Source organism: Ambystoma mexicanum, chromosome 9 (genome assembly GCF_040938575.1).
Source record: "Ambystoma mexicanum isolate Mex_15411 chromosome 9, UKY_AmexF1_1, whole genome shotgun sequence".
In the NCBI taxonomy this organism is placed as follows: domain Eukaryota; kingdom Metazoa; phylum Chordata; class Amphibia; order Caudata; family Ambystomatidae; genus Ambystoma; species Ambystoma mexicanum.
In genome coordinates, this window is record NC_090931.1 from 969,665,728 (window position 1) to 969,809,906 (window position 144,179).

The following is a 144,179-nucleotide window of genomic DNA, read 5'->3' on the forward strand; positions in this document are numbered from 1 at the left end:
TTGGAAGCCCCTGTGGGGGCTCACCCGGCCCTTCCGCCACAGCCGTTGTGGCAGATGCAGCACCAGCCCCCTCGCTCCCAGAAGATGGTAATTCCTTGGAGGGTGGCTGGGCCTTGCGTCGCCGCCCAGTGGAGGCATCCCCGCCGTTTGGCGCCACAGCGCCGTCTCCGCCCTCTTCTTCACTTGACGCTGCATAGAGGGAGACATAGAACACAAGCATCAGGGTACAGTACAAAATACCCTAGACAGGAAGCAATAACACACGAGTGGCGCTGTCAAATGTCACTTCCATCCTGTCATTCCACAACACATGGGTGAATGCACACAACACACATGCAGAAACAGTCCTGGCGCCTGCAATCAACATCAACATCCATGTAGAAGGGCCCCTGTAAACCAAGATGTTGCCTTCAAAGTCACATGCATCCATGGCGTTTCAAAGTCACACACACACTTCTCAGGCACACACACATGTGCACCATATATGTACATGACATCAGCACCCATTCCTCAACCCACCTCCATGTCCAGGAACAGAGACAGCCATGCTTTCATGTGTGCATTCCACATAGAGCTCCCCATGTTGCATTAAAACACATGCAACAACCATGTGGTTCACACATAACTGGTCTCACATGCATGACCATGATGTCCCTGCACACACACATCCATACATGGCCTACGTCACACATACAGGCAAGCATCAGACTACCAGCACACTGCAACATGCCCTGTCTCACACAGCAATGCTTGCCCACTTACCGCTCAACTCCAGACGGGTCTGCCTCCGAAGGATCTGGGCGTGGAGCGCTGGGCCTACGCGTTCCAGGATCCTCATCTGGATGGTACTCGGGCGTGCCCGGCCCCCCTCCGCGAGGCGCCGGGCCTTGTGGAGGGTCCTGGACCTGAAGTCCTCCCAGCGCTTCTTGACGTGCTTGATGTCGCGGGTTGCCACCCCCTCCGCGTTGATGGCAACCACTACGTCATCCCAGATCCTCTCCCGTTCTTCCTTGTTGGCGCATGATGTTCCGAAGAGGGCATCATAATGCCCCAGGACATGCTCCACCAGGACACCAACTTCAGTGGCAGTGAAACTGGTGGCCCTCTGCCTCTCTGGCTGGGGGTTGCCAGTGGTGCCAGATGGAGATGTGCCCGACATGGCAACCCCAGAGGCAGGAGTGGGTGGCAACTGGGTCCTGGGGCTGGGCTGTGGAGCGATGGAATCCCAGTCGGGAGTCTTCTGTTCCAGCAGGGGTGGACACAGCATCTGGACCCCTGCAGATGGCTGACGTGCAGGCACCAAATAGCAGGGCACGTGGGCAGCAGGCAGACAGGCAGCAGCAGATGGCTGGTGGGAGTGTGCTCGGGGCTCCGGGGGGCAGGAAAATGACCTTCTGGGCAGGAGCATGGTCTTCTGTGTGTGTACGCGTGGCCAGCTTGATACGGAGTGATTTGGCATGTGAAAATCTTGCACATCAGCGTGAAATTCGAGGAAAGGCCCTTAGCACATAAGCGCGTCAGCACACGTACGCGATATCATTGGACCAAAGGCCCTTAGCGGGTAAGCGCGTCTGTGACGTATTGTGCACGGGCATTGCCCTTTCGCATGTAAAACTTGCCGCGCACCCCTAAAATTCACGTACTCCCTCAACCATGCCCCTTTCGCGTGTGAACCTTCACGCGAACCCCAGGAATACACGTACCCTGCTGAAATCGCGGGTGAAACTTCACGCGAACCCCAGGAATACACGTACCCTGCTGAAATCACGGGTGAAACTTCACATGAACCCCGTAATACACATACCCTGCTGAAATTGCGGGTGAAACTTCACGCAAACCCCAGGAATACACGTACCCCGCTCGCTCGCACAGGGCCAATATTCCTGGGGTTCGCGTGAAGTTTCACACATGATAGGCCATGTGCGAGTGGGGTACGTGTATTACTGGTGTTCGCGGGAAGTTTCACCTGCGATAGGCCCTGTGTGAGTGGAGTACGTGTATTTCAGGGGTTCGCGGGAAGTTTCACAAGCGATTTAGCTGTCAGAGCGGGTACGTGAATTTCGGGGGTGCACGGGGAGTCCTACATGTGAATTGGCAGTGTGGGTCCTCCCAGGTGTTCCCTCTACACCCACCACGGCCCCTGCAGGCAGACCACCCCACAGGGGACTACCCCGCACCCCTGGTCATGTCCCGCAGGCAGCCCATCCACCATGGCAATGCACCCCAGACAAACCACCTGTCCGCTTGCACCACTGATCACCAACTCATGTCCCTCTGCACCCCCACCCCCCAGCAGTCAGGGGCTCCTGCCAGCAGGCCCCCACTCATGTCCCACTCATGTCCCCCTGCACCCCCAACCCCCAGCAGTTCAGTGTACCTGCCAGCAGGCCACCGCTCATGTCCACTTGCAGCCCCACCCCCCAGCAGTGCAGGGCACCTGCCAGCAGGACCCCACTCATGTCCTCCTGCACCACCACCCCCCAGCAGTCAGGGGCACCTGCCAGCAGGCCCCCATTCATGTCCCCTTGCACCCCCACGCCCCAGCAGTGCAGAGCACCTGCCAGCAGGCCACCACTCATGTCCCACTCATGTGCCCCTGCGCCTCCACCCCCCAGCAGTGCATGGCACCTGCCAGCAGGCCACCACTCATGTCCCACTCATGTCCCCCAGCACCCCCACCCCCCAGCAGTGGAGGGCACCTGCCAGCAGGCCCCCACTCATGTCCCACTCATGTCCCCAGCACCCCCACCCCCCAGCAGTGCAGGGCACCTGCCAGCAGGCCCCCACTCATGTCCCCTTGCACCCCCACCCCCCAGCAGTGCAGGGCACCTGCCAGCAGGCCCTGACACATGTCCCCCAGCCAACACGTCATCACAATCTAGATCCCTGGCCCTTATGGCCAGCCTCCACATGCCAAAGACCCACCCAAGTATTGCATCCACCCACATAGAAATGCTAATTACATGATACAACCACAATGGCAAGTATGTAAATGAACACATGTCTGTCACACACACACACACAATGAGTGCAAGTGAATGTCAAAACCCATATCATAACATGCATGAAACCAATGAGATAATACCACACATCGAAGTATGAAGAAAAAAATGTATTAAAAGCAACATGAATGGAATTAAAATCAAACAACAATGGGAATAAAAAAACAAAAGCTGCATGTCTGTAAAATAATGAAAAACAAGAAATCATAATCCAAAGGAAAGGTGTCCAAAGTCACAGTCCAACAAAGCAAATCCAAGGGAAAAACAAAAGTGAAAACCATTGCTCCATGGGGAAATCCAAAAAAAAAAGTTGAATCCAATAGTGAACTATATACAGATGAACAATCCAGGGTCCATGATCCCAACTGAAGAAATGAAACCTATCAAAAATACTACATAATGAAAAACTATATACAGAAACGTGGTGCATTGTCCAAGCGCAACCAAAATAAATAAAAAAACAAAGGAAACCTAACACTATCTAACTATTTACAAGGGCAGTGTAACGCTCACCTGGTTCCCACGGAGGCGCGGCGTCGAAGGCGCAGAACTCTGAAGATGGACAGGAAGGGCCCCTCTATTCTGGCTTCCCTGGCTCGTTGGATACCCTCCTGTGCGTGAAAAGGGAGTATTACCAACTGTGGAACAATGCTCAAGCCTCCCACTCCCTTCCAACCCTCCACGATACCTCCTCCACGATTTCCCGTGAAGCCTCACCTTAGGGTTTGGAAGGATGAGCTCTCCATCCTGCTTCTGATGCAGGGGCGCGTTGAAACCCAGTTACTTCACTGGATTGAGGATTGATGGGAGTTCAGGTAAGCTTGACTGTTCAGGTAAGGCGCTGTAAAAGTTCTGTTCAAAAGTTCAAGCTTAATAATAATGTTCGTTGTCTAATTGCAGCAAGCGCTAATGCTTATGTCTTTTTCCCCTTAGGGGCCGGGGTTCGGAGTGCCGGAGATATGGCGCCGACCCGAAGTGAAACAGTTCTGGATGAGCGCTCAGGTAATGTCTTTGCATTCGCTCATTCAATGTCTTTGTCTTTTTTCCCCATAGGGGCCGGGGTCCGGAGATGCCAGGAAGCGGCAGGACCCGAAATGCAGTGGGAATAATCCAACAGGTAAGACTTAAAAGGAAACTGAGCTTTCCTTATTCCTTTTCTCCCTCTCACCTTTGTTCTTGTCTTTTTTCCTCTAGGCGCCGGGGCGTAGCTGAATCCGGAAGATCGCTGCTGAAGATGGAAGCGCCTTGCAAAGGTGAGTAAAATGCAGCGCTGCAGCGATCGAAACGAAATGCCTTTAAAATGATGTCTTCCTTTTCAGGGCCGTTGGAGAAATGACTCCGGGATGCAGATTTAGCAGGTAAGGGCTTTTCTTCTCCTATTCTCTTCCTTTCTCCCCTTGCAGGTGTTCCAGGGTGCTGGCAGGTGTGGCTGAAGTCAGGATGCAGGAGCTGACACGGTGAGCGTCCAGCTGCTAGGTGCAGAACAACGCGAAGCATGTGTGGCTGTTCGGGTGGGGTTTAAATAGCCTTGGAAGAAGTTCCTGGTATGTATCCTTCCACCAATCAGGTATGTATCCTTCCCCGACCACACCCGGGTGGTGAAGTAGTCCCACAGGTTAAGTAGTCCCATTCAGGCCTCAAGAGGGCCTGGATGAAGCAGCAAGGTCTGCATCAGGTAAGTGTGCACCCAAGCACTTAAACACATATCCTCTTCTATGAGCCTGGCGCCTAAGGCGCCAGGACTGGGGTCCGCTATGAGCCTGGCGCCTAAGGTGCCAGGACTGAGTCCAAAGGGCCCCGACTTGGGCCCGCTGAGACTTCCCTGGGGAAAATGATGTCTGCCTCTGGTGTTGCTGGGCCCGGCCTGGCTCCTTAGAGGTAGGCATCATGACAGGCAGCGGGCAAGTCCAACGGCTCACATGTTGATGTCCCGGGCCAGGGCATCATCGAACTCCTGCTCGATGTCCCGGAGGCGGTCCTCTTCCATGGCCCCGAGGGTTCGCAGGGACAATGACATCTGGAACTCCAGGTCCCTGCGAATGGCCTCGAGGCACTCAGCCCACCTCAGGGCCCTACGCATGGAGTTCTCCGCTCTGACCATCGTGAGCCGTGCCTCTTCCGCCTGCTGCCGCTCCGCATCTATCGCATGGCCCAACTGCTGCCACACGGAAGACACTTCCCATCCAGGGTCCTCCTGCCCTCCGGCCGATGACTGCCCCTCCGATGATGAAGGCCCCGAGCCATCTTGGCTCCCACCTTGTTGCTGCTGCTGCTGTGCCGCTGCCTGTGCCCTGGCTCCTGCTGCCTGCACATCCTCCTCCAGCTGGGGTGCAGTTGTTGAGGTGGCCACCCCTGCTGGATGTCCGACTCCCGACTGTGGCAGGGATGTGTCCTCCACCAGCCTGGCCGCAGAGTCAGAGGCAGCTCCACGGGGCACACAGGTGACACATGGGTGGGAAGATGGCACGGAGGACGACTGGCGCATAGGGGTTCAGTTGAGGAGGGGGTCGGAACAAGGTCCAGAAAACGGAGGAATCCGGCCCTGGTTAGCTGTACCAGTGGGTCAACGCGGTCAACGAGCCATGCGAGAAGACGTGCATTCTCCTCATGAAAAGACTGCAGGTCAGCTTGCATGGCACGTTGACACAACGCCACCCCACCCAGGACAGGCTCAACCCGGTGCCGGATAGCCACATCCGCAGGGAGAGGAAGGCCAGTTGGTGTAAGCCAATCCCCTCCCTGAGAACGGGTCTGGAGTAGGTATCCCTGCTGGTGCAAGATGATGCAGTCACAGGATCGGGGACAGGATTACACAGAGGCACCTCCACGGCGGCCTGTGCTGCCTCCTGTCCCTGCCCCTGGACTGCACCACTAGCACCAGTGGAATCCCCACCTCCAGACCCCGTCTCTGTCCCTTGCATGGCCTCCTCCTCCACCAAACCCCCCACCAACCTGGATGACTCCGTGCCATCTTCCTCCGTCGGGCCCTGTGGGGTCTCAGCTGCCCCTTCGGCTGCCGAGGAGTCCAACTCCAACCACCGCCTCTTGGACCTCCTCTCGGCAGCTGCGACCTGGGATGCGGTACCGGACTCCTCACTCCCCGACGAGATGACAACCTGGGAGGGGAGCCGGGCCTTGCGTCTCCGGCTGGTGGTGCGATCCCTGCCGCTGTGCTCCACAGCACCTTCTCCGCCCTCTTCATCAGTTGACGCTGCAGACAGGGAGAGATAGGAGACAGGCATCAGGGCACTGTACAATGGACTCATACACACATGACAGTTGTACATGAGTGGCATTGTCAAACTTCAGACGTGGCATCACAATCCCCAACACACATGTCATTGCAACTCATACACATGAGCTATTCCACAGCCATATTGCAACAGCCAGCACCATCCATACACATACAACAGCATGAGCAGCCAAAGGTGAGCCAGACATCACATGAAACACAGGGAGTGCACTAGACATGCACACACGCCACCACAATTACATGCACGTGTACACCTCCGCCAACTGTCGCAGTGATGAAATTGGCATCCATGTCACATCTGGCAATCAGTCTTCTACATATCAGTCTCACATGCATCCATGTTGCATCACTATTGCACCCATGTCAAATACACGCACATGTACACGGTGCAGATACATGAAGCTGGAACCAACATCCATGTGTGACACCACAACCATGCCAATTTACATACACAGTAATCCAAACGTGTGCTCACACATCTGCATTTGGCCTGCATGCTTACCCACACATACACCATCCATGTGTCTCACACATGTAAGGACTTGCATGTGTCAGCCTCACAGCCCTGTACATACACATCCATACATGGCCCTTCAAAACCACATGTACAACCTGCACCCTACTGGCACACCACCACACGCACAGCTTCCAATCAGTATGCATGTACACTTACAGCTCGACTCCAGACGGGTCTGCCTCTCAAGGACCTGGACGTGGAGCGCTGGGCGTATGCGTTCCAGGACCCTCATCTGATGTTCCGACAGGTGGCCCCGGCGCCCCTTAGCATCCGCTGCCTTCAAGAGGCGCCGGGCCTTGTTGAGGGTCCTGGACCTGAAGTCCTCCCAGCGCTTCTTGACATGTTGGAAGTCGCGGACTGCCACCCCCTCCGCGTTGATGGCAGTCACGATGTCCGTCCAGATCCGAGTCTGTCCTTCCTTGTCGGCGGCTGAACTTCCGAAGAGGGCATCATACTGCCCCAGGACTTGCTCCACCAGGACACCAACTTCGGTGGTAGTGAAGCTGGTGGCCCTCTGCCTCTCTGGCTGGGGGTTGCCAGTGGTGCCAGATGGTGTAGTGCCCGACATGGCAACCCCAGAGGCAGGTGTGGGTGGGCAACTGGGTCCTGGGGCTGGGCTGTGGAGCGATGGAATAGCAGTTGGGAGTCTTCGGTTCCAGCAGGGGTGGTCACAGCAACAGCACCCCGGGCTGACGTGCAGGCAGCAAATGGCAGGGCACGTGGGCAGCAGGCAATCAGGCAGCAGCAGATGGCAGGTGGGAGCGTGCTCGGGGCTCTGGGGGGCAGTAATTCGGCCTTCTGGGCAGGAGCGTGGTCTTCCGTGTGTGAACGCGTGGCCAGCTTGATACGGAGTGATTTGGCACGTGAAAATCTTGCACGTCAGCGTGTAATTCGAGGAAAGGCCCTTAGCGCGTAAGCGCACGTACGCGATTTCATTTGACCAAAGGCCCTTAGCGCATAAGCGTGTCTGTGACGTGACACGCGGGTGTTTCCCTCATAGCACGTGATGACAGAGCACACGTGGAAAAGCTGCACGTCCGAGTGTCAGCGCGTGTAATTGGAGGAAAGGACGCGTATACGCGTAAGTGACGTGTACGTGTGGGCCGGTTTAAAAGGTACGTGTAGAACGCCATTTTCTTGTACATGCTTTTCATGGAGAGCGAGTGGGTGAATTCTGTACTTCTTGTCGGTTCACACGCGATTACTTCACAGCGTTTCAAGTTCGTACTCCCTGTTACCTCTGACAGCTTTCATTTTTCTACTTTTTTTGGGCCTGTTTCCTCAAACAGTGTTCACTTCTCCTTTTGTCCTGTCTCCTCAGACAGCGTACAATTCTTCTTTTGGCGGGGGTGTTGCCAACACGCACATATTTTTCACGTTCTTATTCCAGGCAGACGGTGAGTTCCGCACGGACTTAGCAACTGTGATTGTCCCGTGTGTCGCGTTCCCCTTCAGAGGTCATTGTAGGCTGCATGTATTACGCGTACGCTTATTTTTATGTTTCTGGGTGCCACAGCGTAGTGCGGGTTCATTTTTCAACGCACGTGGTCTACGAGGGGTTGCGTGCACGTTTATTTTTGTTTTTAGGCTGCCTGTGCGTTGCGTGACCCGTCATCTTCCCCCAGGGGTCACAGACAGCCTTGTTGGAGCACTAGGGTACGAATTCCATCTAGTACCCTACCCCTTTGACCCCCAATCGCCCAGGACAATAGGTTACTGCTCCTCCCATACGCACAACAACATCAGTGCCATGGTTGGGAGGCGACCAAGCGTTAAGGGAGGCAAAGGTGGCCGACCTTCAAAAGGTGGACGTGGTGGGCGCGGTAGGGGACGTGGCCAGGATTTGCAGGGTGCCCCTAGACCCCCATGTGTGGAGGACCAATCAGGGATGCCCATGCTCCCCCCCCCCCATGGTTGAGGGAAATGCGGCTGAGACCATTCCAGCTCAGCCCCTGTCGGACCAGCCTATTGTGGCACCTGACCTGGCACAGGATGACTCCCTGGCTGACTTCCAGGTCAGCAAGTCTAGGCCACGTGTGGCGGTGCAAGTTGTCACCAAGGCACGTGGATCTGGGGCAGCTATGTCATCTGCTGCCCCAAGTATGCAGGGTGGTGAGGCTGCAGGGGCAGCTGCAGCTCCATCCGCCCCAGCTCTGACTCTCCCAGCCAGGACAGTGTCGGTCCTGGTCCATCATACTGATGTTCCCCCTGCCAACATCACACTTAAGACAATGCCTGCACCAAGTCCTATGGTCAATGTGATTTCGCACACTCCAACAACCGAGTCCACCGGTGATTCTGCCCCTACTGACCAGAGCGGCGTTAGCCACTCTGGCTCCACTCCACCTTCTAGAAAGAGGACGAAGGGTGCTCTGGCACGACAGGCTGAGACCCCAGGCACGGCTACACACTCCGGCACATCAAGGAAGCCTTGCTTTAATGACGCAGAGCTTAATGCACTTGTGAGCTATGTGTCGCAACATAGCCATGAAATGGTGGTGACTGCAGGGTCCAAGACCACACCTGGTCAACGTAAGGCACACTGGCAGACCATCGCCGACCACATAAGTGCCCTTGGATTTGTGAAGCGCTCAGCTGATGATTGCTAGAAGCGGTGGAAAGACCTGAAACGCAGAGCAAAGGACAAGCTGGCCTCAAATCATGCCGCTACTCTGGTGACTGGTGGTGGGTCTCCACAAGAGGACAACAAACTCACTGAACATGAGTCTGTTGCTGGGACCTTCGTCACAGAGAAACAGATCTGAAGTGTGGGAGAACTACCTGATTACGAAGCATTGTCCGGTGAGTCCACATGCGTGTGTGTGTAGTGCATGTGTATGTGTTTTGGGTGACGGGTTCTGATTGAGTGCCAGGTGAGGGTGTGTACTCCAGAGTGTTATGGGTCACCCATTTCCTTCCTCACATGGGATCACGTGCCTTGTATTTGGCTATGACTGCATCCCTTCTGCCCACAGTATCCTATTAGGTCCACAATTGTGCAGTTGACCTTGTACTGCCATCTTGCAACTACATTAGTCAGAATTTGTAAGTGTGCCTTCAGGATAATATTTTCCACTCTTCCCCTTTTTTGCTAGACATTTATCAACCATATTATGACATATGTGATATGCTTCGGTCATTTTTTACTGGCCACACTGAGGCAATGCTTTACCTGGTTATGTACACAATGAGACCATTCAGGCTGATGGTGTATTGGCCAGCACAAATGTTTAGATGAGTGCCTGTTTGCATGTTGAAAATGACAGATGTTTCCTGCTATGTCAATGTGAGGAAAAATAGATCAGCCAACTATTACTGTATTCTTGTACCTTGCATGTGTTGCAGTGAGTGGCACATGTGTACTTAGTCCCAGTATGCAGCATTTTTCATGTCATCATGTCCATCTCACATGGATGGGTGACAGTACTCAATCACTGACATATGGCTGTACTTGTCAAATGTACCATGGCTATGCTAAATGCCATCTGTGTGCTGCCATGTGTCATGTATGTGTATTGGACATGCCACTCACAGGCCAATGTGTGATGGCAGTGCTACCCAGCATGCAGCAAATGTGTTGCTCTCCCATATTGGTGTCATCAGTGTCTGCCTTTTGCCTCCCCTTACTACTCAGTGACAGTGCAGGCATGGGCGGGTTATAGTCATGTGGGACGTGTGAATCATGTACTGGTTCTGTAGCTTGACAGGCCTATTTGTGTGCTATGGTGCTAATGCCTGTTTCCATTTTTTCTCTTTCATGTTTTTGCAGGGGATGACGCACTTGATGCAGTTGAGGTTCAGGAGATGGTGCAGACCCAGGAGGAATCCCATGCACGACCGGGCACCAGCGGGGGACGTGGTGTGGTGGTGGGTGAGAACCTAATCCTCCTGCAGACCAGACTCTCTGGGTGCACCTCCCCAGACCTCTATTCAGGTGCTGATTCGGATGATGAGACCTATGTGCTGTCACAGGTAAGTGTTTCTGGCAGGGATTCTGTTCTGGCCAACCCACCTGCACCAGGGGTAGATCCCTCTATGGGGATGTCATTGTTGGTAGAGGCGCCTTTGGCGGTTACGGATGCAGGGTCACACTCCACAGCATCTGATCCTGTTCCTGGGCCAGCAGATCAGAGGGGGAATGCAGTCCTGCAGCCTCAGGCAGTGCCAGCACAGCAAGGTGCACATCGCCTTGCCCCAAACAGGTGTGGTGCCCGTCGACGGGGTGGCCGTACGCCACCAGGCAATAGCGTATGGGAGAACTCCATGTACGCTATGGCAACCCAACAGTCAGCATCAGTTGAAATGATGGTTCAGGCAATAGAGAGGGTGGCCACTTCCATTATCACCCCTGAAAGGCAGATGGAGCAACTACAGCAGGCAACAGACTCCATTTGCCAATCACACAGGGAAGACATGTTGGCGTCCAACAGGGACCGACGGGCGGCACTGGAGACTCTGCGCCAATCCATCTCAAGAGTCCCAGGCCCACAGGGAAGCCCTGAGTGAAGAACTCCATAACCTCAGGCAGACTCTTCTTGAGCTTGAGACTTCCGCTAATTTTAGGGCAGAACAGCAGCTGGAGCACCTCACAAGTACACTCTCAGCTGAGATGCGGGCAACTCGGGAGGAGATCCGGGCATCACGTCAGGTGTTGCATGGGGATCTCTGCACTATAATCCTCCAGAACGAGACCTTCCACACCAGCATGCTTGCTGCCATGGAGGACCATACCAGGGCTTTGCGTGGGCTGCCTCCCATAGCACCACCACCTCCTGATGCAGCAGCAGAGGGTCATGAGGGCGACGGCAGCAATTCTCCCACATTGGCATAGCCGTGCAGGCCATGAGCCCATGGAGGTGTTTTTTTTCCCAACATCCACACAGGTGGCTGTTGGTGCGCACACTGCCCTCGGACCTCCTGGGTGGCCTCCTCCCACCCCCGGCCCCCACATGGCCATTTTTGATTTAAAAAAAAAACAATTTGACAGTGTGTTGCCTTGTGTGGCTCCCGTGGGCATTCACTGTATTCCGGCTGGGCACATGCAGGCTTGTCCTGAGTTTGGGTTAGATGCTTGGGTTCATGAGACACACACCCCTCCTGCTTCCCGTTTCCATGGGCTTGCAAAGGGTGTGACCAAGTGAAAGTGATGTGCACAGTGACGTTGGGCTCCCATGAGCTGTGTGGGCAGTCTGTAGTCAATACTGTGTCGACATTCCTTGTGTATATTGTTGTTGTATTGTACACTGCATGGTGTATTAATGTATGATTTTGCTTCCATGTCTCCCTCTGAATTTGCAGGTTCATTCCTCATGTCTTCACAAGGCCGTCTACTTTGGAGATGGAGTTCATGTTGTATGCAGTACACAGACCAGTTTTGAAGGCTGCAAGACTACAGTTTGAAGGGGGCGATGTGGTGGCATATTCAGGTTGTATGACTACGACTACTTTAAGTTAGTACCGTCATGTGTTAGAAATGTTTGAACTTGTCTAGATGCATTGTTTAGTTGGTAAGTATTTGTTCATGTGTGTTGTTAGTTCAACATTACTAGGAGCATATTGTGTGTGGCCATTTTCCATTAGGGACACTGTACTTTGTGACACTTGTGTCCGGTTTTTGGGATTGCTTTGTTTGCTCTCACATAGCATGACATGCCATGGTGTGTTAGGTGGCGGTGCTGGGGAGGGGTTGGGTGACATGGTACTGTTCTCATGTTGTATTTTGCAAGGGGGTCATGCATTTAGTAGCATATATGTCTTTTGATGACACAGCATTGGTGGTGTTTCTGTAGGGAGGGATGCACACATTGTGACACCTACAGGTGACCAATCTCAGGATGTTATGGTTGTGACAGTTGACTGTCCCTCATGTCATCATCATTGGTTGTTATCTGGTATGTGGCAGGGCTGTGTGCACTCCACAGGGGTGTGATTCTAAGTGAAGTAATTTTTTATGCGCAGAGACGCTACCGCCTGCCTTCATGTGGCGGACATGTGTTGATGTACATAGTTGACTTTTGGTTTGTGTCATTGAATTGCCATTTCACTGCTGGGGGTGGGGGTGCTGGGGGACATGAGTGGGGGCCTGCTGGCAGGTGCCCTGCACTGCTGGGGGGTGGGAGTGCAGGGGGACATGAGTGGGACATGAGTGGGGGCCTGCTGGCAGGTGCCCCTGACTGCTGGGGGGTGGGGGTGCAAGGGGACATGAGTGGGGGCCTGCTGGCAGGTGCCCCTGACTGCTGGGGGGTGGGGGTGCAGGAGGACATGAATGGGACATGCGTGGGTGCCTGCTGGCAGGTGCCCCTGACTGCTGGGGGTGCAGGGGGACATGAGTGGGGGCCTGCTGGCAGGTGCCCCTGACTGCTGGGGGGTGGGGGTGCTGGGGGACATGAGTGGGGGCCTGCTGGCAGGTACCCCTGACTACTGGGGGGTGGGGGTGCAGGCGGACATGAGTGGGGGCCTGCTGGCAGGTACCCCTGACTACTGGGGGGTGGGGGTGCAGGGGGACATGAGTGGGGGCCTGCTGGCAGGTGCCCCTGACTGCTAGGGGGTGGGGGTGCTGGGCGACATGAGTGGGGCCTGCTGGCAGGTGCCCCTACTGCTGGGGGGGTGGAGGTGCAGGGGGACATGAGTGGGGGCCTGCTGGCAGGTGCCCCTGACTGTTGGGGAGTGGGGGTGCTAGGGGACATGAGTGGGGGCCTGCTGGCAGGTGCCCCTGACTGCTGGGGGGTGGGGGTGCTGGGGGACATGAGTGGGGGCCTGCTGGCAGGTGCCCCTGACTGCTAGGGGGTGGGGGTGCCGGGCGACATGAGTGGGGGCCTGCTGGCAGGTACCCCTGACTGCTGGGAGGTGGGGGAGCTGGGGGACATGAGTGGGGCCTGCTGGCAGGTGCCCCTGACTGCTGGGGGTGCAGGGGGACATGAGTGGGGGCCTGCTGGCAGGTGCCCCTGACTGCAGGGGGGTGGGGGTGCAAGGGGACATGAGTGGGGGCCTGCTGGCAGGTGCCCCTGACTGCTGGGGGGTAGGGGTGCAGGGGGACATGAGTGGGACATGAGTGGGGGCCTGCTGGCAGGTGCCCCTGACTGCTGGGGAGTGGGGGTGCAGGGGGACATGAGTGGGACATGAGTGGGGGCCTGCTGGCAGGTACCCCTGACAGCTGGGGTGCAAGGGGACATGAGTGGGGGCCTGCTGGCAGGTGCCCCTGACTGCTGGGGGGTAGGGGTGCAGGGGGACATGAGTGGGGGCCTGCTGGCAGGTGCCCCTGACTGCTGGGGGGTGGGGGTGCAAGGGGACATGAGTGGGGGCCTGCTGGCAGGTGCCCCTGACTGCTGGGGGGTGGGGGTGCAAGGGGACATGAGCGGGGGCCTGCTGGCAGATGCCCCTGACTGCTGGGGGGTGGGGGTGCTGGGGGATAGGAGTGGGGGGCCTGCTGGCAGGTGCCCCTGACTGCTGGGGGTGGGGGTGCAAGGGGACATGAGTGGGGGCCTGCTGGCAGGTGCCCCTGGCTGCTGGGGGTGGGGGTGCAAGGGGACATGAGTGGGGGCCTGCTGGCAGGTGCCCCTGACTGCTGGGGGGTGGGGGTGCAGGGGGACATGAGTGGGACATGAGTGGGGCCTGCTGGCAGGTGCCCCTGACTGCTGGGGGGTGGGGGTGCAAGGGGACATGAGTGGGGGCCTGCTGGCAGGTGCCCCTGACTGCTGGGGGGTCGGGGTGCAGGGGGACATGAGTGGGACTCGCTGGCAGGTGCCCTTGACTGCTGGGGGTGGGGGTGCAAGGGGACATGAGTGGGGGCCTGCTGGCAGGTGCCCCTGACTGCTGAGGGTTGGGGGTGCTGGGGGACATGAGTGGGGGCCTGCTGGCAGGTGCCCCTGACTGCTGGGGGGTGGGGGTGCTGGGGGACATGAGTGGGAGCAGTACTGTCAAAAGTCATGTGTGGAAAACTGAGGGGGACTGACTTGAAATAACCCATAAAGGTCTGTGTAGGGTTAGGTTTGTCATCAATGGAGAAAGGGGATTACCGTGTCTTGCCCATGGGTTCACCACTCCCAATTTTCAAGGACCCTCCACCCAGGTGATCCTCCCTCGCTTCTCCACCCCCAGGATCAGGATCCAACAGCGATGGCCTTTCCCTGGCCACCTGCGCAAAGGATCTAAGGGGAATATGAGTAAGAATACCCTTGGGTTTCTCACACACCACAAACCTGCAAGACCTTTCACAGAAAATTCACAGACCTCTTCACAACAGCATATGTCAACACCACAACTAAACGCTTTCTTGGAGACTTCCACCTGCCCAGTACCCAAGCCGTGAAGAAAACGAGAGAGAATCTACTTGAACTGCTCAAAAACATGAATAACAAGCAACTCATCACAAAACCAACCCAACCAAAGGCAACACTTTCAGCCTGGTATTCATTACCTGTCCAGCCATCATATGTCTTTGCCCTTCACCCACTCAGCCATACCCATCCTGCTTCACCACATGTTTCTCTCCCATTGGGGTCAAACCAAACTGGCTAAAAGAACATCCCTCTTTAAAGAACTGCTCCTTTAACACACTGGAGGAAAATCTCACCCCCCGGACCTCCATGTCTGACCCCTCGGAGAATGTCCATGACCAGCTCAGCTCACTCAACCACTCCTTAACTGAGTCCACCAACACCCATCCACTACTGACATTTAGATTCAACAAACCTAAATCCTCCACAATTTGGTACAACTTAAAGATCAATTGCATCAATGACGTCCATTGATTCAAGCACTGTCCCTCGTCCATGACTGGATGTCAAGATTACCTGAAAATCAACCCTACAAAGACCAAATTCTATCTCCTAGGTACCCCCATAAAGCATGCCCAAGTCCAGAATTGACTGGCTGGCATGAATGGATTTGCACCCAACTTCTCACTCAATGCAAAATCTCTCACTATCGAATGTGACCTATTATTCAAAACATACATTGCCAAGAAGACCCGAGCAGCATGGTATCAACTTGTGGTCCTCCTGAAAGTTAAGCCTTTCATCCCAGCCCAGAACGGTTGTCCATGGTAAAAGCCCTGGTCATCTTCCAGCTAGACGGTAGCAACGCCCTACTCAAAGGAATCGCAGGTGCCCCCTTGGCCCCTTTCAAAGCCTCCAGCATGTTGAGGGTGGCATCCCTCATCACAGGACTAAGCAATTTTGAACACATCACACCCACACTCAGGGAGCTACACTGTTACCCCTTCAAGCATGCGTCATGTTTAAGGCTGCCTGCATTACCTAAAAAGCAGTTACAACCAGAACACAACTCTCCTTGGCCAAGAAAATCACCATTTCCGGAGGTCAGCACACCACCAGAAGCAATGACATAGACAAGCTAGAAAAACAGCAGCTAGATGGGGAAATAAAAACAGGAAACTGTTTTTTTCTGCTATGCACCATTACCAATGCAGATAACACTGTCCCACTCCATCCTGCACTTCAGGAAGGTTCTGAAGAACCTAGCCTTTAAATATTAGCTAGCCAATCACTTCAGGACGTATCTGAAGAATCTAGCCTTCAAATATCATCTAGCCAATCACCTTGTCTCTCTTCCCATCTCCGCTCAATGCAATGAGTTCTTCGTCTGTAGCATCGCTGGCGCAAGTCCCTCTCTGAGTCTGATTCCCTCTCTTTCTCATCCGATCACTCTCTACGATGAAGCTCTTCTTGCAGAAAAACCTACTTACTACTCTGACCTTCTGCATGCCCAGTCTGCTCACCCCAGGTGTCTTTCAATCTCTTTCTCGTCTACTCACACCTCAGACCCCTGATCATTCCCTCCATTCTACTCTCACTGCTTCTGATCTTGCAACTTATTTTTCTACTAAAGTTGCTTCTCTTCGTTCTGCCATGTTCTGTTATTCTTTTCCCCTGCGTTTTCTTCCCCACCTCCTTAATCTTTTCCTTTTCCCCCATCACTAACTTGGAGACCTCTTCTCATCTGACTCTCTCCCATCCCACTGGTTCACCTTCTGATCCCTATTCCCTCTTCTCTAATACTCAAAGTTTATCCTTCTCTTGTTTCCTACCTCACCACTCTCCTTAATAACCCTCTTTTCACATCAATCTTTCTTTCTTGCTTTAAGCATGCTTCTATTCTCCCTATTCTCATGAAACCATCTCTTGACCCCTCTCTTCCTTCTAATTTCTGTCCAAATTCTCTTCTTCTCTACCTTTCTAAACTGCCTGAATGATTAGTTTACACTCCTGTTTCTACCTTTGTAAATGATAATTCTATCCTTCCTTCTCAACAGTTTGGCTTCCGTCCCTATCACTAAACTAAGACTGATCTTCTCTCTGTTTGTGATTCCTTGCTCTCTGACCGTTACACCAAACTTTCTTCTATTCTTATACATTTAGACTTGTCTGCGTCATTTAACACTGTTGATCACACTTTGCTCTTATCTTCTCTGTCTTCTTTTGGGTTTGCTGACTCTGTTCTTGCTTGGTTTTGTGTATATCTTTCTAACCGTACATACTCTGTCTCCTGGGCTGGTTCCTCCTCAGAAACGTTTCTTCTTCTTCATGGCATCCCACAACGCTCTGTTTTTGGCCCCTTTCTCTTCTTTGCTTTATACGTCTCCTCTTTATACAATTATTTCATCCTTTGGAATTTCTCACCACTTTTATGCCAATGACACACAACTTTTTTCTCTCTTCTTGATTTACTCTGGCTATTCACAATAATCTATCTTCCTGTTTGCTTAAGTCTTGGATGTCAGACCACTTCCTTGTCCGGAACTCATCTAAAACTGATGTTCTCTTCTTCCCTGCCACCACTATTTGCCCCCTTCTCCTCCCTCCTCAGTCTTTTTCCCTCCTTCTTTATCTCTTTGCAGCACTGCTTGTAATCTCGGCCTCTACCTTGACAAGGACCGATTTTTTTTTCCCATTCACATTTCTACTATCTCCTGTTCTTGTCGCTTCCATTTGTTTAATATTCGCAAAGCTTGTTCTTTTTGGAACTTTGGTGCTACCAAACTCCTGATCTCATCTCTTATTTTTCCTCGCCTCTTTTACTGTTCTGTTATTCTCTTTGGTCTTCCTCTCTCTCGTTTGGCCGCGCTTCCGTCTTCAATGCTTCTCTTCTCCTTCTCTATCAGCTATCCCCCCATTTTTCCATTTCTCAATCTGTTTTCGCTTGGTTGGCTTTCCTTCACCTCTCGGCTCAAATTAAATTTTCTTTGTATTGTGTTCAAATCCCTATATGGTCTTGCTCCCAGTTATTTGTCCTATTTGGTCTCTCTCTATGCCCCCACTCGCTCCCTTCTCTCTCAATCTCAGTTTCTATTATCTGCCCCTCGCTCTCCGTGTGCCTAATCCCAATTCCGTTTGTTTTCTCTTCTTCCTCCGTACCACTTGAACCCTCTCCCTTTCCCACTCCATTCTACTATATTTTACTCTTCATTCCGTACTTCTCCAAGGAACTATCTCCCCCAGTCTTAATTCTCTCCTTGAAAATGTTTGGAATTAATTCATCTTTATTTTTATTGTACTGTAACCTTTTTGTACAGAGCTTTGGAGTAAAGTTCTCTATAAATGCCAAATAAATACAACAAAAATACAAATACACTTATGGCTCCAGTCAGCCCTATTGCTCTCCTCTGCAGCTGCCCCCTTGCTTGATCCCTCCCAGCTCCCCTGTGTGAAGGCATCATGAAGCAAGACACAAACAACAGGTTCACTTTCTCAACAAAAAGGACTTTATTTTATATGTCAGGGTGGATTAAGGCCTAATTTACCCTATGCTAAGTTAGGATTTCCCTACCTAAAAAAACTAAGGATAGTCAGAGTCAGTAAATTCAACTTAAGTCTGTCTGTGTCCAAAACCTATACTTGCCCTCACAACTAAAGATATACAATTTGTAGGGATGGCAGCACCAAAAGAAAAGGTGCTCAAGATGAAGTTCTGAGCTTCTTCCAACTCTGACTTGGTTCAGCTTCCTCTTCCCCAAGTTCAAATAGCTCCACAAAGAAAAAAAGGACTCTGGATTTTCCTTTCCCAAGCTCAAAACAGTTCCAGGATATCTCAGGGTTCCCTTTCCCAAGTTCAACACAGTTCCAGGATATCTCAGGGTTCCCTTTCCCAAGTTCAACACAGTTCCAGGATATCTCAGGGTTCCCTTTCCCAAGTTCAACACAGTTCCAGGATATCTCAGGGTTCCCTTTGCCGAGGTCAACACCGTTCCACACGGTTCAAGTCTCTTGATTTTCACCAATATAGTTAGCCTCACTTTACTCTCCTTTTGACTCCTATCAAACAGATGCTTCAGCACTTGTATCACACAGCCTTTGTCTTTGGGCTTTCTCTAGTTTGCCCGACTCTCATGACAACAATTAACTGGACATGCCTGATCCTTTATAGGCATCTTCCTCGTCTCAGTACCCCATTGGTGAAGCTGACTAGAAGTGTGCAATACTCCTAGTCACCTCTTCCTCGTCCCAGTCTTACAGGTATACACTTTAGGATCATTGTATGTGTGTGGAAGAGATAGGGACTCACAAAGCCCTATTAAGGAAGGGGAGGTTAAGATGAATTCTCATAGGGAAAAAGGGGATACCATGTTTCACCTGCAGACATGCTCTCCCCACTCCCCAAGGTCCCTCCACCCAGGTGATCCTTGCTCACATATCCACCCCTAGAAGTGATGGCCTTTCCCTGGCCACCTCAGAGGAAGATCCAAGGGGAGTAGATGGGAGGATTCCCTCAGGTTCCTCATATATGCTAGCTATGCATCCAACATGTAACCCCTGGGAGCTTCCACATTGTACAGCACTCTGCTGCTTTACAGCTAGGTTCACTCTAAATAAATCCCATGTGTACATCTGTCCCCCAAGTCCGGGTGGGCAGCTTTCCTGTGAGATCAAACTATGGTATCTGGGGAACTAGCAACATTGCTCTCTGGCTTTATCACATTTTTTAGTTTCAATAAAGTCTCTAGATTTGATAGTCCTCAATCCAAATGGGGTTTCTTCCCCAGCAGGTAACCTTTATTCTCCAAATCACAGCCTTGGGGACTTGAGTGTGCCCACATTTCTTTCTTTTGCGTTCTGTTAATCCAGGTTATCTGCTTCTCATTCTCAATGTATTGCCTGGGTCTTGGGCCTTTGTGCACATGCACACAAGGCCAGTATAATGCCAGATGATAGGGCTCAATTCCACTGGGATATACCACTCTCTCTACATGTGTTGTCCCCCAGAGTTCCATCCTCTCACCCTAACTCTTTAATGTCTTTCTGGCCCCTTCAGCCTTCCTGATATCCACCTTCTCCTCCAACTTTCAGTGTTATGTGGGTGACACTCCACTCTCCTTCAGGCTTCCCTCAGCCGCCTCTCCCTCCTCGCTCATTCCTGTCTATCCGCGAATCAGGATTGATGTCCTACAATGATATCTGCCTTAATGCCAGTAAGACAGAGATCCTTCTCATTGGGACCCCTGCTCCCGCTTTCCCTCTTTCACTCTGGGTGTCCTCCTTGGGCCCTCTACCCTCGCCTAACTGTGAGGCAAAAAACCTTGGTGTCATCTTTGACTCCACTCTCTCCTTCTCTCCTCACATCACAGACCTTGCTTATTGGGGCAAAAAGTACTTCATTTAAAGAACTGGATACCATAAGGGACCCCGGAGGGTGGTATGTTGGTGTTAAAGTGATGCTGTTTGGGCAACTGTACTCCCTGCTCTTGATGCCCCCAACGAGGGACAAGAACAATTCTTTAAAGACCGGGAGGCTTCGGTTCTCCCCTTCCTTGAGGGTCAGGTTCTCATTGGGGATGATTTCAATGGGGTCCCTGATCCCACATTGGAAAAACACATGACCCCACACAAAGAGACTTTAGGAGACTTCACGATTGCATTAAGCATTCTCCATCTTTTCAGGTCTCTGTGGGTGGTAGACATGTAGAGGATTTTACACCAGGGGGAGGTTGTACGACCCAATCTTAAATGACATGGCCCTTAGGAACACAATAGCCATAGCCATACGGAATTATTTCAGAGAAAATCCTATTGAGCTTACCTCATCAGCAACCACCTGGGATGCTATGAAGGCTGTGATCAGAGGAGTTTTAAAAGCCCACGCTTCGGCTTACTATACGCAGAAAAAATAGGCCCAAGCCCAGTTGGAACAAGTAATTTCAGAGGTTGAAGGAACATTTAAACAGGCTGGTCTCCTAAACTTCATCGAGTTTTGCGAATTGCTCAAAACAAATCAGAAACCCTTTATGCCGAGGAGCCAGTTAATTCTCTATTAGTAACTAAGCAGGGGTATTAAGTAATAAGGCCAACCAATTCTTGGCAAGGAAGCTGTCCAAGTCTAAACAACATAATACGATGATAGGCCCGAGAGACCAGCAAAGGGTGATACAGTATCAGGAACAGGCTAAATTGCAGCTAGCTAGATCTCATTTACTTTACACTATGTCAGTACCTCCCCGCTCAATGCCAATAAAAGGGACTCCAGCATGGGATGCAGCAGTAAAGAAAGCAGAAGAACGCAGAAACACTGGTCAAAACTATTTGTTACTTTAGTAGTAAAAAAAGGGGGGAATGTAAGGAAGGAAAGGTGTTAAGAGGTACTAATCAGGTACTCCAAGGTAAGTTTACAATGTTTTCTTGTCCAAGACCTGTACCACTTCACGAACACATCAGGTACGGGGAAACGTAGATGACACGACACATTGGAGGAACACTGGGCTTGCCCCACACCCCGCACAACACTCCAACTGACAAAGCCCCAACGGTCACCCGTAGAACACCACCAGCCACACATTCCACGTTCAGTCATGACATCACCACATGCTAGGCCATGACACCCTACACTCTGACATGAGCCTAACCTCACACTATAACAAAACGTCTTTTCAGACCCCCCCCCTGACATTCCCATGTGAAATGGATCTCGTGTTTACCCAAATGGAGGGAGAAGTCCCCACGTTTGTTTGTCGATTCTAATAATTTGGCCTTAATGTAATTACACAAAAGACGGTAAACAAAGCCATTTGAGGGGACTCACAGACTCCATTTTGTGCTACCCTACAACACCATATTTGTCTAGGACCTGGCATGATTTCTCAAAAGCCATCTCTCCCTCTGACCAGCGCCGCGCACAACGAGCCCCGCCAACCCCCTCCTCCTCCTCCACCTGGCAGCTTTGCTCCGACCCATTTCTCACTGAAGCGCTTGGCCGTGTATTGTTGCAAATACTCACTATCCTTCTTTCTTCCTCTGAGCTCATTGCCCTGTGTGTGACCGGAGCAAGCTCTGGCCTGCGTGTCCATCTGTCCCCACAAACCTGCCTGTGCCACCTCAACCCCCACCTTTAGAAGTTACAGCTTACAGATCCTTTGGCCACATTCTCCTCTCTCTCTCTCTCTTTGAAGTAACTGCTGGATGACCCTTTCCCCCCGGGATCCCCTCATTGCCCACTATATACTTAATACAGCGTGATCGTATATCCTTCTCCAAAACTAACACCCATCCATCCACTCGTTTGAATCGTGAGGCACCAGGGAGAACAAATCAAGGATAAGGTCTTGAAGAGAAGACACCTGGGAGTAGTGCCAAAGGTAACCTTGCCCCCGTAAAAGCATGTGTTAGAATGTACATATATCGGTCTATGTTTTATAGCCTCCTCCATCTAAACGATAGCTTTATGTCTAACATTACTCTTTGCATGCCAATGGTCATTGTGTAGTTTAGATTAGGTAGATGTGTGACATCTTGTGAACAAAGTCTGACTTTCACCCTGTGAAGATGAGCCCATCTGACCCACGTGCTAACTGAACCTCCCCAGCCACAGCAACCAATTGGAGGCCAACATTGCCTTCACTCTATATGGGACCGTGTGGGCTGACCAACTGAAATTTTTGAACTTTAATATATGTTATTACGTCACTCGTGACGATTTTCTCATTGATAATGTGCTGCCCGTGTATCTGTTGGCAGAGCGCCCTCAGGGCAGCAGAGTTCTCTGCGTACACATCTTTGTTGATATAAACTTTGTTCAAATTGCAATCTATCTCCTGGTCTCATTCCCTACTGGAGTGCATCCTTTATTTGGTTTTATTTTTTATTTTGTATCATGTTGGGACCAGGCACCTTCAAAGTGGTGTCCTTCCAACGTGATATTTCTTGACGCCCCCGTACTGCGGCGAGATCCGGGGCTTCCCCAGGAGGGCCAAACGCCACCTATGGCTTGCAGACATCTACAAAAAGCATCCGCTCCTGTGCAGGTTCTGTGGTTCCCCGGCTTTGCGAATACCCAACTGCTCTCTGGAGCTGGGCAGGACCCGCTGCGGGGAGGCTCCCCTTCTGGATAGACCGCGAACGGAGGCTCTTGGAATACCACAGACATGTGGGTATTGATTGCAAGAAGAATTAAAGGTGGGAAGTATGAAGGGTATGGAGCAGATTTAATTAAAGGAACAGTATTATGGGCTGGGTCGCGAATGAGTGAATAGAGTGATTGTGGAATATAAAGAGGTTGTTCTTTCTTCATTGGCATTATTTTTTTTAAAATAGATACGAATAAGGTGATGAAATAAGATGAGATAGGGTAACCTAACTCCGAAAGGGGGTGGAAGATGGCACAGCATAGCACTGACCCGACAAGTGCAAGAATATAAGTGGAGACAAGGATAAAGTAGGAGCATCATATATTTAGAAGGCTTGGTAAAATAGCAGCAGTTCTTTTTAGTTATCTATAATCTCTCAGAAGAAGGCCCAGGAGGGGTGGAAGTGATGTGAATGTTGGATGTGTATAGGGAAACAGATTTTTAATTGACAAAGGGCTGGGGTATAGGAGATAGATTTTAAGGCTGCATGTTTTTTGTTCAACGTTGTTAGTAAAATTAGTCGGTCCGTTGTGTCTAAATGTTAAGTGGTCAAATGCTTTTGTGCTTCTGTTGGTCAATTATTGCAGTGCATAAGTGATTGATTTATTAATGAAATCACAAGTGTAATATTAAAGGTTGAAATCTAGTGCTGCAAGCACGTAGATGCACACACTTTAAGAGGAATAGAAAAATAGCAATACCATGGGCATAGACACGCTACTCTCGCATATTTGCAAGTACCGCCCTCTCTATAGTGAAAAAATAAAGAAATAGCATGGGCAATGGTTAAAGAGAGTGAAAGGGGAGGGGCCACCCCGGGTCTGGCCAGAAGAGGGGTCTTTTGATAAAGTAGTATTAGACCATGTAGAAACGTATTTAATGGCCAAATATAAAGGAAAGAAGCTCCAAAACAGAAGAGGAGGATGTTTGAATAAACACCCACTACAAATAATAAAGCGAAAGAACAAGAGGCCCCAGCAGTGCCAAAGGACGAGGGAGGGGAAAAGGACGAGGGAGGGGGCGGTACCGAAGAAATTGCGCCCACACTAGACCCGCTGAGGGTATTGTGACCCTCTGTATTTACCCCAACCAAGTGCTCCGACCACCCCAGTAGCTGCACCATCTCCCCCATATGTCCCAGACAACCCCACAGGTGCCCCAGATTTAGAGGTATTAATGACGAACACACAGGCCGAGTTAGCGCGATTGTGGACATTATGCAAAACAGCCTTGCCAACCTCAGTGGAAGGGCAGGCACAGCTGCCGCCCCCATAACAAAGCTCCACTGCACTGCCAGAAGAGACAGTACACCAATCAGGAAAGTGCGGGTGGAACGAGAGGGCGAGACAATGAGTGTGGGGTATGACACAGTAGCATCGGATGGAGAAGAGGAATGTTGAAGCGACTTTGATGAGTTAGAGGAAGGAGCAGGGGAAGGAACACAACAGATAAAGTGGGCAACTCCACAGGTGACAGAAGCAGGAGAAGAGGGGTGGGAAGGAAGGCTCTGCAATAGGCTAGGGCGAATGGCAATAGCAAAAAGGAAAGGAGTAAAGGAAAAGTGAGGTAAAAATTGCAAATGCCCCTCATCCACAAAGGTGCAGGGTGTCTCCATTACGTTGTTTGGGCACTGATGGACAAGACTAACTTACTAAAAGCACTCCCTTCACTTTCAGGGGGGGGTGGGAAAAAAGGATATATGCCTTTGAGAAAAACACAGCGGGGGTCCGCCTAGCAAGTGGGGGATATTAAAAGCCTCTTGGTATCGGCAGTGGGTGACCAAGCAGATGGGGTGTGGGTGAAGGCGGGGTTCCCGGCTGTGACAATGGGAAATGATCGGCATGACGGGCATCCTTCAATAAGGTAAGAGCACAAGTGTGGGATGCACTGCGGAGGACCTTCCCCGACACCCCAGATCCACACTCTGTTATGCAATGCACTATGGGGGACCGAGGAAGAGGCCCCACAGTTCATTCTTCGGATGCAGGACATGTGGTGCGCGGAGACAGGTACAGCGTGGGACCAATCCACCTCTCTGTTTTATTTCATTATTTAAAAAGGTCTCCCAAAAGAAGTACAGAAGCGCCGTGATAGAGTTGCTGGGATAGAAGCCAAAGGATGGCCAGAAATTCAGATCATCATAGTACACCACTTTAGGAAGATAAAAGAGAGAGAAAATGAAATGGCACAAAGAAGATTAGCAGCCAAAGCAAAGCTGGTACAGAGCAAGTAAGTGAAGGTTGCAGTGTTAACTGCAGGACCACCCCAAGAACGGCAGGGAGATGAGGGGGAGGGAACGGTAGCATTACAGGCCAGAATGCATCTATGTGAGCAGATAATGGCCAGGAGCTGTGGGCAGGAGAGGAGCTATACACAGAACCCCAGTGGCAGGGAAGGCCTACAAGAGAAAGATGTGAGTATAGAGGGCAGCGTGGTGGAGGGTATGGAGTGCTGGGACCTAGGTGAGGAGGACAGTGTGCATGTTGGTCATGTGGGGTCACTTTGCTAGGGAATATCGTACCCATACTATGGCCAACTATCAAAATAATCAGAGATACTAGTATGGGCACCCGCACAGCCCTTACAGGTTGCCAATGGGGTGGATACGCACAGGACGAACAGAACGATAGCAGATACACAGCATCACCCAATGAACCCAGACAACCACTGCAAAATATGCAGATACGTCTTACACGTCAAAACCAAATGACACATACTCATGCCAACCCCTTTGTTACAACTGCAAATGGTGCACCGGCCCCGTTCCGGGGAGCCTGTGTGCTCGGCAACAATGCTTTCTCATGCCCCGGAACAGAGACTCACCCAGACTAGGACAGCCCACAGAGAGCCCTTGCATGGCCAGTCCTATCAACTACCTTATGCCCAAACGAGGAACCTCTGGTGGGGGTAGAGATAAGAAACAAACAGTTCATCTTTATGGTGGACTCTGGGGCAGAGAACTCATGTCTATGTGAAGGCAAATTCCTGTTATCTAGCAATAATCTCGAGACGCAGGGATTCTCTGGTGCAGTAGTCACGGTTTCTTATACTAAAAATTTGGATGTAAAGATAGGGGGCAAGACAGTGAGAGCACCCCTTCTGTACCATGAAGACTCAACTGTAAATTTATTGGGAAGGGATCTCCTCAGTAAACTCAATATGACCGTTGCATTCACAGAAAGGGGCGTAGTATGTTCCTCACCCGGCATGTGCCCCTTACGGGCGATGTTGACAATACAAACACTAGCAAATGAAACAGCAGTGCGAGGAATACCCACAAATGCAGACATGTTTGTATATGGCATACAGGTATTGGCAAGAATAGTGCCAGAGATAACACTGAAACAATGCAGAGTGCCATCCGATTTTATTTTCCGCCCTCTAGTAACACCAGATATACTCACTGGTACAGTGCTCTCACTAGACTTGCAGTGAGTGCAGATGTCAGCAGAACGTATTGTGGTGATTGGACTGGACATGCACAGGTGTGAATGGCGAACAGTGCTATGCATAGACCCAAATAAGGCCTTGGAGGATTTGACAGATGAGGAGTTGTTCACTGACGATGACCATGAAGGAGAAATAATCATGGAGATATGCATGCCTTGTGACATAATGGTACAAAACAGGCGAGTTACTAACCCGGTCATGGCTGTCGTCAGTGCACCACCGTCATTCGGCAATACAGATCTACAGCAAGTACCATCGAATTTATGGACCACTAATCCTCGTGATGTAGGGTTATTACAAGAAGTGACCCCCGTAAGGATACAAATGAAGCCAGGAGCAGTATTGCCCAGAGTAAAACAATATCCTTTGTCTAGAGAAGCGTAGGAAGGAATACGAGAAACAATACATGCACTACTCCAACAAGGTATTATTGTCCCCTCCAACTCTCTATGAAATAATGCAATCTATCCTATAAAAAAAGTAAAGGGGGGGGTTGTGGAGGATGGTGCCTGACCTTCGCCCTCTTAATGATATCGTCCAAACAGAATTCCCTCTTGTTCCAAACCCGGCGTCTATCTTGTGCAGTATCCCAAAGAAGGCAACCCATTTTACTATAGTGGATTTGAAAAATGCCTTTTTCTCTGTGTCCCTTGACCCAGACTCACAATACCTGACAGCATTTACACTAGGGGGGAAGAAGGTACTAACATTGTAGATTGCCCGAGGGATACTGCGAAAGCCCTAGCATTTTCAATAGAATACTGCATGAAGAAATTGCTAAAATTGCTGTTCAAAGCACAATAATCCAGTATGTGGATGAGCTGCTAATATGTAGTGAGGCAGAAGAAATGTGCAGGAAGGATTCCATTCCACTACTCACCCTGTTAGCCCATAAGGGGTACAAGTTATACAAAAACAAACTCCAATATTGTCTTGCAGAAGTACTGTATCTGGGGCAATTGATCTCAAAAGATGGAAAAAGAATAATTCTTGAGAGGGCCCGCAACAGTAAGAGCAACAGCAAGACTCCACACAGTGAAAGATATGCAAAAAATTCCTCGGCATATGTAATTATTGTCGAGCATGGCTATTAGACTATGCCACTTACACCAAACCATTTCTACAAGGGCTAAAAGAAGCACAGAAAGAGAACAAACCAATAACATGGACACCTGAAATGCACACTGCCTTCACCACACTAAAGGACCTGATGTGCACAGCACCCGTCCTTGCTACCCCCGATTATGACCAGGAATTTTACCTGTTTTCCCCCTCAGATGGAAAATTAATGTCGGCAGTACTGACACAAAAAACATCATTAGGACACAAGCCACTGGCATACTACTGCAGCACTATTGATTCTGTAATGCAAGGGCACTTTGCTTGCAAACAGGCTCTTGCCACAGCTGCCTTTGCCATTGAAAAAAGCTACACCATTGTGATGGGATGTTCTGTCACCCTGTTTGTGGAACACTCGCTGTTCGCAATACTGGAACGATTCAAATTGACCCTAACACATGGAGCAACAGCATACGAAATCCACTTTTCTCATGGAACCAATTACAGGAGAAGACGTGCAGAATCACGATTGTGCCACATATGAAGGGGAAGGAGACGACATTCCCAAAGCAAGTGAAAATGCATTAAATGAAGGAGAAGTGTATTTTGTAGACGGATCAGCTTCTATTTGTCCAGAAACAGGTGAAAAGCATGTGGGAGCAGCAGTGGTGAGATTGTAAGAGGGAGAATATGAAATACTGGTACAAAAATGTTTGCCCATGCACTATTCAGCACAAGCTGCCGAATTGGTGGCACTAATAGAAGCACTCCATGCAGCTAAAGGTTGTGCAGTGACAATTTATTCAGACTCAGCATATATAACCACTACAGTACATGCTGGGTTGTCCAGGTGGAGGCGAAGGGGATTCAGGAGAACAGATGGGTCCCCAGTACAACACACTGAACTTCTAAATGAACTTATAAAGGCACTTGCAGAACCATCAACAGCTGTATTGGTAAAATGCCCAGCACATACGAATAACAGCGACGAAATATCACTAGGAAACGCGGCAGCAGATGGCGCAGCATACTTTTCAAAAGCGCTGCCTGCAGAAAAGTAAAACGGAGGAACTAAGGGAGGACGGGTATAATGCTTTGCCAATAGCACAGGTGATAGAATAACAAAAGAGAGCTCCACCCACAGAACAGAACTTGTGGCTAAAAAGGGGTTGCACGCAATCACCAACGGACCTCAACTGGAGACAGAATGCAACAGAAAAAGTATTGATGCCTGTAAAGATATTGCAAATAGCATTCCAACAATTGCATTTCTCTGCCCATACCATAAAGCAGCACATAGCAGCGGACATTCAAGAGGATTGGTTTGTTACAAACCTCCAAGAATACCTTACTAAAATGTCTATCGAATGTATCACATGTCTGACATACAGCTCAGGGATGACCCTTCGCACATTGCGCAAAACATTGCCCCACCCCATTGGACCTTTCCGTGAGCTGCACATTGATTATGCAGACATGGGAGAAAGGTGCAATGTAGCAAGATACTTGATAGTGGTGGTCTGCCCCTTTTCACGATGGGTGGAAGCAGGACGTTGTGCACAGCCAAACGTGAAATGCGTGGCAAAATTCTTGGTGAGAGAAGTGTTCCCACATTGGGGGTTATGCGATGTCATTTGCTCCGACAACGGAACACATTTCGTTAATGACCTATTCAAGGAAGTAACTACACTATTGGGAATAAAAATCAAAATGTGCTTGATTTATCACCTGCAAGCAAACAGGGTGGTCGAGAAGATCAACAGACTCCTTAAGAGCAGATTATAAAAATTGTGTCACACCCTCAAGAAAAATTGGGTGTATTGCCTACCCTTAGTGCTGTTCCAACTCCGCACACAGCCCAGCAAAGACCACCAGCTGTCATTGCACGGAATAGTGACGGGTAGGTGCATGCAAACACCACTTTCCCCCGTAAGAACTGTGCTGATGCCCATAAAACAACAACCATTCTTGGGGAAGAGTTCAAAGAACACTTAACTCAGCTTACATGAGCAGTAAGAAGCATTGCTAAACAAATAGCGCCACCCTTCACACAGAATAATGAAACAGACACAGTAAGAGCAGCAACGGACAGTCTTGCAATACAACTGATGCCAGGGGAGTCAGTATACGTCCGCAGTTTTGTCCAGAGATGGAATTCTACAAGATTTCACGGCCCTTATTGTACTGCTTCGGCAGTGAAGGTAAAGGGCCTGAAATATTGGATCCATCTGTCTGACGTTAGGAAAGCGCATGACAGTGTAGCACCACAGATGGTAGTGCCAGAGGAACATGAAGTGGCAGTGCCCTAATGAGAGAAACCCGACAGGGAAGTAAGAAAGAGTAGGATGCATAAATGTCAATGAGAAGTACTGCACACTACTTTTACTTTCGCAATTATAGAAGGGGACTAAAGAAATGTAAATAATGAAAATGTATAATGTATAACTGAATACTCTCTCTCTCTTGAATAAAGCTTCTCAATGAACATGACAGTAGCAAAACAACTGAATGTGTACTTAACCCACTTTTATTCCACTCTATAGGAGAAACAATGGAGGAGACAAGCTCTCTGAATACAGAAAGGAGAGAGTTAGATAGCAGTAGAGGCAATGTTAGTGCCACTAGGGGTTACTCTTATGAGTGCGGGCTGTATTTTGTAGCAATAGTGTTTTCCATTATATTGTTGTGTTTGGGTTTTTATTGGAGTGTGTCTTTTATCATTGATAATATAAAAGAAGGGGGTTGGGGGGAAGGTGGGAAATTAATGCAAGAAGTCACTAAGCTAATATGGGATGGAGTAAAATTGATTTGATATGGGACCACAATATTTCTGCAAATCTCACCACGTTACATAAGAACCGTAAAATTACCCCTTTCTAGCATGACTTGTCTCTGATGAATGTTAGTGACGATATAATATATATGTATAATGATGACCACCCAACTGCAGAAGCGTTTGCAAAACCGCACACTCCTTTACGTCCTACCTCAAGTGTCGAATTCATGCTTGCTATGCCCCAACTTACCACACTAGCTAGTGCTCCAAACGTGCAGTATTGGAAATGTAATAGTAATCATGAGGAACTGTTGAACACAGGTATTTTTCCTATTTATTTTCAGAATGCTATGTGATTTTGATTTTGACATTTCTTACGCGCACCAGACAATATAAACCGCATTCGGGCAAAGATGTTAACTATATACCAGGCATTGAGTAGTGTGTACATAATACAGACACGGGGGCGCAGCAATTTTAAGAGAATAAGAAGGTTTTTAATCTTTTCCTAGAAAGAGCCATGGATGAACAGGCTCGAATATCGCAGGGTAGCTGGTTCCAGATGTTTGGGTCGAACACCACAAATCTCTGATATCCCTTGTATGCCTTTTTTATGCAAGCTATATGCATGAGGAATTTATCTTCAGATCGTACATTTCTAGTTGGGTGGTAAGTACTCAATTTGGCCGCGATGTATCCTGGTGCCAGACCATTGATGCACCTGAACATTGATCATGCCATCTTTAATTTAATGCTGTCCTCAACCTTCAACCAATGTAATGACCTGCGTAAAGCAGATAAATGGTTCTGTTTGCCTAGGTATCCAATCAGCCTAACTGCTCCGTTCTGGGCTCTCTGCAGTTGTCTAATCTGGTTCCCTGGCAACCCTGCCAAGAGACTATTACAATATTCTAGATGTGAGTTTGTCAAATCACCCACCACTATTGCCTGGTCTGCCTTGGGTATATATGGAAGCAAGAACAAAGTTATGGCAGAAAAAGTCACAAGTCTACAGCGCTTATCAGTGATTAAGAAAATAAACATCAAGTGCGGGTATCTGGGCGGTGTGGGTGTACTGCCAATACACATCCACAGGAATAGTTGAAGAAAAACAAAGATGTTCCCAGTCTCACTGCGCCAAGAAATTATAATTAGTTGTTTGTGCAAAGAGAAGCCTTTATTGTTTGTGCGAAGAGAAGCCTGACACGTGTTTCAAGCTGTGTACAGCTTTTCATCAGAGGCTTGAATTACATAGTGCATCATTTCCATACAAATTGGGTAAAGTTAAAAATAAAACATACACGTGATTGTTTTGTGCAAAGAATTGTTACATAAAGAACATAGGCACAAGTTGTGAGCAAGCAGTCCAGAGCGTGATGCAACCACAAAAAATGTAACACATGTACATCACATGTAGGAAGAGTAAAAAAAAGTAGAAATTAAGTTACCACAAATTAACCAATTTCATTCGTAGTAGTCCGTTGAGAGACAAACAAAAAAAGAAGAAAAATAAACATAATTTTAGAAACAAAAGTTGGCCATAGCAGCGCAATCAAGTTCCACTTAGTAAGCTAAGTCTTAAATCAAAGACTGTAATGTATACCAAAAATAAGTACCTTAGGTTTCAGCAATAAGAACTCCACATTTAGAGTAGGACAATGCCAGATACAGTTCTGTAGGCAGATAGATTAAGTAATTACTGGAAAGCCAATTGCAGAAAAATATTACATAAGTTACCAAAACAAACCGTAATGCTGTCAATAAAATCAATAAAAACATACCTCAAAATGCCTCGCAGTTGCGGAAAGCTAATTTAGCCAAAGAAACCAGAAAGAGAAAATAAATCTCAAATTAGTATTCAAAAAACCACCAAAGTACCCATTAGATTAACTCCAATTAACTTGTGATTCAAAAGGACTGTGGACAATTCCTGACTGGTTAACCAAAAAAGCCAATTAAAAGTTAAAACTACAACATGGGGAGAGCAAAATAAACAGACCTACCTCCATGACCGTTTGTTTCAGTCTACTCATGTTACCATTGCACAATGCACGAAAGAAAGGAAGGACTAAATATACTGGAATGCAGTATAGCACAATGCATGGCCTTCCAAGTAAGACAAACAGAAAGGGGCAAAAAGGATCGCCATGTTGGGTGAACTAAACACACCTTTAGAAAAGCCTAATTTAGTGAAACCGGTCCATAAGCCCAAATTAGCCAAAAAATAAAAAGGAGAATTTAGCAAACAATTATTACTCATTTTTACAAAGGTAGCGGGCGCCCCTCTCTCGCAAGAACAGACATGATAACCTGTTCAGTGGTTATTAACCACTTGAGAGTTCGCAGCCACTGCTTTTACTCACTGTGCCTGAATTATTACTCATGTTTTGCTGAGGAAATTTATTTTTTGTTTTTTGTTTAAATGTATTTATTTATTTAAATATATATATATATATATTTATTTTTTTTAGAGACAAAATTAATTTAAAAGTAACAAGCCTCAGCTAGTCATTAATAATTGAAGTGGTATTTAAATAAACCAACAATTCCAATGCACTAAAAAAAGTGTGGGGCCTGAGTGCGCTGCTACTGAACAACATTACAAATAAAGGCACATTGCACAGTAATAATACATGTGGAACAAGAATATAATTACAGCAGGGGATCCCCCCAAGAGGATAATTAAAGGCACTTGTCAACCCGAACAGAGGAAATATGAATTATAAAAATATGGCAAACTCATGATCCGAATTAAGTCCTTCAGCAACAGTGCGATATTTACAAATTAATTTGGCCTCCAATTGTCGTAATTTTAGTGTAAGGTTAGCACCCCCTGGGGGCAATGACACTTTGCAGAGCCCCACAAAATGAATGTCATTTTTGCAGTCCATTTGATGAGATTTTTACCAATGATAGGCAAGGGGGTATTTGGCATCTTGGCTCCCAATGGAAGCCAGATGTTCACGAATTCTAATTTTAAGTGGGCGAATAGTGCTCCCTATATATTTCAGGCCACAGGTGCATATAATGCAATACACAACAAACTTAGAATTGCAATTGATGAAAGACTTGATTTCATGATTACCTTGTAGCCCAAAAGAGACTGCGGATGTTTCAAATGTAAAGTTGCACATATTACAAACACCACATTTATGAAAGCCAAGGACTCTGGCGGAATTGAGCCAAGTCTTGGGTATAGATAAGGGGCTCATAAATGATGGACTCAATACATTTTTAAGGGATGTACCTTTGCTGTAAGTCACACTGACATTAGTGTCCAACAAATTTGAGATGTCTTTGTCGAGATGTAACAAGTGCCAATGTTTACTTAAAATAGCATGTATTTTGTGACTATCAGAGTTATATCTTGTGATAAACCTGATATTTTCAGAATTTAACGATTTAGACTGAGTTTTCGGCACCAATAGATCCGCTCTCTTAACCTGACGTACTGTGGCTGATGCTTGTTTGACACACTTCTTATGGTAACCTCTATTCAAAAACCGGGATTTGATAAAAGCACATTCTTGATCATAATCCACTGATTGGGAGCAATTTCTCTTAGCACAAATGAATTCCCCTTTGGGAATATTGGCAATGACATGTTTTTTATGGCATGATTCTGCATGTAACGTGGCATTCACTGAGGTCGATTTGTGAAAGGTTTTGGTAATTAGGCCGTTAGGGGTTAGTTCTATGGAAAGGTCCAAAAAGTCAATGTGAGATTGACTAAAGGTTGAGGTAAATTGTAATCCCCAATCATTATCATTTAAACAGGATACAAATTCAACAAGAAGATCTTTTGTACCAGTCCACACTAAAATAACATCATCGATGTAACGTTTCCACAAATAAATAAAAGGTGAATAGATGGATTTAGAAAACACACGTTTGCTCGAAACAATGCATAAAAGCATTCGCCAGTGCAGGTGCAAAACTTGCACCCATGGCTATACCAATCAATTGCTTAAAGTACATCTGATTGAAAACAAAAACATTGTTTTGCAAAGTAAATAATAATTCCTTGACCATTTCTAGATGCTCAAAATAAGAAGCAGAAAATTCTCGAAACAAAAAATCAACACTTTGCAATGCTTTGTGGTGAGCTATTGACGTGTACAGAGCTTTGACGTCTAAGGTAACCAACCAACAGTCTTGGTTAAATTTGAGGTGATTTAACATTTCCAAAATGTGCATGGTATCTCTAATAAATGTTGGGGTCCGCAATACCTCTGGTAGTAAAAATTCATTAATGTAGATGGATATTGGCTCAAGTACCCCACCGCCTCCACTAACTATCGGTCTCCCCTCAGGTATATCTGAGAAAGCGTTATGGATTTTCGGAAGAAAATATACAGTGGGCATGATGGGCCCGTCAACTGTGAGGAAATTCCTTTCAACATCAGTTAAACAACCTAATTTATGCCATTTCAAAATAAGTGCATTAGCCATTTCATGAATAGAATGTAGAGGATTGTGTGGAATGATTAAGTAACAACCTGCCGAATCTAAGTGATGCATACCCATGGCAATGTAGTCACACCTATTCATTATGACCACATTGCCACCTTTGTCAGCCTCTTTAATAATCAAATCTTCGTTACGAGACAAATGATAGATTGCAACTTTTTCAAATTTATTCAAATTACAATTCACTTTAAATGTGCGTCCAGAAATAGAGTCTTCCAAATGATGAATATCCTTTAACACCGCCTGATAAAATGTATCAATAATATCATCAGGCGGAAGTGTTGGTGAAAATTTAGATTTCCTGGACAGTTCCTTAATACACACATTTTGCTGTACAATATCAAGTTCTTTAAGAAAATCTGTAACGCTAGTAGAGGTATTGGATATTGCATCATCCAAAGTCATGAGTACATGGGTGGTAAATAGAGTTTGAAGAGAAATGGGAGACGGGATAGGTGTCGGTGGCGTAGGTTTATAAGTCTGTACTTGTGTAGCAAAAAATGTCTTCAGTTTAAGTTTCCGAATAAACTTGAACAAATCAATTTGGATGTCTACGAAGTTATTCATAACTGTGGGGACAAAAGAGAGTCCCTTGTTCAACACAGATATTTCAGCTGAAGAGAGCTGATATGTACTTAAATTGGTAATAAGATTTACAGATTCTGGTTGGGAAATTGTTGCTGTGACATGGCCATGGTTAGTCTTCGGGACGGTGGTACGGGTCCGCTGCCTGGCCCTGCCGCCCCTTGTGCCCTGTGTGGTATGCCTAGGGTTGCAATATTTGTGGATAGTGGGGTCCGAAAACAAACTTTTTTTGCTGCGGCTATTCTGAGTTGTTCCAAAAAAGGCGATGGACCTGATGGCACAATTTCTGGCTCTACTGAATCCTCTTCAGAATTATCGAGTGTAACAGGTGAGGTAGGGTCAGTAAGTGAAACATTAGATGTGCGAGGAGGGACTGTTTCAGAATCACTATGAATCTCAGAACTGGCTGGAGTAGACGCCAGACTGCTAGAGCGAGATCTCGAGACCTCATCATATTTGGCTTGATATGTGTAAATTCTATTGTCTCTATAATCTTTATCATCCCTGGAAAATTTCCTAGATTTGCGGAGTTTGACCTCATCTTGATGCTTTCGCAAAATTTCATAGAGTGTCAGTTTTGTTGATAGTTGAGCTGGGGGCCTCAAATGAGTTGATCTGTTCCTTAATTCTGTCAATTTCAATAACGATGCGGGAATGCACCCGAGTGGCATGTTCTACTAAGAGCTCCAACATTTTATTAGAACTAGAGGTTAAATTAGTTTCCCATTCTGATAGAAGATCAGTGTCTAGTGGATCCTCAAAATCTGGTAAAATTAGGATTCTGAGTCCCCTGGGGATTTTTTTGTTCGTGTAAATAATGAGCCAAAGTTGTTTTCTCCCAAAATGTGTTAATCTCCTTGATACTTAGTTTTTCTAGTTTAAGAAATAAGGATCTAAGGTCTAGTTTAGCAGTGTCCATTCTTTTGAAAGGATTCAGAGTTGAGCCCCGAGGGGCAAATAATGCTTTAATGTCATCATCTCAAGTGAGTAAATATTCAGCTGCTTCAGCCATAATACAGCTGCTGGGTATGGTGACTTGAAAATGACAAGAACAAAGTTATGGCAGAAAAAGTCACAAGTCCACAGCGCTTATACAGTGATTAAGAAAATAAACATCAACGCTGCGGGTATCTGGGCGGTGTGGGTGTACTGCCAATACACATCCACAGGAATAGTTGAAGAAAAACAAAGATGTTCAAATCTTTGCACAAAACAATCATGTGTATGTTTTAGTTTTAACTTTACCCAATTTGTATGGAAATGATGTACTATGCAATTTAAGCCTCTGATGAAAAGCAGTACACAGCTTGAAACACGTGTCAGGCTTCTCTTCGCACAAACAATAAAGGCTTCTCTTTGCACAAACAACTAATTATAATTTCTTGGCGCAGTGAGACTGGGAACATCTTTGTTTTTCTTCAACTATATATGGAAGCACATTGCTTAATACCCGTAATGAATGGTAAACTGCCTTCACCTTTGCTCGCACTTGCGCTTCTCCACCTAGATTTTCTTGCCAGAGGCACCCTAGATTCTTAACCTTCTTAGCATAACACAACTATTCCCCTAGGATCCGAGGGGGGGGGGGGGGCAGTTGTCTCTCCTGAGTCATTATTCCCTCTGGGCATACAATATAAATTAGGTTTTTGAGGCGTTCATTTGTAGTTGACTCTCTGCCATCCACCTCTTCATTTCTCTCATACATAGTTCCATTTTTTCGAAAGCGCCTGTGAATTTGTCAATCTCGTTGTAAATTTGGGTGTCATCTGCGTAAGAGTGGAATTGTAAGCTGTGTCTCCTCAAGATATTAAATACTGGGCGAAAGTATAAATTAAAGATCAGAGTCTATGGTGGCCAATGGGCAAAAAGGAGGAGGAAAAGGGGGAATACAACAGCATAAACATGATACCTATCATGGCTTGGGATTAGATGCAATTGAAGACCCCTGTCACCCAGAACAATCTAACAAATGGTACTCAGATATGAGCACCACCGGCAAGCAGGCCACCAATGAAAGTTGTTATATTTGTTTGCTGATTTCCCGTACATCACGAACACCTAAAGTTTTGGTGCCACAAGAAAACCCCATACTGGAAGCCCAGTGTTTCCTTCATCTTGCATTGTGTAGAATTCGAAGTACCTTCCAGGCACACACAGTGCAATTACAGTTACAACCTCTTGACGAAAAGCTATGCAAGAAAACAAAGGAGGCGCAACTTGTTTTATGGAGCCATTTTTTTAAATTAAGGGGACTATGTTTACTGAAAGCAAAGGGCATGATGCAACGGTGATGTGCAAAGCTGAAGCACTATGCGAGCAGACAGATGACAGATTGAAGTGGATGGAAGACACCTGTGCAGGAACATGGTCGAAACACATCACAAAGCTTACTTGGTTCACGAGAAACCAATAAAAATGCAGCATGAAGACAAATTCGAACTTTGCTTTTGTGGAGAAGTAAAGGTGGCCCTGGGATCAAACAAACATTGCAATAGAACACTTCTCATTCCTGATATGCAAAAAGGAACTGCTGCTTTGATGGGCAATTATTGGGTATGTGGCAACCAGGCATATGTGCATCTCCCGCAATCATGTAGCGGCAATTGTGCTCTGGCATCGCTGCATTCTGCACTGATGGTGATCCCGGGAAGCCATGTCCAGGGGCAGAGGGTACCCACCGGGCTGTCGCTGGCACCCCAATCAACGAAGGAAGAACCCCCCATCCATAATCTGCTGATAGAAAACCAGCTGCAAGAACAGGTATCGTGCAAAAAGAGAGCATCCAACTACCTCTCTCGACTCTTCCGACCTCCTGGTGCAGATACCAGACCAATATAAATTGTTCAACTCTGCAGAGAAATTTTTTGCATCGCTGATACCAAGCATCCAAGCTTGAGCAAATGCCAAATGGCTCCAGATAGTCAAGTGGGAGCTGATCCAACTGGCCCATGACACCGAAGAAGGGTTCAACGTCATCAAGGTGGAACTCAGAGCCCTGTGGTTGACGATGATGCAAAAACCGCTATGTCCTAGACCTCCTCAAAGCAATGGAAGGCAATGTTTGCCGAAAAATCGGGAGCGCATGTTGCACACACACCTTCTTCAGATGCTGACAACGGGACACTATCACATGTGATTGCTGCCGTACATGACCTTGGGGTGAGAATGAAGAAGGAAGGAGGGGTTCAGCCTAGTGACTGGTTCGACGCAGTATTCGACTGGGTACCATCATGGTTCAGGACTGCAATGAAAATGCTGGTCCCCATCATCGTTTTCCTGAAGCTGATTTTCTGTGTGTGCCAGGTAGGGGTTTGATGCTGTGCTAAAGCAAATCCTAGTAGTGCTATGATGATGGTGACAGTGGGTAACCAAATAAGGTGCCTCACAATACTAGGGAAACACAAGTACAAACAGTTGAAAACAATGAGCCCAAATACTGTATGACTGCAGTGTATGACACAGGATATATACTGGATAATCTGTGGCATACAACCATTGATGAGCCCCAAGACTTGGAGAACCATCAGGAGGTATGGGTGGACCTGGCTGGGGATGGTGGTTGTATTTTTATGACGTGCAAGCCTGAAAAATATGCTAGATGGGGTGAAAGCTTGAGACATGTATGCTGTGCATGGATGCCAATAAAAGGGACTCCTGCATGGGATGCAGCAGTAAAGAAAGCAGAAGAACACAGAAACACTGGTCAAAAGTATTTGTTACTTTAGTAGTAACGAAAGGGGGAGTGTAAGGAAGGAAAGGTCTTTTCAGACCCCCTGACATTCGCACGTGAAATGGATCTCCTGTTTACCCAAATGGAGGGAGACATCCCCATGTTTGTTTGTCGATTCTAATAATTTGGCCTTAATGTAATTACACAAAAGACGGTAAACAAAGCCATTTGATGGAACGCAAAAGCATGGGTTAGAATGTACATATATCAGTCCACGTTTTATAGCCTCTTCCATCTAAATGATAGCTTTATGTCTAACATTACTCTTTGCATGCCAATGGTCATTGTGTAGTTTAGATTAGTTAGAAGTGTGACATCTTGTGAACAAAGTTTGACCTTCACACTGTGAAGATGAGCCGAGCTGACCCACGTGCCAACTGAACCTCCCCAGCCACAGAACCTATTTGGAGGCCAACATCACCTAAGCTCTATATGGGACCGTGCAGGATGACCAACTGAAATGTTTGAACCGTTCTATATGTTATTACGTCACTCGTGATGATTCTCTCATTCATAATGTGCTGCCTGTGTATCTGTTGGCAGAGCGCTCTCAGGGCAGCAGAGTTCTCTGCGTACACATCTTTATTGGTATAAACTTTGTTCAACTTGCAATCCATCTCCTGGTCTCATTCCCTACTGGGGTGCGTCCTTTATTTGGTTTTATTGTGTATCATGTTTGGACCAGGCACCTTCACTATGAAGGCAGTGATCAGGGGAGTTTTAATAACCCACCCTTTGGCTTACATGGAAATAACAGGGACAGAAACAGTACATTAAGGAAGCCTCATTACCACACCTCAATAGAGAGGATAGTGAAGCTCTAGAATCCCAAAACCAGACGGAAGAAGTGGATGCAGTAAGATCCCTGAAAACCAGAGGCCCAGGCCCAGACTTTTTTCTCAACAAAATGTTATAAGATGTTCCGAGCCTAACTGTCCCCATTGACAGCTCTCTTTAACTCCTTTAAAGTGACAGGGACTACAATTGCCTCTATGGAGTCCTCTGCAACTATTTTGCTGTTAAAACCCGACAAGGATCGCAGGGAGTGCACCTCCTTTAGGCCGATCCCTCTTGAATATTGATGCGAACATCTTCTCCAAAGTATTGCCCAATCGCCTAACCCCAATTCTCCAGACCCTGATAAACTGGCTTCATCTTAGGGCGGAAGAAGAGGGACAACATCCGGCGAGCCCTGAACCTGGTGTTTCAATTTGGTCGTTCCTTTTGTAGAATGATCTCGGCCAGTTACAGATCACCTAATAATCTACTCCGGGTAAACCAGGAACAAACAACCCCTATCCCTCTCACATCCGGGACACGACTGGGTTTCCCACTTTCTCCTCTGTTATTCACCTTGATTATGGAGCTTCTTATTCAACGGTTACGTAACAATTCTGTGATCGAGGGAGTTACGATTCAGGGCTCCAAACATAAATTATCTCTCTATGCTGACGACAACTTACTGACGTTAACCAATATTTGTCCCTCTCTTCCGGTCACTCTTTGGAAACTGAAATCCTTTGGACAGGCAGCAGGTTTTGAAATAAACTATAGGAAATCCATGGCATTAGGGGTGGGGCCTGGATCAGGGTGAAATTCTCTTTTCAATCATTCTGCCCAATCCGGTGGGATGAGAATACAATAGAATACTTGGGGAATCATATTACGACCTCCCCTTAGGATTTGGACAGATTGGTGACTCAGAACGAATTACTGAAGTGAAAATGAATTTGCTCCCTCGCTTCCTTTATTTATGCACGTCCCTCCCGGTAGAAATCCTGCCAAAGGCTCTTGATCACCTTCAACGGAAAATGCTGGGGTTCATCTGGTGGGGTAGGAAGGCCAAGATCCCCAGGAGGGTAATGTTGCTTGGGGTCCGGCTGGGGGTTTGGGGGTCCCGGATCTATGCAGGTACTATGCGGCATCTCCGATCTTGCACCTGCTGGCTTGGATGTCCCGCTTCTATCCGCCGAAGTGGGTGGCCATTGAACAGTCTAGACTGCCACTTCCCCTTCGCTTCCTGCCATTTGTCCCTTACTCAGCACGGAAACATTGGCAAAACTTGCTCATCTCCTCACAGACACCACTAAGAACTTGGGACTGGTCACTACGGCAAATAAGATCCCTAGAGGCACAGGCCCATATTCCCCAGTCTTCCGTAATCCAGCCTTCTCCCCGGGCATGCAGTTGGGGGCCTTTAGAAACTGGAAACGGGGTGGCCTGCAAATGCTTTCTCAGTTGTTCGAAGAACAACATCCACGTACGTTTGAAAGTTGTAAAGTAACATTTCAATTGTCAGACTCAGATAGGTTCTCTTATGCACAAGTACGTCATTGGATATCATACCCATTGACCAGACAAAAAGCCACACGCAGCCCGAGTCCCATAGAGTTTACCATCCAAGTGGGCCCGCAACCTGGAAGCATCCCCAGATTATACAAACTCCAGACATGCTGACCACTCACCTGTACTCCGTGTGTCACTGGGAAGAGGATTTGGGTAGACCACTGGAGGATCAATCCTGGTTGGACATTTCGGTTAGAAATTACTCTTCCTCCAGATGCATAACTTATAATGAATGTGCCATAAAATGTTTGTTCGGCTGGTACTACTCCCCAATACAACTTTACAGGAATCAGTGGAACCACTCTGCTGGCATAATTGTGGGGCACAAGGATCACACTTCCACATGTGGTGAAACTGTCCTCTCATTAATTCCTGCTGGAAAGAGATCATTACTATTATTGAGGCCATTACTCACATTAAACTTCCATTGTGTCCAGAGGCACTTCTCCTAGGCGCTCCGATTGAAGAAGTTTATCCTAAGTCTGGGGGATGGCTAAATTATTAACACAATTCCTGCTGGCTGCTCGGATTACAATAGCTCGCAGCTGGAAGTCCCCGGATGGGCCAGTACTATCGCTTTGGTGGAGTAAGATATGGGACATTCTGGTGGCGGAGAAAGTGATTGCACCACGGGAGGGACAGTTTACAAATATTTGGGCCCCCTTTTTGGAGTATGACCAAGGCTCCCCAGCATTGACATTCAAACCCAAAATGGCGAAATTGTACTTGCAGGCCCTCTGAATTGTATGGTGGCCAGATCACGGCAAAGTGGTTGGGTCAAGGATCTGGGGGGCTTATCTCGCTTATTTGTCTGTTGGAAGTATTTCTGTTATTGTGCAAGTTTCACTGCTGTATACTTTCTCATGTGTTCAACCAAATAAATACAGTTATTAAAAATAAAAAAAAAAGCAGAATGATGTGCTTATTTCTTACATCACTGTGTGGCAATCAGTATTCCAAATTAAGCAAATCTATAAAAGACTCAATAGTGGACAAGTTGCATACCTATGCAGGGCAGTTTCTAGTACATTTGGTGCTCAGGGTGAAATACAAGAATGCACCCCACCCTTGTTCCTCCAGCGCTCGGCATGCGCACCACTCCCAAACTGCATTCCACGGTTAAGTAACTCCTACCCAACGCCAATAAATCACTGCTATACAAATGAACCGGTTTTATCACATCGTGATTCAAGAACTTTTCAGTAATTCCTCAGATAAAGCAGAGTACACAAACAGTAAATGCTAGTCTTGGTTTTTAAAGTTTTGTGTTCATTTTTAATATATGTTAAGGGCATTCTCCTTGACTTTGCTGCTGCGAAACCATGTATTGCTGCTGCATAATCAATTTTTTCAACAACTTCACTCTGAATTTGAAGTATTGCTTTACTTCTGCCAATGTGGAGCGCAAGTATGTATCAATTTCAATTTACTAAAGCTCCTCTCACCACTGTAATTGAAATTGTTAGTAGGAGCCTCATGGCAACCCACACATTTGGAAACAACCAGTGTCTTCGGAAGCGATGGCTGGATATGTATCAGTTCATCAGCCAACTGGGAACAATCTTTATCTGATTCTGGTGCACTATCACCACCCTTTGCTAACAATTACTGCAGGTTTCATCAGCTCTTCTTTTTCAGGAAAGAGCTTTATGTTGTACATGAAACCCCCGATTTTAGTGTGTACAGACAACTGGGAAAAGTGCCTTTCAAGCAAAGTAGTTATTGTGTCAATGAGGAGATAAAATATGGTTACTTAAAGTTCTTTTTCATTTTCAGGAGTCTCGTCCTAGGTATCATACAACAACAGAAGAAAAAAAATGTCCTATGACGTTTAGTTGCCTTAAAAAAATAGGGTTGACATCTAAAAGTAAGGCTATCTCTTTTGCTGCTGTTGCAGCAAACTCAAAACTAATACTTCTATAACTTTTGACAAAGGCAATGCAGTCCTTAAGTAGGTTATTACAGACCGGCAAATCAATTTGTTAGGACTGCATGGATTTGCTTACAATGTTCAACTGCAATAGAAGGTCATACCATACAACTAAAGTACACATAAAACTGAAATCTTCCAAGTGTAAAGCACAGGACTTTGCTTCTGAGGGCAATGTTGGGTCATTGACTTTTTCTTCAATGCTCGTGAGTGGTGTGTGTATCCCAATAAATTGATACCGCACAGCTCTCAGGTTTTCAATTCTACATTCCCTTTGTGTTTCACAGACCCTTTTCAAGGAAAGGTTTTTGACATGCTCACTGAGAATGCTCCAGCATTCGGTGGAAGCTGCAAACGAATTAAAGAGTCTCTGAAGCACACCACAAGGAGAAACAGATTTCACTGAAGATTTGGAAGCATCGCCAACCCCCAAATTTAAACTGTAGCATCCACATGGGTTGAACAAGGGCACAGGGGTATTGCTCAAGAACTCGCTTTTGGACTCCTTTCTTTACCCCAATCATGTTTGCGCCATTATCATACCAATCTCCATGGCAGTTGTCAATCTCTAGACCGCATTTTGACATTTCAGAATAAAGAAGGTTTGCAAGTCCTTCAGCGGATGTCATCAGCGGGGCGATACCTATAAAATGTTCTTTGACAGAAATGTCTTTGCCTGTAATATCCACAATTCTTACAGTGTAATACAGTTGTTTGGTGTGGCTGATATATGGAGTAAAATCCAAAATAGCAGAGAAATATTTTGCAGCCTTCACCCTTTGTAAAATTGCATTCTTTACTTGAGACTCAATTAAACAAAATAGTTAATTCTGACTGACATTTTCATAATAGTGACCATGGATCTCTTGAGAGGTGACTCAATGTAAATGATGCATCAAATGTATCATTTGCTATACCAAAAAATCCAGGACTGGATGGTAAAAAACGGCCTAGCGATTAATGGTGTTAAACCGAGCTCCTTCTAGTAGGTTCAGAAATCAAGCTTCAAAAACTGGGCCCTGGTTATGAGAACTTTACTATTGACAATTGTAAAATAGAAGTTATGAGCAAAGTAAAAACCTTGGGAATTTACTTAAAAATCTCAATATGAAGGCTCAGGTCAATAGTCTGGTCTCTTCGGCCTCCTATTACATCAAACTCTTCCGTTGCCTCAGACCATTTGTGTCAGAAAAGAATTCAGAAACCTTGGCATGGGCGATTATCGGTGCTAAGATCGATTACTGTTGTAGCCTCCTGGTTGGGTTACCTCTTTCAGAGTTTCACAGACTTCAGATGATCCAAAACGGTGCTGTTTGAGTTGTCAAACGCCTTGCTAAACGAGACCACGTGTCAGAGACACATAGAAGCCTTCATTGGCTGCCTGTTCAAGTTAGAGTGTCATTTAGACTGCTTCTCATCGCTCATAAATGTGTGCACGGCTCTATGCCGGCCTTCTTGAAGGAACCACATTATCCCCAAGAAAAACATCAAAAATCTTAGATCTGATGACTCGTATACCCTTTTGATCCCTTGTCTTAAGTCTAAGAAAGCAAGAGATGCTGCATTTGTATCTGCAGCACCTCAATCATGGAACTCTCTTAGCCCCAGGTTTAGAGCCGTAATATCGACGGAAGTCTTCAAGAAAGGACTTAAAACGGCCCTATTTTCTTAAATATTGACTTAGTTTTTGCTCTCCATGCCTGCCGCTAGACATTTTTTGTTATGTTCCTCTCTCTCTCTGCTTCTGGTGTTTGTGTTCGTCTTTTTTGTCTTAGGACCCTTAAGCCCTAGGGTACCTGGTGCGCTCTACAAATGAAATAACATAACATAACTTAACATAACATCATGATCGGATCAAATTTCCCTAGTAGTCAACAAGGCCTAAGAAATTTCAATTATTTGGAGTAATTTGTTTGAAGTGCCACAAAATGCCAAATTATTTGTGGACAAAAAGACAACTGACATTCTTTCAAGCACAGCCTGCCAGCTATTGGCCTCTGGATGTATTTGATCTTGCATGAGAGAATCAATGGCAACATTTCCTGTGAGGCGCCTTTCAGCATCCACCTACTTGCCACTGGATTCGGCCTGTTCTGGAGACCCTTTGTGCATTTTCAAATAGTCCCCTGTTTGCATCCAATAATTAATTCCAACACTACCAAGTTTTGATTTTGGCACAGGTTCAAAAAGCCTACAGCAAAAACGGTCAAAATAGAATATTGCAGCCATGGCCTGGAGACTGTTTTTTTGTTATGCAGTGCCCTTAGCCCATATGATGAAGAAAAGTGCCTATTTTTATCATCCTTTGGGTATGAATAATTAGGAGGTGGCATAGGCTACAATTTGATCACACACATGTCCAGACATTGATTTAGGCCATAAAGAAATGTTTTCAAACGTACACGTGTTAATACCTTGGTGTTTCATCATTTGGCCTCTAGTGCTTGCGTTCTTGAGGCCTCATCACTTAAAACCTGCGGCATGACCACAGGCAGTACCGTTTCATACAGAATGCCTGTTGCCTGGCCTTGGGGAGGGAGCTCATCTACTTCTCTTGGGGTCTTATCTTCCCGCCTAAAGAATGAAGATAGTACTTTGGCACTTTTGAAATTTTGTACCACTTGTTTTTTTTCTTTACCAGTTCTGTGCTCCCGAAGGTCTTATTGGTTTCGACAATGCAAGTACTTTTAAATTCCTAAAGTAAAAGAAATAGACAGAAAGTATGGCCCATTTAAAACATGTTGCTGCTGTTCTTGCTAGGAATAACCAAACTCCCCAAAAAATTATTTTTTTAAAAGTCTTTTCAGTTTGAATCATGCATCGATTGTCAAGCAAAGTAGCGGTACGGAGGCTCAATTCTAAAGGTGGAATAAATAAAGTCCCCAAATAGGGAACTTCCGTCCCTCGCACACTTTCTTAGGCTCAAAGAAAGAGAGCCAAACCTTTCAGTCAGTGATTTTTTATAGAATAGCGAATCTTTTAGAAAAACATCTTTCATATTATCAATTATACTTCAAAACACATTTATCAAGAGAGGTTGTCCTTGGCGTCTAAATATCCGCAAAAGACCATGTTCATTGATTTTTCATAACGTTTTATCCGTCATGCCCAAAGCGTTTCGAGATCACATGTCTCTTCATCAGGGGCTGTATTCTACATCAATTCTAAAGGAAATATAAGCAATGTACATTTTAGTGGAGTATTCCAATAATTACAGTCCACTTATTCCATCAGTAAATATTCTCAATCTTAATATGGCATTCATGCCATATGGTCACCATATATTTATTGTCTAGACATTCCACATCAAGATTCTAGATCATTTATTCTGGTGAATTCATCTGAGCCCTACTTATTTCATATCAATAAAAAAGTCCATACCATGTTTGTATTTACAAATTATTGCTCCGCTGGTGAAAGGAAAACAAGTAAAGTTCCCTTCAGTTAGGTTCTGAAACCACCAATAGCATAACATTCTAATCTATCAGTAGTCCTGTGTGCTTAAAGTAATGCATTCTGCCTCTTAACCAATTGTCCAAGAAACTAAAACCAGTCTCACCTCTCTGCCTGTGTTGTTATCCCAAATTGGAGGCAGTAAAGTGGTTTGTGCAGTTCAACCCAATAATCACAGGGGCTGTGAAGTCTAGAAATTCAAGAGATGTGGGGATCACAGACTTAAACTGCCTGTGCCTTGTCACATGAATATATAGCCATAAAGTGACTGCATTAGTAAATGGTAAGTGATCAGGTCTGCAACCTGTGACTCACCATAGGAAAGAGCATTTTGATCGGGACAGTTCAAGACGTCTTCATGGGAGTTAGCTCCTCTCTTAATGCAGATCAATTCTGTCAAAAAATATCGAAATATAATGAAAATATGCAGGACAGTGTCCTGTCACAATATCTATGTCTAGCTGAGATCACTCTAGGTTAGGAATTAATCACACCCAGTGTGTTTACCTCTGTGTGCACGTTATTTCTCCTCATGAGATCCCTTGCCGGAAACCAGCCGAACACAACGGCTGCCATTAAAGATGAGTGAAGCTGACGTGCTGACGTCATCATTCACGGATTTTGTTTACCTAAGTGATGTAGTAATTTCGTCATAATGTAAATATTTACTTACCCCTGTAGTCTCAAGTTGTATTAGGTGTTGAAACTACACAGTACTTCATTCATAGTCTGCCACTATGAATGTATTGTGCGCATTTACTAAGGGTTTGCTCATTTGTGTTGATAATACAACATTCCACATGCAGTTTAACTTATGGAATGGAACAGTAGTCAGTCTGTCCCCTCATGTCTGCCTCAATGAAATATATTGCAGATCATTCCTGAGCACTGACATATAAGCATGAATGCATAGACATTAGTGTATCAAAACGGGTACCTCAGTAAACAACCACCCCACACCCATTTCATAAACCCCCCGAACATAAAGAGTAACCCTGGAAAATGTATGCTGTGTAAATGTATCAGACTTGTGTTTCTCCTAATAATCTCATCTCTGTAGGTCAAATAACTGTGCCTTCGAGTCAAATTACCCTTCTGTATTTGTAATGTATACATTACTGCCCAATGTGGTTGCCCAGTCGTCATGTCGGAGAGGACCATTCTAGACGTCCTCTGTTGCAACCGCATAACAAATTTGCTACCTCTAGAATAGTAAAACTCTCTTTGTTGGGTAAATACAACATTGACTTCTATCTAATCCATTGGGGTACAAATGAGTCAACTAGCACTGCCTTCAACTGAAGTTCCAGTTCTATGTTTGTAGTTGTCAAGACGTGGGTTGCCGCGTAGATCAAGATGTGGGTTGCCGCGTAGACTATAATACCTCCGTCCCCAAGTACCAGTCAGAGAGACAGAGGTCACTCGGTGACCAGTTATTGGGGCCACAGGTGAGCTGGAACAGCCACACTGGATACCCCAGCAGCTGAAAGGGAACATAGCAAGATTAAGGACAATGCTATCAGGGGCACAATGCAGTTACACAGGGTAAAGTGAACCACCTACCTATGGGGAATCATGGAAAGGTCCCAGGGAGGGGTACAGAGTAACCCTAATTGCAGGTTGGGCTCCCCTCTTTCAGGTGCGGAGTAGGGTGTCGGGACAGTTCCAGCAAAGGACACCGGTTGGGCAGTTTGCAGGTATCCACAAGAGCCACAGTTCAGTATCCCAGGTGATTCCAGGAGCAACAAGAGTCCAGTTCAAGCACAACACGTGGAGGATCCAAAATCAGCCCAAAAGGCAGTCCAAGGTCTAAGCACAGCAGGGTAACGGCAGGAACACATAAAAAGGAGAAATAAAACAGGCAACAGAATCCAAAGGGGTAACCATCGTCGAGCGTTGGAGAATCGCCATGGCAACCCTGCTCAGTCTCCCCGCACCGACCCCACACTGGGGAACAGGGGCGGACAGGAAAGGGCGGCAACCATGACTGTGTGCACTCGGGGAAGGAGAACATGACGGTCCAGAAGTCAGCGGACCGGTGGGTGCCTGGAAGAGAGCCGGCTCTAGGGCTTAGGAGGAGGTAAGTGCCTGACAGTGTCCCCCCCCCCCAAAGGCCCATGAACCTGTGGACGGGAAGGCTGAGCCCGGTGAAACTGAGCAACTAAAACAGGGGCATGCACATTGGCAGCAGGTTCCCAGGAACGTTCTTCAGGCCCAAAACCCTTCCAATCAACGAGGTACTGGAGCTGACCCCTACAAACACGGGAATCCAAGATTGCATTAACTTCATATTCCCCACCGGAACCCTGAAGTAAGGGTGAAGGAGGCAACACAACCCGGGTAGATGAAGGGCAAGGTTTCAGGAGGGAAGTGTGGAACACAGGGTGAATGCGCCATGAAGCGGGTAAAGCAAGACGATAGGAGACAGCATTCATGACTTTGGTAATCCTGTAAGGGCCCACAAAGCGAGGCAGCAATTTACTGCACCCAGAAAAGCAGAGATGCTTCGTTCACAACCAGACCCCGTCATTGAGGTCATATTGCGTGGCTGGAGACTGCCTCTGACCGCTGAGCAGAGAATCAAAGCCTGAGCATCCTGGAGGTTTGAGAGAGTCTGTTCATGCACTGCAGCAAGGTCCCTCAGACAGACATCTGCCGCAGGGTTGGAGGAAGAAGGCAGGTCGGACAAGCGCAGGGTACGGGGTGCTGACCATACAGGGAAAAGAACAGGTAGAATCCAGTAAACGAGTGAGACGTGTTATTATACGCAAACTCTGCTGCATGCAGAACCATGTTTTCTGGTACTTCAGAAACAGACAACGCAGGTACTGCTCAAGCGTCTGATTGACATGCCCGGTCTGGCCATCCGTTTCTGGATGATAGGGGGATGCCCAATGGAGCCGTGAGTGCTCTCCAGAACCTGGAATTAAATTGAGACCCTCGGTTCAAGATCAGAATGGAAGGGAGGCCGAACAAGCAAAAGATGTTGCAAAAGAAGAGATTGGCTAACACAGGAGCTGAAGGAATGCCTGAACAAGGGATGAAGCGGGCCATTTCTGTAAATCAATCGACCACCACCCAGATAGTGTCAAACCCCTGGAACTTAGGCCAGTCCGTGATGAAATCCATGGTGACCGTATGCCAAGGTTTTTGTGGGATTGACATAGGTTGGAGGAGGCCTAGTGGTTTGCCCTTGCATTGGGCACAGATGGAGCACCCCTCAATGTACTCGTTGACATTCTGGCGCATGGAAGACCACCAGCACCAGTGTTGGAGAAGGGACAGGATGCGCTTTTGCCCGGGAAACCCATTTATGGGCCTGGAGTTGTGTGGGTTGGGTTGGCAAGAACAGCCTGTCTTGAACAAAAGGGAGACCCTCAAGGAGTACAGCATTCCAATCTTGCAGCTGTTCAGGGTGATGAGAAACCCAATCGCAGACGTCTGTAATCAGAGAGGAGGGAGGAGTACAAAGACAGACAAAGTGTGACTTGTCAAGAATGGTGTCCGGAAATACAGGAAGTGTATCCCCCCCCCCAGCCAGACGAGACAGGGAAACAGCTTTACCATGAGCGGAACACGTACGGTGTCGGATGTTGAAATCGAATAATTAGAAAAACTAGTGCCAGCGGACTTGCCGACTATTGACGCATTTCATGGTCACCGAGTCCTGGATGTTACCATGGTCCAAATAGACCATGACTGTCCATTTGGCCCCAAGCAGATGATGCCTTCAGGCCTGGAAAGCGTCTTTCACAGCTAGTAATTCTTTTTCAGTGACGGTGTAGTGTAACTCGGTCGGCGTGAATTTCCGAGAGTGATAAGCCACAGGGTGCAATGAACCGGTAATAGGGCAGGTTTGAGAAAGGACACGGCATATGATGAGGCGTCGGCCTCCACTACAAATGGCAGTTCTGCAATGGGGTGTTGGAGTATCAGGGCCATAGTGAAGGCCGTCTTAAGTGAATCAAAGGCCTCTTGGTGCTGTGTGGTCCAGACGAACGGGATCTTGGGACTCATGAGATTGGTCAGGGACGAAACAATGACAGAGAAACCAGAGATAAACCACTGATAGAAATTCAAGAACCCTTAAAAGGACTGAAGTGTTTTGACATTGGTGGGAACAAGCCAGTTAAGTATGGCTTGGATCTTGGCAGTCTTCATGGTGAGGCCCTTGGAAGTGATGTGGAAACCAAGAATTCGATTTCTGTCACATGGAAAAGATACTTTTTTGTCTTGGCATAGAGTGAGTGTGTCTGTAAACGATTTAGCACCGCTAGGACGTGTTGCACATGAGTCTTGTAGGATGGGGAGAAAATCAAAATGTCATTGAGGTTGACAATAACGTAAGTATCAATGATGCCGTGGAATATGTTGTTCATGAACTGCTGAAAGGTAGCAGGGGCATTGCAAAGCCCAAAGCGCATTACGGTGTACTCATAGAGACTGTACCGAGTGGAGAATGACATTTTCCACTCGTCGTCCTCTCTCATACTGATCAAATTGTACGCCCCCCAGAAGTCCAACTTAGTGAAGATCGCTGCCCGGACTAGTTGTTCCAGCAATGCCAAGATCAGTGGAATGGGGTATCTGTTCTTGATAGTAATCAGGTTGATTTGTCTATAATTCACACAAGGATGAAGGTCACCCCTGTTTGGGCACAAAGAAGATTGGGCTGGCAACGGGAGACTGTGAGGGTCTGATATGGCCTAGTCGAAGAGCCTGGGTTATATACTCCTTCAAGGTCTGGTCCTCGGAAGGGGACAGCAAGTAAATACACCCACAGGGGATTTCCGCTTCCGGAAACAGTTCAATCGGGCAGTCATATGGGCGAAGGGGCGGGGGTAGAGTCTCAGCGCTGCCCTTGTCGAAGACCGTAGCAAACTGTAGATATTCGGGTGGGATGACCGGTGTTATAGTACCCACTACATGAGTGACTGCTACTCAGGAGATGTCTTGTGGGTCGGCGTTCACCAGGTGGGCGGCCGCAATCAGGGCTTGGCAGGGCGAAGAATGGGGAGTGTTGGGCGTAATACAGAACTCCTGACAATGTGGAGATATGAAGATGATGGTACCCAAGGACCAGTCAATCAGTGGGTTGTGTTCCCTCGGCCATGGGATAGCTAAAATGATAGCAAATTGAGGGGTGGTTATGAGATGGACCTATACCTTTTCGGTATCGATATCTTGGATGGTAAGCGTGAGAGGGACAGTCTGCTGTTTGACGGGTCCAGAGACCAAAAGGGAACCGTTGACCGCCTGTACTGGTTCTGGCCTACTCTTGTAGGCCTCCCTGAAAAAGACAATGCCAGATGGATACATCCACTAAGATTCTATTCGCAGAGTTATCAAGTGAAAGAAATCATCAATAAAAACTGGGATCTCATTAAACTAGACCCTACCTTTTCCCACATCCACCAATGCTAGCCTATAAAAGAGGCAGAAACCTAAGGGACACCTTAGTTAGAGCTGAAAGACTGAGGAAATCAACACAAGGCTGTACTCCACAAACAAAAATGTGGTACATTTGCATGCTTGAACTGTCAGCATTGTTTGAGTACCATTAAAGGTGAATATATACGCCATACCCATAATGGGAAAAAGATTAAGTTTAGAGACTATGCAACATGTGACAGCAGAAATGTAGTATATGCCCTAAAATGTCCCTGTGGCAGATATTATGTTGGGAAAATGATGCAGAAGACGAAAGAAAGGTGGACTGAACATAAGTCTAACCTAAGAACTGCTAATGTGAAATCCCCAGACTACTGTCACTTCAGGGATAATAGACACACTACGGCACAAATGAGGTGCATTATACTCAAAGTGGCACATCCGCTTTCAAGAGGAGGTGACATGGCAGAATGCCTTGCACAAAGGGCTATACTGGATACATTGTCTGGACTCCATGGCGCCACTTGGCATGAATGAAGAATTCTACCTTGGCCCCTTTTTATAAGGACAGATATACATTGAGATATCCTTTCACAACCATTTGGGCACTACCTTAAGAGTTTTTGAACAATGGGTATTAGATTGTGCACTCTATGCAGAGACAGAATTAACCACCATGAGCATATTTGTGGCTGATATCTAGGATTCTATAGATTGAGACTGTTGTGTAATGACCATAATTATTAGGAGCAACCATATTGGTGTGTCAGGTACATACTAAAAAATAGAATGGGTACTTCAGCCGAAGGCAGCAGTACTCGTTTTCCTTTGGACCATTTTGATTATGAGCAGCCATATAGGTGCGTTATATATATATACTACAAACATAGAATGGGAACTTCAGTTGAAGGCAGAACTACTCGACTCATTTGTATCCCAATGGATTACATAGAAGTCAATGTTGTATTTACCCAACAAAGAGAGTTTTACTATTCTAGAGGTACAGAATTTGTCTTGCTGGTGCAACAGAGGACGTCTAGAATGGTCCTCTCCGACATGACGGCTGGGCAACCATATTGGGCGGTAATGTACACATTACAAATACAGAAGGGTAATTTGACTCGAAGTCACAGTTATTTGATCTGCTTAGATCTACAGAGATGAGATAATTGGAGAAACACGAGTTGCATACCATTTACACAGCATACAACATTACTGTATGAAAGGTAGATCGGTTAAACATATGACAGCTACCCATGTACCAGGATTACTCTTTATGTTCAGTGGGTTTATGAAATGGGTGTCGGGTGGTTGTTTACCGAGGTACCCGTTTTGATACACTAATGTCTATGCATTCATGCTTGGATGTCAGCGCTAAGGAATGATCTGCAATATATTTCATTGAGACAGACATGAGGGGACAGATTGACTACTGTTGCATTCCATAAATTAAACTGCATGTAGAATGTTGTGTTATCAACATGAATCAACGACCGTTAGTAAATGTGCACAACACATTGATAGTGGCAGCCTATAGACGAAGTAGTGTGTAGTTTCAACACCTAATACAACTTGAGACTACAGGGGTAGGTAAATGTTTACATCATGACGAAATTACTACATCACTTAGGTAAACAAAATCCATCAGGCGTGATGAAGTCAGCACGTCAGCTTCACTCATCTTTAATGGCGGCCAATGCGTTTGGACGCTTTTCGGCAAGGACACACGGCAAGGGATCTCGTGAGGAGACAACAGGCACACATACTGGTAAACATACTGGGTGTGATTAATTCCTAGCCTAGAGGGATCTCAGCTAGACATAGACTTTGTGACAGGACACTGTCCTGAACATTAAAAGAGGAGTTAACTCCCATGAAGACATCTTGAGCTGTCCCAGATAAAAATGCTCTTTCCTATGGTGAGTCACAGGTTGCAGACCTGATCACTTTACCATTTACTAATACAGTCACTTCATGGCTATACATTCATGTCAGAAGGCACAGGCAGTTTAAGTTTGTGATTCCCACATCTCTTGAATTTTTAGACTTCACAGCCACTGTGATTATTGTGATGAACTGCACATAACACTCTACTGCCTCCACTTTGGGATAACAGCACCGGCAGAGAGGTGAGACTGGTTTTAGTTCCTTGGACAATTGGTTAAGAGGCAGAATGCATTACTTTAAGCCCACAGGACTACTTATAGATTAGAATGTTATGCTGTTGGTGATTTCAGAACTTAACTGAAGAGAACTTTACTTTTATTCCATTGACCAGCTGAGCAATAGTTTGTAAATACAAGCATGGTATGGACTTTTTTATTGATTAGAAATAAGTAGGGGTCAGGCGAATTCACCAGAATAAATGATCTAGAATCTTGATGTGGAATGTCTAGACATTAAATATATCGTAACCATATGGCATGAATGGTATATTAAGATTGATAATATTTACTGATGGAATAAGTGGACTGTAATTATTGGAATACTCCACTAAAATGTACATTGTTTACATTTCCTTTAGAATTGATGTAGAATACAGCCCCTGATGAAGAGGTATGTGATCTCGAACCGCGTTGGGCATGAGGAATAAAGTTTATGTAAAACCAATGAACATGGTCTTTTGCAGATATTTGTACGCCAACGACAACCTCTCTTGATACACTTAATTATAATTGATCATACGAAAGATGTTTTTCAAAAAAATGTGCTATTCTTTACCCATGTTTTTTTTAAAAGGATCTCAAAATATTAAAAATCACTGACTGAAAGGTTTGGCTCTCTTTTTTTGAGACCAAGAAAGTGTGCGAGGGACGCGAGTTCCCTATTTGGGGACTTTATCTGGTCCTATTTTAGTTTTTCAACCCTTGTGCCAGGGTTAACCTTTCTCCCTCGCACCTAGAGCTCGATTATACACAGTTAACTACAGGCTATAACTTTTTTACTGTATTATATACTAAAAAGGAGTGCATTGAGTATTGTGTGTGATCAATTCTAAAGCTGCACAGTTCAAAGTGGGTCAGATTGGAAGAGGCTACCTCATGGTCATACCTATTTGAACAAAACACGTTTCTAGCATTTGGACAAATACGATGTACGCCAATTTCTCTCTGCTTCTTTCCATGGATGTTTTCCTGTTAAGCAGGCCTAGAAGTGAGAGGAGTCCAGCATCAAGTCCTACCTAAAATCCTGCAATGTTTACACTACTGTAGTGTAAGGTGGTAGGAGCTCTTGGAGCGGAAATAGTCTGGAAAAAGGTGTGTGGGCCTCGCCAGATAAACCAACCTGCAACCCTACACTCCTACCACTGGATGACAGGTCCCAGTTCACCATCTCAGATTGCAAGTGGCAATCCTTCTCTCAAGCAAATACTCTGTAACCCATGTACAACAAAACAAGGCATCACGAGTCTGGCGGTAACCCTTAAATGTGGCGGTAGCGCTATTACCGCCGCATTTAAGGGTCCGCCAGGTCATGGCATTGGCGGATTTCCCCCCAGCTCTGAGCTGGGGGGAAATTTGCGGTAAATTTGACGATTTTCGGCGCTATTACAGCCGGCAGTAATAGCGCGAATTTTCCCCATTGGGCCCAATGGGGAATGAGGAATTCCCGAATGGGCCCAATGGGGAATGGGCACTAACCGTTCCGCCAAACACGTGGTCCGGCGCTAATGGCGCCGGGGGGTTTGGCGGTAGGGCTAATAGCGCCGGCGTTACTGCCCAACTCGTGATGAGGCCCTCTAAATTGGCAGATGGGGTGAAGGGGTAGTCTGGAATCGCCACTCATTACCATGAGCTGCACTTTAAGGTTCGTGAGAGGCAATACGTTTTAGTTCAGAGAAAAGGCTGCTTTAAAGTTGACAACTACCTTATACAATTAGAACCGTATGGCACATTGTTTACGGGGAGTCCTTTAAGTTACATCTCAACAATGAGCTCAAAGATGTCAAATCGGGTCTATGATTGTTGAGCAGTTTTTTAAGTGCTGTGGGTCGTTTAATAAAAGTCACTTTTAAAGTCACGGTGCTTTCAGATGACCTAGTTCTATTTGTGCATCAGAAAAGGGCAGAAGGTCTCTATCCAGCCTCTGGCTCATTTCACCTCCCCATACAGTGGACACATCCTACTCATCTGCAGTACAGATGCCAGGCTCCAGATCAAATAGCCATGCAGGTCAGCATCTGACCAGAAACTCAATCGATCTAATACAATAGTCCTCAGCCAAATGGTCTTTGTTTTAACCATTAAGAAAGCAAAACTGAAATGGAGCAATATGGAGGTGAGGACCCAGAGCGCCACAGGAGCTCTGGCGAGTTTCGTTAAGAGGCCAGAGTGCAGCGATCGGCACTAAGGCAAATATCCATTTGCCGGGTGTACTTTCTTAGATTACGAAAGGGCAATGGAAAGAGCATTGGATATTTCCAGTTAGGATATGTTGACATATATGCATGTCACTTGCTATTTCCATATGTATAAGACCTCCAACTGATTTCTTCCCTGGTTGCCAATGTGTGACCATTTCGGTCCAGAGGCAGCAGCACAGAGGTCCAACTGTCCACTGAGTTACTTATGGATCCCTTTGTTCCACATTGACATGGAAGTCCATCCCTCATGTATTTCATTGCACATATAGTCAAGCTCTGGCAGCACTGGGCAGGCTGTAATGGGTCGATCTAATTCAAGTAACTATGTATTGCTACAGAAAGTAGGCGCTAATGTCTAGCACGTGTGTGTGGGAAAGTGCCAATAATGGCTGTATTATATATTGGACTAAAATTGCACAGATAAAATCTAGTTGGAGAACACAGTTCTAAAAAATCAATAGCCACACTTCAAAAGCACGGAATTAATGTCTCCTTATTGGCACAACACATTGTACCCCAAATCCCATATCAGAAAAATGATCCTTAGAAACTGTGACCTACAGCCCATCATAAGGCACGGCATAAGTGCTCCCCATTAGTCACTGGAGATGTATGTCACATTTGGGCAGCCTCTTCTGGAATACTGGACAGGAGGCTCCTTCCCCAGAAGATTTCTAACCGACCATTTTGAAGCAGTCCAAAGATCAGCGAGATAACATGACATAACATGACATGACATATCTGCAAGCGCTACATGAGCGGCAGAAATGTAACTTTGTGAAAGAAAATCATCAAATACTTTTGGCCTTGTTAGAATATGTATAGCTTTAATTTCATTCAGTATCTCAATATGCAAAATAGAATTCGATTGGGAAAGTGGAGGTGGCAGTGCATAAGCGAGGTACATAGCAAAGGTTTTTCTATAGTGTTGCCTCCAGTTTCGCAGCACTATAATATTGTAGTTTGACCCGCTCAGTCGCAGGAGGACATAAAAGGAAAAGCAATTGAGACTAGACCTCTGTGACCTACCATTATTTTCACACAACTTTTAACAGGTCATGAATTAACCCGCTGAGTTATCTGACAGGGCGTATAAAAGCAGGAAGGTGAACATTAGAATACTTTCTGCACGGCTGCCATTATTATGGCTTCACAGCACTGTAACCTTGTCTGAAGGTGCATTCGCTGCACTACTCGGGTATCCAGTAAAAGGGTGGCAGCATTCAATTTGATAACACAGTACATAAGGCAAGTGTACTCACTTGACTAGATATTAAGCTTCCTTCAAGCTTCACTTGCTGGATCCATTTACTGAATCCGGGGTAGAGGGCCTTTTCCCTGGACAAGAGGAGAGGAAAAAACAAGAAAAGGGGAGGCAAAGTCAGCTGAGCAGTTCAGCAGTGCAGTGAGCTGTGTGAAATCCCTGTGAATCATTGGTGACTGTGCTACGAATGGAACGCCTTCAACACTCAACGTATCCATCCTGGGAGCTCTCGTGCTCGGCAGGATAGGCGCTCTGCTACTTGCTACTGACACTTCACCTGTGCTCATAAGCTCCAAACAGCGCGAAGCATGCGTGAAGTCGTGGGCAAAGTCGCTAAGCAGTTCAGCAGTGCAATGAGCTGTGTGAAATCCCTGTGAATCATTGGTGACTGTGCTACGAATGGAACGCCTTCAACACTCAACGTATCCATCCTGGGAGCTCTCGTGCTCGGCAGGATAGGCGCTCTGCTACTTGCTACTGACACTTCACCTGTGCTCATAAGCTCCAAACAGCGCGAAGCATGCGTGAAGTCGTGGGCAAAGTCGCTAAGCAGTTCAGCAGTGCAATGAGCTGTGTGAAATCCCTGTGAATCATTGGTGACTGTGCTACGAATGGAACGCCTTCAACACTCAACGTATCCATCCTGGGAGCTCTCGTGCTCGGCAGGATAGGCGCTCTGCTACTTGCTACTGACACTTCACCTGTGCTCATAAGCTCCAAACAGCGCGAAGCATGCGTGAAGTCGTGGGCAAAGTCGCTAAGCAGTTCAGCAGTGCAATGAGCTGTGTGAAATCCCTGTGAATCATTGGTGACTGTGCTACGACCGGAGTGCCTTCAACATTCCATTTGTCCAGCCAGGGAGCTCTCGTGCTCAGGAGGATAGGGGCTCCGCTGCTTGCTACTGACACTTCACCTGTACTCATAAGCCTCAAACAGCACAAATCGTGTGCAAAGTCGTGGGCAAAGTCAGCTGAGCAGTTCTGCAGAGCTTGGCGGATTCTTGACTTAGTTGTATTCTACATCAGAATACTCCTTTGGCTTTGTTCAACTATCAGCGGCTTGTAGCGGTGGGAATTTTTATTTATTATTATTATGATTTATTATTAAAAAGTTCTTGCAGGACAAGGCTGTGGTTTTGTGCGAAGCAGAACTGCAGGAGACGTTGCCCGTCCATACATAGCACGTTTCGCTACTTCCACGCATCCAAACCTTTAAGAACCGAGAATCGGACCCTCTGCGGTAAAGGCCATGGTGTTGTGTGGTGCAGGATTGCAGGAGACGCTGCCCATCGATACATAGCACATTGCGCTACCTCCATGCATCCAAACCTTTAAGAAGCAAGAATCGACCCTCTGCGACAAAGCTCTTGCAGGACAAGGCCACTGTGTTGTGTGATGCAGGACCACAGGAGATTCTGCTTGTCGATACATAGCACGTTGCGCTACGTCCATGCATCCAAACCTTCAAGAACTGATGATCGGACCTTCTACGGCAAAGCCCTTGAAGGACAAGGCTGTGGTGTTGTGCGACGCAGATATTTGGTGACTTTTTTAAACGCAGTGTGCGAGCATGCAACACAGCCGTCGACAAGCAGCGACTGCAAGATAAGACCGTGGGGGCGGGGGACACAGCCATTACTGCATCCTACTAAACTGCCCTACCTCGCCCTTACTTCCATTTCCATGCGAATCTCACCCTGCACTGTCTCTACACATCCATTAGATTGTCCCTCTCCCGGGTAGCCGTACTTTGTTTTCTGTGTCTTTGCAACTGTTTCTTTTGCGTCTTCCACATTTTTCCAGTCTAGTAGAATGTTTTGGCCTCCATCACTGTTGCTCTGTTTTCTGCTGCTTGTTCTGCATTTTTCCCATCTAGGTGAATGTATTGGCCTCTATCAATGTTCTTTGCATTTCTCCTGCATTCTTTGCATCTCCCCTCTAGGCGAATGTTCCTGGGTGTGCTTGCACACAGCTTGCTGTGTCCACTGGGCATTTATCCTCCTCTCTAGGTTCCCTCTTGCTGTGATCACTACTGTTGCCCTGCAGGCCCTTTTCCTCTCTAGGTTGAGCAGAGCCTGGTCAGCTCCCACCGCTTTCTCCACTCACTGCCTATTGCTGCCCTTGCTTACTTGTCTCGCTCTGCACTCTGCTGTTGCCCGTTGCTCCCTCTGTTTACCCCCCTTTTTCACAAATCCCCTCCTTGTGCCCCTTGTGGGGCGTAGCTCTGTACAGTATTTTCTTCTCTTCTCCTCCTCTCGCCTGCCCTTTCTCTTTCCTCTTTTACACCCACTATGGTGCTCTCAATTTTCCCCATCTTTTCTAACTGCTCTTCTATCTCCTATCCTACTCTTCTCACTAAGACTGGTAGGAAGAAGCTCAAGAAGCACACCCTGGTCTCCAATCCAGGCCTTCCCATCGCTGACGCCTATGTCAGTGCTTCCTCCAGACAGACTCTCACTGACATCCTCTCTGTTGTTCCTTCGCCCGACCTATGGACCCTTCATATGGTCACACTTCTATCTCCTTCGTCCTCTTCTCCCATTAATGGTGGCACAACCGGTGGGAGGTATTCTTGGCCCACTTCCAGTCCTCCAGAGTCATCATTAATATCTTTCTAATTGGCGCCATCATGGTCCAGGGCCCTCAACCCAATCTCCTACTATTTGATAGGCGCCGCTCTCACCTCATCAATGTCGTTCCTTCTCCTGCTATTCCTTCTACCACTTCTCTGGATCCTCTGCCACCTCCTTCTTCTACTTTTCTGGCTCATTTGCCATCTACTACCGCTTCGGCTACTCTGCCACCTCCGTCCGCCACCTCTCTGGCTCCAATGCCACCCACTACCTCTCTGGCTCCTCTGCTGCCTCCTCCTTCCACCTCTCTGGCTCCTCTGCCACTTCTTATGGGTACCCCTCTCCCATGTCGCCCCCCCCAACCACCGGAAGTCTTTCAAAAGTGGCAACCTGCTCCACATGGCTACTCTCAACTCTCGCTTTGCTGTCAGACACTCCTTTGACATCTGCCATCTCCTTGAAGTCCTGGACCTGGATCTTCTCGTTCTTACAAGACATTGTTCAAGGCCAACTCTGTCATGAGTTTTGACACACTCCTCCGCGATGGCTAAAAGATCCTCTCCGAGCCCAGGCCCAATAGGCCCAAAGGCGGAGTGGGCCTGATCTTTCCTGAGTGGATCCCTGCTTCCATCATACCGACTGTGAGGAAGACATGGTATCGAGCAGTAGACACATACACAATGGATACAAGTTTTGAAAACCTTTATTTACACTTTTGGGATGGTAGAATTCCTAACTGGCCCTAACTTTAAAATGGGAATAATCTCAACCATTAAACAATAATAAATACATCCAAGTCAGTCTGGTCAAAATACCAAGGCCTATACTAAGAAAACCTAACCTTGCCCTCCTTCTCAGAATAACAAATGTGTTGTGGGGAATACAAAATGAAAATAGTGTCTCAAAAAGAAATGTCAGAATGGCTTCAGTACCAACTCCCTTCCCCAGGTTCAACCCCACAGGGTCTAAAGAGTCTCTAAAAAAAAAAAGAAAATCTGGGTGGATGGAACAGTTCTTTCAGTCTTGCACACTTTGGCTTACTGGTACAATTCAAAAGATCAAAAATAGGCTTTCAACTTCTGGTAGTTCAATCACTTCCTTAGGCTTCACCTGCCTTGCCATCACTACTCAGTTCATTTATTCTCAATTTCTCACAGTTCTGCACAGGCTTCCCTCTGCTGGGCTGGAGCCAGCCTCTCCTTTGTGGGGGTTACCTTCCCCACGTTTTACCTCATATATCTTTTAACTGTCGAAGACTTTAGAAACTGCAAGGAATTTACATAGAGCTCTGCATCACCACTTTGACCTCTCCTTCAACAATCCTTCAATTCACCATCTTTTCTTGCAGCACCAATCCCTCTTGCTACTAGTAGTTCTTATTCTCTTTCACTTGCCTTCTTGGCCTTTTTCCAAAATTCTTATATTTTACTTTAGCCCTTTGACAGATTTCACAGTTCACACATGTCACTTTCCTCTTATTCTTTTCTTATCGCGTTTCCTTTGATCCCCGCTTGCAATATCTTTCAAAATTCATCACATTTCACAGAGACTTTCAAACGCATCTTCTGCTCCTCTCCAACTCTGCCTTTCACCCTGGAGGGTCACGGCCATGTGGGTTAGTTGGGTGAGGACAGGAGGTGGTGGAGGATGTCCGAGACCAGAGTAGGCGAGAGCAACCGGAGTGCGGAAGCTATTGGAGAGAGGGGGGTCTGTGGAGTATTTGGGTATGAGAGTAAGGGGTGTGTGGACAAGCGCAAGCGATAGGGTAGGAGGAAGTGGCTGTGGAAGGTAGTGGTAGTTGTGCTAGAGGTAGTGGTAATTGGGAGTGGAGAGAGTGGTGGTAGGATTAGTGGAGTAGCAAGGCAGAGGTTGTAGAGTGGTAGTTGATAGTAGTGGGTGGTAGTGAGTACTCATGAGCGGTAGTAGCAGTGCAGTGGGAGCAGCAGTAGAGAGAAATAGTAGTATTGAGAGGTGTGTAGTACAGTTAGTAGGACTGGTAAGAACAGAGAGGCTATAGTCATAGCTGAGGACTAGTGGAGGCAAAGGGGTAGAGCAGAAAGAAACGAAAGAGGAAAGGATAGCCAAGGCTGTCATAAGAGGTAGCGACAGTAGTAAGTGAAGGAGTTGAAAAGCAAGAGGAGAAGTAAATATGAAAGGGTGGAGGTGAAAAGTCAGAGTGAATGATTGGAGGCGTAGCAACGTGGTGGGAGGAGAACATCTGGGACCCTGTGTAATGAATGGTCAGGTAAGAATGTGCGTTAGAGAAGAGAGAGTGATACCAAGTGGAAGAAGGCATCATCCCTAACTCCCATGAACACTAAGCGGGTTGGGTCAGGGAAGGACCAGAAGATCCCTCAGGAGTTCGTCAGCCATCGTCTTAAGGAAAACAATAGAGAAGTGTGAGGAGTCAGGAATGAAACTCGGACATAAATTAGACATAGTTTTGGCTAAAGACTTTTATTGATAAATAAAAGGGGTTGGGAAAATACCTCAATGTCCCTGTGCTAGAGAGACCTAAACTCAAAACTAAGGATCTGCCAGTATCAGAATGTCAAAAACAAAACCGTCTTGTGTCTAAAGTACTTTTCTGACCCTCACATTCTAAGGAAATACATCTTATGGTGAAAAGGATAGTGTCTTTGGCTTAGTGTTTCAAACATTTTCAAATGGGAAAAGGAAAAAATAACTCCAACAAAACGTCTCTCAAGGAGATTGCTCCTTAATCCAGAGGGTGTCTCCTTCCCCTGGATTCTTCTTCAAGGTTTGTTGAAAAAAAAGGTTCTTGTCTTTCTTCTTGATCAATTCCAAAGGCATGTATAATTATCTTTGGCCTTTGGCTTGTCAGGATACCTGGTATACTCTCCTGCCAGGGTTATTCTGTTCCGCTATATTTACACACTTGTGATTGTCTGGTAGACTCTCCCGCCTGGGCTTCTTGTACTCATACACTTGTAATTGCCTGTTATACTCTCCTGCAAGGCTTCTTGTATTTACACACTTGTCTCTACAACTACACTTTTGAAAATTCACTGCTTTAGCCCTTTGGCTAATTCCCTTTGTCCATAGTATCTGGCCTCGTTAGTGTTTTGTTCTCACTTCCAATCTTGTTAATTCACCACCTTAGCGTTATTAGCAAATTCACATTGTCCGGTAAATACAAACCTTTTTCTTATTCTTTGTACATATTTATTTATTTGTTACATTTGTTACACGCCCAGACCCTGAGGTATCACAGCAAGGTTACAGACAGCTTGGTAAATAATTGGATAAAGAAGAAATATAAAACATATCAACATGCGTAGATAAATACATATATATACATGATGTGGGCATTGATACAGAATGATTGCAAAGACCATTTATACAGGGAATATACATTATTATTTACAAATTATAGGAAGGCGACTTCATTGGTATTGGTTGAATAACCAAGTTTTTAGCATTTTTTAAAAGCCAGGGTAGGATTCCTCTTTTTTGATGTTGAACGGGAGGGAATTCCAGTGTTTAGGAGCTAGACATTGGAAGCTACTGCCCCAGCTCTGGTGTTTCTGTAGCGGAGAGTTGCCATAAGTAGGAGATTGTTAGATCTTAAGGTTCTAGTGGATTCTTTTTTAGCTATGGCATTGTTCAGGTAGGTGGGTGCTTTTTTATGATTGTATCTGAAGGCGAAGCATAGTGTTTTAAAGATAATTCTAGCTTTGATGGGCAGCCAGTGGGAATCTCTTATCTTGGAGATACGATCAAACTTTCTTATTCCTAATGGAGCCCTTAATGCTTTATTCTGTATTAGTTGTAATTTATTGAGGTTGGTGTTGGAGGTTCTGAGTAGCACCATGTTGCAATAGTCAAGCTTTGACAAGACCAAAGCTCTGGCCAGGGTAGTGCAGTTGGGCAGTGTCAGGAATTGGTGGATTAGGGCAATAAGTTTGACAGTGTAGGAGGTGGATGATCATAGTGTGCTTGCATGTTTGGACATTGAAAGGTTAGCATCAAGGTAAACTCCTAAGGTTTTTACTTGCTTGAGTATGTGTATTGCCGTGCCGTCAATGTTAATGGCTGAGTAATCTGGGTGGAGAGCACTTATTTTGGCTTGGGAGCCCACAATGAGACCCTCTGTCTTCTCATCGTTGAGGCATAAGCTGTTCAGGGCCATCCAATTTTGTATTATGGCATAGATTTTGTTGATGGTAAGTGTATCTTGGGCGTAGTTACCTGAGAGAGGTATAAGGATCTGGTTGTTATCTGCAAAATTGATGTAGATGACACCCATGTCATCTAAGGCTGAGAAGAGAAGCTTTGTGTAGGCATTATAAAAGGTAGGGGAGAGGCATGATCCTTGGGGTACTCCAATGGGGACTGGGATGGAATCTGCAGCTTCTTTACCTATCGAAACTCTGGACGTTTATTCGGCTAGAAAGAATTTAACTCACATGGTAGCACCATTGGAGAAATTGAAATCCTTAGCTAAGGTGGAGCAGAATTTATTGTGATCAACAAGGTCGAACACTGCAGATACGTCCAACAGTAGGAGAATGCAGAGTTTACCTGTCTCCCTAATGGTATCCATTTGTATTTTCAAATCCAGGAGGGCCGTTTCTGTACTGTGGTTAGGCCTGAAGCCAGATTGTCTGGTTCCAAGGAGCTGGTTATTTTCCAAATGGGCCTGGACTTGAGTATAGGCTATTTTATCTATGATTTTGAGCAGGAACGGTACTGGCGTTATTGGCCGGTAGTTAGTGGGTACGGTCCGATCTAACGTAGGTTTTTTTAGGATCGGGGTGACCCAAGCTTCTTTAATGCTGGCTGGGACCATGTTAGAAATTGGTTATAATAGGTGTGAGGGTATGGGCACATGATTTGACTACTTGTGCTGGGACAGTGTCTCCTTTACAGTTTGATGCTTTGAGTTTGGTGATAGTGTCAAGCACTAGTTCTTGGGTGACTGGGGTGAAGTAAAATAGTGGGTTGATATACTCATTGGATTTCGTGGGGGTGTTGCCAGTGGCAGGTTTATCTGGTAATAGTTGCCTTTTGGATATTATTTTGTTTTGCAGAAGAGCAATTTTAATGGCTTGGGCATCTTGAATGGTGGTACACCATTCTTTACTGGAGTTGGTGGGGGCTGAGACTGGGGTGGGGTTTTCCAATTCTCTCAGGATCAAGAACAGTTCTTTTGAGTCTGATGCAGCGTTGCTGATTCGAGTGTTGTATACCTTGGCTTTATGGGTGATGATGGCAGTTTTGTAGTTTTTGTTTGCTGCCTGAAAGGCCGTTTCAGACTCAGTGGTGGGGTGTCTTCTATGGGCATGTTCAAGAGCCTGTTTGGTTCTCCTTAGTAATACTAGGTCATCGTTGAACATAGGGGCAAGCTTCAATGATTGCCTTCTTTCTTAAATGTACTTTTACTTTCTCGTTTTCGGTGTTAATAAATGGCTTCCATACTTTATCTGTTTTGGGTTGTTTAACTTTTAACATGTGGCATGCTCGCCAATATGCTCCGGTGTTCCCTTTGTCCCAGCATGGACTCACCGGATCTTTGTGGCATTTCTCTGCCTGCTCGCAGCCTGCCGTTGACAGCCGCCAGCTGCTTTCTTCCTCGCACTTCTCGGCTTTCAGCTTCCCTGCTTCCCGTGGTTCTGGTTGGCCTTTTCTTCTCCTCGTGGCTCTTCTGTAAGTGTCTTGCTGCTTCTTTCCACTGGCAAATGCCCAGGAGCTCTGCCCCTGCTTGTGGCATTCCCACATGCAATCTTCTTCGTACAGCCTTTCTCTGGTCAATCTTTGAGCCGGTTGGCTCCAATATTCTTCTCTTAGCCCCTCAGTAGCACGAAGAGCAGCAGCCCACTCCGACCAGCAGTCTGCCATTCTTCTGGCAATCCTGTTTTAAACGTCACTGGCACAGGTGCACGTTACCAACAACTAGAGCATTGCCTGTGTTCAGGGCTTTTCCTGCTCTGTACTTCTCCATTCATCTTCGTCGTTGCAGTGTGAAGGTGTTTCTGGGAACAGTAGACATTTTAACTAACTTGCACGAAAACATTGGAGGAATGGTTTTACCGTGTTCTGAGGGCAAGTCAGTGTTTGAAAGTTGATCTATAGATTGGGTTGAGAGAAATTCGGTACTGTCCTTTGAGGGAGCAGGGGAAAAATCATAATAGGCCATTAGGGTGTTTTGGATGGGAGATTCATCCTGCAAGGGGAAAGGGGGATACCATTTCTCATCCTTTGATACCACCACTCCCTTCCAGAGGTAGTCTCCACCCGTGTGATCCTCCCTCATATAGCTGCACCCAGGGTCTGGAAACATGACGGACGAACCGCCAGAAAGGGAATAATTATATCATTGGATTCATTACAGAAACCTGCAAAGAGGCAGCTAAGGACTCCTGGGCTAGGGTGGGGTAACCCTGTGGGAAACAGATAAGAGGTAGGGCCCTACTGCCAGCTTCACTAAATAACTTGGTATTTTGGCACTGACAGTCACCTGGTGTTTTTAAAGTTAATAAACACCCTTGGACTGTCTGGTGGCTTGCACGTAATTATTTATGGTGGATGCCCCATCACAGTAGCCATGATATTAGACAGTAGGTGTTACCTGTCATTAACATCCAACCTGGGGATAGAGGGATGTCTGGGTTAGTGATGCCTACAGGAGACAAGAAAGGGATGCCCCTTAGTATGCCATATTTCAGCCTACTGCCATCCACCCCATTGTATTGCTTGCAGCATCTGAAATAAAATCCCTTGAGCCAATATCTGTAGTTTGCGTATTCTTTAGGCCATCTGTGACACCACTAACTACCACCTTGCAACCACATACATGCCAGAATGCCCCATTCCATTAATTAGATGCTTGTCCAGAAAAAGAGCCCTTCTGGTTTGCCTATTATAATACAGGGCTACAAGTCGCAGAAAGCAAATCTTCTCCTGAAAAATAATTGCAGCCTTCTAGGAAAAGCAAATAGATTGAAAAGAGTAAAGAGATTTCTAAATTACCCAAAGAATTAATTGTATTAATTATTGGGGGTAATAAATAATAAGGGACTATTGGTGGGGAAGATCAAACCCACAGCTCTTGTAGCTGCTTGCTTCCGAGGCAAATGTTTTAACCTTTAATCCACAAATTTGGAACCAGGTTGAGGGATCTGTAGCTCAAATCTTCCCTATTGTCGTAACACAGTATGATTCGAGTAAATTCTATTCAAATATTACTTCTGTTTCTGACTTGATCCATAGTATTGGGTTCCTGTTTATTTCATCCTTCAAGATTCCACACATTATGGTTTTGTATGTTGTTGTTTCCCAAATAAAGGAGAAAGGGTACTGTTACACATGGGATTGGTACTCCTAGGTTACATTGCTTAAACAGAACCTCCTAGTCCAATCCGTCTTCAAAAACTCATTTGTACATTCAGTCACAAGAAAAAAACCACACTATCAGTCACAAGTGTCAAAGAAAGATGTGTATATATTGGTTTTAACAACAAACAGTGCTCAAGTGTACAACATAACAATATTGTAATGACAAAATAAAAAGAAAGCAACAAATGAGTCAGTGACAAGTGTCAAAGAAAGTTGTGTATATATTGGTTTAAACAACAGAAAGTGCTAAAGTGTACAACATGAAAATATTGTAATGACAAAGTAAAATGAAAGCAACAAATGAAACCCAGCTACTAAGGGCACAATAAATGATACCAACATCTACATAAACATATGCAAAAAAAATGTTTTTGGTTGAAATCAATACAAAATCTGAACCAAAAAAGGGAAAGGAGAATAATCATTTGAAAAAAAATTTGTTAAGAAAAAATGCATGGATATTCAAACATAAATGGCACAAACAACAGTGAACCATCAGTGACCCAAAATGGCCGTTATGTGGAGCTATAACCTGTGCTACCTACAAGTCAAGTCTATTCGCCTCATGTCTAATACGTAGACTGTCTTGTGCCTAAACACTGTTATTAGTTCAAGAGAATTGGTTTAAGAAAAAAGAAGAAGGGAGCAAGTCCTTCTGAATGTCGCAGAGTGAAAAATTCTTATCCAGGAAAATTCTCTTGAACTAATTACAGTGTTTAGACACAAGACAGTCTACGTATTAGACGTGAGGCAAATAGACTTGACTTGTAGGTAGCACAGGTTATAGCTCTACATAACAGCCATTTTGGGTTGCTAATAGTTCACTGTTGTTTGTGCCATTTATGTTTGAATATCCATGCATTTTTTCTTAACAAATGTTTTTTTTCAAATGATTATTCTCCTTTCCCTTTTTTGGTTCTGATTTTTTATTTATCGTTTTAATGATTTCAACCCAAAAAAAAAAAAATGTGTGCATATGTTTATGTAGATGTTGGTATCATTTATTGTGCCCTTAGTACCTGGGTTTCATTTGTTGCTTTCTTTTTACTTTGTCATTACAATATTATTATGTTGTACACTTTAGCACTGTGTGTTGTTTAAACCAATATATACACTACCTTCTTTGACACTTGTGACTGACTCATTATGTTGCTTTCTGTTTACTTTGTCATTACAATATTGTTATGTTGTACATTTGAGCACTGTTTGTTGTTAAAACCAATATATACACATCTTTCTTTGACACTTGTGACTGATAGGGTGGTTTTTTCTTGTGACTGAATGTACAAATGAGATTTTGAAGATGGATTGGACTAGGAAGTTTTGTTTAAGCAATGTAATTTAGGAGTACCAATCCCATGTGTAACAGTACCTTCTCTCCTTATTATGGTATGTCATGCCCCATACTGTTACGCCTCCCTATGTGCAGACCGACGCCACTATATAGTGGCTTTTTTTGTTGATGTTGTTTCCCAAATATACATCAAATTTTATTTTGTTTTTTGGAATGCAACGGATTAAAAATAGAGGTGATGGTCTAGTGTCTCTCGGCTATGCACAGACTTTTTTATTTTATAAGTCGAGAGGCAAAATTTGTGTCACGTGAATTCGCTTCACGGAATATTTGTTAACACCAAAAGCAGTGTATTTGGAGTGTTGGACCAAAGAAAATTTGAGACAACTCCTATTTCTTTAGGTTCGGAGATGCATATCTTGTTATAAACTCTGTTCCCAAGGTTTTAAATACACAATCCCTCCTAGTATTGGGATTGAAATGCGGCCTGGCTCTGATCCATATCCGTATCTTGTCTAGCCAGATCTCTTTCTAAAATGGCCCTCACACAGGAACAACATACACTTTTAGAAAAGGGCCTCTCCTTCGTACCTACCGCACACCATGATCTTTTTCAAACTCGGATCGAGGCAGCCAATTGATCTGCAAAATAAGGTTAAAACAATACTTTGGCACCCTGACGGTGAAAGAATCTGACAAAAGGGCCGAGAAAGGCGCCACAGACCTGAAAAACCAATCTACCTTTTATCCACCACCGAATGGGATATCTCCAGAATCCATTATATTCGAAAAAGCGCTCTTCAAAAGCATTGAAAAACTTGAAAAAGAACAACATCACACTTTTCATAAATTTTCAAAACAAGAAAAAATAGCTCTAAGAGCCCTGGCAGACAATGACCAGATTGTAATAAAACCAGGGGATAAGGGTGGAGCGACTGTAATACAAGACGTGGAAGATTACAATAAAATGGTCCTAACTCTACTCGAAGATCGAACTAGCTGCAGAAAGTTGGGTAAAGATCCCACTGAAGAAATCCAGAACTTGATCCAACCCAGCTTGGAAGAAGCCATCGCTGAAGGCCACATTAGCCTAAAAGAATATGAATTTCTATCTCCAAAAACACAGAGGAGACCAGCATTTCACGCTTTGCCTAAAGTCCATAAACGGAAAACACCTATCCCGGGAAGACCCATAGTATCAGGCATAGGATCAGTCCTGGAACCCCTTTCCGAATTTGTAGATTTCTTCCTCGGACCAAGAGTTAACAAAATGCGCTCCTATCTCAAGGATACGACTGCGGCACTCCTACTGCTGAGGGAACGAAACTTCAACCAGAAACCCATCTACTCGTAACCTTGGACATTGAATCATTGTATACACAAATCCCCCAAATGGCCACTCTACAAGTGGTTGAGAATATCCTCAGAAACCTGGATCCACCTCTAGATACCCCAGTAAACTTGATCATATAGCTGGCGGAAATAGCACTCACCAAGAACTATTTTCTATACGAACAAACATACTTCGAGCAAATATCAGGCACAGCGATGAGGGCAACATTTGCACCCAGCCTTGCTAATTTGTATGTAGCAGCCTTCGAGGAGAACACCATCTATCCTGACACAAACCCTTGGAAACTTCATATAGAACTTTGGTCACTCTACATAGACGATGTCCTGATGATCTTCAGAGGTACTGAACCAGAACTAACAAGATTCATGATCTGGCTCAACGAACAAAACAGATATCCGACTTTCACTGAAACTCATAGCAAATCCAAGATACACTTTCTAGATCTCCAACTTGAGGTACGCAACAATAGCATAACCACATTGGTATTCAACAAACCTACAGATAGGAACTCCTTGTTGACATTCTCAAGCTTTCATCCAGCCAGCCTGAATAATAACTTACCTTTTGGCCAATTCTTATGGTACAGAAGAAATTGTTCAAACACCTTGGATAAAGACAATCAAAACATCCGGCAAACAAATTAAATAAGAGAGGGTACCCTAGACAGACTATAAAACAGGCCAGAAAAAGAGCACATAACATACCACGCGATATCACTTTGGAACAGCATGAAAAACCAAAGAACTCTTAAGACAAGATAACAGCCATTTTTACTTTTTCTCCCCTCATCAATAAACTTAAACAAGAAGTTCTAAAACTTTGGCCTATTATGAACGTAGGGGAATCAAATCTGGCTCCCCCGAGATTTGCAATGAAAAGAAACAAGAACCTGAGGGATTCCCTTGTCAAGACCTATACAGAAAAAAACCTCCCCCTTGAGACACTCTGCAATCAAGAAAAACCAAGAGGACATACTTCATGCGGGTCATGCAGTGCCTGCCCTGAGACTATGAGAACCAAGACCATAGATATTGGATGGCGCCCATCCATGGATACAAAAAAGATATGACCAATTGTAACAGCAAGAATGTCATTTACTTTATTACATGCCCATGCGCCATAAAATATGTAGGGATGACCACCCGTCCGATCAGAATAAGGCTGGAAGAGCACCGCTCTTGTATACGAACTAAAAAAATCTCAGCAGCCATGGTGGAACATTACTTGGAAAAGAAGCACAGTCCGACAAAAATCCAATGGACAATCCTTGAAAAGGTGAAGATTCCAACAAGAGGAGGCAACATCCAAAACTTGCTCTTCAGACGCAAGCAAATGTGGATATACAGACTCCGAACAGATGTGAAAGTCTTAAATGAATCTATGTGTTGGAAAACGCTTGCAACCCTTTAACTATCTTCTACTTGTTTTCTTCATAAGCAACCCTTTAACTATCTTCTACTTGCTTTCTCCATAATTTGCCTGTTTTAAGAATCATATGTGTATTTTCAAGATGCTCTCTGTAACATAACTGCATCTCAATGTCGCACCAGTTGTTATGATCTATTCGTTTGACACCTTTTAGTATGTTGCTGCTAGTATCATCCAGCTAGCCGAACATTCTACGAGATCTTTCAGTTCTTGTCATAGTGGTATTAATATCCTGCACACTAATTTTGTCTAGCCCTCCTTGCAACACATTTAGTTAATCAGTAATTCTTCCAAAAGCAGTCGGGTTGCAAACGCAGTTCCATTAAGTGTTTCAGAACACACATTAAATACGACTCGGAATTATGCTATAATAACCTTTGTGCCCCCAGACTGTTTGAGTGGCATGCATCTACGGTAGCACTTTAGTCTCCACCTCTTGACATAGTACCTCTTGAACTTTGCAGGTACATCTGCCCTCTGTGGCATCACATTTTAGTACTGTGGCTTTTCATCCCAACACCATACCAATATGGCCCCCATGTCTACGGTCCGTTTTTTGTGTCCCTGACATTTTCTCGGCATCACAGCAAAAAACATAGCTAATCACGTGACTCTGCGCGTAAGGGTACAACCACATCTGAGACGCAGCAATACGAACTGACGTCCTCGCTGGGAACGTATTACCAGGAATTGCTCTAATATATCGGGAGGTAAGCACGGCATACAATGCAACCACGTTAGCAAGTTGCCCTTCATGTTACGGGTTCCCCGTGAATATGTTAAAGGACTATTTATGTGGCCTTTAACAGAGCCTTTGTACACATGCTTTGACCCTTGTTTTGGTTCGCGTATTCCTTGCGCCCACTGAGCGCACCCTGTGAAGTGCACTCCTGCAACAATTTCATCTCCTCTAGACATCATCTACCACCTGTACTAGCCCACAGAAAATGACCTCACAGGGGGCAGTCCCTCTAAAACTCCCCGTATCAAAAAAGAACGAGGATGAGTAAACTACTAAGTGAGAGAATAGCTGTTAGGTTGGGGGATAGTTCCAACTGGTTTGATGTGTCATTTTAGGCCAAACTCTCCACGAATTGATCTTTTTAATGACATAGCTAGTTTTAAATGATCTTTTTGAACTGTGTAAAATTGATGCAAGCTGGCATGCTGCTTTAGTTCCACCACATCCTACTTGAAAATGTACAGACAATACTTTTCTGTAGATTCACAAAGAATGCACTATAACTCCGGATTCAGAACATTCTAAATAACTATGCGTGTGTGAATCCAGGACCCTGACATATGGGAGTTGTCATCTTTGATGGGTAAGATACAGACATTATCATGACTCTCAATTTTCTGAGGGAACCTGCGGGATATGTCCCTAATGGTTTTTCTTTTCTCTATCTTTCCCACCCCCCATCCCGCTCTCTCACTGCACAGGGCGACCTCCTATTGAATACCACAGATTCAAATTATCTTTGGTCCAACACTCCAAATACGCTGCTTTTGGTGTTAACACATATTCTGTCAAGCGAATTCATGTGACACAAATTTTGCCTCTCGACTTATATAATAAAAAAGTCTTTGCATACCCAATTAACCTTTAATCCACCCATGCTCGGCAAAGACCCATGCTGGAGAGCATGAGAACCTGCTTTCAGCTAAGGGGCCCACACACATTGTGGACTGTGCATGCGTGTACTTGCATGAGGATCCTGGCTGTATGAACCCCATTAAATGACAAGGAGACAATACATTTATCAGCCTCATTTGAGGGATATTGTGAAGCCAAAACAGTGGCAATACGTGTGAATGAAGCAGCCTCTTTGGCTTATTAAAAAGAGCAATAGAAACTTATGTTACACTCACGTGCAGCATGCTGAATACAAGAAAGTCACAAGTCACTACAAGACACTCAACAAGGGAATATACTTCATCTAGGTTATATAAGATGTCAGGATGGTAGCAGTGTTTAATGTGTCTATGATACTGTTAAAGAATACTTTGTGTACTTATTCCTGTGTTAGTTCCCAGGTGACCTTGTTGCCGTACCTTCTCCTTGGTTGGTGCGTTCAGCCAATCGTACTCTGCCCTCTCCTTTGTCTTTTTCCCTTTCTCCTGAATCGGCCCCTCTCCCCTTTCTTTCTCTGCCCTTGCCTTGAATGTTTTCTCTTTCTCCTGGATCAAGGCATCCTCTCTTTCTTTCTCTGCCCTCTGCTTGGTTGTTCTCTCTTTCTCCTTGATCAGGGCCTACGCCCTTCCCTTGTTTGGTCCAGGGTTTTCCCTCTTGTACTTTGCTCTCCCCTTGGTCTGGATTTCATTATTCACATTCTCTGCCTTTTCCTGAGCCAGGGACTCCATCCTTTCCTTGACTTCAGGTTCGGGCTCGGTTTATGGTTTTCCTAGCCTTTCTCTCTCTTTGATCAGGATTCTGTCTCCCTTCTTTTACCCCCCCTAGACCTTTGCCTCCTCTCCTCCACTCGGACCCTACTGTATCAGCTCCTCTCCCCCTCATCTCTCAAAGGTTTACACACTCTCTGCCCCTCTACTACCTAGGTCTTACTCTTTGTTTCATTCTCACTCCTCTGGTGGCCAGCTGCTTCTCTCAGCAGTTCTTGCTTCCCTCACCAGGTCTTCCAGAATACCTTTTTTCATTCCTCTGGTGGCCCGCTCCTGTTTCTAAATTCTTCCTTATCAAACAGTGTTCTAGATCTCCAAAACTGCATCTCCTCAAATCTTCATGGCAAAGCTCCCTTTAACTGTTGTCTTGGGAGCCAGCCTTTATATAGAGCTGCTGCTGAATATATCCTTTCTTAGTGGCTGGAGGGGTCATGTGACTTGTCTAGGCATGCTCTGTGGCAGGATTTCTTTTGTAGTTCTGACTCCAAGTATAATTATTTTAATATGTCATCCGCCATCTTAAATCCCATTGCAGCGTGCTTTTTTCTGCTGCCTGAATGAGAGTTGATATTTTATCTCACTGTCACATGCTAGGAGATGCCCCCGACTCTGGATTTCCTTTTGGTTGCCTCTTGTACACAAGAGGTTAATGTGTGTGCTGAAAATTTCTTTTGGGGGTGGGGATACTACAAAACCGGTTTCCTATATTATATTTTAAATGGGTGTTTCTCTCATTGTTTCCAACTGAGACACTGGCTTCTGGGTACTTCGATGAGGTTACCTCAAGGTTATTACCCTGCAGATGCCATCCCCAGGTTCTCAACACCAGAAGTATCCCCAGGCCAAGTTACTCAACCCAGCCTGGAAATCCCAGAATCTAGAAACCAGGACATCAGAAAGCCCACTCCTTACCCCCAGCTACCTGGACTTTGTCAATGGACCATGAAGAGAAGGACTGTTTCCCACAATTCAACTTTTCTAATGAGGGAAAATCTGGACTGTACTAGAAGGACATTTATTCAATTTTGGGGCAGGAAGACTACAAGTAAAACCAGAATTCCCATAGGAGTATTGCCCAAACACCACAGGCGACCTTTGTGCCCCTTTCCTAGTTTAATACTCGGCCCTTCCCTGGCGTTGAACCAATGGGGAAATCCTCCCCACCAAGCCACAGAAAGGATAATTGATTCCTCAGCCACCCCTCAAGGGGAAGACCTAGCACTCACCTGGGGTTAACTAAAGTCAGGCACATCGAATTCCTAAGAGGGTAAAGGTTCCAGCAGCAGTTCTGGAGGGAGATCAGCATCTGCTCCAGTGGAAAGAACATTCTGGAGTGTGATCAAATAAGGTTGCTGGCCTTATTAAAGTCTTCCATGAGAAGGGCTGAACCACCCAGCATCCCTACCACTGAACCTGCTCAGACCCGCTATAGGACCATTCCAGCCAATGAGGGTGAGACCATTCTAGCCAAGCCCTATATAAGAGTAAGCACGGCTGGGGAAGGGACATTTGCACTTCAGAATGGTCATTTGAGGACAGCAGGGGAGCATTGGAGGAGGCTAGTGGTGAGAACAGGAGGAGCTGGAACAGGAGCGAGGCATCTCGAGAGAGGTTGCCAGAGAGCAGAAGAGGTGGCTGGAGATGATAGCCAAAGGGGAGATAGTGGAGAGTGATGAAGGGCTCCTCTGGGGGAACTTCAGCAGGAGTGAAGCAGTTGGCGGAAGAGCAAAAGGAGTAGAGTAAGGGGGAAAGGGCACAGGGGAGATTCTCAGTTCCAGAGTGAAGTGGTGTGCATTAAGAAGGTGGTTTAAGGTGACAACAAGGGAGAGGAGTAGGAATGTGCTCAAGTAGAGGTTGGGAACGACAACAGAGGAGGGGGGTGTTAAGGAGTGTATTATGAAGGAGGTTCAAATGGAAGTTCAGTAAGAGGAGGAGTATTTTCAAAAGGCTGTTGGAGGAGATAGAGAAAACATTGGGGAGCATTGGAGGATTGAAGAGAAATTAAGGAGTAGAAGAAAATTAAGCAGGAGAAGGTGGAAGGGTAAAATCAGAGACCTTAAGAGAGGGAATCGCACCCTTAGCTAAGGGGGTGTGAAAGGATATTGGGTAGAGGCACAAGCACATGGCAGAGTGCTGAAGATGTAGAAAGAGAGGAGTTGGAGAGTCAAAGAGTTAAAGAGCAGGACCCTAGAAGCATGACTAGGGGTCCTTTTAGGACTCATTGTAGAGGTAGAAAGTTTGGGAATTCGGGGACCTGGGCCAGGAGCCTAAGACAGAGAGGTGGCAGAGAGGAGCCAACTCGGCCTTTGGAGCCGCTCTAATAGTGCTCCTTCTGGTGTAATATGCTGTTATGCCACCTCATCCTGCTATTGCTGAGGCCTACCATGCAAGCGCACGTAAGGTCCATGACCCAGGTATGGGGTTTTCCCAAGAGACAAGAGCAGGAACCTAAAGAGCTGACTGAGGAGCCACGAAGGAAGACTGGAAAGTGAATGGCAGAACATTGAGAATATCCAGGGAAGGGTTCCCTGAACTGAGGAGTATAAACCTCACAGACTTTTGTTTGAGGCCCAGAAACGTTTGGGTGAAACCGAGAGACTTTTGTTGGACTTCAAGAATGTTGTTTGAGCCCAGAGACGTTTATTTGAACCTTGGGCACATTTGTTTGCATCTAGGGTATTTGAACCAAGGCAAAACCATCCTGTGCAGTGCTGGAAAGGACATTCAGTACCACTCCCATCATGCTGACATCTTGAATAAACTATTTGAAATCTGCCTGCCATGTCTTTACATGTAGCAATTCTTACAGAGCTCTCTTTCCCCCATGGTTTTATCTGTAAGGCCGACATGGGGTTTCCTTTCTCCAGGTCCTTCTTTATTGAAGTCAAGAAGCAGATTATCTTCTTTGATGTACTGCGGCAGAAAGGAGAGTTGTGCGCCTCTGTCACACCAGGTATCAGATGTAAGCGGGCATGAATTAATTGCATGTCCCCTGGCCCTGATGTGCACAGCCCTTCTGGAGTATGTCTAGATGCTTCCGATGCTTCCTGCTACTGAATCCATAAGGGCTGGCTGGTCTAGTTTTTTCCTCAGTAGAATACTGGGATTATGCGAAATGTATTACTCAGTTTTGTTTGGTAGATAGGTTAGGGTAGTTTAGGCTTGGGATGTGTTCTTCATTGTCCTTCCTGGCTTCATCAACTTGTTCAGGGTTTTTTCATAGTTTGGATCCTCCTGAATCTATAGTGACTCATGCGGATCTGGTCCATGATTTCCCTCTGACAGAGAGGGACATTCTGGTAGTTGCAGTCCATGTTTTTTTGGTCTGATGATTTGACACAGGGAACGTGTTGTTGCTTGCTTCAAGGGCCTAGGGATTTCATTGCCAGGTTCATGTGGTGGTTATTGCAAGTACATTTGGTCACAAGAGGAAGAGCTCTGAAAGCATCTGAGGAAGACACCTTCAAGGATTTCAATGCATACTGGTGATGAGTCAAAACTCCTGAAGCATCTTGGGGGAAATTAATTTGGACAGCAAACAATGCATGATGATTATATGGTCAGAACTCCTAAAACAACTTGAAGAATCACAATAAATGCTCGGAAACTGGAGATCAAATCTTGTCGGTTTGGGAAGAATGGACTTTGACAGATTACATTGGATACTGGGTATGGTTTTTAAAACTAAAGCATTTTGAGGAAAAGACATTGAAGGTTTAGAAGGCATGATGGAGAAGGGATCCTGCACCTTGAGGAGGAGACACTGGAGAAGGACAATTTATCAAGACCACTATTAAATCTTTGTAATAAGGTGAAGACCACTGGCATCTTAACCTTGCCCAACCCAGAGCCAAAATGTTTTGTTTCACTTTTATATCCTTGATGACTTCTTTATTTTGTCATGTCTGTGACATTCCACCATACCTGACTCCAAGGTCCAAACCACTAATTTGCCCAGCTGATCAAACCAACAAGAAGAAGCTGGTCAAACGTTTTGCAATCCCATGAGTGGATACCCTGGACAGGTGGAGAGTACTCTACCACAAAGCCAAGTCGACTCCACAGAGGACGCATTTCTTGGGTAAGTTTGAAAATAGACATATTCTGATCTCTGTATATTGGCAAGCAACTCAGATTGAGCCATAACAGCAAACACAAAAAGAAAGATACAACTTCTTGCTGTAAATAGGGTGTTCTCAGAAAGCTTCTCTGTGTCTCTCCCTGTTGTCTCTCACAGTCTTTAACCCCAAAAATGCTTCAGACAATGTCCCGTTGCTACAAGGGGGCATGCCGATCCCATGGCAGGCTTGTGGTTCTCGGGATATTTCGGAGACCTTACTATATTATTTCCAGAACCTTTGGAAAAAAATCCTGCAGCGCCCCCACACCGCCCCCAGAGGTGAGTTGGGGCAGAAAGGTGGTTGTCACTCACTAGTGTCTTGGGTCTTGACACTGACACTGAACCTAGGTTCTGTCCCTAGTACTGGTTGTTGGCTAACCTTTCTGGTGCTCTGCCACCTGCTAATTTCTCCTCCCACTCTGGACAACTGGTAGTCTCCAGGGAAGCGACTGTGTAGTTGGGTAGTGTGGCCAAGGCCGAGTTCTCTACATCTGTCCTGGGGAGATCTAAGCCTTGAACCAAGAAAGGGAATACAACACCTGATATACAGAAAGGCAGAGAGATAAAAATGTGTGAAGGTTATCAGTTTTTCATTATGGAACACACAGTCCGGTGTTGTCTTTAACTGGAAACTTTCCTTACAAATGTGTGTGGAAAAAGGTGCTCCTTTAGATGTGGGATCTTTATTTCTTTTCTGAATTGGTGGGGATGAGCTGGATATGGACGGGTATGTGGTTCTGCAGTCCAGGGGCATAGCCCAAGAATGCATTTTGCCTAGTTTATTGCATTTCATTTGGCCATACCTTTTGAAGCCCAGAAACTCAGCATTTTAGGAAGGCAAATGTGGGGTCGGGTTTTCCAGATTCCTGGTGGATATCCAGATCTGAACGTCTGGTGCTATTGGTGCTATTGGTGAAAAGCAGGACTTCTGTCTTGGTAGGGTTCAGTCTTAGATAGGACTAGACATCCAGGTCTGTATCAGTGAGAAGCAGGCCTTTAATTGGTGGATATGTTTGATGGATGATACTGGTGTATCTGGTGTATCTTTGCTGTGTCTAGTGGGGAGGATTCCCAGGGGCTCCATGTTGAGGTTGAAGATAATGGGTCAGCGGATAGATTCTTGTGGGACTCCACAGGTGATGAAAAGAGGTGGTGATCTGGAGGTATTCATTTGAACAAATGCCCTCCCGACTTAAACAGATGGCAGACTTATATGTAGGATGTGAAGTAGTAGAGGACGTTCCCTCTGATTCCGATGTTGTAGTGCAGTATGCTGATGAGGACTTCATGGTCTACTGTGTCAAAGGCTATGGGAAAATTGAGGAGTACTTGGATGCAGGGCTGTCCATCAGTGAGGATACAGAGTGCATAGTCGACCACTTGGATGGTGGCAGCATCCTTGCTGCATAGTGGTCTGAAGCATGACTGAAGGTTGTGTAGGAGTCTCTTAGTGTCAATTTATGACTGTAGGAGGGTGACTACAGCTCTTTGGAGCCTGCTCCCCAGGAATTAAAGGTGGGTTACAGAGTGTTGGTTGCTAGGCTCCTCAGGGTCTAACGTTGTTTTCGTTAGAAGAAAAGGGTTTTTTCAGTTTTATGGTTGTATGAGAGAATCTCAGAGCGATGGATATTTTAATGGTTGCCAGGATGGGATGGAGGGCTTCCTTGGGGATTGTCTTGAAGATGGAATCTAGCAAGATGTCATCTGAGTAGTATGTTGCTTTGAGGTATGCTATGGCCTTTGTCAGAATCCGTACATAACATTACAGTGAACAAGGGCAGCAGGGCTGCAGGAGTCAGCACGTGTTGCAGGGTTGTCCCCTGCAATCATCACAATAAAGTTAAAAAAAATTCAATAAAGAAAATCGGACCCTGCGGCGCCGGTTCCCATCTACGCAAGTGAAGGGAAACCAGCGTCGCAAAGGAGTGGAGATGGGTGCACAGGGAGGTGTGCCACCCACAGGTAAGTAGGGTGTGGGGGGCAAGGGAATAGTCTGAAATATCCAGGGAGAGAAAACTGAAAGTTATTTTCAGTAAAATAACTGTTTTTTCTCCTTCGAACATTTCAGCTTCGATGTAATCTCGATAATCTGCCTTTGTCAGGTCTTCCATTGAGAGTGTTTCAAAGATATTGGGCCTCATTACGAGTCCGGCGGTAACTGTGCCTGAAATTCCGGCAGGTTACCGCCGGACTCGTATTACCATTCCGCCTCTTTGATTCCCAGAATTACCGAGGCATTATGACCCCGGTGACCCAGGAATTCCAGAGGCGGAATTCGGTAAATCCCCATTCCCATTGAGTCCCATCGGACTCAATGGGAATGAGCAAGTGGAAACACCGGCACCATCTCGTGATGGTGCCGGTATTTCCATGTCCGCCTGCAGGCGGGTGGTGTTAAACCCACCAGGTCAGACCTGGCAAGAGTGACACCTCCCGCCTGCAGAACTCGAGATCAGCCAGTCCGGAAATAACATTGGTGGCGGATTTACCACCACCGTTCTTTCCAGACCGGCTGACTTGTTATGAGGCCCAAAGTCTGATTTATCGCTAGTGTCCATATTTTGGCAGACCTTACTGGTCTTGTCAACAAAGATGTTGATGTTAGTGGATTTCTCAATTGAGTGTGGTATGGAAGAGTCAGGGGAGCTTTGGTACAATGAAGAGAGTGTTGCTTTAATTGCTGGGTTTGGTTATGGTATTCTGGTAGTGGGAGGCTTGCACTGTGATAATCATTTGCCTGTGGGAATTTTGGAGTACATGACATAGGGCAAGGACAGATAGGCCCTCATTACAAGCTGGGCACAAAGGGATACCAGGCACCGGTAATGACACCGGTGCCGGTAATCCCTTTGCACCCTACTACGAGGTCCCTTTGCGGGCCCCTCCCTTAATGCCTGGTTTTACCAGGCGTTAAGTATGGGACCAGCAAAGGGATACCGGGGTCAATAACGGTACCGCAATTTGCGGTACCATTATTGCCGCCTTCCCCCTTCCCATTGAGCCCTATGGGGGATCAAATGGGAATGGGGAATGGCATTTCAAATGGGGACTTACCGGTCCCGCAAAGGGCGGAATGGACCGGTAAGTCCCCATACCACCACGTCGGTGGCAGTATCAGTATTGGTACTAGTCATGGCGCTAATAGCGCCATGACTAGCACCAACCTCGGAATGAGGGCCATAGTGTTTTGGACTTGCTCTAGATTATTTCTTGCTTCTGGATGATTATTTTACTGATGTTGGGTTCTAGAGTGTACTAGGAAGCTGTTGCTTTGTCTGATAATTTGTTGTTTTTCTATGGCGTGTATGTTAATGATTGACTTCTGGGTATAGTTTGGTGCTATTAGTTAAGTGTTACAGCCCTGGTTGTGGGTGTCCGGCGAGGGTTGTGCTGAAGTTGATTAAGTCTTCTCCGAGTGGTTCTAAAGGGAAGACATTGAAGGAGTAGGGAATTGGCTTTATCGGCGTGGGTTGTGTGTGGTTGCTTAGGGTGACTCTGTGCAGGCGCGTTTCAACAAGCTCTCGGTATAACTATCTTAGCAAGCCCTTCCCTGACTATGGGTTAGCCACATTGGTAGGAAGCTTGTTGCTGGGAAGTAGGGATGCCTTTTTAGTGCAGTGACTGCTGCCCCTCCCTTATTGGTGTGCTGATCATAGGTTATGTTATTCTATGCTGTGCCAGAAGGGTAGTGGACCTGTGCAGACAGTGTTTTACTGGGGTGAGAAATGTGAGGTGAACCACAAATAGGGGATATGGACTAAGAGCTGGACATGGCCTAAACGGGCTGGGCAGGTGGTTTAGGCAAGGGTCGCCTGCCTGACCAAAATATAAGGAGGGAGAGGGCGTTGGCCCTTTTAAACATATTCTTAACCTTCATATAGAATTATTGGACCCATGAGACCTGCCGGGAGAGAGTGACCTGCTGGGTCTCCCAGGCTCTGGGCACCTTGAGGTCTAAGCAAGCAATCTGAGCAGTGAGAGTAAGAAATCATGTACCCAAGGCACCACCGTGTGATCTTTCTTTCCCACCAGGCTGATGAGTCCTTCCGTGTTCACCGTCTTGGTCTGATGGGCTATTCTAGACGCGGTATGCCACCTTCATCGTGCTGCTGCAAGCTGTGCATAACTTTGGCAGGGCATTCGCTATGAAAAAGCGCCTGCTCTGTCACTCGAGCGCTGCCACAGAGGCTTAGAACATATCTTCCATAAGCACCACCATGTTGTTCTCAGCACCCTGGGGAAGATTGCACTACGTCTCTGTCACTTCAACTGTTCAACTCTTGGAGATCTAAGATCACAACTTTGTCACCCTCAAGTCTCCTGGAGGGCTCTAAGGAATGACACAAGCGTGCCGTGCGCGCAAGGGGAGGAGAAACCGGGTCTTGTGCTGGTGCATCATCTCTCTGCAGGTTAGTGGGGGGCCGAGGCTATCCTGGGCAGAGCCTTGGCTTGGGGCCGTTTTTAGAAACTACCTGGGCCCTGCCTCAGGTAGGCAGCATTGGGCTACTTAAAGCCCGGCTTGCAGAGCACCGGGCACATATAAGGCTGGGACAGACCTTGGATCTTTGCTACCAACTCCTTCACTCACCTCAATGATGGCATCATAATCACGTCATTTCCGGCATTGATGTTTAAAAGTGAAAACATGTACCAAGGGTGGAATGTCCCTCTTGTGTTGGTTATTTTCAGGAACCAGACAAGGATGCCCCATATCCCTTTGCTGTTGGCGCGTGTTATTGAACATTTGCTCTAATGATGCACCTTAGCTCGGTCAAGGTTTATGCTCTTTGAGACTACTCTGGTGGGGAGCTGCTGCAGTATAAAAAAAACTAGAAATAATAATAATATGGTTGAAGGTTGGGGACTAGGGCCCTTATGTATCCTCTGGGTCCTGGCCTTCCACATCCAATCGACCCAGCCTCTGCCTACCTCGAAGCACTTGCCACGACATCCACTGGCCTTCGTCCTGTAGGCTTGCGCTCATCTACCAAATGTGGCTCCTGGCTGCATAGCACTTACCATATTAGGCACTTCATCTGCTGCTCACCCATGAGCACGGACATTCCAGCACTTTCCCCCACCCCCACTCCCCCTCTTCTCTGCTGCACTTGCATGTTCTGAATACTCACAAGGCATAGTAGGTTCGTCATCTCCTCCACTGTATTTTGTTGTTTCTATCCCATGTACCCTCCCTGTTGCCCTGTGGGCGCTTTGAAACAGAATTGACTTACTGTATAAGCGCCTAACAAACGCACAATAAATAAATAAATTGGGATCTGAGGCCAGGGACACAAATTCTCACTCTACGTGAATGACATTCTCCTGTATGTATCATCTCCAGAACAATCAATACGATTCTTTTAGACATGATTCATCTGTGTGGATCAGTGACATGTTACGAAATGAACTACACAAAATCAGAATGTATGTCATTGGGTCTGAATAGTAAAGAAATGACACAAATGGTAAGACCATTCCCTAGACAGACCCCGAAGAGTAAATATCTGGGAGTTTGGATTACTAATAACTTACTCTATATCCTAATATTATATCAGTAATTGTGACAATCAAGCGAGTTCTAGAATGCCAGAAATTACTCCCACTATCTAAAAGCATACACGGCCTAAACTACTCCATTTATTGCACATGCTCCTGTTACCTGTGCCATCCGCACTCGCGTGTAGCCTTGAATCTTGCTTCAGAAAGTGCATTTGGCATACTTAAAGGGTAGCAGGTAATATTGTTCCCACCAATAATATCGCCATATATATGGTCGCCGGAAACGGCCATAGACGATATTATTAGTGGGGATCATTTTTGGGGTAAATGGGAGCAGGGGTTGCGAGGGCGTCCCCACTCCCTTTAAAATAAAATGGGGGTTGCGGGTGTGTCCCCTGTAGGTTTAATGGGTTGATATTGCTGCAAGAATATGGCGCCATTCTTGTATGGCGATATTTTTGCGGGGACATTAACACATGGAACCACTCAAAGGTGGTAAATGGGGTGACCCCATAGGAGGCCTGCCATGCTTGGACTGGAACCTCAGTCATTGCTAGGCCCAGATGAGCGATGATAGAGGTAAATCATAATGGGTAAACATTGAGCAAACCTAATTGATAGGATGGATGAGGAGGTAGAAGACAGAGTGGCATACCCGGTACACTTCCATGACTGCACAAAAGACATCAAGGATTGGGTTATGGCACTAGAATGTGCGGTCCACTGCTCTGGTGGAAGATAGAGCTAGTACACGTGTCCAGCTGTCTGTGATGGGGTGTAAGAGAGGCAGGGCCCTTCTGTCCCTAATTTGTGAAAGTGAAGCTGGGGGTAGAACCTTGTTCACAATGGCGCTGGGTTGTAAAAATGAAAAGAGGGTAGAATTCATATATGCTGTCAAAGGATTGACCCTGGGTAGTAGTTGTGTTCATAACAGATATTTTATTGAAAGTTCCAGCCAACACGTGTTTCAACACTCCTGAGTATTTTTCAAGGGATATGTACTTTATTGTATGTGGTCAAGAAGGTAGGCGTGTTTAGTTTAGACACTGATCATTTTCTGTAAGGAACAAATCTGGTTGCAGATTGATCCATTATAGATGCTGCAAATGGCCAAAAAGGTGGTGTCCTAATATAAGATTCCTGGTGGAGATTGTCGTTCTGATAGATAATTCCGAGTGAGAATTCTGAGGAGCCGTGTAGGGTCTGACTCATGGTGTCGCCTTTGGACAGTCATTTTTTCGAAGGATCACACACGTAATGTCTGTGAAACGAACAATACGCAATCATGAAAACGAAAGGCAGGTGAGGAGGATGGGGAGTGGCGAGGTGGGCGGCGAGACAGGGAGGTGGATAGATCATGAAAACGTACACTGCAATCGTGATGTTATCATGTTTAATTAACCTTCACTCTTCACATGATCAAATATTGGCTAAAACATTTTCGAAGGATAGTGATACACTATTCAAGGGTGCTTGACTAAAAATTAATCAAGGACTTCTATGAGGATCACATTTGTATACAGTTTGATAGTCCTTGTGAAAGAATACAATGCAGAATCGACTGATTTGCCTATCAAGGACTGAACAATGGATTATGTAGAGATTTGGATCTTTCTTATCTGTGATGTTGGAGGCCTTTGTGGTGCAAGGCCCCGGTGATGGCCCAAAGCCTGTGCAGGCCTGGAGATTATGGCGCAGAGAGAAATGACACACTGCCACTTGATATAGTGCAGAAACCCGTACTGGCACCAAACTGCCAGTTCCGGTGATTCCTTTATTTCCAGCTCTCGCCCCCTGACACGTGACCCGGTCTCCTGTGACACGTGACATCACATTCCTCCCAAACTTAGAATGCTTTTATCCCCAACCATCAACAGTAACATCAAACATGTGCAGTCCATTCTAGTCTCTTCAGAGCGCAGCCTGGCCGTGCTCGAGCGGTGGTAGACACCTTGTATCATGTACCCTTGGAGGCGGGACGACGGTCGTGGCCTCTCCCGCAGGTGGTACCGGGGGTGAGTCCTCTCCGCCTCCCCTTCTGGAGGGGTCTCCAATCGGGCCTCGCCTATGCATGGTGTCAGTTCTTAAGATTCTAAGGGTGTGTCGTGGCCTTCCGACGGTCTGGGAGTTTCTGGTCGATCGGGTGATTGAGGTTCTCCTCTCAGGTTCTTTGGCCCTTCTTCCCACATCACCACCGGGACTTTTCGGAAGTGGGATATGTTCCTGGTAACTGTTTCATTCCCTCTGGTGGCTGTGATCATGCTGTGGTTTGCAGCGCTGACTGTCCATGGCCTGGACTCGAAGTTTAGTGACATTTTGTTGGGCGGAGCCCAGTTCTTGACCAGCACCGTGTCTCCTGGCTACAACTCTCGGTGACTGGCGAGGCGAGTGGGGCTCTCTCGTTCCTTCCGCTGTACTTGTCTTGCCTCTATGATGGGGATGTCTGGATCAGGTGCCACCCAGTTTGGGTGTACGGGGAGTTCAGCTTGGATCGGCACCCCGAACATGAGAGCGGTGGGGCTGATCTCGGTTGAGGAGTGTGGGGTCTGGTGGTGAGTCCTCAGAAATCGGTACACGGCCTTTAGCCAGGAGTGTTCTTGTTCTTTTGCGATGCGGATTACTTTGTTTAGCGATCCCATAAATTGTTTGGTGTCGCCATTGGCTTGTGGCCATCCTGGGGTGATCCTTTTGTGCCGTACGTTGAGGTCTTGGAAGAATTGCCGAAGTTCTTGGCTGGTGAAGGGGGACCCGTTGTCGCTCTTGATTTTAGACAGGTTGCTGTGTATCGCAAATATCTTCTCCAGTGCTAAGATCATTGTTTCTGCGTTGGTGGACACCAAATGTTTGACCTCTGGGTACCGGCTGAATTCATCCACCAGAACTAGTAGGTAGCCTTCTCCCGCGATGGTGCAGTAGTATATGCTGACAGATTCCCACCTTTTTCTGCTCCTTGGGGCACTGATGATTGGTTCTGGGTTTTCAGCTCTCCTGGTGGCCTGGCAGGCTACACAGGATTCTACGAGGTCCATCACTCGCTGTTGCAGGTGGGGCATCCACATCCTGGATTTCAGGTATGAAGTTGTCTTAACAATTCCTTGGTGCCCACCTTGGGCCAGCTTGAGCGCTCTCACGTCTAGTGTGGTCGGTAGTACAATTAGGTGTCCCTTAAGTATCAGCCCTTCGGGGGCTATGGTGAGTTTGTGGCGGATCCCAAAAATGGCTTGCAGCTTTTCCTGGGACGATTTTGTGCGCTGGGCGGTTGTGGCTGGAATGTTCTTCCAGTTCCCTGATTGGATGGCTTGTGTGGTGTGGTTTAAGATGGTGTCCGCCTTGGTCTCTTCCGCTACTTCTTGCAAAGTGAGGGCCCGTGATCAGGCGCATGCGACCACGTGACATATGTGTTCATCTGTTTCAGTAGTGTGTTGCCTCTCTTGGTCAGTAGCGGGCCGTGGGTGGCAGGACAGATAGTCCGCCGGGTTATCTGCTCCGGCCTGATAATCTACCTCGATATTGTAGGGCTGAAGTTGTAGCATCCACCGGGTTATCTGCTCCGGCCTGATAATCTACCTCGATATTGTAGGGCTGAAGTTGTAGAATCCACTTTTTGATGCGTGCCGGGGGGCTGTGGTGTCGAGCCCTTGAAGATGGAGATGAGGGGTTTGTGGTCAGAGAACACCCTCGCTTGCTTTGCCAATAGGTAAACTTTGAAATGTCTGCATCCCCAGAGGATTGCTAAATCCTCCTTCTCAATATGTGCATAGTTTTGTTCAGTTTTGGTCAATGCACGGCTGGCAAATGAGACAGGGTATACGTTTCCTTCTATGTCGATTTGAGTAAGCACAGCTTCTAGGCCTACCAGGCTTGCATCGGCAAGGAGTTCTGTGTTAATTCAATGTCGAAGAAAGCCATTGTCGTGGATGTCGATAGCGAGTCTTTGATCTGTTGGAAAGCCTGCTGGTGGATGGACGACCATTCCCATTTCTGGTCTTTCTTTGTGAGTTGGCGGAGGGGGCTCGCTAGAGTGGCAAAGTCTGGGATAAATCTTGCGCAGTATGTCGCCATACCCATAAAGCTCCTTACTTCAGTGGTGGATTGCGACCCTGGTGCCTTTGATATCATTCACCTTTGCTGGATCAGGTGATACTCCCTTAGAATTAAAGATGTAGCCAAAGAAACAGAGTTCTTCTTTGCTGAATTTGCACTTCTCTGCGTTCAAAGTTAGCCCAGCATCTTCGAGCCATTGTAATACTGCTGCCAAGCGTTTGTGCTGCTCTTTGTTGTTTGTTCCATACACAATGATATCGTCACTGATGTTTGTCGTCCCTACTAGGCCGGTTAGGACTTTTCGGATTTCATGCTGAAACACTTCAGCGGCTGACGATATCCTGAAATTCAGGCGTTTGTACCTCCTTAGGCCAAGGTGGGAGGAGAAAATGGTGATGTACCTCGACTCCCTTGCTAGTTTGAGTTGGTGATATCCTGACCTGAGGTCCAGTTTACTGAATATTGTCGCACCTGTTAGGTCAACGATAAGTTCATCTATGGTTGGCGTGATGCGTCGCTCCCTGCCAATGGCTGCATTCGGGAGCCTCATGTCAATGCAAATTTGCACTGAATTCAGTTGTTTCTGCGCTACTACCATCGGGGACACCCACTGGGTTGGTACCGAGGTCTTCTTGATTATGCCTGCCTTTTCCAGCTTCTCGAGTTCCTTCTCCATGGCCTCCCTCGTGTGAAACGGTACTTGGCGATGTCGCACTGCCTTTGGTTCAATGGTGGGGTCAATGTGTAACTTAATGGACCTGCCTTTGAGGCAGCCGATGCCTTGGAACACTTGGTGGTGTTTCTGGAGTAGGTTGTTGATTTCGGCATGTTGGATGCTGAATGCAAAATGTATCAGACGCAGTTTTTCTGCTGTTCTGCAGCTTAGGAGAGTTTCTCAGCCAGCGCCAACTACATATATTCTAGAACGGCAGGCAGTGTTGTTGTGCGACAGGTCAGATCTGAAGGATCCTTGCACTGGTAGTGGTTTCTAGCAACAATATGTAAAGAGTCGTACCTTTCTGTCCTGGAGCACCGGCCTTGGGTTGAGCTTGTCAAAGGCGGTTGCAGGCATGACCTTGACGGTTGCTCCTGTGTCGATGACCACTTGTATTGGTTTTCCGTCCGAGATGACTGTGCAGGAGGGTCATTTCCATTGTCTGGACCTTCTATGTTCAACCGCTGATATAAGATGTACTTAGTGTACTCTCTTGCTGGGTTTCTTTGGCTTTTCCTTGTCCCGTCTGTCGGGTAAGGTACTCTCTTCGCTTTCCTCACTTTCGCTAGTGTCTGGGGACCTTTGTGTGTGGTCTATGGCCCTCGTTCTTCCTCTTCTGCTCGGCTGGCGGGTGGTTTCCCATGGGGTGAACATCTTTTGGTGTTCTTGTGGTCATTGTGGCGTCTGTTCACAGTCTCCCCCGCCTGGTGGATGCAAGCAGACCGCTGCATAGTGGTTGAGGCGTTTGATTTTCTGGCAGGTAGAACCCCACGCAGGGCATGCTTCTCCCCGGTGCCATGGGCCACCACACCATTTTCAGGCGTTCTCTTGTCCTTGAGGCATGTGGGATCTGGACGGGTTTGAGCTTCTGCTTCCTCGTTCTCAGCTGTTCTGGCGTCTTTTGATGGCTGCGACTTCCTCGCTTTTCCTCGGGTTGTCCAGCGGTAGGCATTGGATCACGGCCTCAATTACTGCCACCTAGTCATCTGTGCATTCACGAAAGGTGCCCCATCTCCAGTATTCAAGATAGTTTACATTCTTTTCTAATAGGATGGCCCTTCTCATTTTTTCTGATGAGATTCCATTGATTATTTGAAGCCGGATGGCGACTCCTCGTTAGGAAATTCGCAACCTACTGTCATCTCTCGTAGGCGGGCATGGATGTTGTCCACTGTTTCATTCTCGCGCTGTCTAGCCATGCAAAAGTGTAATCGGTCATAGTCGGGCTTGAGGTCCGGCTTAAACTTGTTCGTGAGCGCAGTCTTTGCGGCGTCATAGTTATTTGCGTCACCGTTGTTGGGGATGGTGTTGAAAAGGCATAGTGCCACTGCTCCGATGTTGAGCAGAAGGAATGTGCGTTGTTTCCTGTCTGTAGTGCTCTCTCTAGCATCAAGATGCATTTCAAATTGTTGTAGCCTGATTCCCCAGCGAATGGCCGCCCCTGAGGTAAATGGGTCTAAGGGTGCCATTAGGGTGGTGAGTGCTGGATCTGGGTGGTCTGGGTTGATACTCCTCCTATTTGGCAGGCTTGCGCTTGCCCTTGACGGGCTTGCATTCGTTCTGGACATGTTTCTTGGCCTGCGTGTGGCCGTGCGCGGCACATGCTAGTTCTTGCCTTGTGATGCACGTGTGAGCACGTGCTGGCTGGTCCCCTTTTCTTGTGCGATGATAGGGACATGGGGCTATGGCTAGCAGGCTCCTCTCACCTGATGTTCCACTTCCAGTTGGTTCAGCTGGGTATGGGAATGCCCAGTGCTCTGAGTAGATGCAGACTCTGTATTCACAATGACAGAGATGATTTGTGATGTGTAGAATATTGAATTGTCGAAACCTCAAGTGCGCGCGATGACCATGAGACTGTAATTTGTCCAAATGGAATGTTAGGAGTTGAAGTGAAGGCTTGCGTAGCATCTGCGTGAGAATGGAACGTTCATAAGGGCACGAAATGTGTCCTGGTGAGTCATGCCCCGGAAGGTTGGGGGTCTGAAAGTGAGGCTCGCGTAGGACTATAGCGTTCGTGGGCTCACAACGTGCTGCAGACATAGAATGTTCATGCGAGTGGATGCATTATGCAGAACGTTGGGGGTCTGAGAGTGAGGCTTGTGATCCTTGGCATGGGAGGGGATGATTTATGCAGAACGTTGGGGGTCTGAGATCGAGGCTTGCGAAGCTTGGATTGCTTGCATGCAGCGCAGCACTCTGCCAGCGCAGTGGTAGAGTCTCTGATGTGTCAGCAGTGACGAGCAGCTGTAAATATTTGTCTGTGATGGTGGGCGAGTGTGGAGAATGCGTCATCCTCGTCGCCAGTGTGATGTTGGAGGCCTTTGTCATGCAAGGCCCTGGGTGAAGACCCAAAGCCTGTGGAGGCCTGGAGATTACGGCGCAGAGAGAAATGACACACAACCACTTGATAGGATGCATAAACCCGGACTGATGCCAAACTGCCAGTTCCGGTGATTCCTTTATTTCCGGCTCCCGCCCCCTGACACGTGACCCGGTCTCCCGTGACATCACATTATCCAAGCCGCAAACTGATCTGCTCGAAGGAGGCCACTTCAGATCTAAAAGACGATTTCTGGCATATTATGTCCCTGGAGGAATGATGTGGCACTCGCCCATTGGTCGATTTCCAGGCAATACGAGCCAGTATTGCTCTGAAATTCCATATAGCTTGTAGATTAGCCAATGGGGAAGGCCTCGTCATTCCCCCGGGCTCGCTGCGCTGACAGGATATCACTGAGCATAGTACTCTGATCACAGAAACCACACGCTGACAGCCATCCTCTTCACCTGGCAGATGAAGCCCGGCTACTAATTAAGCCGTGCCACTTCCTCCTCATTGCATTTGGACATGGTTACTGGAAAGTAGCCAGTTCCCAGCAACGACTCCAGGCCGATTTCTTTTTTTTTTCTTTCATTTTTTAGGGACGTAGTAGCTTTATAGACCATGCCCTCGGACCATACCAGGAGTTATGGGCCCTGAAGACCTTGTTAAACACCCTCATGTGAATGGGCCATTAACTTGGTCTTCAGGACCCATAAATCCCGGTATGGCCCTCAGGCTAGGTCCATAAAGCTTAATTAAACCAATCTACATGTTCCTGATTCCTGACAGTAAATGTAGGATGGTTGCATTGGCAGATGCATGGGCAAGGGAGCTGGGCATTACTGTCGACCTATCTGATTTCACTGACTTTTGGAATATGATTCCAGATGTCTATAAATATAACCTGCTCCATGTGTACTATGGCCTCCCAGAAGGTTGTTTTGCATTGGATTTAGAGACGCTCCTGCTTGTCGATGAGGATGCTTATTTGAAGGGATGTTGGGAATATGATTCCAGATGTCTATAAATATAACCTGCTCCATGTGTACTATGGCCTCCCAGAAGGTTGTTTTGCATTGGATTTAGAGATGCTCCTGCTTGTCGATGAGGATGCTTATTTGAAGGGATGTTGGGAATATGATTCCAGATGTCTATAAATATAACCTCCTCCATGTGTACTATGGCCTCCCAGAAGGTTGTTTTGCATTGGATTTAGAGACGCTCCTGCTTGTCGATGAGGATGCTTATTTGAAGGGATGTTGGGAATATGATTCCAGATGTCTATAAATATAACCTCCTCCATGTGTACTATGGCCTCCCAGAAGGTTGTTTTGCATTGGATTTAGAGACACTGCTGCTTGTCGATGAGGATGCTTATTTGAAGGGATGTTGGGAATATGATTCCAGATGTCTATAAATATAACCTCCTCCATGTGTACTATGGCCTCCCAGAAGGTTGTTTTGCATTGGATTTAGAGACGCTCCTGCTTGTCGATGAGGATGCTTATTTGAAGGGATGTTGGGAATATGATTCCAGATGTCTATAAATATAACCTCCTCCATGTGTACTATGGCCTCCCAGAAGGTTGTTTTGCATTGGATTTAGAGACACTGCTGCTTGTTGATGAGGATGCTTATTTGAAGGGATGTTGGGAATATGATTCCAGATGTCTATAAATATAACCTGCTCCATGTGTACTATGGCCTCCCAGAAGGTTGTTTTGCATTGGATTTAGAGACACTGCTGCTTGTTGATGAGGATGCTTATTTGAAGGGATGTTGGGACACCTGATCTGGTTCTGCTGAAAGGTGCACACATTGAGGGCACTGGAGACTCAAGAAGACAGCGGATGCTTTTGGTTGTGACTCACTGACCCCCCTGGCGCTCTGGCTCTTTGGTGAAGGCACCCCACTTCTAAATGTACGTGCTGCAGGAAAAGAGTATTTCATGCAATTACTTTTTCAGCTGGGAAAGTTTTGATCTCGATGTGGAAGGACACTTTGGGTCCCTTCATTATAAAGTGGCTACATCTTTTTTCGCAGATGTGTATGGGGAGAGGGTTCTCACTCGGATGGCAGAACCTCAAAGAGCACTACATGACAGCTTCATTTGAATTCATCAATTTATTGAATTTATCAATGTTACAATAAACATAGCTTTTTACAGCGACACTGTTGTTTGAAATTAGAATACAGTGTGGGGTCAAGTTCAAATCTCAGTACATTTTCAATTATTCACAAAGTTGTCAAACAACAAAGTAAACAATAATATTGTGGGTTTTTTTAAAGTGAAAACATACGGGTGTCAGAGTACATTATCCAGTCTGTTAATAAGTTATACAGTGGTCAACGAACAAAGTTAAGTGAGAACATTAACATCAACAGCCTATCAGCAACCAGGGCGGAGGGACTGGGGGGAAACAGCCAATCAGGTTCTTCGGGTCGCGTGCTGAATCCTCTGATCTCAGCTCGTGTTCCACATAACCCACATGCTGCCTCCCCACCATCTTGTCCCCACCCTCCTTTTCCTTTAAAAAATATATATTTTAATCACCCATCCCCAGTCCGATTTACAAGATTGTTGCTGCAGTGGCGCCCACCGCCACCCCAACAGCTTCCCTTCTTTTCGCTTTTCCGGCCTCCATGGAAATAGAAGAGGGGCCCCACCCTCCACAACCATGGCAGCCTTCATGGAAAAGTATTTTCATTCATTGAATGGGCGCTTGGCGTCCCATTCAATGAATGAAAGACATTTTTTTAGAACATTTTTTTAAGCATTCCAGCTAGTTACCGCTTTGGTAACCCGGGGAACTAATAGTGTTTGCAACGTGTTCCACAGGCTATACAGATGTGTAAACGTCCCAGGAAAAGTACCCGATATAGCTCATGAACTCTAAGGCATATATGAATGATACTTGTATCTTGTCAGGAGATTGCTGGTAAACCTCGAATGGGGAGGAAAGTGACGGTTGGAGACGAGCTGGTGTGCTGTGAATAGCTAACTTAATAAACAAGTTAACCACTTAACATGCCTTGGTGGTTGCTTCAGTTGGCGATGAGGGGGCAAAGGACCGAACGGCCCTGCAGCCCGAGGGTGGTGAGCATGTGTTTTGACCTCACAGACAGCTGCGACCAAGCAGGCAACCCTGCTACTGTCCAGAAGTAAATCATTGAAGGTGAGGAGCACCAGCACAGCAGACATAGAGCCGCTCACATCGCAACTACAGCGCTGAGAGGCACAGAAATTGGACGCTGAAGGCCGCTCCCAGAAAGGTGAGGCACCACAAAACCCGTAAAGCGATCCACGGAATGTTGATAACCCCAAGACCGCTGCAAAGGAAAGCTTAGGTTAGCAATCAAATGAGCACAGTACACAATAGAAACTTACTAAGTATACAGGGGCTTACCTAAACAAGGGTTGTTGTGACCCTCTATCCTATGCTTGGTGTAGTTCCGTGGAAGATGACACGTGAGCAGGCTCTCCCCGATGGTAGAAGGGAAGGAGGAACAGCAGGTTGGGCGTGAACCCCAACCTCCCCGCCTGTAGTGACTGAAAGCGAGCTGGAATCACAAAGGCTGACGGAGCTTGAAGACAGGAAAAAACAGATCCAGATAGGGCAGTTCGAGGCAGTCCAAATAACAATCCGAGGTCGAGTAAACAATTCAGCCAGTTTAGACAGAGAGCGTGATCCAAGAAGTCCGTAAAACAGTCCGTGATCAAAAGCTGTGAAACAAAGTATCCAAAGCGCCGTACAGAGTCCTCCGAAGTGAACAGCTGTGAAGCGCGGTGCCGCGGGAGTTCACTGCATAAATAGTCACTGCCCCCGCGTCACATGATCCGCGAGTGAAGTCGAATAGCGCATCACGTGACCCGGGGTTGTGCCACGCTGGATTCGTCCCAGTGATTGCCGTAGCGACCGCCCTCGCGCATCATCCCCCAGACGCCACGGAAGCTGCCAGCGAACGAATGGGGAATCCCCGTGCCTGTGTGAGCGGAACGCTCGGCCCCTGGGACAAACCCGCTCACGTGCCACTCCCCGAACGTGGGTAAGGGGTAATGAGGTTGGGGGCAAAGTGACTGATGCAGTATGAATGTTGCCTGGCCTAGATGTATGAGAGATGGGACGAGGTGAAAGCGTGACATCAAGTGCCCTTGCGGCAGCCCTTCGGAACACCCGCCCCTCAAGCTGACATCACTAGATGCTTACGCTCCTTATCACAATGCCAATGCATGTCTCATGTCAATGTCCTATGTGCACCATCTATTGACGTTTCTCCATGGAAATGTCAAGACGCCTCTTTCTTCGAGAAGTATAAACAAAGCTTTTCTTATCAGAAAACATTGGAGTTTCTTTTTCCTTTGTGTCATTCTAATTCATTCCAATCCTCCCTGACTTATGTTTGCTCTGTTCAGCTATCTACCAAGTACAACGTACTGAGAACAGGTACTTGAACTACCTAAAATGAATTAACTCAGTAATCGCCTTTTATTTAAACATTTTGTATATTATGTACCAAATTTAACCAAACCATATTAAAATTCTATTTTTACATTGCTTATTTTTTTACATTTGTCAATTCGAAACTTCAAAGCTTGTGCCTATTATTCTTGTTGTTGCATTATGGGTTTTTGTAACAGGGCTGTTTCTTCTATTATTTTTCTTTCACATTGCATTTTAGGGAGAAACCTCATTTCATTACTGTATACAAACAAGACCTTGTTTATTTTTTTCACTGTTGATTTTATACACAGGCCAGAAAGAAATTGAGCCCATCCTACTCTTCATTCTTTATTACAAACACCCAGATTCTAACATCAGAAAAAGTGAAGACCCTAGGAGTGTATCTCCAATCCTCACTAGGCACTGAATCACACACAGCCTATCTAAAGAAAAATTGTCAGTACCACCAAATTCTCCTAAAAAAAATCAGACCATTGTTAGATCAAAAAAATAGCTTGATCATCGCTAGAGCCACTATGCTGTCTAGATTGGACTATGGTAACTCCCTACTCTTAGGAGCCAACAGTAAATGTTTGAAAAGATGCCAAACAATCCAAAACAATGCCGTCAGAATGATCACAGGAAGAACTTGGAGAGAACATATCACCGGAGAAAGGAAGGCTCTCCATTGGTTGGCTATGAAAGAGAGAATCTCCTTCAAGTCTCTCACCATGGTTCATCGCTGTTTATATGGCAAAGCCCCGGTTTACCTCAAGAAACAATTCAAGTGGTACGAGCCACATAGGCGCCTTAGATCCTCCAACACAGGTAAACTGCAAACCACCAAAACGAAAAAGAAGCACGGCCTTGGCAAGGCCTTCCCGACCTTAAGTATCGAAAAATGGAATGAACTTCCCACCTCATTGAAGCTCGAACCCAATTACCTTCTATTCAGAAATAAATTGAAAACATTACTTTTCAAATGAATCCCGGAAGTATATCTAACCAACTATGATTAACACTGGCCACCACACGTCTTGTCCCGTCCTTATTTTCTGTTGTCCTGTCTCTTTGTAAGCGCTCTGATGCTTGCGGGCTTTTAGCGCTATATAAATAAATAAAAAATAAATAAATAAATACTTTTTTTTTTTTTTTTTAACTTCTTTTTATTGGTTTTACAACATAAAAGGGATGGGAGAGAACAAACAAAAAACAGAAACGAAAGTCCCTCTCCCATTGTCTTTCCCCCCTCCCTCCCCCCTCCCTCTCCCTAAAGGCAGCCGCATTATGTTCTTGGTCCTTTGCCGCCTCGGGGCCGGCGCCGGTCGTTGTCAAGTTCGTGGCTGAGGGGCCAGTCTCCCAGTGGCCTCTCTCCTTTCCTCGGAAATTTCCCTTGGCCTTGTCTTTGCGTGTGTTTGCTGGTCTTTCCCAGTTGGAGTTGCACTGTTCAGAGTCCGCACAGGTCACAACCTCTTCTTTTCCTTCCCCTTAGTTCTCTCCATTGTGAGTTATGTAGTGCCTCCCGACGTGGGCGGTTCAATTTCGTCGTTTTCTGTGTCCCCTGGATCGCTACTGTCAGTCGTATCGTCATCGCCTCCACTGCCAAGCAGGTCTTGCACCAGGGAGTTCCATGCTTGTAATCTGGCTCCGCTGTTGCTCTCTCCCTTTTGTGTAGCTCTCGCCCAGACTGCCGTCTCCGCTATTGCCCATTTTTGTAGGTCGGCCCACCATCCTTCCTTCGAAGGGCCTTCTCTCTTGTTCCATGCCATCGCTATGCGGCGTTTCGCTAGTATCGTCATTAAATCTTTCATTTTTGCCACATGCGTCATCTTCCGGTGCCCTCTTGGGAACAGGCCCAATAGGTATGCTGCTGGCGTTCTTGCTGGCATCTGTATGTCTGCTGTCAACGCTTTTTCTCTCACCGTGTTCCAGAAGTCTGCTATTTGCGGGCACGACCAGAACATGTGCACCATGTCGGCCTGTTCGTCTCCGCACCGCGGACAGCTCCGGGATTGTCCTTCTCCTATCTTTGACATTCTCTTGGGGGTTAGATATGCTCTATGTACTATGTATATCTGCAGTTGTCTGAACCTGGCGTTTCTGGACACCTTTTTTGTGTACATGAGGACTTTGTTCCATTCCTCGTCTTCGAAGGGTTGTTGCAGTTCCTCTTCCCATCTCATCCGTGCTGTTAGTGTCTTTTTGTTGGTGTGTCCCAGTATTTGCTCGTAGAGTCTGGACACCGTGTGACCTCCTTCGGATATATCGTACCATGCCTCTAATTCTCCTTCGGTGTCCTCGGGTTCTGGCATAGCGCTCCACCTCTTTTTTATTGTCTGGACTAGGCTATTGTGTAGGATGAATTGGCCCCTGTGTACATCTTGTTCATCCATCAGGGTCTGGAAGTCCACCCACTGTCCGTCACGCCACAGGTCCCCAATTTGGGCCACGCCTTTGTCTTCCCATTGTGCCCTGTACGTGGTCAGGCTGGCCACTCGGGTGTCCACCAGCCCCGCCAGTGGGATGTGTCTTGAGCAGGGGTCTCGTATGCCCTGTGTCTTCCAGGCTCTTTTCCATAGTATTCGGCCTAGTTGGGCTATTTTGGGCAGTTCTTTGGCTTGGGCGGCGTTGACCCATAATAGCTCTCTCAGGTGATACTTCCGGAGTGCTGGCCCCATAATTATTGCGTCTATTGAGGTCTCTTCGCCCAGCCATCGCACCACAAATTGGAGTTGTGCTGCCAAATAGTAATACTCGAAATCTGGGAGTTTGATGCCCCCCCACTCATAGCTTCTTTGTAGTGTGCTTAGTGCCACCCTGTTCCGTCCCCCTCCCCATAGGAAGGTTCTCGCTATGGTGTGTAGGCGCTTGAAAAAGGGCTTTGGTATGTTGTATGGGATGTTCGTGAAGTAATATAGGAGTCGGGGTAGGACTGTCATTTTTAGTAGTGCCGCCCGGCCTATCATGCCTAACGGCAGCGTCTGCCAGAATTTCATAGCCTTTTCAATTTTGTCTAAAGCTTTTTGTGTGTTACCTGCGTGTGTTTCCATGGTGTCATGATAGATCTCCACTCCCAGGTATTTGAAGGTGTTCGGGGCCCACGTGATGCCCAGAGGTGGTAATTGATCTGTCGGCACTGCGCGTAGGTCTGCCAGGGGAAACAGCACTGATTTTTCCCTGTTGACCACTATTCCAGATAACCTCCCGAATGCGCGCAGCGCCTCCAGCAGGTCCTGCAGGTGGGTGCGTGGGTTCTGTATGTAAAGGAGTATGTCGTCTGCGTATATGGATATCTGGTGTGTTTCCCCGTCTATCTCTATGCCTGTGTCTTTATAATCCGTTCTTAGGAATACTGCGAATGGCTCCAGGGCTAGGATATATAACATTGGGGACAGGGGGCATCCCTGCTTTGTGCCTCGCTCTATGCTCCATTCTCTAGAGATTTGTCTACCCGTCTTGACTCTCGCTCTCGGGTCTCTGTAAAGTAGTTCTATCCATCTTGTGAACCCTTGGCCAATCCCATAGTGGGTGAGCGTCCCCAGGAGCCAGTCCCATCCCACCGAATCGAATGCTTTAATTGCATCCAGTGAAGCTACAGCACACTCCCCACCTTCTTGGTTTGTCTTTTCTATAACGTAATGGAGTCTACGCAGGTTCCAGGACGTGTTTCTTTCTGGCACGTACCCTGTCTGGTCCGTGTGGATCAGGGTGGGTAGCACTCTTTTCAGGCGGTTGGCTAGTGCCGCCGTCAGGATCTTGGAGTCCTGGTTTATTAGGGAAATCGGTCTGTAGGAACCGCATTCGAGGGGGGGCTTGCCCGGTTTAAGGATCGGGACTATTATGGATTCTGACATACTGCTCGGGAGTCTTCCCATCTCGTATGCTTCTTCTAATGTTTCTAGTAGTCTTGGGGCTATATCATTTTTGTATTGTTTGTAAAATTCCCCCGGGAGCCCATCTGGCCCCGGAGATTTCCCTGTCGGGAGCTGGGCGATAACCTCCGTTAGTTCCTCCACAGTGAGAGGGGCATCTAATGTTTGGGCCTGCTCCTCCGTCAATTGTGGGAGTTTGATTTCCGCGAGGGCTTCCCTCAGGTCCCCCTCCTCTGCCTCCTGGACCCTGGAGTATAAGTCCTCGTAGAACTGCGAGAACACCTCGTTTATTCCCTCTTGGGACCTTATCACCTCTCCTTCCCTGTTCTGAATTTCGTTAATTGGCTCCCGCTTAGTCTCCTGCTTAGTTAGCCAGGCTAGGAGTCTGCTAGGCTTATCCCCCTCAGCATGTAGTTTTTGTATATATTTCCCGTAGTCTAGGCGTCCCAATCTTTCCCAGGTCTCCACGCACTGTTGTCGCAGGGTGGTGAGGTTCTCTTGTTCCGCCCCCTTTTCCCCCGCTTGTCTCTCCGCTTTCTCAATTTTCCTTTCTATCTCATCTAGTTGTGCTAGGGTTTCTCGTCGGAGACCTCCCATTTTCCCCATCGCCTCTCCTCTGACTACCACTTTGAAGGCTTCCCATACCGTTCCTGTGCTCTCCACACTACCCTCATTATGTTCAAAATAGTCTTCTATCACGCTTTGGATGTGTTCCTGGAAGCCCGTGTCCAGTAAAGCCTCTGCCCTCAATCTCCATGTTGGTATTGGGGCTCTCCTGTGTGTGTGCGCCCATGTGATCGTCTGGGGGGCGTGGTCAGATAGGGTTCGCGCGTGTATGTATGCCTCAGTGAATTCTCCCAGTGTCTCCCTGCCCGTGAACAGGTAGTCAATCCGTGTGAATGTTCTATGTGGGGCACTGTAATGTGTGTATCCCCTCTCTTCCCCATGTACCTTCCTCCAGACGTCCTCGAGTCCGAGCTGGTCTAGTATCTGTTGTAGTGCTCTCGCTGGCGGTGCCGCTCTCTTGTACTTATCGTCCGACCTGTCCAGCCGGGGATCCAGTGTGCAATTATGGTCACCTGCCCAAATCATCGTTGCATTCCTGTACGGGGCCAGCCGGGGCGGGAGCGTTCTGAAGAAGGCTGTAGCGTCGTGATTAGGGGCATAGGTATTTACGAGGCATATCTCCCGGTTTTCTAGCATCCCATGGACTACCAGGATTCTCCCTTCTGTGTCTTTCTCTTGGTTGATGAGCTGGAATGGGACGCCCGGGGCGACCCAGGTTATGACTCCTCTGGCATAGTTGGAATACGTTGCACTATACATCTGGCCTCCCCATTTTTTCTTTATTTTGGCCTGTTTTTCCGCCGTCAGGTGCGTCTCCTGCAGCAGTGCAATGTGAGTCCTTGTTTTGTTTAGCCAGGTAAAGATCCTTAGCCTCTTGACGTATGCGTTCATCCCCCTGACATTCCACGTGACAATTCTTAAGACATCTTGGTCTTTGTGGGGACTGGCGCCTGCGGCCTGCTCTTTCCCATGGGCTCGCTCGGTGTCTCATTCTCACGGTGCGTTCCTGCCGGGGATCTGTGTCCCTTCTTCTGGCAGTTGAGTTTTTTGTCTCGTGCCTCCCGCCATCTTTTTGTTTGCGGGTACTGTCCCCTGAATTTGTTTTCCTTGCTGATTCTTTGTGTGTGACAACTATTATTTCTTGTTCTGCTCTCCTCCTCTCTTTGTGGGCTTTGCCTTAACTTCCCAACTGTTATAACTGTTAACCTAAATAACGTCAACAAACGCCCAGCCTCCTCTCCTCTGCTCGGGCTCCGTCGCTTTCCAGGTGCCGTTTTCTCCTCCTCGGCCTTGCCTGTCGCGGCGTAGTGTCTTGAAACTGACACTATGAACATTGTTTCTGCTGGGGCCTCTCTGTGGGTCTTGGCGGTTCCCCTTCTCCAAGTCTCGTGCTCCCGTTGTGAGTCTCTTTGCTATGGGCTTTTCAACTTGGTGGCTGTCGGTTGCTTTTTTCATAACTTCCCGGTAGGGCATCTCTACCGTCTCGTTCTTGCTCCCGTAGCGTTAGGTATGTTTGTTGTGCTCGATTCTAATCTCTGTTTTGCTGGGGGTGGTTTCTGTTTCGCTCGTTCCTCTCTGCCGGCTGTGGAATCCCACACTGATCCATCCACTCCTGGGCATCGGTCGCTGTCTCGAAGATCTGTGTTTTCCCGTCATGCAGTATTTTTAGTTTGGCTGGATACAGCAGCATGAATTTCACCCCTGCCGCCCGGAGGCGCTCCTTAGTCTGCCAGAACTGGGCCCTCTGCTTTTGCACCAGTACCGTATAGTCTGGATATATTGTTATCCTGGCCCCGTTCCTTGTGATGTTCCCTCCTTCTCTCGAGAAAGTCAGGATTTTCTCCCTATCTTTAAAGTTCATAATTTTTGCTATCATTGGTCTTGGTGGTGCTCCTGGGCGCGGTCTTCTAGTCAGCGCTCGGTGTGCCCTTTCTACTACGAAGCCCTGGGACAGGGTCCCTGCCCCTACTTCTTGGATCAGGAGGTTCTCTATGTAGTCCGTGGGGTCCCTTCCTTCCTCTCCCTCTGGCAGCCCCACTATTCGTACGTTGTTGCGTCGGGCCCTGCCTTCTGCGTCTTCCACTCTGCGTTCTAGTATATTAATTCTTTCCAGTGCTTCCGACATTTGTGTTCGCGAGGCGGACACTTCCACTGAGTTACTCTGTGCTTGTTGTTCTACTGTTGTCATCCTTTCCGCCAGATTTCTCGTGTCTTGTCTGAGAAGTCCCACATCTACCATCACTGCATCTAGCTTTCCTTCTATCGACGTCTTTAACGCCCCTATGGCTTCCAGTATACTGCTTTCCACTTGCCTGATCTCTCCTTGCGTGGCATATGACTCCGGCATGTCTTTCTCCTCAGCCCCCGGCTGCTGGCCGTCGTTCTTCCGGGTGTATGTCTCCATGACTGTTTGTTTCCCTCTGCCGCTTTTAGGCTTGTCTGGCATGTTAATGCCCACTGCTCTTGGCCTGTAGTTGGGTCCTGTTCCGTTTGGCTCCGTTTGCGCTGCAGTGGGTCCCTTTTCAGTTCCCCCACTCGTTTCTGCTCTTCCTGTGTGTGTTACCTTGTTATTAAGCGATATCTCCCTGTGACTTTACCCCTTCTGTCCGTTTGCCGTGTCTCTTTCCGGTGTTCTCTTCCCCCTCTCTTTGGGTATTTAGAGTTGGGTCTCGGCTTCCCTGACCCGCTCTGCGGTATGTTTCTTGTTCCCTGGGCCTGGTTCCTGTGTCTCTTCGCTGCCTCTCCTCTCAGGATCAGCTAGTCACCTCTGCGACAGGGAAGGGCTCTTCTTCGGTCCGATCTGTGGGCTGCTTCCTGACCGTAGGTCTCGACGCCTTCCCCCTTCCTCGTTCGATGTCGCGCCGTTTCCGTGGTGCTGTCTCGGGCTTTCCCTCCCGTTGCTGCCGTCAGTGCCTCGTCTCGCTGTCGGTCGGGTGACGCCTCGATCCTGCTTATGCCGGGCGTTGATCTGCTGTCCCCCTCGGTTCCGCTCCGGACTGGCAGGTAAGGGCTCCTCTTCGGCACTCCAATCTGTCGTTGCTGCTCTCTTACGCGTCGGTCGGGGGAAGCTCTTCTATGGTCTGGCCGTTGTGGGTTCCCTCGTTGCTCCGCTGTCCCGCTGTCGCTGTCGCTCACCTCCGTTTCAACGCGAGGGAATCTGCCTCGGTTCGGTCTGTGGGCCGCTTTCCATCCGTTCTGCCTCGCTTTCCGATTCTCCGATTGTTCAGCTGGGCCTCCGCCGCTTCTGCATCAAGGGGGGGCTCTCTCGGTCCGGTCTTCGGGTCGATTCCCGGTCTTCACCACCTCGTCTCTCGGGGTCCCACGTCGCCCTGTTGACTCTCCGCCGTTATCTCTCACCTTCGCTCTTCTGGGGTTCGATCTGTGGGTCGCCCCTCGCCTCGCCTTCGCTTCTTCTCCGCTCAGGTTCTTCGTAGTACCGCCGGGATCCTGCTGCCGCTGCTGCTGCTGCTCGTCTCCGCTTCGGCTGGGAAAAGCTGTTCTCCAGCTCCGGTCCGCGGGCCTCTCCCCGTTCTCGAGCCGTGCCGTCTTCACCTTCTCCGGGTCGGTATTACGCGGCAATCCCTGCAGTCGGCGTCTCGGGTTTCTGCCACTCCGGTGGTGTTTCGGTCTTGCCTGCGCTGGACTTCGATCAGTTGTCTCGTCCGGTTCTGCTCTTGCTCTTCGGCCCTCTTCGTGCTTCGGGACGAGGTTCTCTTTTCAACTCTGCGCGTCCGCCATTTTGTTGGTGGTGCCGCGCGCTTCTCTCCCTTCTCGTTCTCACCCTTCTGGTCTCCGTTTTTCCTCGGGTCTTCTCCCGTGTGTGCCTTGGATCTTCCGACGCCTTTTCCTCGCGTTTGTTGTCTTTTTATTTACTGAAATACGCCTTTCTCAGGATCTCTGGTCGGATCTGGTGGGAGCTCCTCGGAGTCTGCTCACTCTCGCATGGCCGCCAAGCCACGCCCCCAAATAAATAAATACTTCTTCAAAATTCAGGAACAATTCAGTTCTATTTGTACGAGCCTGAATCTTCAGAAGATGAAATGGATGAAAGAGAAAGAAGTCGGAATGATGGGTAATCACATGAAATCCCTGGAGCCTGATCCCAGTCGCATGGAAGATGTTTCCACCTGGTGTACCTGCCATCATTGTGAGGTTATGCCAAATTTGGTGAAGAACTGCTGTTGCAGAGAAAACACTGGCTGTTTGGCCTACATTGCTAATGAAGAAACAACACCACTATGCATTACCCAGCTGCATGGCTTCAGGGCAGCCTGCCTTATAAGATGTGTGTTGCAAATGATGATGGTCATTATACACCAACTTCGAGCGACAGTTTGCCCTCGTAATCCAAGTAATGAGTTAATTTCCTCTTTATACATTGCATGTTTGACAACTGAGACCACTAAATATGTATGTTGTTCTCCTACATCATTATAACTTCTATGGATCACTGACAAAATATTTTTTCTGGTATTTGAAAAAATGTCTCGTTCTAATCGGAACCTAAAGTATTCAACATTATATTTGACGACCAAACAATGACATTTTTACTTTACTTTACTTTGATCAATTTCTAACGTTGAGCCATGACCCCTGAGGCGTGAGGGCGCATACATGACAAACAGACAAGAAAGAAACACAAATAAGATCAAATCGTCAGGAATGAGGGCGCCAAATCCGAGGTGGGGGTCGATGTGAGAGTAAATGATCAGTAAAAGAGCCAGGTCTTAAGGGCCTTCTTGAACGAGCTAATAGAGGGGAGCTGTCTGAGGGCCTGTGGAAGGGAATTCCAAAGTTTGGGTGCCGCAGTGTAGAAGGCCCCGTTATCGACCTTCTTGAGTTTGCAACGAGGTAGGGCTAGCAGATTCTGATTGCTTGATCTGAGTGCCCTAGGGTTGACTTTATCCTGGATGTCATCTTGCCAAGTCTGCATTTAAAGACTATCGTTAATAGACTGAATTTAGAACGTGCCTCGATAGGCAACCAATGTAGGGTGCGTCAAGCAGCTGAGACGTGATCACGCCGGGCTAGACCCGTAACTACACAAACTGCCACGTTCTGGACTATTTGAAGTCTATTGGAATCGGTTTTACCCAGCCCAACCAGAAGGCTGCTGCAGTAATCGATATTTGCACCAACAATAGCTCTCGCAATGGTCTCAGCGTTTGCCTGTGAGATAAAAGTTCTCAAATGAGTAGGTAGCTTCGGATAATAAGAGGAGGTGGAGATGACACTGCACACATGAGCTCTCATGCTAAGAGAGTGGTCCAAAACCACACCTAGAGTTTTTAGTTTTGATTGGGGAGAAATATCCACTAGGCCTAGCCTAAACTATTTATAAGTGGGATCCAGTTTGGCGAGATAATTGGAAGTGCCCACAATCATAAGCTCAGTTTTGCTTTTGTTCAGAGCAAGGTTGTTAGCCATCATCCAATTTTCGATTAAGGCAAAGATTCTGTTTAGCTCTTGTGAATCCTGGGAATGCACACCTGAGAGTTAGAGTATAACCTGTGTGTCATCAGCGTAATTTGAAAAACAGATACCTTCCTCCTCAAGCATCTTAGAAAAGGGAGCTGTGTAAATGTTGTAGAGGCAGGGGGATGTACTAGCTCCCTGGGGAACCCCAAAAGCACCGGGATTGGGTCCGCTTCAGAGTCCCTGAGGCAGACTTGACTCTGTCTGTTCGCCGGGAAAGAGTTAATCCACGAAGCTGCGAAGGGTGAAAAGTTGGCAACCTCTACCATTCTAGCCACCATGATGGAATGGTCGACCAAGTCGAAGGCTGCGGATAAATCCAACGAGACCAGAAGGGTGGCTAGACCTTTGTCCATGCTTGCAAGGAGACGTGACTTGAGGTCCAGAAGGGATGTCTCAGTGCCATAGCCCTGTCTAAAGCCTGACTGGTAAATATTCAAGATGGGATGCTGATTCAAATGAAGAGCTATTTGAGAGTAAGCTACGCGGTCAAGGATTTTCAGAAGGAATTGAGTGTTAGTAATTGGGCGATAGTTGAGCGGATTTTCAGGGCCGAGGCCGGGTTTCTTAAGAATGGGAGTGATCCATGCAGTTTTGAGATTGTCAGGAATTCAGCCCTCTCATAGGGATGCATAAGTGAAGTTGCAGATACCTTTTAACAATGGAAGAGGGCAAGATTTTATGATAATGGAGGAGCAGGGATCACCCTTACATTTGGTGGGCTTGAGTTGTTCAATGATGGTCTTCAGCTCAGCCTCTGAAATTGGGTGGAAATTAAATTCAGTGACAGTAGGATTTCTGTTAAACGGTTTGCTATGGTCAGGGTCCAGGTTGGGGGCCTGTTTTAGCACAATATCGGTTCTGATGCCCAAAAGTTTGTTATGCATTCCATTGTGGACTTGTTGGCAGCAATTATTGTCTGACGGTGGCAATTGTCCCTGAGGTTGGGGGGTAGATTCTGATTCTTTTAGGATCCTGAAAAGCTCTTTCGTGTCTGATTTAGCGTTGTGAATCTGAAGGTTATGGTATGACTTTTTTGCAGCCGTTAACTCCGTTCTATAGGACTTAAAAGCTGATTTGTATGCATCATGATTGAGTGTGTTGGGGTTAGCTTTCCATTGATGGAATAACTTGGCAGTGAGAGATTTTGAGTTTTGTAGTTCCTTGGTGAACCATAGATTACTTCTGTTGGGACCTAGAGATTTTGTATACTTGGGCAGTGCCAGGGTCGAGGAAATACTGGCAAAGTTGGCAATAAGGATGGAAGACTTGTCCAGTAAGGAGGTGTGCTCAGTGAAGTTAATTGCAGGGTCTATGAGATGTTCAATTTTGTCCTTGGTGATATGTTTGAAATTACGCGTGGTAATAAAGTTGGGTTTGTGTGTCTTGAGTTTTTCTGGGAATGGTACCATGATGGAGAAATGAACAAACAAGTGATCCGACCAGGGGCATGGCTTAGTCTGAGTGTCATAGCATTGAGTGTTAACAGAGGAAACCCAATCCAGGGTGTGGCCTGATTGGTGGGTGGAGGCATGGACTTGTTGCACGAAGCCTAGATCAGAAAGGGTTGCTTCTAATTCAGCAGCCATCAGGTCATCGCTGTGGCCTAGCCAGTAGTTAAAGTCTCCAAGGAGAATACATCGTGTTTTGGGTTTTAAGAATGATAACACGTAGTTCGAGAGGGCAGCAATGAAGGTACCTAAGAGTGAAGGCGGACGATATATAAGAAGGAAGTTGGCCGTAGATTTGGCGTTCATTCCAATTTTTATGTGCAGGGCCTCAACCCCATCGAAGTTCAGGTTTTGGACAACCCAGGTCGAGAGGGAGTCCTTGAGTATAAAAGCAACCCCACCGCCTCTCCCAGTCATACGGTCGTGGTGGGATAGAGTGTAGCCATCTGGCATAGCTAAGTTGAAGGATGGGCCGGCAGAACTGGAGGCCCAGGTTTCTGTTAGCGTGCAGAGATCACGGTCCTTATCGGCTATCTAATGGTTAACTTCTAAGGCATGTTAAAGAGAGACTGGGTGTTTAGTAGTAGACAGCAAAGTGTACTGGTTGGGGGTGGGTAATTGGCAGCAGGACATTCGGTTGGAGAATCTGTAGGTAGCTGGGTCAGGGACAATAGTGAAGAAGGCAGAGGAGAGGGCAGAGTTAGAATTGCCTCAGGAGGGGAGGGACTGGAGCAGCTTACCTTCAAGATGGGGAATTCTGCAAGTGAAGAGGTTTTTTTTAGCTAAGAGGTTACGAGCAGCAGCAATGGCGGCAAGGACTTCCTGGAGGCCCATAGCAGATAAACCTGTGTGGTGAAGGGGGTCACGGTGACATCCGTTACAAACTGCCACAGACTGCCTTTATGCTTTCGGGCTGGCGCGTTCGCGCCGAGTTTAAAAATAAAAACGGCTGCTTGGACTACAAGGGGTGCTGGGAAATGAAGTTCCCACGTGTGCGTGCACAGAGCAGAGCAGCCTCTGATTCTAATGGCACTTGGATGTTGGAGGGAGCTGCAATATACAAGGAAAAGAAGCGTGGCTGACAGACAAATTTAGAGCAATGTCAGTAGGTACAACTAAATTTAATATCCATTTATCATCCATTTTTCTTTTCATGTATTTTTTCTTATGTAATAATGGTTTATCATGCTGAAATTAGGTTGTATTTGTCCATATTTATATATGTATCTTGAAATGGAAGAGTAAAATGATTGGTTTATACATTTTCAAAAGGCTCTTTTTCAGCTGGGTGTTGAAGTCGGCAAATCAAGATTGCCTGTATCAAGACACAATAGGGAAGCAAGGGTAAATAACAAACAGGATTTTGATTTTTTTAAAGAGGTTGTTTAGAAGTTATATAATTGATATTACATTTTGAGGTTGTAATTCATTTATTCTATAAATTTAGCATGTTTTCCTTAATTGATTAGAGGCCTACGAAGAAGAGGAGCGGAAAGACCACACCACAAACTACTGATGTAGCTTGCCAAACCAACCGCGCTAGGGAGCAACTACATTTTGAAGCTCAGAATGCTGGTCTCATGATTCAGAGTCCGGATGCAGATGCCCAGTGGATGGAATTTGAACTGAATGTAACTGAATGTAACCAGTGAACCATGGAAAGTAACCATGAATCATTGTTATACCACACAATGTCCCCCAGAAGAGACTGACAACACAGAAGATGTTTCAGAATTATTTGCAGACCCACTCAAGGAATTTGCACCCTCTAAAAATTGTCAATCAGAGAAAGACACAATGTTACCTGTTTCCCCAATACATGTTAAAAATCTGGAAATATCACAGACTAAAATAACTGAAGCATCTTCATAATTGATCGACGAAAGTGTCCATGATCTGGACTTCACACTATCTAGTGTGGAGTACTTGTCACCCACCATCGAATCACAAACCAATGTACTGCAGGATGATTGGCTATTTGTAATGCTTACCTGATGCCCTGAAGGAGCATCTGGCTCTCCGAACCCCTCGGCTGTCTTGCGCAGTGTAGCTGCTGCTCAGGGTTGGGCTCCTCCCTAGGCAAGAACACGGGTGTCAGATGTTTAACTGGTAATTCCCCAAACTCCCCACCCTGGGCTGACTGAACTAACCTGTGGGTGGTACTGCTGTGCTCTCCTTCCTGCTGACTGAGCAGGGGCGCGTTGGTTTGCCTGTCCCTCTGCATTGGCCCGTTTGCGTCACATGGGCAAGCAAGCCCTGACCTGCTGCGGCTTATGGAGAGGAGAATGTTCATTTTGCTGTTGGGGATAAGTGTCGCTGAGTTTTCCTTGCTTGAAACCAGAGTGATATTCGCTGTGGTTAGTTAGCTTCTTGTTTGTCCAAAGTCCATTAAGGTACTAGTTAACCCTGATTTATTAGCTTGTGCCCAAAGTCCATCAAGGTTCTAGTTTGCCTTGATTTGTTAGCTTGTTTCTTCCTGCTAAACTGCAGCGCCTGTCTGTCACATCTGCGCATGATGCACTGTTGCATATGGGTGGTTTTGTGCAGTGCTCGTGTTTGAATTGACAGCACATGCGTTTACATTGCTGCCAGGTGCTTACTTTCTCTTCTTGCAGGTTCTGGGAGCAGAGGCATGCCACAGAGCGAATCGGAGAGAGCTGCCTTAGAGCGCGATGCTGCCATGAGCTGATGGCCCTGGAGGACAGGTGATGCTGAATTCGCGAAAGCGGTGAGGTGGAGAGACCCAGCCGGTAAGTATTAAAGATTGCACTGGTAATCCTGAGCAGGTCGCATCCCTCCTAACTTGTCCTTTTCTTTTCAGGTCCACAGAGCGCCAGAGTAAGCGTCACGATGCTATTGCAAAGTAACGCGAAGCGAGGAACCTCGCATGGGTGTGGATTACATACCCACCCTTGCACACTAGTGTATACCTCCAGAAGGTGTGTGATAGCTTCACTGTCAGCCATCTTGGTGGAAATAGGATGAATTTCATGGCCGCCATCTTGGAAAGTTTTTAAGTCAGCAGAAATAATGCACAAACATGATCATAGCCCAGATAAGCGCCAGGTGCACCACAAGGTGGTACAGTATTGATTTCCCTTTGTCCCCTTAACCCTGGATATGATGAATGTTCCCTTCTTTGGAATCATGTTGGTGGTGGTGAGAGTGCCCGTGGAACCAGTACATGGGGGAGAATGTTTGGTGATCATGATGGTGATCATGACAGTACCCCCCTTCAAAGCCCCTCCTAAGGGGAGGCCACCGGGGCGGATTTGGTGGGATTATTACGGTGGAATCTAGCCACTAATCGTGAAGCATGTACATTCCTGGCGGGTTCCCATGAGCGGTCCGGAACCCCATAGCCCTTCCTGTCTACCAGATAATATAAGGTGCATCTCCTAATTTTAGAATCGAGGATGTCTTTAACCTCGTACTCCGGTTCACTGTCTACAGACAATGGGGATGGTGGAACTATGACACGTGTATCTGGCTGGACGAGTTTGAGCAGTGAGACGTGGAATACAGGGTTTATATGCATAGTAGAGGGTAATGTCAATTTCATGGTAACATGGCTGATCACTGCTGAGCTTGGGGTGAAACTTCCTGGGTCCTTTTAACTGGATGTATTTAGAAGCTAGCCATACTTAGTTGCCCACCTGGTAGCGAGGGGAGTCCCTTCAGCCATGGTTGGCAAACTTTTTGTGGGCTTCCTTAGGAGCTGACAGGTGTTTTACAGCTTGTTTCAAGGTCCGGTGAATAGTGTCATGTAAAGCCATGACTGCCGGTATTTCTAGAGTCTCATGAGGGTCATAGGGGAAGTGCGAGGATGCCGGCCATGTAGCATGTAGAAAGGGTTATACCCAGTGGAAGCATGTTTGGAATTATTGTATGCATATTCAGCAATCCACAAAAGATTGAGCCATCCCTACTCAGTTTGACAGAGCATACACCAGAAATATTGCTCTAAGGTTTGATTGGTTCTTTCTATTTGCTCATCTGTTTGGGGATGGTGACTCGTTGATAAACGTACATCAATCTGAGCCAGATCACAACACCTTTTCCAAAACTGGGATACAAACTGACTAGCTCGATTGGAAATCACCACAGAGGGGAAACCATGAAGACTGACAATTTGTTTCAGGAAGGTGTTGGCCAAAGTGTTGGCGTTTGGAAGCCCTTTGAGGGCAACAAAGTGTGGCATTTTAGATAACAAGTCCACTACCACTAGTGTAGTATTAAAACAACTACACAAGGGTAGATTGGTGATGAAGTCCAAAGGCACAGTGTGCCAAGGTTCTGGCGGTACCGCTAGAGGTTGCAGGAGGCCTGAACGTTTCTGTTTCTGGGCCTTGTTCTGCACACACACGCACACCTTTGAATATATTGCATGGTATCCTTGCACCAGGTCGGCCACCAGTAATGTTGTTGGACCTTGGCCATGGTCTTTGTGGTTCCCGGGTGTCCCCCTACAAGTGTTTTGTGATAGCTGGATAACACCTGAGCCTGTAGTGCTGAGTCTGGGAGATATAGTCGACTGTGATGGTAGGGTAGACCTTCTCGGAGTTCCCGTTGGGCGTCCTTTCCTGGCCAGACTTCTTGCTCATCTGCTGGCATTGCTTGTATTACTGCTGTTTGTAACTCATCTAATGGCACGGGTGCAGAGTTGGTGGTGCATAGCAATTTGTCCGCGGGAATGAGGGCCACCGTATCTGGGGCAGCATAAGCACTGTCTTTTTTTCCCCCAAATGTGATAAGGCATCAGCCTTGCCATTGCGTACCCGGGACCTGTATGTTACCACAACATTGTACTCTGCAAAGAATAGGGCCCATCTCAGTTGACGCGAGGATTGTGCTTTCGCTGAGCGCAGATACTGTAGATTCCGACTGTCTGTGATTACGGTTATGGGAGGTCTTGCACCCAACATATGGTGTCTCCATTCCTTGAAGGCAGCCTTGATTACCAAGAGTTCCTTGTCTGTGATGGCATAATTCAACTCTGCGGGTGAAAATGTCTTTGACCAGAAGACCACCTGGTGTAGTTGGCCAGTCGTTGGATTCCTCTGAGATAGGATGGTTCCCATGGCCACATTGGAAGCGTCTGTTTCAACAACGTAAGGGAGATCCGGCTTTGGGTGTTGCAAGATGGGTGCTGTGGTGTCGTGGTTCAAGGGGGAGTGGAACGGAACCACAATCCAGAGAAGAACGGGGCACTCTGGAACACAATGATAAAAAGACTTTCCCCTCAAGAGCGCAGCCGCAGGATTGTAACACACCTGCTAATCTAGGGGCTTGAGTGAAAAGGCAGGAGCAGCAACAGAGCTAGAAAAAGACATAATACCAAGTTTCAGTGACTGGCCACAAAAGACTGAACAGGTCCCCACTGCACCACCCTCCGAACCACACTCTTACCTGCTGGGTGTTATGGAGAAGCTGGAAACCTACTTGAATTCGGGGAAGGAGTGCAGCTTTGTCAATAGAGGTAGAAAGGCCAAGTCCCTGGAGACAGTCTGTGAGGGAGGGGAATCTAACCTGAATGGCAGGAGGGCACAGGCTAAGGGGGGAAGAGTCCTGAACACAGCAGCAGAGCTTCCATCCAAAAAGTCCAAAAGCAGATTCTGGTGGTAACCTGTTCCTATAAACAGCAGAGTGTCCCCACAGGTTACTGTAGAAGAAGAGAAAGCAGCAAAGCGTCCATAGAAAACTAGATGAGAATCCGAGGTGACATCCAATGGAGGTGTGCAGCAGAGCGTCTTGTGGGAATAACCGTGAGACAGGAGAAATAGGGTGGTCGCAGAGAAATTAGCTTATAAAAAAGGTCCAGTGTTCAAAGGCAGTGCTGCCGCCAGAGCGAGGATACAGGACAGGAGCGGGAAAGCGCCAAAAACACAGGGCAAAGCAGTTGTGTAGTTGTGGAGGAAGCAGTAAGTCAGAACACCAAAGGGAAGCGGTCTGAGGGAAGCAATCGCCGGGAGCAGGCAAGGATGATCCAGAGACACAGACTCGTAAGCAATCCAAGGTCGGTAGCCAGAAAACAACGTACAGAAAACACAAGGTAAGCACTCAGAGGAAACCACAATGGTTAAGGAGCACTGTGCCGCGGCCGGCTCTGATGTTTATAGATTAAGCTGGAGAACGCGCAGAGCACGTTGCATGTGCATCATGTGACCTTCTACCCCTGAGACTCCTGGGTATTGTAGTCCGCCTGTGATGGCGGCCCGCCTGATGTTGGGACAGGCACCAGGGCAGCCTCCAGGGTCTTCTGGCCGGTGTCTTGACACCTATGCAGAGGAAGGCGGGACATGACACATGGTTAACTTGTGCTTTAATGCTTGAAAAGCCTGCTCCGCTTCTATGGACCAATCAAATCTTTTGTTCTTATGGAGCAATGCAGTGATTGGATGTACCAGATGAGAAAAACCAGGAATGAAGTAGCGGTAAAGGTTTGCGAACTCCAAGAAGCTCTGAACTCCTTTTACTGACGTGGGTGAAAGCCAATTGAGGATCGTGTCAACCTTCCAGTTGTCCATCCGGATGCCTCCTGGAGTCAATATAAAGCCCAGGAATTCAACTTCTGAGATGTGAAAGAGGCACTTCTACAGCTTTGCATCCAATTTATGCTGTTTTTTTAGCACGGTCACGTGGGATACTTGGTCCTGAGGCATGGCAGAGTAGATTAAGATGTCGTCTATATAGACGATGGTACACACGTCCAGAGGTTCGCGCAGAACGTCCTTCATAAAATACTGGAACGCAGCTGGGGCATTGCACAGCCCAAAGGGCATCACCTGGTATTCGTAGAGGCTGAACTTGGTGCAGAAAGCGGTCTTCCATTCGTCCCGACTTTTGACCCGCACCAAGTGGTATGTTGTGATGCTGGAAATGCATTGAAGGGACAGGGCCTCCATGTCCTTGTCCTGTACTCCCTTTATTTTCTGCACAGGATTCCATGTGGGACTCCTGGCAGTGCGGTTCTTGCTCTCTTTGGATTGGTGTCCAGACCATTGGGATACCCTTATGACACCCATTGGTGGGCGTACAACCCTGTACACCTCGTGTATTTTTTGGACACCTGTGTGTGGCCCACAGAGCAGGGTATGGGCTGGTGGCAGCTTCATGATGAATTTGATAGGTGCTCTGAGTATCCTCCATTTTGGGATACCCAGGCCCTGCCATTGGAATCAGTTGATTCCTGATAGGAGCCACGATGGCCCCTGTGGAGTCTTGCTTTCTATTGCCTGTTACCTTGTTTTCCCAAAGTCCTGGGAAGCCCTGACTCTGTCGCTTCCCCTGACTGGCTGTTGGGTGGAAGTTACATAAATGGTATTGTGGGGAAGTCCAGGCCAGACTGTCTGGATCCTTCCCAGTGTCTGTATGTTATGGGTACACCCTAGAGTTGGGACCTGGGTGAATTGAGTGTGTGACCAATATACATTTCATGTTATGGGTGTCTGCTTTCTGGTGTGTGACACAATGACTTAGACAGCCCTGCCCGAAACTGGTATGAATGCAGTGTGGAGTACTGAATGCCAGGGTACTTGTCCCAATCCACATTCCTTGTTGTGAGTGTCTGGATGGAGAAGAATGGCCTGAATGCACTGTGTGCCGGATTGGCTGCCTGCCTGCTAAATGCCCTTCTGAATGATTGGCTGCCTGAGCCTGGCTCAGCAGTGTGAATGAGAGACAGAACAGTATATCTGGGGACCTCTCACTTACTGGAATTGCTCAGAAGCTGACGTCGAAACTTGATGCTTACCTTGAAGCCTAGCTGGAAGAAGAAGGCTTTACTGCTGCTTTCCTTTGACGCAATCCAAAAGCTGTCCTATCTCCAAGAACTGATCCAAGAGAGGACCGGGCTAGGAGACCTCTTCCCGAGCTACGAGAGAACATCATGCACCAGCTAACCTTCACCAAGGCTCCCTGGAAGTAAGTAATCAAAAGCCTGCCGACCGGAGACTTGGACCACTGAGGAATCTGAAGTGAAGTGACAGGTTGTCAATGACCATCACTGTCGACCAAGGTTCGGAGGACTGCTGTAACCTCATCGACTGGAGGCCGCGACGCTCCATTGCCTAAGACACTTTGAAATCAAGGACTCCCTTGCTCATCACCGTCGCCCACTTTGTCCCGCCGGAGAAAGTCAAGGTCGCCAACGAATCAAGGAGAATCTGCCGGTGGGTTTCCCGCCACCCGAAGTCCTCAAAGACTGCCGATGAAGATCTGAAAGCCAGTCGTGGTCGAGTCCCGATCGCTGATGCCAACCACCGATGACTCAACGCCCTTGCTGGGCCTACGTTCTTCATTGATCTACTTTGTGGAACTAACTATCGTCGCCAAGGTGCACCACACGCCTCATCTTTGCAGGATGTCCTCGATCGCCGACGAGCACCGCGAAGGCTGAAGCTGCCCTCTCGACAACATTTTTCCCCTTTTCTTCAAGGAATCTCGACGATTGGTGGTTCCTGCCTTAAAGGGAGTTCACTCAAGAATGATCCGTCGATGACCCGTCGACGAAGTCTGCTAAACCAGGTACATTGGGGTAGTAGAACATTTTTAGAAGGGAACAAGACTCTGCTAAACAATACATGGACTGGGCTTGTCAATATACTTTATTTACAGGTTGCCCAGGTGGGGGGATCCTCATACAGAACTGTGTCTGTGTAGCGGGACAAATTATTCTGCTGCTTAACCACTTGTTTCCCTCCAATGTCTGGTGTTGGTTCACATTGCTATTAGACTTGTATGTCATTGCAACTGTCAACAGTTGGTGTAGTTTAAAGGAGCCAAGAGTGAATTGTGGTACCACATAGATATTATACATATTTATCATTTTAGTATTGCCTGAGCACAAAGTGTGTTATTGTGTGTGTATATAACTTTTATCTTATTTATATAAAGAACTGTGCTATCGCTAACACAGTGTGTGGACATTCCTTTGTGGGGGTTTGGGGACTATACTGTACTTAAGAACCAGCCCACATCACCTCCTGAGAGCTAAGCGTTGATTGCTCATCCATTGTTACCAACAATAGAGAATCTTCCCTGGGGTGCTGTCATGATTGCTAAACTCGGAAATCAGGTAGGGGCAAAGTGGGTAAAGTCCTGGCATTCAAAACACTCACAGCAGTCACTCAGAACCAAACACTCATCACTTAGGAAGTTACATACTATTACCTGGTTTTTACATCACTTCCTGCCACTCCAATATGGACATTGTGGAACATCCTGGCATCCTGGAAACTACAGTGCATTCTAGTGTTTGGGCGTGGCTGCCTTAAAAAGCCACGCCCAGAGATCAGTATGTGCTTCGTGTGCTTCCTATAAGCTCGAGAGCACACGCTTACCGCCGCCTGGTCTTCAGTCTCCAGTTTTCTTTCCCGATCCGGCTTCTTCCGATGGCCGGAGTCCGCGCTCGCTTCATCGGTCCTGCAATGAGAAGAAGAGAGAGAAAGCAGTTAGCGGACAGTGAGTTTCTCGTGCCTGCAAATCTCTGTGCAGCATGCTTTAAGGCAGAACTGTAAAACTTACCGCGTGCATCGCCTGCAGCAGGAACCCGCTGTCCACCATATCTCGCGCACCTTTCACCCAACTCGGGTACCCTGCAAGGAAAGAGAAAAGACATTAGAACTCTTCCGCCATCTCTGCTCACCGCTATTGCTGCAGTCCGGTGCTGTGAACTGGCACTCAAATCAGCAAGCGCCACGGCAGATCGGAAACATCATATTTGAATAACCCCAGTGAGGTACCTGGGAAGTCACGGACTTGGTGACTCTACTTACCTGAACTTACCTGAACTGAAATCCCAGTGCAGTAACTGGTTAACACAAACTCGTGGAACTAAAGCAGCGAACTGCTGCAGGCAGTTCTCAAGGACAGCAACTCCGGAGCAGCTCCCAAGAAATAGCGCCCATGCATGAGCAGGATAGAGTGTGCACTAAATTAAACACACAGGTGAGACATGCACTGTAGTGAATTAGGTATCTAGGGGGGATGGGAGGGAGAAGGAGGGTAGGCTATCCCTTTAATTCAACCCTAATCATTCACTCTTTTGGCAGGTCAGACTTCCCACTAACAGAGGGGTTGTGTAGAAACAGAGAAGGAACTGAAGACTCCATTGCTCCTGCAGAGACTCAGGTAAGCGTGACAGGTGCTCTGTGCTTCTACTCTGCCATATAGAGGGCAGGAGTACAGATGACCCCCCCTCAAGTCTTTACACTGGTGGCAGCAGTGGGATGCTTATGGTTTTAAGAATCAGTGTGTAACCTTGCCTCTTACAAAATATCCACACTGTTAAAATCGAGGTTTAGTTGTGTATTAGATAACTACATTACAAGCAATGGAATCTATTGCAAATGGTAAATTGACTAGGATGAGCTTAGAGGTTCTCCAGAGTGCTTGTGAAGCCAGGGAGTTAGACTTTGAAGATGAGTCTAGGCCAGAGCTGATAGCTGCCCTGGTAGACTATCAGACTGATTGTGAAGCTCTTGATGGAGGGGGGATGCAACCATTGAGGACCCTGCCTCTGGGGTTGTTACTGAATCTATTTCTGCGAGTGCCACCACTCTTGCTGCGTCTATTCCAAAACTCAACAATGTTTCTTCAGGGAATTCCTTGGAACTTGAATTATTGAGAATAAAATTGGCCTTTGGATATAAAACGTTGGAAAATGAAGCTGAACTTAAGACAGAGGAGTTGACACAGCAAGTGATACTCAAAGATGGGGATATTGAATGTCTAAGAATCCAGTTGGAGAAAGCTAGAGTGGAGACATCAGCTAAACCAGCTGAGAGTGTCAGGTCCCCTGCCACCAAGTTTATGAAAGATTTGGTTGGTGTGTATGTGGAGGGTTCTGAGATCCTCCAATGGATTGAAGCATTTGAAATGGCTTGTGGAATCCATGATGTTGATAAAAGAGATTGGGCTAAGTGTTTGTTAAGCAGAGTGCCTCAGACGGGTTATGACTGTATTCTGAAACTGAGTGTGAAGAAAGGGAAGAAATGAGTGCATGAAATCTGCTTTGATTGCCATGTTTTGCGAGACACCTACACAATACCTTAAAAGGTTCAATGAATATAAGAAAAAAGAGAATGTATCTTGGATTGACTGGGTGAGCGCTGCACATATGAACATGATGGGGTGGATTGATGGTTACAACGTGAAAACTTTTGTTGAATTGTCCCACCTTTTGTCTTTTTTTAGCATTTTTCGGAAGCCTGTTCACCAGAGCTGCGTCAGTATGTTGCTGACCACAACATTTTAGATCCCTTTAAGCAGGCCAGGTTGTCTGAAAAGTGGGCCTCCCACCGGGTGTCCCTAAGGAACCCAGTGGGAAGGACAAAGACAAAGAAAAGGCGGCCTCTCAGAAGTCTGAGGAGTCTCTAAAGCAGTCGCAGTCAGGTAAATCTAAACCTTCCTCTCCTGAGACCCAAAAATCTAGTGGGGATAAAGCCTATGTGGGTGGGAGTAGGAGTGGTGGTCCTCCTGCTGTAAAGCAGGCTCCCAGTGGCTTTAGTACCGTACCCTGCATTCCTGGCACTTGTTGGGACTGTTGGGCTCTGGACCACAAGAAGGGTGACCCCAAGTGCAAAGGTAAGGACTTGGAGTCTAGGCTGTCAGCCTGGCCTACCCTTACTTCATGCCTGAGGTGGAGGCCACTGTCCTCCCCTCCTCTACAGGAATCACATTTGGTGCTCCTGCAGAGATTTCCCCAGTTTACCTTGGGGCCTGGGACCAGTACGCAGAAGTACTGGATAAATCCCACAAAACACCTGTAGATTTTTGATAAGTGTCCTCCCGAATGGCTAGTCTTCTATTGGTTTGAGAGACACTGGGGCAAGCATGAGAGTCGTGGACAGGACCCTGATCATAGAAATACACAATTGAGAAAAACTGACTACCCCACTCTATGTCCAACCAGTACTGGCAACATGATCTATAGATTTATTGTGAACATGGCTTTCACCTCAAATTTAGTAAGCCAGATTTATGCAAAACATCTCGTATTTTGTGCAAAAGGAACGGAACCATTCAACTCAATTAATACACACTAAACATGGCAATTTTTCAATATGCCCATATCAATTTATTAAGTGTTAAGACCACTTTAGAAAAGTTAAAAAAGGGAGAGAGATAGAAACAAATCAATGGACACACATTAATCGTGGTACATCAATATATCTTCTTGCTCGCTTCTTAAAAAACAATGTTTCATATGGGGTTTTGTTATCTTAGTAGAAAAACCACTCTGAACAATTCAGTAGTTTACAAATACCAGACTATATTCTTTAGCTAGTCTATTGTCAAGTGTCGACATGTTTTGGCCATTTTAGGAGATAAAACACTATCCCTAGTGTCTCTGCAACCAATACTTTTTAAGGCCTTCTTCAGGACAGACAATTTCTTGTTAGTTGGTGGACATCTCTATTTCAAATCCCCCGTAACAGGATAATCTAAAAACAAACATGAATACATTTATACATTAATCACACGATAAAACATTTTCTTTATTCTTTAATCTATTTAATGCACCGTATTCTCATAATCTCTTAAATTGTTCACAATCAATTTAGATCTATCGATCACACTCGCCTTTACTTACAGTCCTGGTTGGACTTGAGCTTTATACTAGGAGACACCTAGTCATAGCAGGTCTTAGTTCCTGCTTCCCAGATGTCACGGATCAATTCTGGTTTATCTTATTTCTTGGCTGTATGGGAAACCTATTTAACATAAGGAACCCAATATTCTTTTAGTACATGTTCATTTGATTTATATTAGTTCAGAACACAGCACTCTCAACATGCTCCTGGTGTCATACTTGCTCGGAGTAACACCCCTTAGTTTATGTCCCATACTTTCTCTACATTATCTACACAGGTAAATTAATCCTCTATGTTACTAAATTGTTTCATACTTTCATAAACTTATTAAAATGTTTTCTTGGACTTTTTGCTTTTTACTTTTTTTCCTTTTTTCTATTTTTATCTTACATTTGTTTTCCCCATTTCGGGCATATTTTGAAAAACAAGAAGGCTAGATACACAATCATAGTCCCACACTGACTTACTTTACTTCCGCTAAATGTGGCGGACCCGTAACAGAGTTTGTTCCATTCGGTGCGCGGGCAGTACTTCAAAATACTTCAAGATACTACACAGCTTGACAGGTTGGGAACAGCCCTCGAGACACATGCGTGTCAAGTAACTCAATGCTTTTCCCCGATAACCTGTGGAGACATTACAAATGGGGGGCGGTTTAGTCAAATGCCTCTCCATCATCTGGAACCACTATGTCTCCCCCAACAACCCGCCTAAGTATTCGCACGACCGACTGGGAAGAAAGTCCCATACATTTAACAACAACAGGGGTAGCAGTATTGCCATTATAATCGGCCACGTGTAACTTAGTACACGGGGCGGCAGTCTAGCAAACTTGGCAAAGCTTTTTAGAGAGTCGGGCTTACCTTACTATTTTTGTCCAGGTCCGGCGAGGCTTCACAAAAGCGTCTAGGCTGTCGTGTTCGAATCTATGCAAATATCTCCTTATTTTATAATTGGCTGGAATGTTCACGTGACATTGACGTGAACGTAGCCCACTGAGCTTTTAAAGCACCAGCTAATATTAACTTGCTCAAAGGCCGTGAGAGGAAAAACTCAAGCTACTATGTGACAAATGCGCAATAAAACACACACTTGACACCTATGCCTTACTAATTTTCACAAGATGCTTTTCAGAAAAGCTTGAGCTTTTCACAAACATTTTTTGAAAGCACAAACAGGACAAAGACAAGGAGGGGCCCCTATTAAGGGACCCTGGTAGCAGAAAACCCCCCTCGCTATGTATCCACCTATGGCCCTACATTCTAGGAACAAGTGGGGGGGGGAGAGGGAAAAAAGGGCACGGCCCTAAAAGATGAGCCACACCTACACAAAGGCACACTTGAAACAGCGCCACGGAAGGCCCGCAGGTTCTCTCTATCATCTAGGGCATACTCTATCATCAGTTCTGAACTGGACTATCTTAGGGTGATGAGGGAATTCCACTCTACCGCTGAGTTCAAACCTGTTTTTGCTGTATTCAAGGAATAAATCCACCTTTGTTCGCCCAGGCTTAATAACATTTCCCTACTACCTCCTCTTTCGGTTGCCGGGATTGTTTGTAACACAAACCATAAGATGTCAGTATGTTTGTGTTTTTTTGTTTCATAATGTGCAACTAACGGTTTGTTAGGTACTTTGTTCTTCAGACAAGATTTATGTTCGCAAATTCGTTGTCTAATGCATCTTTTAGTTTTACCGATGTAGATCAAATTCCATGGGCATTTAATTCCATAGATGACCCATGATGATCCACAGTTGGTGAAGGAGCGGAATACCCAGTTCTTTCCATTAAGGTCAATTTCTTTCAAATTGGTTGTAGATGCACAAGCAACGCACTTGCTGCATTTATAGTGTCCCACTACTGGTGGTAATTGCCACAAGGTGGTCTGGGTGGATATTTTCTCTTTCTTAGGGTAAGAGTGCACTACTAGATCTCTTACATTCTTTTGTCGCTTGAAAGCGAAACGAGGGGTTACTGGTTTAAAATCAAGCGTTTTTAGGATATGCCAGTTCTTTTTAATGGTCCGTCTAAGCTGATTGCTAATTGGACTAAATGTGGTGACACATGTTATTTTTTCTTTTTGTACTTTGGGTTCCGGGTGGAGGCATCTATCTCTATTTGCATGTTTTGCTCGCTTATATGCAGCATGTACTATTCTCTTAGGGTATCCCCTGGCTTTTAGTCTTACTTTCAAATCGTTGCCTTCCTTTACATAATCACTTATGTTGGAGCAGTTTCTCCTAATACGCAGAAATTCCCCGATGGGGAGATTTTCACGTAAGGCTAACGGGTGGAAGCTTTCGAATTGCAGGAGGGTATTTTTGTCTGTAGGCTTTCTAAACAACGTGGTTGACAACTGGCCACTTTCAGTTTTGAGGATCAATAGGTCAAGGAAAGGAATGGACGATGGGTTCCATGTCATGGTGAATTTTATATACATGCTCTGATTATTGAGTCACACCAGGAAATCTTCTAAACTCGCTACATCACTTTTCCAAATCATAAAGACATCATCTATATACCTATACCAATATCCCATCTGTTCTTTGAATGGATTATTGGCATGGTATAAAGACGTGGTTTCGTGATGGTCCATGTACAAGTTTGCGAAATCTGGGGCAAAAGTGGCCCCCATACTTGTTCCATGGATTTGCCGAAAGAAAACTCCATCACAAAGGAACAAATTCTCTGTGAGTGCTAAACGAATGCACTCCAAAATTAACAAAGTGGGGACCGAATCAAGAGTCGATGTTCTTCTATTCAGGACCTCTTCCATAATTTTCAGACACTCACCCTGAGGTATGCTTGTATATAAAGCCATTACGTCTAGTGTTACAAGTAAAATGTCTTTCTGACATGGTAAGTCATTGATGATATTAACCATGCTTGTGGTGTCTTTAACAAAAGACTTAATAATTCTTACAAACGGTCTCAGAAACCAAACTGAATACATTGACAGGGGTTCCAAAACCGAATTAATGGCAGACACGATAGGTCTGCCCGGAGGTGTCACTGCGTTTTTATGCACTTTTGGCAGAAGGTAGAAAGCTGGAATGGTCGGATTGTCTTTGACCAGAAAAGTGTGTTCATCTTTTTCTATCCATCCTTCTTGCATTGCGTGGTTCATCAAACTTTTGATTTCATCTTTGAGACGCATAGTAGGATCTCGATCGAGCTTGCGATAAAATAGGGGATTTTGAAGATGTATTTCTATTTCTCTATCGTAGAGCAATTTATCCCATAGGACAATCCCTCCCCCCTTATCAGCTGGTTTTATATGGAATGTCTGATTCGTTTGTAGTGATAGTAGGGCTTTTCTTTCTTCTCGACTCAAGTTGTCTTTGTGTCGATTGTTAGAAGATATTAGTTTTTTACTTTCTTCGATGATTTTATTTTCGAAGGCTAATATAGCTGGAGATACCATGCTATTGAGGGGAGTAAAAATCGAGGGTGGTTTAAGACCCGTTATACTTTGTTTTTTATTCGATGTAGGCGAATCTTTGAAAAAGTATTGGAGTCTAATAACTCGAAAGAATTTCTGTAATTCTATTTGAGTTTCGAAATCCTTTGCTTTTGCCGTGGGCACAAAAAATAAGCCCTTTTTAAGGACTTGCATTTCAAACCTGGTTAGTTGATGGTTTGATAGATTGAAAACTGGGATTACCATGTCATCGGGGGACCTCTCCAGTTGCGGGTTTGCATTCTGGGGGGCCCCTGCTGCCAGTTGCGGGGTTTCCTCCCCCGGCCTCTCTGAAAATGGGGCTGGTTGTTGGGATTGTTGGGATTGCCTCCCGAATTTGTGCTATCAGAATCACTACTAGTAGTGTTCGAGGTGTTAGAAAAGGATACAAATTTGTTCCTCTGACGATTGGTATTTTTTCCCTTATTTCTTGCTAGTTTGTTCTGATCTTCATAGTATGATTCAACAAGATAAGGGTAGGTATTGGTCTCCTTATATGTTTCTACATCTTTTTTATATTTCCATATCTTTTTATCCAACGTAAACTTTTTAAATTTAACAACTTCTTCCTCCATTTTCTTTAATTTCTCTTTAATGTCTTTAATAAATTGGTCTCCTTTTAGTTTAATTTCTAGGGTTTCAATCTCGATTTTTTGTTTACTAGATTCTTCTGCGGCAGTATCTATTATCAAAATCAAAAAATCTCTCGAACATTTATTTCCCACGGCACTTAAACTCCCTTTAAACTTAGGATTATCCGTGAAAACACATGGTACATTTTTAATTTGTAACCCTTCCGGTATGGTGCCTTTAAATAGGCCAGCATCATGTGTCCATGTGATTCTGTCCTAATTAATTTCTTCTTTTTTTGGAACAAGAGATCTAAGTCATGTGTCTGTGCAGGTGCAGAGGGGCCTGCGGTTTCTGCTACAACAAACGATGGAAGACCCATGAGTCTCTGATGGTATTCTTCAGAAAACGACAAAGTTTTCACATTTTCCATTTTATCGGTATTCTTACAGATACCAGGCTCAAAATAAGTTTAAACCAATTTTTACCTTCCAGCCAAAGGGCTGTCCTATATCAGTTATCTCTACAGAGGTAATCTCCCTCAAATTTTTTTTTTCTCGGGGGGCCAGTATCTCGGAACGGGAGACACAATATCAGAGAAATACACAATTGAGAAAAACTGACTACCCCACTGTATGTCCAACCAGTACTGGCAACATGATCTATAGATTTATTGTGAACATGGCTTTCACCTTCAAATTTAGTAAGCCAGATTTATGCAAAACATCTCGTATTTTGTGCAAAAGGAACGGAACCATTCAACTCAATTAATACACATTAAACATGGCAATTTTTCAATATGTCCATATCAATTTATTAAGTGTTAAGACCACTTTAGAAAAGTTAAAAAAGGGAGAGGGATAGAAACAAATCAATGGGACACACATTAATCGTGGTACATCAATATATCTTCTTGCTCGCTTCTTAAAAAACAATGTTTCATATGGGGTTTTGTTCTCTTAGTAGAAAAACCACTCTGAACAATTCAGTAGTTTACAGATACCAGACTATATTCTTTAGCTAGTCTATTGTCAAGTGTCGACATGTTTCGGCCATTTTAGGAGATAAAACACTATCCCTAGTGTCTCTGCAACCAATACTTTTTAAGGCCTTCTTCAGGACAGACAATTTCTTGTTAGTTGGTGGACATCTCTATTTCAAATCCCCCGTAACAGGATAATCTAAAAACAAACATGAATACATTTATACATTAATCACATGATAAAACAATGGTTCCCTTCCAAACACACACATTTTCTTTATTCTTCAATCTATTTAATGCACCGTATTCTCATAATCTCTTAAGTTGTTCACAATCAATTTCGATCTATCGATCACACTCGCCTTTACTTACATCCTGGTTGGACTTGAGCTTTATACTAGGAGACACCTAGTCATAGCAGGTCTTAGTTCCTGCTTCCCAGATGTCACGGATCAATTCTGGTTTATCTTATTTCTTGGCTGTATGGGAAACCTATTTAACATAAGCAACCCAACATTCTTTTAGTACATGTTCATTTGATTTATATTAGTTCAGAACACAGCACTCTCAACATGCTCCTGGTGTCATACTTGCTCGGAGTAACACCCCTTAGTTTATGTCCCATACTTTCTCTACATTATCTGCACAGATAAATTAATCCTCTATGTTACTAAATTGTTTCATACTTTCATAAACTTATTAAAATGTTTTCTTGGACTTTTTACCTTTTACTTTTTTTCCTTTTTTCTATTTTTATCTTACATTTGTTTTCCCCATTTCGGGCATATTTTGAAAAACTAGAAGGCTAGATACACAATCATAGTCCCATACTGACTTACTTTACTTCCGCTAAATGTGGCGGACCCGTAACAGAGTTTGTTCCATTCGGTGCGCGGCAGTACTTCAAAATACTTCAAGATACTACACAGCTTGACAGGTTGAGAACAGCCCTCAAGACACATGCGTGTCAAGTAACTCAATGCGTTTCCCCGATAACCTGTGGAGACATTATCTGGAACCACTATGTCTCCCCCAACAACCCGCCTAAGTATTCGCACGACCGACTGGGAGGAAAGTCCCATACATTTAACAACAACGGCGGTAGCAGTATTGCCATTATAATCGGTCGCGTGTAACTTAGTACATGGGGCGGCAGTCTAGCAAACTTGGCAAAGCTTTTTAGAGAGTCGGGCTTACCTTACTATTTTGGTCCAGGTCCGGCCAGGCTTCACAAAAGCATCTAGGCTGTCGTGTTCAAATATATGCAAATATCTCCTTATTTTATAATTGGCTGGAACGTTCACGTGACATTGACGTGAACGTAGCCCACTGAGCTTTTAAAGCAACAGCGTAATATTAACTTGCTCAAAGGCCGTGAGAGGAAAACCCAAGCTACTATGTGACAAATGCGCAATAAAACACACACTTGACACCTATGCCTTACTAATTTTCACAAGATGCTTTTCAGAAAAGCTTGAGCTTTTCACAAACATTTTTTGAAAGCACAACCAGGACAAAGACAAGGAGGGGCCCCTATTAAGGGACCCTGGTAGTAGAAAACCCCCCTCGCTATGTAACCACCTATGGTCCTACATTCTAGGAACAAGTGGGGGGGAGAGAGGGAAAAAAGGGCACGACCCTAAAAGATGACCACACCTACACAAAGGCACACTTGAAACAGCGCCACGGAAGGCCCGCAGGTTCTCTCTATCATCTAGGGCATACTCTATCATCGTTTCTAAACTGGACTATCTTAGGGTGATGAGGGAATTCCACTCTACCGCTGAGTTCAAACCTGTTTTTGCTGTATTCAAGGAATAAATCCACCTTTGTTCGCCCAGGCTTAATAACATTTCCCTACTACCTCCTCTTTCGGTTGCCGGGATTGTTTGTAACACAAACCATAAGATGTTGGTATGTTTGTGTTTTTTTGTTTCATAATGTGCAACTAACGGTTTGTTAGGTACTTTGTTCTTCACACAAGATTTATGTTCGCAAATTCGTTGTCTAATGCATCTTTTAGTTTTACCGATGTAGATCAAATTGCCAAAGATCTAGTGGGGCTAAGTCTCATGGGGGTGGGAGTAAGAGTATTGGTGCTCCTGCTGCAAAGCAGGCTCCCAGTAGATCCAGTTCAGTCCCTCACATCCCTGCCACCTTTTGGGACTGTGGGGCCTTGGACCACAGAAAGGATTAACCCAAGTGTAAAGGTAAGGCATTTGGTGTCCAGGCTGTAGGTCTTACCTACTCTTACTCTATGCCTGAGGTGGAGGCCACTGTCCTCCGCTCCTCTCCAGGAATCACCTTTGGTGCGCCTGTAGAGATTTCCTTAGTGTCCCTTGGGGGCTGGGACCAGTACTCAGAAGTACTGGCTACTATCCCACAGAATACACATAGATTTGTGAGAAGTGTCCTCATTAATGGTCAGCCTTCCACTGGCGTGAGAGACACTGGGGCTAGCATGACAGTGGTGGACAGGACCCTGATCATGCCAGAGGACTATGTAGGTGTTTGTCTGAGAACTGCCAGGTTAGCTGGTGGGCCTCCCAAATTATTTCCTGTTGTCCCAGTCACCATCACGATTGCGGACAAGACAGCAAAGCTTCCTGTCCTGGTTCAGGACAATGTACCTGCTAACATTTTGTTAGGAAATTATCTAGTCGAGTTTGGGTTGATCTCTGATGGTCTCCCCCTGACTGCTGCTGCGGTCACTAGGTCACAGGTAACACCGGGTCTGACTGCGAGTCCAGTATCCAAGCCAAAAGGGAGACCCAAGGCAAGAAGGAAGAGCAAGAGCGCCATCTCTGTGAAGGGGGCTCCTTCTCTTCGTGCTGCTTCAGCAGCACCCACTGGGATTCATGATCCGGACCGCTGGGTCCAGTGGTAACCCGAGACTCAACTCCCGAGGGAGAAGAGCCAGAAGACCCTCCTGCAGGAGAGGTGCTCAAACCGGAGGATCACCCTGACCTTCAGTTCCTGCTGACTGAAGGGGGCCCTCTAGGGTTGACTTCTATAAGGGACAGAGAGAGAGCCACTCTCTCGAGGGTCTGAGGAAACAGGCCCAGGTAAAAGGTGAAGTGCCTAGGTCTTTCCGGATTTATGGGCAGGTTGACCTCCTTTGTAGTGAACCCATTAAGCTTGAACCTGGTGCCCTCAAGAGGTTGGTGGTACCCCAGGTTTACATGCCCTTCCTACTGCAGTTGGTGCATGAGGTGCCCTTAGCTGGTCATCTTGGGACCAAGAAGACTAAGCAGAGGCTCTCTGCACATTTCTACTGGCCCCGGATGGGAGTAGAAGTGGAGTCCCACTGCAGGACCTGCCCCACTTGTCAGTTGTTGTAACGCTCACCTGATTTCCGTAGAGGCGCCGGTCTTGACTGGGCGTATACCGTATCTTCAAAGGTGATGTGTAACACACGGCTGGCTCTTTGGGCTGGACCTCTGTGCACTGTATGTCTGACTCGAAGGGTAAGATGTCTGCAGATAGAAAATATGGGATTAATGAACTGGGTTATTGAATGTCTCTCTCTTCTTCCCTTTCTCTTCTCCTGTAGAACCCCAAAGGTTAACGCTCTCACCTTAGGTAAGTGAACGCCGTGCTATCCATCTGCCTCGGGGCAGGGTGCTGTAACCAGTTTCTTCACTGGATAAGGGGAGCAGGCCTCTTGACTTCAGAGGACTGCTGTCCGTCGTTTACTGCACGAACGGTAAGTTTCGAGTAATTCTAATGTCTTTAACAGTCTTTAGTAATGATGTCTCTTGTTTTGCAGGGTTCCGGCGATGGCGGATGATGGGCTGAAGTGAGTTGAAGATGGAGCCCGTGTGATGAATAGAAGCGCCTGGAAGCACGTAAGTAAGCGCTTGTTGCCTGCTTCACGATGCGCTCTAACTGTCTTTTTATTTTGCAGGTACAAGTTCGGAGCGGCTGCAGGGTGCCGGAATACCCACTGGGTTAGATGTGGAAAGGAGTAATGGCACGTGAGTATTAAAGTTCCCCAATGTCTTTAAACGCACCTTGTTTTGTCTTTCAGATGCGGGATGCAGCGCCGAAGGCCTCCGGAGCGTGCGAAGAGTTGGTAAGCTTTTGTCTTTCAGATGCCGTAATGCAGTGCGAAGACCTCCGGAGCGCACGAAGAGTAGGTAAGCCTTTGTCTTTCAGATGCCGGAATGCAGCGCGAGGCGTTGGTGACAGCCGATGGACCAGGTAAGTGAAGCGCTGTCACTGAAGACCGTAATGCTAACCTGTTCTTTCTTGTCTTTATAGGTGTTGCTGAAGACTGGATTCAGGATGGTAAGCCTTTTTCCTTAGGCCCAGGATCAGATGCAGAAGACACGATGAGCGTTCTGCTGCAGAGGATGCAGAATAACGCAAAGCAAGATTCATCCATCGGGTGTGGTTTAAATAGCCTCCTGTAGTGCTTAGGTGTCTCCTTCCACAGCCACGCCTAGGTAAGAAAAGAGTTCCTGCTTTCCAGAAGAGTTCCAGTGTTCTGAACCTAGGGAGTGGCTCCTGCCCCACCCAACAGGAAAAGTAGTTCCAAACAGAAGAGGATCAGAGGCTCAACTGGCAGGCAAGTAAGCAGCATGGTCTGTTGCAGGTAAGTCCACCCAAGCATTATGAGCCCGGCGCTTCCAGCGCTGGGACTGGGCATATTTATGAGCCTGGTGCCACTGGCGCCAGGACTGGGTCCAGAAGGTCCCAATTGGGACTGGTTGGCACTCGGAACCTGGGTTATGGATCTGCTTCCAAGGGAGTTGGGGAAAACCCTTACCTTTTGGAAGCAGAGATCATGACAGTTGTCTGACAAGACTGGAGGCAGTGTCATTGCCCCTCTGCAGCCATTGTCAGTGGTTGGCAAACCACTTGAGAGGGTTGGCATCGACATTGTCGGTCCCCTTGACCCTTCCAATTCAGGTGGACATCAGTTCATACTGGTCTTGGTTGATCATGCCACCAGGCACCCTGAGTCTATATCTCTTTGGACCATTAGAGCCAAGGTGGTTTCCAGGGCTCTCCTGGGCATTTTTTACCAGAGTTGGATTCCCTAAAGAGGTGGTCTCTGACAGAGGATCCAACTTCATGTCGAGTTACATGAAAGCTATGTGGAAAGAGTGTGGAGTAACCTACAGGTTCTCCACATCCTACCAGCCCCAGACCAATGGTCTGGTTGAGAGATTTAATAAAACTCTCAAGGGCATGTTGGGTGCTTTGGAAGAGCCCCTAAGGAGGAAATGGGATCTCCTTCTGCCAGGCCTGCTGTTCGCTTACAGAGAAGTACCTCAAGAGGGTGTTGGTTTCAACCCCTTTGAGTTGCTCTTTGGACAGCCCGTGAGGGGGCCCCTCAGCCTTGATCAGAGAAGGTTTGGAAGCCACCCCTCCAGGTGCTGCCAAGCAAGTGGGGGACTATGTGTTAGCACTCAGACGGAGGATGACACAGATAATGGGCCAGGCAACAGCGAATCTCAAGGCAAGCCAGGAATTGACCAAATACTGGCATGACCTTAAAGCATCACAAGTGGATTGGACTCCAGGACAAGAGATCCTTGTGATGGAGCCTACCAAGCCTAGAACTTTGGCAGGTAAGTGGACTGGGCCCTTCGGATAATCTCCACGATGGGCAAAGTCAATTATCTGGTTGACATGGGAGTCCCTGGGGTAACCCCTCAGGTATTCCACGTCAACAGGCTCAAGCCTTTCCATAGGCGGGCAGAAGTCTCATGTCTCTTGCTGGCTTCAGAGCAAGAATAGTATGAGAGTGAGCCCCTTCCTGATTTTCTGCATAGCAACCCTCAGGATGGCTCAGTGTAGGGAGTACATCTCTCTCCAGATCTGACACGAGAGCAGCAGCAGCAGGCCTGCAGGGCTTTGCTCCAGCAATATGCCCCTCTGTTCATACTGATGCCAGGCCTCACCCCGTGGTGCAGGCACAGAATTGACACTGGTGACAGTGTGCCTGTCAAAAGCAGGTGCTACTGAATGTCAGACACATTTAAGAACCACATCCAGGCTGAGGTCGCCTAGATGTTGGATCTGGGTGTAATTGAACCCTCAACCAGTGCCTGGTTCAGTCTAGTGGCCCTTGTCCCCAAGGCAAGTTCCCAGGCAGGTAACAGGGATTGGTGGTTCTGCGTCGATGGGGTCTTCCACAGCTTCTAGCTGTGTTGAGTCTTGGGGAGCCATCGCCTTCAGATATTCAGGCAAGGTATCTTGCTCTGTGGGGTCGCCGCTCATTACAGATTTATGGTGCTTAACCAATTCCTCCATTTTCTCTGCCTCAGAGTAGTGTATTTTCCCATCTTCCGATCGTAGTTTGAGAATGTTGTTTCGGCTGTGAATCTTTTTTAGCTTCTGTGCTAAAACTTTGTTCACTTTGTTTCCTTTACTGTAGTAGAAATGTCTAGTGAATGCTAATGATTTGGCAGTTCGGTCGGCACAGTGCATTTCTAAAGCTGTTTTTGCTTTCCTCAGGGATCTTTCAGTCTTCCTGGAGTATTGTGCCTTTAGTTCATTTTCTAATTGATTTACTTCCGATTCCAACTTGGTTGTTGCAATGGCCGATATTCTCTTTTGTTCCGCCCCTGCCCTTATCAGGGCTCCTTTGACTACGGTTTTCATTGCGTCCCAGATGATGTTGATAGGGGAATTTTCCGTGGTATTTTCTTTAAAGTAGTTGGATATTGTGATTTCCACTTCGTACCTGGTAGCTTCATCTAGAAGTAGGGAGTCATTTAGCTTCCAATGCCTCTGTGTAGGTTTTTTTTGGCCTGATATGGCCAGATTAATTGAAACTGGGGCGTGGTCCGAGATCATGCAGGTGTGGATATTGGCAGTGTTTAGGCATGGGTACAGTATTCCGGATATCAAGATTAGATCTATTCGTGAGTATCCCTTATGCACCCTTGAATAATGGGTATAGTCTCTGGAAGTGCCGCTAAATAGCCTCCACGCGTCGACGGTTTCTGTATCTCTAAGCAGTTTCGCTAGGGATAAGGCTTGTGTATAGTCTGCGTTCATGGGGGGAAGAGTTTTGTCCAATTGTGGATTTGGCATGGAGTTGAAATCACCGCCGATAATGAGATGCCCCACTTGAAAAGCTAAGATTGTCAGAATTAGGTCTGTGATGTAACTGGCTTGGGATGTGTTAGGCCCGTAGATTGTGACAATTGTGAGAGGTAGTTCTTCAAACAGGCCTTTGAGTAGCAGAAAGCGGCCCTCTGGATCTCTTTTTATTGTGATTTTTGACAAAGGGACTCTATCGCTTAGCAATATTGCAACTTCTCTTTTCTTCTTCCCTGCTGTAGCGAAAAAGGCTTGTTTGTATCTGTTGAATTCGATTCGTTGTTCATCCTCTTGCAGTAGGTGAGTCTCTTGGAGTAGTACAATGTCCCCAGACAGTTGCCCTAGTCTGTGTTCCACGGATCGGCACTTTCTAGGTGAGTTGATCTATTGGACATTCCAAGAGAGGATGTGTATTTCGCTTGTGTGAGCTTGATAGATGTGTATGGTACTAGTGTTGATATTGAACATGTCTCGTTGTTGCTGTTGTATGCTGTCGAGCTTTCTCAACCCCTCCCCCAATCCCCCTCCCCCTCCCCGCCCCATAATTAGCTGGTAGGAAAAACCACATCCTACTGCCACTGGGAGAACTGGTGGCGCCAATGCGCTTGATGATGGCCAACTGGGCCGCCGAAGTGAGTTATAATGCTGCTTTAAACAGCACTTGCTTTTTGGTAAACTACATTTGAATAAGAAGACCTGAGGACGTGCCGCAATATAGTTCAGTGGGAGCAATTGCCTGCATCTTAAGGGACTGTAGTCACTTGTGGTGTCCCCGACCTCCTCATCCTGTGCCGATATGTTTGTTAGGTGGACCTCAGAGTCTACGTCGTCTGGTGGCTTTAGACCATTCGCCTCCTGGGTGTTTGTTTGGGGAGGGGTGGGCCGGATCCTCGGGTTCGGAGTCCTCCTCTGTGTTCTTCCGCCCCATAGATTTGGTGGCCTCTTTCATTGATTGAATTTGTTTTTGAGACCCCTCCCATGTGAATCTTACTGAAGTTGGGAATCCCCAGTGGTACGCGGTTTTCCTTTCGCGTAGCCATTCTGTTAGCGGGCGCATGATCTTCCGTTTTTGCAGTGTTGAGTTTGCCAGGTCCTGGTACAAAGATATTGCTGATCCTTGGAAAGTGATTTGGCGCATTTTCCTTGCTTCGCACATAATTTCCTCCTTTATTTGGAAAAAGTGCACCCTTGCTAGGACATCGGGGGGGAACTTGGATGTCTTCCTTAGGATTGTTCTATGCACCCATCCAGTTCCAGGGGTGCGTCATCTGGTAGAGTGATTATGAATCGGAGGAGATCGGAGACATAGGCTTTCAGCTCCGCATCTGGGATGGAGGATGGGATACCGCGTATGCAGATGTTGTTCCTTCGTGAACGGTTTTCTGCATCTTCTTGCTTTGCTTCAAGGGTGGAGCATATTTCCTCTAGGGCTAATATTCTATCCATGTCATGTTCAGTCTCAAACTTTTGATCGCAGATCTCCGATTCTAATTCTGAGGTCCGGCGCTCCGTTTACCCAACTCTTTTGTCAAGGGAGTTGATATTTTTTGTTACTTCCTCTGTGCTTTTTTGAATTTCTCTGGTTAATGCCGATAACAGATCTTGCAGGTCTGCTTTCGTAGCAGCCTGTGGTGGGTTCTGGTCAAGCAGAGCTGAGGAGGGTTTACCGGATTTCGCGGGTTCCTCCAGCAGGTCCGGCTTTCTAGCTTTGTTGGTGGAGGAATTAGCCATGAGAGTGGCAATGTCCGCTTGCTTGGTCAATTTTCCGCTTCTCGACATTGCGCCTTCTGGGGGCTTGTCACCCCGCGATATTCGTGTGATGCATTCGCTCCCCCTTCAAGCACCGGGGTCGTATGATTGCTCCCAGGGCCCCCGGGTCCAACTAGGGTGAAACCGGGGAGGGTAGTGAGAGTGGTGAGTTGTTTAGAAGGAGAGCCCTCCTCCGGTGTGCTGTTGCCCCCAGGAGATTTGGAGGGAAGGTTGCTGTTGGACCAGGATAGGATGTCCTTAGGCAGGTTGGATGGGACCCGGCTATGGGTGCAGTGTCTCTCGCTGCCGGGGGGGGTGCTTGTTGATGGTGGCTGGTGAAAATCTGGCCCACCAGAATCCCGCTCCCCCACCAACTCCTCACCTCTCACTGCAGGGCTAGGAGCGGCTCCCCGCGGAAGTCGAGTTCCCTCACAGCTCCAGTGGGCCCTCGGTCAACCGGATTGGCTTGTGCGGGATGGGGCTCACCGGCACGCGTCTCAGCCGGCAGACCGCAGCGCAAGAGGGTTCCGCTGCACCTCTCCGCCGAGAGATGATGCGGCTTGTGAGTTCACTGACCTTGGCGGCTTCAGGGTGCGGGTCCTGTATTAGGGGAGTGGCGGGTGTCAGGTCGAGGAGTCGCCAGCAGGCCCGGGAGGAAAGCCGTCAAGGGGCACCTGTGAGCAGCTCCCGCGGCGGGTGTTTCTCCAGGCTTGGACCAGGGCCTCGGACAGCAGCAGCGGAGGTAAGGAGTCCCCAGATGGGCGGATCGTCGATCCGATGGTGCGCATGGCTGACGTTGTGCTTCATGCAATACCCCTGTGCGGGATGGGGCTCGCCGGTTTGCGTCTCAGCTGGCGGACCGCAGCGCAAGAGGGTCCCGCTGCACCTCTCCGGCCGAGAGATGATGTGGCTTGTGCTCCGCACGGTGAATTCACTGACCTCGGTGGCCTCAGGGTGCTGGTTCTGCGATAGGGGAGTGGCGGGTGTCAGGGCGAGGAGTCGCCAGCAGGCCCGGGAGGAAAGCTGTCAAGGGGCACCTGTGAGCAGCTCCCGTGGCAGGTGATTCTCCAGGCTTGGACCAGGGCCCCAGACAGCAGCAGCGGAGGTAAGGAGTCCCCAGGCGGGTGGATCGTCGATCCAATGGCGCTGGTAGGAGTGGTGCCATTTTTTTTTTTTGGCCGGGCACGATTTTCTATGAGTAGTGCAGCTGAGTAGATGTGGGTGCTGAAAGGGTTCGGCGGCCAGGGCTGTGCTTATTTCAGTCGCCCTTCATCTTGGATTCGGATGCTTCACTTTGCGGTGGCCATTTTGCTCTGATCGGTCCCGGACCCCAAAAGGGGGCGAAGCTTCTTTAAATCAGGCACGGCCGACATTGTCCTTCAAGCGATACCCTCGTGGAGGGTTCCGACATGATCTGTCCCGTTTGCAGGCTAAAACGGTGTCTTGAAACGGTGAATTGCGGTGTGGCGCATTGAGCCAGGCAGGAGCTCTTAGGAAGCCATGCCGTACGCTGTGGCTCCAAGCCACACCCCCACCACCTGGCTATTTAAACCACGCCCGATTAGAGGCATGCGCTTCGCGTTACTCTGCTTTTGCAGCGTGACGTTCACAGGGTCCTGCTCTGCATCCAGGCCTCCTGGGGTGAGAAGAGGCAAGAACCATCGGCATCCTTACCTGCTCTGCAGCATCTTCCGGCAATCGAAGTCGTCCAAGGCAAGAACCATCGCCATCCTTACCTGCTCTGCAGCATCGTTCTGCAATCGAAGTCGTCCAATGCTCGTTGTCCTCCTACAGCACCACCACCACTGGAAGGTAAAGTGAGAACGAGACATCTTGGAAACTACTTACCCGTTTGTCAGGAAGACCATCACCTTCAAGACATCTTTTGTCCCCTTGAATTCCTGGGAACCATTCTTCTTCAGTTCTTCTCGACCTGCAAGACAAACAAAAGCACAGGTTAGCCAATTGTAAGGACGCTCTCAGCGCCGCTTGGCGTTCCATCTTACCTTCTCGAACTCGGCTCTGGCTTCCACCGCAGCTTCCAACACCTGCAAGAAGACGCAAGAAGGTTACTTAGTGCAAATCCAAATAAAGACATTGCTTACACCTATAAAGACTTACCTGAAAAGAAGGAGTTGCGGTCGGTCTGGACTCCGGCCCTCGCCAGTGAAGAAACTCGGCAGAACGGTGCCATAAACGACGCAACCCTGCCCAGTGCGGAAGGACGGAGAGCGCATCCTTATAGAAAGCAAGGTGAGAAACGTCCCCTGGGGAACTGCCAAGGGAACCCGGGAGGTGGGTTGCAAGGGAACAGCAGTTAAACTTCACCTCCTGTCTTCTAGAGCCGACCCTCGACAGCCCGAATTCCAGGAAAGGTGGGGGGTCCCGAAGAGCTTCCCGGCTTATCGTGAGGCGCCCCCGTGGAAACAAGGTGAGAGTTACAGCGGGAGTGTCTGACTCTCCGGATCCCTCGGCTGTCTTATGCAGTGTAGCTGCTGCTCAGGGTTGGGCCCCTCCCTAGACAAGATCACGGGTGTCAGATGTTTAACTGGTAATTCCCCAAACTCCCCACCCTTGGCTGACTGAACTCAGCTGTGGGTGGTGCTGCTGTGCTCCCCTTCCTGTTGACTGAGCAGGGCTGCGTTGGTTTGCCTGTCCCTCTGCACTGGCCTGGTTGTGTCACTAGATAAGCAAGCCCAGACCTGCTGCAGTTTATGGAGAGGAGAATGTTCCTTTTGCTGTTGGAGGTAAGTGTTGCTGAGTTTTCCTTGCTTGAAACCAGAGTTATATTCACTGTGGTTAGTTAGCTTCTTGCTTGTTCAAAGTCCATCGAGGTACTGGTTAGCCCTTATTTATTAGCGTGTGCCCAGAGTCCAGCCCAGAGTCCATCAATGTTCTAGTTTGCCTTGATTTGTTAGTTTCTTCCTGCTAAACTGTAGCTCCTGTCTGTCCCACTTGTGCACGATGTATGGTTGCACATGGGTAGTTTTCTGCAGTGCGCATGTTTGAATGGGCAGCGCACATGTTTACCTCACTGCCCGGTGCTTACTTTCTCTTCTTGCTTTCTTCTTGTCCCAGGAGCAGCGGCGTGCCGCTGAGCGAAACTGGAGAGAGCCGCGTCGGAGTGCACTGCTGCAATCAGCTGATGACCCTGGAGATCGGATGCTGCTAAAGTCGGGAAAGCGGCGACGTGGACAGACCCAGCCGGTAAATATTAAAGATTGCACTAGTAATCCTGAAGGGGTTGCGTCCCTCCTAACTTGTCTTTTCCTTTTCAGGTCCACGGAGCGCCGGAGTAAGCGTCAGGCTGCTATTGCAGAGTAAAACGTAGCAAGGAACCTCACGTAGGTGTGGTTAATATACCCACCCATGCGCACTAGTCTACAGCTCCAGAAGGTGTCTGATGGCTCTACTGTCAGCCATCTTGCTGGAAATAGGATGAATTTCATGGTGGCCCTCTTGGAAAGTTTTTAAGTCAGCAAAAACAACGCTCAAACATGCCCATAGCCCAGATAAGTGCCAAGTGCGCCACAAGGTGGTCCAGTCTTGCTTTCCCTTTGTCCCTTTACCCCGGTATATGGTGAATGTGCCCTTCTTGGGAATCATGTTGGTGGCGGTGAGAGTGCCTGTGGAACCAGTACATGGGGGTAAATGTTTGGGGATCATGTTGGTGATCATGACACTTTTAAGGGAGCCAGAATACCTTGTATTCGATGGCTGCCTTCTAGAGATTATCAAAATAATTAAATGTGATCATAATTTGCATAGGAGATTTGTGGGGAGCCATTGGTGAAGTTTACTTGTGTAGTCAAAGGCACCAACCTGAAAATCAAGGGCAGCTGTGTCCACTAGCATAACACATTTTCATGGTCTGCTCCACCTATCCTTGGAAAAGTGCCTGTGGAAATGTACTCTGTTCATCTACTTTGTTGTTTAGTGGATCAATGTTCAGTAAAATTTCATGTTTCTGTACATTTGTGGGGCTTTGGTTCCTTCCTAAAACCACGTACTACAGATATCAGAGCAATTTCTGCAATCCATAGGAATGCAAATAGACCTGATAGCCACTGACAGGCACGTTGGAATTGCAACAGCCATGCGAGAGCAGTTCCCACGCAGAAAGCATCAATTTGATATATGGCACATCGCAAAATCAATATCTAAAGAAATAAAACTGGTAAAAAAAGGGTACAGAAAAAGTGGTTGGTGCCAGGCTGCCCTCCTCTCAGAGCACTTGAGAAGATTGTGTGTGACAAAACGCTTTCAAGAGACATGAAGGAACTCGCAGAATTCTGCCACATTGGAGATTCAGAGGTGTTCCATATCCTGTGCCTAAAGTACAGGCCTAAAATGTTGCATTTCAACATAGACGGTATGGAGGCCAGAACAAGACTGCTGTACTTGCACACAATGAGAATGTTTGTAGGGAACAAGCCAAAAAGGCTTTAACTTTCGGGATGCTTTGTTACAACATGGCGCTTACAAAAAGAAGCAAGCACCGAGTGGCCAAGCCAATATTCCAGCAGATGGCTTTTGAATTTGTTAAAGATCTGACATTGACTGTTGCGGCCATGCAATGGCTCTAGAGTTTGTTCCTAGGGCCCAGTCTATGCCACAGAACATTACAAAAGTGGTTTGTCCTCCAAAACCTGAACTTGTTGAAAGGTTGATTTCAAGATTCAAATGTGTTGTGGTATTTATAATGTTATCCAAAGCAAGTTTCATTTGTTTGTCTAATGTTTGGAAACTGCATTAATCACACAAAAATATAATTGTCTAACACTTGAAATGTAATTGTTGAAGAATGTATTTTTATTGAAATATTGTGTGTAGTATAATCTTAGTAGATATGCATTAATAGTTCTGTTTAACTTGTGCTATTCTTTATTTTTTCCCCTCATATCATTGATTGATGTTGCAACAATAAATGGCAATGTGATTATTTTAAATATGTACCTTTATTGAAAAATCATGGGAAAGTGTTTTATGATTAATAACATGTTTTGGACTATGGTCTGATTGTGCACAACGCTGAGCAAAAAGGCTGACAATATATAGATTTTAGCATGCAACAAAAATGCGCTTAATTATGAAGTTTGAAGGAAATTACTTCTCTGTTGCATTGCATTAAGATGAGTCATTAAGACAAGGCTTAATTGAAACATATGTTCTTAATGCAAGTATACATCTCCTTGTTAGAACAAGTAAATAGAAGAGCTAGTTCTACAAGGAGTTGCATTGGCTTGCAAGTCAGGCATAGATCTTTTGCAAGGGTCACTCAATCTAATTACCTACCTTTCACTCTGTCTCATTTACCCTATTTTTCATACACATCACCCTATGGTGTTCTTCCATTGCACCACATCCTTGATGCCCCTTCATCCTACACTTACTTATTATTAAGTGTCATACCTCTGTTAACCTTTTGCATCATCCATTTGGTCTTTACTCAATTCCTTTCCCTTAGCTGGCACGCAACCCGTTTCCTTTGCCCACATTGCTCAATGACTAATTTCTTGTAACTCACGCCCTTCCATTGCTCTAGTTCACATATACATGGCACATCACATGTATTTACCATTCATTTTCTGTAAGACACAACAAGAAATTGTGGTCGGGTACTTGATTGTAATTGTAGCTATGGGGTCTGCCCATGGACAACACGCGAAAGATGCTGAGTGGACTTGACATTTATTGTGCTGACATGTTGCACTTTCTTGTAAGATTTGCTGCATATTTCAATTAACGGAAGCAGAGGTAACTGTGAGGGGTGTTATCCTGGGATATGGTGATGGAGAGGGAGTAAGAATGGCCTTTAATATGTATTTGTGCTTTCAAGGAAGCAGAGGCGCTTTCCTTCAAAATGCTTAGTTTTAAGAAAGGTCCATTGATAGTGGTGAAAAGGATGGTTTCTCAGATGCCCACATTCTCACACCCTTTCACAGGAAATGCTAAAAAGGGACACTATTGACTAGTATGTGCATATAATATGACCAGTTATGATGGTATTCTACTAATAACTAATACCTGACTTTTACATCCTTCTGTGCATATTATTCAACTGTGCCCAAAGGTGAGTAACACAAACTACCACACTTGTAATATTCATGGTTATTATTCAGGGTGCTATTAAACTCTTTTTGTAATGAACTCATAAGCGCTCAAGAATCTCATAGCAACAGAGGAGAAGCAGTCAAACAGAATCAAAGCAAGGAAAAACTCTTATAAGATATGTGCCATTAATAGGAGTTTGCCTGTATCCCGCAGTTAACTCCGGCGGGATACCGGCAAACTCCACTTACCATCTCTGCCACCCGATATAACGGTATTAGCTGGGATATTATGGGTGGTGGAGAGCCGGTAAGTTCCCATTCCCATGGAGTCCCTAAGGACTCCATCGACTAAGATTTACTGAATCACTGGCACCGACATTACCAGTGCTGGTGATTCAGCCATTTATCTGCCACTGGGGGCCTGATCTACCGGCAGGTCAGGCATGACACTGCTCGGTGCCAGAATAACTAGCATTTTTTACAGACCGGTAAAGTTGTAATGAGGCCCATGGAGTCTAAGTTCCTTGGCAAGTAGGATTTGTGCTGCAGATTGCAATAGACCAAAGGTGTATGGGCCACAGTGTTAGCCAACATTGACATCCCGGTTGCAGAATATGTAATTTAAATGCATACTTTGCTGATGTGCAGCATGAACAAGTGCCTGTGGCCTATGCTCATTTCCATCTCACTGTGGAGGCCCACATGTGGAGGCCACACATTTGCACCTGTAACATTGCTGAAATCCAGATGATTGCTTGACTAGATGTACAGAGAAGCCAGCCAGCCTTTCAAACCTCAGTTCATTCTAGTCATTCTGGAATTGTAAAGATTTTTTCTTTTTTGTTGTTCTTTTTTGCATGTTGCACCTCTGGCACTGGGAGCAACTATTTAGCTAGCCTGGGGGGCAATCACTCCTTTGCTTTCCTTCTTGGTCTGCCTGTGCCATTGCTATATATTAACCCACCGCTTTTCATCCATCGATATCTATGCATCTGTATTTCATGCTGCAACCATTTTTCTATGTCCCAGATGATTTTTTAAATGAGTTTGTGTGTTTGTGATCCAAAGTTAAGGTGGGTAGCGAATAGCTAGTTAGCTAACAGCAAAAAATACTTATCAGGTGTTGGGAAGTAGGTGCTTTGAGTAATGTGACAATAGGTGGCAGAGTCCTAAGGGTAAAATGATTTAATAGATGGACAGAATTTCAGAAATCATTGTATTGGGTTTGAGATGGAAAAGCCTGTTTTCATGGTGTGTATTCAAATTCTGTTTTTGAAAAGTGAGGAGATGGCTTGGATGTGTACTGTCAGGTTTGGTTGTAATGGAGTTGCTTGACTTTACATTAAAGAAAGACTGGCATGTGTTTGTACAAACTCATTCAACAGTAATGTAATCACCGCCTAGCCTGATCTGAACCATATGGGCAGACAGATCTGCACCCCACCCACACTGCTGCAGGATGGCCTCCCTTCTGGGCATCTATAACAAACAATACACACATGGCCAGGGCACATGAGTTGTTGTGGCCATTATCACACAGCAATGTATGGTGTGCGTGTTCCGCATCTCTCCTAGCAGCATGTGCAAGTAGCCAAAAGCGGGGTGGGACAAGGGTGCCTTGAGACTGTTAAAATGGAAGTGAATATTTTTTTTACGTACAATAATTGAAATATTTCATTAGTTTCAATGCACAGCTTGCAATTGAAAGTAGAAAATTATAAAGAGTCTCTTTGTTATTTGTCCTTGAATCACTCATACTAACAATTTGAAGGACACAATGGGCCTCATCACGACCTCGGCGGTAACCCTTAAATCCGGCGGTAGCGCTATTACCGCCGGATTTAAGGGTCCGCCGAATCAGGGCTTCGGCGGATTTCAAACCAGCTCTGAGCTGGTGTGAAATCCGCCGAGAATTCGCGCTAATACTGCCGGCAGGAAATCCGCCGGCGGTATGAGCGCAAAATTTCCCCATTGAGCCCAATGGGGAATGGGGCATTCCCGAATGGGCTCAATGGGGAATGGGGACTTCCAAGTCCGCCCAACTCGTGATCCCGCGCTATTAGCGCCGGGGGCTATGGCGGTCGCGCTAATAGCCCCCGCGCTAATAGCGCCACCGCTACCGCCGAGGTCGTGATGAGGCCCAATGTGTCGAATATCCACAAAGAATTGATAAGATTCACTATAATGAAACCGAACATACGAAAGTTACGTTTCTATTTCTGAGATCTGTCGTTCAAGACGGTTGCTCATCTTTATATAGAGACAATAGTTTTACATAATATTTATGCAACTAAATCTGCTATGTGTGCTGTAAGCTTGATGATTAATGATGTGCCGGATTAATGTTCAATTTGATCAAAGACTAGACATCATACGTTTACATTTTATCATAAATTGTTCATTTCCATATTTATGTACTGTGTATATTATTTTTTTTAAATGGGAAATAAAATATATTTTTTCATTAACAAATGTACATAGCTACGATCTGGGGATGTGCATTTGTCATGGATACAATATTCCTGTGGAGGGGTTTTTCAACCAGAATTTGATAATAACTATCAATAACGCATCTGTAATCATCTGTACTATCAATATTCTGGGATGATCATCAGGCACCAATTTGTCCTTTTGCGATGGGAGTAATATAGAGCAACATGCCTGCATTTATGATATGAGTATGTGCGGATAGAAAAGTGTTGCATTTCAAAGTAAAATTACTCCTTTCTTCTCACTAACGGAACACCATGTGCGTCGATCAAACATTGGCGATGGAACATTAGCGCATTAGATTTAACCACATGGAACTTTGACTAAACAATGCAAATACAGGGATTAATCTATCAATCAAGGCAATCAGCAAATTTGGTGGAAATTGACAGTTATATGAAAAAGCAAACCATTGCCATGTTTTCTAGCTATCACTTCTATTGGAAAAAGTTCTCAATGTTTTTGTGGATGTAATCTATTTTGAACGTTATGGTAAAAATATACCTACTTGTTACATTCCCGACTATTGCTATTTTTTTCAAAATATACATTATTTTCTACTTTTTTTGAAAAGAAGGCGAACCTTTGTGCTGTGTGTGGATGTGTGTGTTTATCTTCTTTCTTTTGCGTTAGGAAACGTTATGACATGGGTGATGACAGGGTACATTTGGCTACGCTGTTCCATGAACCATGAAAATAGGTGGAGCATATTGTTTTCACTAGTGTTCAGTTTGAGGGGTGGGTGATCTGAATTACTGCAGTGAGAGCACTTGAACTTAGGGCGATGGATCAACGGCTAAGTTTAGCACAAGATGCCGGTTTCTAACTCGTCGGGTTCACATGTGTAAATGTGAGAAAAACTAAGAATACTGATTGTGGGATATTTCCATGCTTTGACAGAGTTCCTAGATAGGTTACCTGCTGTGAGAGTTTATGTAGCTAAGCACGTTGTAGACATTTTGGGGTGGCAAGACAAGCATCATTGAAAATCAAGATGGATCACACTTTAGATGAACCGGTGTAGAGTGTAAAAGTGAAACAAGACACGTTTGAAGACAATTATCCAGAGGTGTTCATGCCATCAATAGGTTGTCTTAAAGATTATGCACAACGGATCATCCTGAAGGATTGGGCACAGCCAGTGACACATAAAGGCCGGAATATACCCCTGCCCTTAAGAAAGGAAGTTGGAAGGCTGAATCAGCTGAATGGGTGAGCCCAATAGTAGTGGTCCTTACGAAGTCTGGAAAGATAAAGATGTGCGTAGATCTTAGAGAGTTGAAGAAAAATATGCTCCTGGACAAATACTCGCTGCCCCACATATCGGAGATTTTGAACTGCACTAATGGAGTGAATATGTGCATGACACTTGACCTTTTGGCAGCTTATCATCAGCTCAAGTTATTGGAGCATTGCAGACACTGGCCATTGTTCATCACAACTTTAGGACTCTTTGGCTTCTGCATGATGCCTTTTGGGTTGGCATCTGCTGCTTCAGTTTTTCAAAGGACCATGACTCATTTGCTGAAGGGAACTGAATGGGCAGTGGCATTTCAGGACAACCTTCTGATATATGGCAAATGAAGAGGAAGATATGATGCAAGTCTACATGAATTGTTAAGGAAGATTAAGAAGAATGGTTTAACCATTGAAGCTTCAAAATGTAAATCCAGTCTAGAGGAAGTAGAATACCTGGGTCATGTTATAAATGTTCATGGGTACATACCTAAGGAAGAGGCCAGACGGTGATCAAGTATGCACCATGTCCACAAAACAAGGAAGAGTTCAGGTCATTCCTCGGATTTACAGTTTACTGTAACAAATTTGTCAAGAACTTTGCAAACATTATAATGCCTTTGCCGGAGTTGTTAAAAAAGGATGAAAAATGTGTGGGGACGAATGAATGTGAAATGGCAGTGGAGTTGATAAAGAAAAGAATATGTTTAACAATTGAGTTAGGTGGATTCGTGATTGAACAACTGACGGTGATAACTGTGGATGCGAGCATGAAGGGATTGGAGCCAGTATTATCACAAAAGATTCAGGGAGTGGAGCAGGTTGCAAGTCACGCTTCACTCTCTGGGGCTCATGTTGGCCAAATGAGTAATTTGGCAGCGGAAGCCGTTATGTTTGCACTAAAACATAAAAGCCTCCCTGCACCAAGTTTTCATCATTTGCACTGAGGGTGCAAATGTAGAGGGCACAGGGTGGCGTACAAGCATGTACGCCACTGTGTGCCCTTCACATTTGCACTCTGCAGTGTAAAGTGAGTAAACAGCATTTACTTTTTTTGTGAGAGTTGCTTGCTATGCTGTCATGGCAAGCAGCGCTCACAATTGAAATCAAACCCTCCCTTAG